General features: G+C 39.3%; 2 protein-coding genes and 1 long non-coding RNA gene across 17 annotated transcripts; 1 reads left to right on the top strand and 2 right to left on the bottom strand.

Moving 5' to 3' along the window:
- Positions 1-1,860: 1,860 nt before the first annotated feature.
- Positions 1,861-53,490, top strand: mrtfbb (myocardin related transcription factor Bb). Of its 10 annotated transcripts, none has more exons than XM_057860810.1 (13): positions 1,861-2,052; positions 12,853-12,918; positions 21,077-21,144; positions 21,221-21,290; positions 21,365-21,526; positions 23,350-23,501; positions 28,305-28,400; positions 32,587-32,822; positions 35,675-35,762; positions 37,173-37,694; positions 43,431-43,550; positions 44,555-44,615; positions 44,886-53,490. In XM_057860810.1, exons 1-13 carry the CDS (start codon positions 1,956-1,958, stop codon positions 45,164-45,166), a joined length of 2,019 nt encoding a protein of 672 aa, XP_057716793.1. In that variant the 5' UTR covers positions 1,861-1,955; the 3' UTR covers positions 45,167-53,490. The 10 variants fall into 10 exon arrangements, with proteins under 10 accessions (XP_057716793.1, XP_057716791.1, XP_057716794.1 ...); XM_057860808.1 differs by having other exon boundaries at positions 32,584-32,822; positions 44,886-53,489; XM_057860811.1 differs by having other exon boundaries at positions 28,308-28,400; positions 44,886-53,489.
- kank2 (KN motif and ankyrin repeat domains 2) lies at positions 52,597-114,512 on the bottom strand. Its single transcript, XM_057860807.1, has 12 exons — positions 114,436-114,512; positions 68,190-68,272; positions 66,591-67,970; positions 66,105-66,308; positions 65,919-66,027; positions 61,917-62,390; positions 61,753-61,840; positions 61,464-61,683; positions 61,244-61,386; positions 59,134-59,334; positions 58,967-59,065; positions 52,597-53,746 (listed from the first exon to the last, which is right to left on the bottom strand). Exons 2-12 carry the CDS (start codon positions 68,224-68,226, stop codon positions 53,690-53,692), a joined length of 3,012 nt encoding a protein of 1,003 aa, XP_057716790.1. The 5' UTR covers positions 68,227-68,272; positions 114,436-114,512; the 3' UTR covers positions 52,597-53,689.
- On the bottom strand, positions 56,170-58,930 carry LOC130931781 (uncharacterized). 6 transcript variants are annotated; one of them, XR_009067303.1, is made up of 6 exons: positions 58,066-58,930; positions 57,623-57,648; positions 57,469-57,508; positions 57,289-57,390; positions 57,136-57,214; positions 56,170-56,888 (listed from the first exon to the last, which is right to left on the bottom strand). It is a non-coding gene; the product is annotated as an uncharacterized LOC130931781 (long non-coding RNA). The 6 variants fall into 6 exon arrangements; XR_009067304.1 differs by lacking the exon at positions 57,469-57,508 and having other exon boundaries at positions 57,289-57,441; positions 58,066-58,929; XR_009067302.1 differs by lacking the exon at positions 57,623-57,648 and having other exon boundaries at positions 58,066-58,926.
- Positions 114,513-123,126: the final 8,614 nt, after the last annotated feature.

Genomic DNA, 123,126 nt, shown 5'->3' on the forward strand with positions numbered 1-123,126 from the left:
TCCACATCGTCATTAACATACCACCCCACGCTGACCTTTGAGTTTACTTCCCTGTCGCAATTTGACAGCATTTAAATGACAAGACCTGCAGAGAGAGAAGGACACGTTTGATAAATGCTTTGCGGGCACATAAGTTACTCTTTCAGAGTGTTTTCATTTTGGTTTTGTTTGTATTATTGTAACTGGACTGTTTTGGTTTGTCTTAACCCCTTCTAGCCTAGTGTATCACAATTGATACACTCAGAATTTCATCATTTGAGACTAATTTAGAATTTTGAAATTAAAAAAAAAAATGATGGATGCAAGTCAACACATACATCTGCAGGTTCCATGAGAAAAAAATCTGGATTTAGCTAGGGTTACAGATATTAGAGCGCTTATTACACATATTCATTTTGATTTTTCTTTTTCTACAAATTTGAAAAAGTGCCATTAGGACCTTATTTTTTAAGTTTTGGGATTCTCTGACAATTGCTTCATGTTGCAGGCATTAAGGGGTTGTCTTGACACGTTCATGTACAAATTATGCCTTTTTTTTTTTTTACCCCTACAGGGTGGGCACTAATTTAACTCATTGGTCCAAGCTGGACGTCCAATCCCTTTTAACTGGGAGGGGCGATGATTCGCCTTGCCTTCAATGAAAAAAAAACAACAAAAACTTAAGAGTGTTACTTGGGGCCGTAACTACGGTTGTTCCGATCATGTTTTTTTGCTCCCGATCCGATCCCGATTGTTTTAGTTTGAGTATCTGCCGATCCCGATATTTCCCGATCCGATTGCTTTTTTTTTGCTCCCGATTCAATGCCAATCATTCCCTATAATTTTTCCCGATCATATACATTTTGGCAATGCATTAAGAAAAAAAATGAATAAAACTCGGACGAATATATACATTCAACATACAGTACATAAGTACTGTATTTGTTTATTATGACAATAAATCCTCAAGATGGCATTTACATTATTAACATTCTTTCTGTGAGAGGGATCCACGGATAGAAAGACTTGTGACTTTGTATATTGTGACTAAATATTGCCATCTAGTGTATTTGTTGAACTTTCAGTAAATGATACTGAAGGCCATGCCCAAATGCATGATGGGAAGTGGAATCATGACTGTGCGTCGTGCTACCAATTGATATATCTTCTCTGCGTTTGGAAATAACATAAGGTGAAAAAGATCAATTCCTACCTTGCTTCCCCACATTGCTTCCCATGATACAGTTTTTCTAATCGAAGGGAGAGGGATTGTAAGGCTTTAGCCAATTAAAAAATGGGTCCCAAAGGCTGCCAAAATTCACTCTACTCATTTTACGCTGCCTTTTAGCTCTCTATATAGGCAAAACGGCGCCGTTACAGATGGAGCGCGACAATGCGTGAGTGGGTCGTGCAGCGCATGCATTAATTGCGTTAAATATTTTAACACTTTTTAAACATTTTTTAAAAAATTAATTACCGCTGTTATTGGGATAAATTTGATAACCCTACCTTAAGCCTAAACTAAAGACTCTGGATAAGTGTAACATATTATGTCTGTAACGTTAAATACAATTAGAAAATGATTGAATTAAAAAATATATATATAATTTAAAAAAAGGCATGGCCGATATTTTTTTGCCGATTCCGATACTTTGAAAATGACGTGATCGGACCCGATCCATCTCTAGCCGTAACCAGAGTGTATTTCTGTTTTTGTAAGTATTTATACAGATAAAAATAATACAAAAATACAGTGTATTGTAATAATACAATGTTTAACTTGACTCATCTCCTAAGCTAATGCAGCAGCCCCGAGAGGGTTAACATCTGCCAGACTGTGTTCCCTCCTACTAATCTTAACACACACTCTGTGAACACACACGTTCTCAGCTGAGCCAGAGAGGAGGGGTCGCCGGCTGTCGTAGGCTCAGATCTAAGTCTGGTCTATCCCGGACGGCCGCCGACGTAGTCGCTCCATGGGACGCCAAAAGTGGCCCCCCAGCACACCACCCTCCATGATGGCATGCCTTCACGTGGAGACCCCCTCCATCTGCGCCAGCAAATTCAAATCGGGTAGGTCCTGTTACTTATCAATTTGTGATGACAATAATGAATGTTGCTGCGTGGGGGGCAGTGTGTCAACAGACTCACCAGGAAGTGACATGGCAATGTTAAAACTATTTGTATTGACTCACGTCTAACGTCACTCTAACTTTCACTGCTGGGGATACGACAAATCCAGATAGATTGATGGAAAAGGCAATGGAATATCTATAATCATCATTATCATTTAACAGCAACAGGACTGTCTACACTACTATTGCAGGTTGTCTTAACTTTTCAGTTGATTTCAGCAGGGGAATATACAGCAATATGTTGGATGTGACTATATTTTTCGAGTAACATTTCAACAATGAGGCATACGCTGTACTGTCATTATATGTCAGCTACACTGCGTGACCTATAGTCAAGTTTAACCGACCATCTGTAAGGTAGAGGTGTCAAAACTTAAAAAAAGAAAACAACTAAACTAAACTAAACTAAAAAAAAAAAAAAAAAGATGTAACTCATTGGCTGCCATTGATGGCGATAGACGTCCAATCTATCTTGACTGGTTGGTGTGGCAGCGATGTTTTAATTAGTGGACACAATTACTCAATGCCAACCTTCCCAGTTGAACTGGATTTTGTGTCTAAAACTGTGAATGGCGAGTGAGTTAAGCGCTAAAAGCAATTTATCACAATGGATTATTTTTAAAGACGTCGATCTTTCGGGTCTGATCACGTCATTTTCAAAGTATCGGAATCAGCAAAAAAATATCGGACATGCCTTTTTTAATATATACAGTGGGGAGAACAAATATTTGATACACTTTTGCCACATTATTTATTATTATTATTTTTTAATTACATCGTTTTCTAATTGTTACAGACAAAATGTCTTACACTCATCCAGAGTCTTTAGTTTTGGCTTATAGTAGGGCTGTCAAATTTATCGCATCAATGGCGGTAATAACATTAAAATATTTAACGCAATTAACGCATGCGCTGCACTACCAGCTCACGCATTGTCGCGTTCAATCTATAACGGCACCTTATACATAGAGCTAAAAGGCAACATAAAATGAGTAGAGAGAATTTTGGCGGCCTTTGAAGCCCTTGTTTAACTGGCTGAAGCCTTACAATCCCTCTCTCAACGATTAGAAATATCGCGGAAAGCAATGTGGGGAAGAAAGATAGTAGTTGATCTTTTTCTTAACACTCTACTTTATTTCCCAACGCTGAGAAGATATATCAATTGGTACCATTACGCACAGTCATGGTTGCACTTCCCATCATGCATTTGGGCAGAAGTTAAATGGCTGCAGTATCATTCACTGAAAGCTCATAAAAATCCACTAGATGGCAATATTTAGTCACAATATACAAAGTCACATTATCCTTTAAGAATTACAAGTCTTTCTATCCGTGGATCCCTCTCACAGAAAGAATGTTAATAATGTAAATGCCATCTTGAGGTTTTATTGTCATAATAAACAAATACAGTACTTATGTACTGTATGTTGAATGTATATATTCGTCCGAGTTTTATTCATTTTTTTCTTAATGCATTGCCAAAATGTATATGATCGGGAAAAATTATCGGGAATGATTGGAATTGAATCGGGAGCAACAAAAAAAAGCAGTCGGATCGGGAAATATCGGGATCGGCAGATACTCAAAATAAAACGATTAGGATCGGATCGGGAGCAAAAAACATGATCGGAACAACCCTAATTATTTTTATATCAGTTTGTACAGTATATGTAAAACAACACTAAAATTCTACACAGATTCCTACATGAATTTCAACTTACAGAGGCACTGTTTAAGTGACTAGCTCCATCTAGTGTTAAAGCTGAGACGTGCAAGACAATGTTGGCTGAAATTAAGCTTCTTGTGAGGGTTATATTCAATGACATTTTCATCACTTGCTGCGGGTTAGTAAAAACTGAGCAGCGGGCCCCAGTTGCCCCGTGAACTGTAGTTTGAAAACCCCTGGTTTCAACTTTGCATAATGTCGCGGTGGCTTAAACTAATATTAATTCTATTTTTTTAGTCTCACCTTCGATGAACAGTTAAGCCAGTAATTTTATTTTGGTCATAATGGTGGTACTTGGAGGCATAAAATATGTTTTTTGAGGTTACGCTTGGAGAGTTAAGTATTTTTTTTAGGTGGTGAACGTCGAAACCCACTGCTCGAAACTGTGAGGCAGACGTTTAAACCTCTATTCCACCGTGCTGATGTAACGAAATCTAATTGGTCTAAAATTTTCCGCAATTCATGTGCCAAAACAAACGCGAATTGGCTGCTGCTCACGCAAGTTATGTTTGCGATAACACAAACTGACTCGATACGATCCGAGGGTCCATATCTTCACAAATATCAGAGTGCATCCAAAGCCATCTTTGGGATATTTATAACCAATAACGTCAACGTAAATCACCGTCATAAAGCAGATTCATCTTTGCTCTGGCCAAGAAGCATTCATGGCAAACTATTTGTTCGGTTTCTTGAGGAATCAAATCAAATGGGAATCAAACGGGAGCTTTGCCGTGGAACAACGTGGCCGGGAAATTAGGGATGACGTCGCAGGAGCGACCTCTGTTTATGCTCCGAGGCGGCTGACGTGACGGGGAGGTTAGCCAGGGTTCAGCGCAATAGCACTCAGGGTGCGGATTGTGTCCCCTAATTTAATAAATATTCTATATTTCATTGCTTGAAGCATTCTTTACTGGCGACAATGACTCGAAGGCCTCTTTTCCCAATCTCAAAGTCTGCTTCTGCTACAAACAGCGGGTCCCGCGCGCCTTAAGCTACCCATGACATGTCACGGTTCCCAGGCCTTGTTCTCACAGCTGCCCCGTTTATTTTTGCTTGCTTGAGTCAGAAGGGCCTGTTCAACGCTTTTCCCAGGAGAGCTGTGCAGGTCTGCCTTGTGCTGTGTGTGCTCGAGTCGGGAGTATTTACTTCCTGTGAGCCACTTTGTCGATGTCTTAGCTAAGCAAATGTGGAGACATCCAGACAGGCAGGACCAGTGTTGTTAATCTTGCTTTAAAAAAGTAATTAGCAACAGTAACAAATTACCTCTCCCCAAAAATAATTGAGTTAGTAACTAAGTTACCTCATTGTAAGAATAATAAGTTACTCCGCAAAGTAACTGAAATTACTTTTCATGCTCTACACATGCTACATTGTATAACATCTTTCATATCAACATTCTATAACATTTTTCACATCAAATATGTTTATATTAACTGACTGAAATGAATTGATTTTTGCATTCCAAAAAAAAAAACCATAGGTCACACTTTTTACATTTTTAAAAACTTGAGTTTAATGGTATTCAAACTTTAACTTTCAAATGCTGTGAGAAAAAAAAGCCTTTTTGTTTTTCCTGTTGTACTGAACCCACATTTGTGTGTATCGTCACATCCCTAATATACAGTGGGGCAAATAAGTATTTAGTCAACCACTAATTGTGCAAGTTCTCCCACTTGAAAATATTAGAGAGGCCTGTAACTATCAACATGGGTAAACCTCAGCCATGAAAGACAGAATGTGGAAAAAAAAAACAGAAAATCACATTGTTTGATTTTTAAAGAATTTCTTTGCAACTCATGGTGGAAAACGAGTATTTGGTCAATACCATAAGTTCATCTCAATACTTTGTTATGTACACTTTGTTGGCAATAACGGAGGCCGAACGTTTTCTGTAACTCTTCAAAAGCTTTTCACACACTTTTGCTGGTATTTTGGCCCATTCCTCCATGCAGATCTCCTCTAGAGTAGGGATGTTTTGGGGCTGTCGTTGGGCAACACGGACTTTCAACTCCCTCCACAGATTTTCTATGGGGTTGAGATCTGGAGACTGGCTAGACCACTCCAGGACCTTGAAATGCTTCTTACAAAGTCACTCCTTTGTTGCCCTGGCTGTGTGTTTGGGATCGTTGTCATGCTGAAAGACTTAGCCACGTCTCATATTCAATGCCCTTGATGATGGAAGGAGATTTTCCCTCAAAATCTCTCGATACACGTCCCCATTCATTCTTTCCTTTACACAGATCAGTCATCCTGGTCTATTTGCAGAAAAACAGCCCCAAAACATGATGTTTCCACCCCCATGCTTCACAGTGGGTATGGTGTTCTTCGGATGCAATTAGGTATTCTCCTCCTAACACGAGAACCTTTGTTTCTACCAAAAAGTTCTATTTTGGTTTCATCTGACCATAACACATTCTCCCAGTCCTCTTCTGGATCATCCAAATGCTCTCAAGCGAACCGCAGACGGGCCTGGACGTGTATTTTCTTCAGCAGGGGGACACGTCTGGCAGTGCAGGATTTGAGTCCCTGGCGGCGCATTGTGTTACTGATAGTAGCCTTTGTTACTGTGGTCACTAGGTCCCCGCTTGTGGTTCTGGGATTTTTGCTCGCCGTTCTTGTTATCATTTTGACACCATGGGGTGAGATCTTGCATGGAGCCCCAGATCAAGGGAGATTATCAGTGGTCATGTATGTCTTCCATTTTCTAATAATTGCTCCCACAGTTGATTTCTTTACACCAAGCGTTTTACCTATTGCAGATTCAGTCTTCCCAGCCTGGTGCAGGTCTACAATTTTGTCTCTGGTGTCCTTCGATAGCTCTTTGGTCTTGGCCATAGTGGAGTTTGGAGTGTGACTGACTGAGTTTGTGGACAGGTGTCTTTTTTACCGATAATGAGTTAAAACAGGTGCCACTAATACAGGTAACGAGTGGAACCTTGTTAGAAAAAGTTAGACCTCTTTGACAGCCAGAAATCTTGCTTGTTTGTAGGTGACCAAATACTTATTTTCCACTCTAATTTGGAAATGTATTCTTTAAAAATCAAACAATGTGATTTTCTGTTTTTTTTCCACATTCTGTCTCTCATGGTTGAGGTTTACCCATATTGACAATTACAGGCCTCGCTAATCTTTTCAAGTAGGAAAACTTGCACAATTGGTGGTTGACTAAATACCTTTTTGCCCCACTGTATATTATTTTTTTAGCATCTACAAGGACAACGCCATCCTGGTGATGATAATGCATACTCAACAGGACACCAGTACATTATTTTCAATAATTGTACCCACCTGGATGCCACAAACTGTATGTAAAAAAGATTTGGCCGAGAGTTTAAGATGACGCTCGCCATGCTAAATGCTAATGCTAACGGGAACACGAATGCATTGCCAATGCTCTGAGCCACCGAGCATCCCGTTTGCAATGGCGTCACCACCCATTTCCATCCTCCTCCCTCCAACTCTGCTACCTCCCAGGCTGCTGTGACAAAATCAGACAACAAGCAGTTAATTCAACCAAATTGTAGTTACACTGCGTACGTGCCCCTTTACGTCCTCATTAACGGTAACGGCGTTGCAAAGATGGGATGAGTATTTAATCAGATTACTCGCTACTGAAAAAAAATAACGCCGTTAGTAACACCGTTATACTCCAACGCTGTTATTAACAACACTGGGCAGGTCATCATCCACCATCGCCATTGAGTTCCTTCATAAATGAGGAATATACACATTAATGACACACTACCCGTTAGGGTCGCAGACTCTCCACAGCAGTGCTCCCCAATTTACAAATAATAATTCCCATTCTATCATTCTAGACTAAAGTAATCTTTATCGTTAGCCCATTCGTAGTTATGGTTTTATTTTGGAGGGCCAAAACTGCCATGATTAACCGGGAACTTTTCAACCTCTATAAAATATTTTCATAACATTTGTGATTAGGCATGTGCCGGTATGAGATTCTGCCCGTATGATAACCTTAAGCAAAAAATATCATGATTTCACGGTATCACGGTATTGCAATTACAACTGTAAAATGTGTTACTTTGAGTTAACTTTTTTCCATTGCACAGGATTTTTATTTTTCAAAACATATTAGCAAATTGGAACATAAGTGTAATGTTAAGTTAAAAAAAAAAATCTAAATAAAATTGAAATATATATATACGTATATATATATACGTATATATATACATATATACATATATATATATATATATATATATTCCTTTAGGTGAGCGCAAACCCACAGCCACAGCTTAACATTATTATCATCAGGACAAAAATAATTGAATTATTTTCCATAAAAAGCACGAGTGTATGACTCGTATCATGTTTACATTATACTGTACATAGGGTTATTCCAATCATGTTTTTTTGCTCCCGATCCGATCCTGATCGTTTTAGTTTGAGTATCTGCCAATCACGATATTTCCCGATCCGATTGCTTTTTTTTTTGCTCCCGATTCAATTCAAATCATTCCTGATAATTTTTCCCGATCATATACATTTTGGCAATGCATTAAGAAAAAAATGAATAAAACTCGGATGAATATATACATTCAACATACAGTACATAAATACTGTATTTGTTTATTATGACAATCAATCCTTAAGATGGCATTTACATTAACATTCTTTCTGTGAGAGGGATCCACAGATAGAAAGATTTGCAATTCTTAAAGGATAAATGTGACTTTGTATATTGTGACTAAATATTGCCATCTAGTGTATTTGTTGAGCTTTCAGTAAATGATACTGTAGCCATTTAACTGTTCTGCCCAAATGCATGATGGGAAGTGCAACCATGACTGTGCGCAGTGGTACCAATTGATATATCTTCTCTGCGTTGGGAAATAACATAGGGTGTTAAGAAAAAGATCACTTACTACCTTTCTTCCCCACATTGCTTCCCACGATATTTCTAATCGTAGGGAGAGGGATTGTAAGGCTTTAGCCAATTAACAAAAGGCTCCAAAGGCTGCCAAAATTCACTCTACTCATTCTACGCTGCCTATTAGCTCTTCATATAGGTAAAACAGCGCTATTACAGATTGAACACGACAATGCGTGAGTGGGTCGTGCAGCGCATGCGTTAATTGCGTTAAATATTTTAATGTGATAAATTTTTTATAAAATTAATTACCGCCGTTAACGGGATAAATTTGATAACCCTACCTTAAGCCTAAACTAAAGACTCTGGATGAGTGTAACATATTATGTTTGTAATGTTAAATACAATTAGAAAACGATTTAATTAAAAAATATATATATATGAAAAAAAGGCATGACCGATATTTTTTTTGCCGATTCCGATACTTTGAAAATGACGTCATCGGACCCGATCGATCGGGACATCTCTAATTCTACACACACTCTCTTTCTCAACACAGACAGTTGCTAGACAGACAAAAAACGCCATGTTTTACGACCACTCGACACACTAAACACACTGGAGTTAACTCTCGTTGCTGGAGGGAAACGTTCATGATAGTGTTTACTAACTTTTAAGTTTGTATAAATGAGAAAACATACTGGAGGTATTGCCTCCACAGCAGCCACCCTAGCCACCCTACGCAAACATGTTTTACATGTCGGTCGGCCTTCCTCCTCTAAGCCTCAGCTGTCCGCAACTTTTATGTAACCATACCATACCATTCCCATACCAGCGATTTCATTTTCTTCAATGGGGCGAAAAAGTTCAGGAGTTTGACCTCCTCCAGCCATCGTGTAGCACAGCTGACTCACTGACACTGAGCAAAAATCGTTTGGGGAGTGTTAAGCCTTGCAGCTGCAAGCAAGGGATTTCTCCCTGCATTTATGGTACATTAAAAAATAGCTAATACTTTAGGGACGGTATGGCGGAAATTCTGTGCGGTTTTGAAACCGTGACATTTTCATACCATGGTATACCTTGAAACCGGTTATCGGCACATGCCTATTTGTGATCATATGTCGACTGACAACTAGTTGAATGACATATCTGTTATGGCCTGAGGGGGTCTGTATTGCTTTCACCAGCACAAACTAACTTTGAAGAGGGTCACAGGAACCCTGCCACACACAAAAAAAACCCCACAGATGTGCTGATTGCTCGATGCCATACGTCACTTCCTCCTTTCCCCATTCATTATAAAGACCGAAGTCGATGCGAACACTTTCGCGGGAATTCATTAAAGATGGCAGAGCAACAAAACACTGGAATAGTTTTGTCAGAGGAGAGAAAAAGGGAGGCTACCAGAATAAAGGACACTCAGGAATAAATATTGGCCCAGCTTTCACTGGCTGGTGGGACACCGCCCTCACCCGAACTAAGTCGCTGACGACTTCGGTTGAGGGGAGGCGGCGGGCCGGTGGGGGAGTATGACACAGAATCAAACATTTCTTATTTTCAACATCGTCATATGGTATTGTTTAGCCACAACTGGATTCATTACCTCATCACTATTCACCCTTCACACAGCCGTTGGAAACAGAAATGTCGTTGAATCAAACTGCAGGCAACCGGTAGATCAGGATTTAAGGATACTGTGCGCTGATCCTTCTTGGAAATGAAGTCTTCTTTAGACAAAACACTAGCACTTTTGTCCACCTGCGCTGCTAAAAGCGACCTAAAGTGGAAGTTCTGTAGTGTTGCTTTAATAGGGAATACTGTAATTTCCCAAATATAAGGCGCACCCGTGTATAATGCGCACCCCAAATTTACTTGTAAAATCTAGGGGAAGTTATATAACGAAGTTTATAACGCGTACCCTAATTTTAGCACCAATAAATAGAAGAATACAAGAAAACAGAGCTCGTGTACAGATACAGAAATGTCATTTTACTGACTGGTGAAACACAGCACGAGCATAGCACATTGGTAGTTCAAAACATTACCATAAACTGACAATATTTACAGTAATAATATGATTTGACAACTTCTCCAACTTACCAGAATCTAGAAAACAAAACAGATGTGACTTTTCTTTTAAAAGGCTGCTGTATAACTTGCTCGTTTCATCATGATGAATAAATGTTTCTTCCATGGATTGATACGGTAAAATGAAAGTGAGAACGTAAGTTGGAAATCCATGAGAGCTCAATAGGAACTATTGTTATTTGGGTTTGAGTTTCCCAAGGGACAGATATAGTTGACGGACACGAAGTCTGTGTGCTTACGTTTGTTATGGTCTGAGTTACGGAGCTGCAATAAATGTTGACTCAAATGAGTTCAAGAAACTAAATTCTGTGCTTTATGAAGAGTGAAAAAAGCAGAATTTAACACAGACAAAATCATTCGGCTGATTAGGGTGAAGTGTTACCGAAACAAAATGCTTTCGTCACGTAGCGTAATGGTCGGCAACGGGTCGCCGCATACGTTTCTTCAACACAACGTGGCCGTGTCAATAAAAAGAAATCGGTTTATATATATATGTAATATATATATATATGTTCCTGTCTCCATCTATGTACCCGTTTATAATGTGCACCATGATTTTACAATTTGATTTTGGGGGAAAAAGTGTGCGTTATATTCAGGAAATTACGGTACACAGTTCTATTTTTTTTTTTTTTTCTCCATTTATTAAAATGTTTTAATTAAAAAGGGGAAAAACATTCAATATTTTTTAATTATGTGTTTTTTATCATAACAGTAAATATTTTATCTTTTAAAAAAAGTGATTCATTTAATTTTTGTTGTTGTTGCTTTTTCTCAATAAAAATGAAAAAGGGGAAAAGTAAAAATTCATTTATTTATTTTTAAATTGTTTTAACTTGAAATTTCAATTAAAAAACAGGGAGAAAATTTGACAAAATTGTTCTAGACCTTGCTAGAAGTACCGAACCCCACAAGTTTCACAGGTGCATTCACCGAACCCTTCGGAATTTCATAATAAAGCCATTTTTTAAAATGAATTCATTCGTAAAATGACGCAATCTTTTTTAATTAACTGCCTAGTTCATGCCATCTGTAGGTCTGTTATACTTCCTCATACCAAGTGCCAGTCAACCTTCCACTGAGCAAACCAATTTGTCCGATTTGATAGAGGGCTAGCATTTGAAAGAAATGGAATAAAGCCTGTAAATTTAGGGCAAACTAGTCCAAAACCTGGTTTAAAACGCTACTTTGCCGAGATTTAGTCAGCGTACAAAATAGGGCTCTGCATTTCTTAACCTTCACCGAACCCCTGAGGCATACTCACCGAACCCCAGTTAAGAACCAGTGTTCTAGACCCTTCCCTTAATAAGTGAATCTGCGATACAGAAATGCCCTATTTTAAAATAATGTTTTAAATCCATGTCAAAGGGGAGAGTCCATTCATTCGCTGCCACTAACTAAGGGTTACTAACTGCAACCGTGTGTGTTGTCATGTGACAATTATTATCTCTGATTGGATAATAAGTCAACTGATTATTTTTGCTACGTCTCATTAGTGAAACTGGAAGAGCCACTATGGGCTTATCTGGCAAAAATAAAGTTAAAAACTAAGGAAAATTCTAGTGTACCCCCAAAATAGCGTTTCTTCTTCACACATCCACACAAGTGTAAAAGTATAAAGTAGGACGTGGTAAAACAACTCTTAGGAGTTTAAAAAAAAAAACTTAATGTAAATGTAACAAAGTAAATGTAACGCGTTACTACCCACCTCTTGTTAGAACGGACATGTAATCAACTTGACTAGACATGACTCACATGGCTCTCGGTGTCCTGTCTGCCTGCAGCTTTACTCATTAACAAGCTCATAGTGTAGTTGGGATTCTATTCTATTCCCCGTGTTTACTTTGGCCAAGGTGTCCAGTTCGCCGCGATCGCTACTCAAGTCCCATGTGTGGTTTACCCCCACTTCCATTTCAGCTGAATACAGGAAGTGAATTATACTGTAGTTCCTCACCCTTTGGTGTTTATTACAAAACATGGCAGCGGGCAAAACCTGCGGGAGTTGGCAGCGTGACGTCCGAGCTGGCTGCTTTGACGCCTTTTCCACTCTAATTGTTGAACTTGCTTTTGTCTGTGCACTCTGGCAGGTCTTCAGCTCTGCCTTCAGCACAGACGAAGTCGAGAGCAACTCGCAGAGCAAGGCATCATGCCCCGTGAGTACGCACCTCACACTTTTCGCCTGTTTTTTAGACTTGGGCTCAATAACTAAGTCTGGTGAGCAGTGGCTCATTTGCGTGAGCCTGGAATGTCCCTCTCCAAACAAGCTCATCACAGTAAGGCTCTAAAATGTAGGAGCAATGTAAGGATGTGTAGCCAGGAGCCCTCCCAAAAATATATAGCGGAAAACACAGACAAGGCTGAAAAAGCAGTTTCTGCTCTTGCACCCCTCTTTAAAAGAAACTGCTGTATTTTAAGCCAAAAGAACTGTTGTGTTTGATAGAAAAATATGTCTATATGCTGCCATAGCAGATTCATGGGGCATTAATTTGTCCGTTATACCCTGGAAAACCCCGTTTACAGACGTCGCGCAACCGCTTTTGTTTCAATCTAGCCAGGAATCGTATTTATTATTCGAAATGTCTGTCATTTTTAGCTTAGAATCATTAATTGATTCCTAATATTTAGTTTTAAAGAAAAAAAGAGCTTTAAAAAATTATTCACTCGCATATTTTAAACTTTTAAACAAATTACGTCACATTGAAAAAAATTACCGTCTGTAAAAAAGTCACGATATCTACCTCATAGCTATCTCTTAATTGTATTTTTTTCGTTACTGTCGCATTTCCCCCAATATTTTAGATGATAATTAATCAATCTAAACAAAGAAAAGTTGAGAAAAAAAAAAAAATTAAAGGGTAAATATATGAAAAGGAACATCTCGACCCTTCCTTAATGTCTGCGATTTCTGCATCGCGACCTTTGTTATATGACCATGTTTCACCCATAAAATTCCCAAAAAATCCAGCTGTGGCCATTCACATCTGTGTGTTGACACTTGGTGATACATGCTACATGGAGTTTTGGATCGAAACAAGAAAAGTGCGCAATAATATCACGTTAAAATCGTGGCGTCTTTAATTCTGCTCTCGCGTGTTCTCACCTCCAGTTAACGTTTTGCTTTAAATTTTTTATTTTGTTTTAAATCCCCTCCTGTTCAAAATTTTTTTTCCCCCAGAAAATTGAGATTTTAAGCTTTCCAATGATGTATCACACTTGCATATCGGACAAATTTGAAATTTGGCCAAATTGGGGGTCTCAGAGCGGAACTTCAATTAACCAGAGTGTTTTCCGCCATATATAATTTTAAATACAGTATTGTATATTTTTTTTAATCTTCACAAATCTTTCACAAATACACAGGGTGTACGTCGTCACTATTTATGGTTCACCTTAAATGAGTGATTAAATGTTCCGCCACTTGCATTAATGTCCCATTTAAAGTGCATTTTGTCTGATGTTCCCGCTTTATTTTTATTTACTGCTAGACCTACTCACACTTATAGCTTAAGTGCTAGTAACAGATTCAGACCAGAAGTTATTGTAGCATCTACTAGGAAGTCGCCAGCTTGGTCAGGGTTTTCAATCATTTATTTGGACGAGAAGAACCCAAACACGGCTAACAACATAAAACAAAACCGAAACCATTACGCCACCGACCAACCCTTCCACACAAGCTTCCTTCTCTCTCCACTGTCAGTCACATGTTGCGTTTAGGTACAGCATGCAAAACACAACCTCAGAAAGACAACATGATTCATTCTGTTATCCTTAAATATTAAATATCTTTTTTTTTTTTTATATGTAGCATATTGAAATGTCCAGGTAGTCCCCGGGTAACGAACGAGTTCAGTTCCTACGCTGGTGATGTAACCCGAATTTCCACGCAAGTCGTAATGAACCCTCTAAGTACCCCTGAATACCCCCCCAAATTTCAAAATTCAAAAATTATATGTCATTGTACTTTTCTTGCCAAGATGTTGGAGCAAAGTCCTAGCTAAACAGCGAGCTAATCTCCGAAATGACGATTTCAGACGTCCCTGTGGTTTCCTGACTTTATTCAGTTGCTCATGACATCAACACTTGCAGAATGAAACTAAAATAAAAATGAAATTCAATCAGTTTCATCTTCAATAACAGCAATACAAATTTGCGTTTGTAACTAGCTACTGTTACAGCAAATACAATCCACACAAACGATTAGCATGTATCAGTTAGTATCCTTACATCATCAAAAACAATCACGTAACCTCGCCCAATGTATTTGACAACAATTGAAAACGCACAATAAACAGTACAAAAGGTGTTATATACAGGTGTTGTCTCTGTCGATGCTTCACAAGCAACAAAAGTTGCCGCTGTCATCTTTCCCCTGTGTCTCTCTCTCTCGCTCTCTCTCTCTCTCTCACTCGGCTGCGCGACTTCTTCGTTGGAGCAAAAGTGTTCTTCCTTGTGTGTGCGCGTGTGCTCTTCTTCGTGTGAGCAAATACGTTGATCTTTGTGTGTACATGTTCTTTTAGTTGCGTGTGTACTACCTGCTCTATGCCTCCTGCGCCAAAATAAAAGCATGCATCACAAAACATAAGTCAACATTATTAATAAACAAAACATAACAAAACAAAACAAAAAACCGACTGGGAAGCGTAGCAAGGGTATTTTCTTTTTCCTAATCCAAATATGCAATTTGGCGCCTTATCCACTAGATGGCGCCTGAGGCAACCGCCAATCTGGCCTGTGCCTTTCACAGAAAGAATGTTTATAATGTTAATGCCATCTTGTGGATTTATTGATATAATAAACAAATACAGTACTTATATACAGTACATTGAATGTATACATCCGTCTTGTCTTATCTTTCTATTCCAACAATAATTTACAGAAAAAAAGGCATATTTTAGAGATTGTTTGAATTGCGATTAATTACTATTAATGAATTTTTAAGTTGTGATAACCAGTGTTGTTAATCTTACTGAAAAAAAGTAATTAATTATAGTTACAAATTACTTCTCCCAAAAAGTAATTGCGTTACTAACTCAATTACCTGAATGTAAGAGTAATCAGTTACTTGGCAAAGTAATTGGTGATAATTACTTTTTTTTTTTTTTTCCCTCAAAAAAAAAAAAAAAAAAAAAAAACAACTTTGGCCACACTATGTGAAGTTTTTTGTGGAGGTTTTTGGTACAATTGGCCCGAGCCCAATTCTTTACCCTAATTTACCCTTTACCCTGAATCAACTGTTAAAAGTTGTTAAAATTGCTCCCATTATTGCATTAGTTCCCTTCTCTCTACTTTCGACATATGAAAGTTTTAAAACTGTTTCATCATTTAAAGATAGATTCAAGTCAAGATTTTGCCGATTTAGAAGTATTTTAGATAAAAAGTTACTTAGGTTCGCGAGGAAGGTTCTCTACAACAGAGCCGTCCTAAAAAGCCTACTGCTTTAAGATGGCGGCTGTCATTTTGCATCTAGTTATATCTATATACAGTACACGTGATATCTACCATGTCTACCATATCTACCATAACATGCGGGCGTAGTTTGTCCGGCTATCGGCTACAACATGTATTATTGGAGCTACCTAGCATCGCGTTTGCTCGGCGTCACAACTTTCTTGGCTCCTCCCCGCTCCTGCTCTGCTTTGTCGTCTCGGTGAGTCCGTCTCCCTCAGACTTTTCGACCAATATAGTAACGCATAGTAACGCATGCCTTTCCGTCCTCAGTAACGGTAACGGCGTTGCCAAGATGAGAAAAGTAATTAATTAGATTACCCACTACTGAAAAAAAATAACGCCGTTAGTAACGCCGTTATATTGTAACGCCATTATTAACAACACTGGTGATAACTCCATTAAAAATTTTAATCGTTTGACAGCCCTAGTATTTAGTTTCTCCACCCAAAAATTTGTCACTTGCTTTAAACCGTTTCAGTGCCATTGGCCTTGTTAAACGTCAATCCACTTTTACTGGGAGGGGCAAATGAGCGTCGAGTGCTGTTAATGGCAGCCAACGAGTGACCTTTTTTTTTTTTTTTTTTTTTTTAAATCATAATTTGGGCTTGAAAGGGTTAATCAAAGTTAAACCATTAATACAGTACAAAAGAAAGAGGTGACTGTTACTCTCTTAAATGGAGAAAGAACACATAATAAGATGAAACGATTACGTTTTGTTTTTTTTTTTTTTTGTCTAAAAGATTTTAACAACCATTGTAGTCTCTTAAGGGAATCGTGTCGATAAAAGTCATTTTATCTGCTGGTATGTGTAGAACAGTCAAAGTCCCCCGCACAATGGGTGAGCATCTCCCTGGCTCCACATAACTTCATGAGTCACTGGCTGGGCCTTTGCTGGAGGTCGCTCACCCCTTTGGACTCGCACAAAAACCTCCAGCGGGCCAGTCTTCACTAAAAGCGCGTAGCCGTCCCCTCGGTACAGTAGGTATGCTTTGTGATGACTCTTTTGGTTTCCTCCCGACATATGTGTCGTCAGTTAAATCAAATGGTGTTGCTCATAGCGGAGGTGACTGTGTGCGCAGTCAACTCCACCCACGGCCGAGTGAGAACATATTGTGCTCTTTTTTTTCTTTTTATAAACGATTAAAAAATTTCCAGTTGTCTTAAAGCAACACTTGGTAAGTTTTAAACCTTTATTAAATATTTTCATAACATTTGTGATAAAATGTCGAATGAAAACTAGTTGATTGACACCTCTTTTATATCTTGAGGGGGTCTGTATCGCTTTCACCTGCATTAATTAACTTTGAGGGAGGGTAGCAGAAACCCTGCTACACAAAAAAAATACAAATGTGCTGACTGCTTGACGGCATACGTCACCTCCCACTTTCCCCATTCATTATAAAGACGGAAGACGCTTTTCCGAGAATTCTGCAAAGATGGCAGAGCAACAAGAGATAAAAAGTTTTGTCTGAGGAGGAAAAAAAAAGACAGGCTACCAGGATATACAGAATAAACATTGACCTGGCTTTTACTCACTGGCGTGACACCCCCCCCCCCTCCCCAAGTTCAGGTGGGTTGGAGGGTTAGCCACACAAAGCCACACATTTGCTAACTGTCATATGCTATTGTTTAGCTACAACTGGATTCATTACCTTATAACTATTCATCCTTCACACAGCTGCTGGAAACAGAAATGTTGTTTAATCTATATGCAGGTGACCGGGAGACAGATTTTTGATTGATTGAGTATTTTACGACACTGCGGGTGAGCGCTGGTCCTCATGGGAAATGCAGTCTTCCTTAAGGCGAAACACTACCGCTTTTGTTCACCGACGTCGCTAAAATCTACCGAAACTGAAAAGTTCACCAAGTGTTACTTTTAGGGCTGTCAAAATTATCGCGTTAACGGGCGGTAATTAATTTTTAAAATTAATCACGTTAAAATATTTGACGCAATTAACGCACATGCCCCGCTTAGACAGATTTAAATGATAGTACAGTGAAATGCCCACATGTTAATTGTGTTTTATGGAGTTTTGCCGCCCTCTGCTGGTGCTTGGGTGCGACTGATTTTATAGGCTTCGGCACCCATGAGCATTGTGCAAGTAATTATTGACATCAACAATGGCGGGCTACTAGTTTATTTTTTGATTGAAATTTTTTAAAATTTTATTAAAACGAAAACATTAAGAGGGGTTTTAATATAAAATTTCTGTAACTTGTACTAACATTTATCTTTTTAGAACTACAAGTCTTTCTATCCATGGATCGTTTTAACAGAATGTTAATAATGTTAATGCCATCTTGTTGATTTATTGTTATAATAAACAAATACAGTCCCTATGTACCGTATGTTGAATGTATTTATCCATCTTGTGTCTTATCTTTCCATTCCAACAATAATTTACAGAAAATATGGCTTTTTTAATAGATGGTTTGAATTGCGATTAATTACGATTAATTAATTTTTAAGCTGTAATTAACTCGATTGAAAATTTTAATCGTTTGACAGCCCTAGTTACTTTAAGTCATTTTTTGCCATTTAGAACAAGGACTGGATCTGAATGCTCATCTTTCAGTGCAATTAACAGAGATAGACGTCCAAACCAAGATACCAAGTGTTTCGTTAAGTGTTTATATGGAGCTCATTTTACCTCATTGGCTGCCACTGAAGGTACAGACATCCAATCCAAATATACTTTTGGGGTTAAAATGAAAAACGAATTGGAAATCCTTTGCAGTCAATGTTAGCCAATGACTTAACACCTAAAAATAAATCCATTTTACATGATTCCGATCCTCTGTTTACAAAAGTGGAACAGTTTCAAGTTGCATGCTCAGATCGTTCTCAAAGAGGCCCTCGGAGGAAATAAGTTTGGACACCCCTGCACTACATTGTGCAAGGGCGTAGGTTTGCATTGGGACGGTAGGGACATAACACTACCAACTTTTCAGGATGTTCAAATTATCCCCACCAACTTTTAAGCAATCTTATTTGCATTATATAATGACTTCAGTTATATAGGTCATTTAGATTGTCTTCCTATATGTTGTAAGGATAGAATTGATCCTCTCATTATTAAATCAATTACAGTAGTTTCATTATGTTCACTTACATTGACCCCTTTTCACTTGTTGAATGTGCCAGTCCATTTTTCCCCTGAAACGCACGTTTGATTGGCTGATGACTTGAACCCCCCCCCCCACACACACACACCCATTCACAGTCCGACAGATATTCAACATGCTGCCTCCCCCGCCCCCTTCAAAGACGAGGGATATCAGAAAAAAAAAATTCCGCCAGCAGCAGCCACTGTAAGTAATGTAAAAAGATGTCAATTTTGTGGAGGTGGGGAACACTCCACTAATTTTGCTACTGCTACAGTGCTTTAAGTCAAATTTACTCAATGAGATTTCTTGAAATAATAAAAACAGCTAGCTGAAAATAAGTTTAACAGACTTATTTTAAGCAAAATGTTCGTATTAGGGCTGTCAAAATTATCACGTTAACGGGCGTTAATTCATTTTTTAAATTAATCCCGTTAAAATATTAGACGCAATTAACACAGATGCCCCACTCAGACAGATTTAAATGACAGTACAGTGAAACACTCACTTGTTGTGTTTTATGGAGTTTTGCCGCCCTCTGCTGGCGCTTGGGTGCGACTGATTTTATAGGCTTCAGCACCCATGAGCATTGTGTAAGTAATTATTGACACCAACAATGGTGTTTAATGGTGGTGGTTAAAGTTTATTTTTTGATTGAAAATTTTACAAATTTTATTAAAACGAAAACATTAAGAGGGGTTTTAATATAAAATTTCTATAACTTGTAATAAATTTTTTCTTTTAAGAACTACAAGTCTTTTTATCCATGGATCGCTTTAACAGAATGTTAATAATGTTTATGCCATCTTGTTGATTTATTGTTATAATAAACAAATACAGTCCTTGTGTACCGTATGTTGAATGTATATATTCATCTTGTGTCTTATCTTTCCATTCCAACAATAATTTACAGAAAAATATGGCATATTTTATAGATGGTTTGAATTGCGATTAATTGCGATTAATTACGATTAATTAATTTTTAAGCTGTAATTAACTCAATTAAAAATTTTAATCGTTTGACAGCCCTAGTTCGTATATTTAATCTTAAAAGGAAAACGTGTTTGTCAGAAATGTTCTTAATTCAAGAATATTGTTCAAAACATTATTTGAAATGTTTTTTCTTGATTTAGGTGAAAAAAGATGGCCAACTTTTAGATGTATGGGCTCAATATGAACAAATAGTAATATTTACTTAAAGTAAGTGAAAGAATCTGATGCATTAATCTGTTAACTAGCCTTTAACACTCCAAAAAAGATGGAGAAAAATATTTGACTTAAAAAAAATCATCAGATTAAGACGTTATAAATTTGCAGTGTGAAAGTTAGTATAGGTCAATACAGATTTATTTTGCTTTAATCATTTAGCCTATCAATTAATTTGGTTCATATTGGTGAGAAATATAGCCCTGACCCCCATTCACCAAATATGTTTGGTCTTATTAATGTCCCGTCCCCAGCAAAAAGTGTATATGCAGGTTATGCTGTAATATCGTCCCTACTAATATTAAGACCGAACCTACGCCCTTGACATTGTGTGTATGTCACACACGCACACACAACACACACAATGCACGACAGAGAACCAACATTTTCAATTTGTGATTTTTTTTTTTTACCTCCCTAAAATGTACATTATAGTTGAGAAACTACAGTACTTGTTTAATTTCACATTTGACGCGTGGGCAGGAACTTCAGAGACTGTTTGTATACAAGTAATGAAAAAGTTCGTTTGAATGATTCCATTCCTTTCAGCTCTAAAAGCCCCTGCTGCCTTCCACGAGAGGATTCGCAGTCTGGAGAGAGCGAGGGTAAAAGACATGGTTTGCCATTGATTCACTGCTCTCTAGTCCATTTGCAAGCCATCCAATCTGAGTTTTTTCCCCTCGTTTTTTTCAGACGGGGAACTTCCTGAAGCACAAGCTTTGCCGCAGACCGGCTCGCTCCGAGTTGGTCCGCATTCTGAAAGGTGAGAAAAGTTTATTCTTTCAGTTCCCTCACAATGTTAAAATTGGCTAACTAGAGCCAACTTCCTCGCAATAGAGAGCAAGGCCGATGCTTCCCTGCAGGCCGCTCAGATGAAGCTGAAGAGGGCCCGGCTGGCTGAAGAGCTCAATCAAAAAATAGCCTGCAGACCTGGACCCATGGAACTGGTGGAGAAGAACATCCTGCCTGTGGACAGCGGTGTCAACAAGGACCGCGAAGGTAGATACTCTTCTTGAGAAAAGGGCACTGCTTTAAGTTTAATAACCAGCGCAGTCAATGCATAAGAATTTAACTTGTAAATCAGGGGTGACCAAACTTTTTGCAAAGGGGGCCAGATTTGGTGTGGTAAAAATGTGGAGGGCTGACCTTGGCCTTTACGTAGAACTATACCTTTTCCAAATTTTAGCAAGCCATTCTGTGTGTCACATTTGCTTTATTATTTTTTTTAAACAAATTTAGGGCTGTCAAAATTATCGCGTTAAAGGGTGGTAATTAATTCTTTTAATTAATCATGTTAAAGTATTTGACGCAATTAACGCACATGCCCCGCTCAAACAGATTAAAATGACAGCACAGTGTCATGTCCACTTGTTATTTGTGTTTTTTGGTGTTTTGTCGCCCTCTGCTGGCGCTTGGGTGCGACTGATTTTATGGATTTCAGCACTATGAGCATTGTGTAATTATTGACATTAACAATGGCGAGTTACTAGTTTGTTTTTTCATTGAAAATTTTACAAATTTTATTAAAACGAAAACATTAAGAGGGGTTTTATGATAACATTTCTATAACTTGTGCTAACATTTATCTTTTAAGAACTACAAGTCTTTCTATCCATGGATCGCTTTAACAGAATGTTAATGTTAATGCCATCTTGTTGATTTATTGTTATAATAAACAAATACAGTACTTATGTACAGTATGTTGAATGTATATATCCGTCTTGTGTCTTATCTTTCCATTCCAACAATAATTTACAGAAAAATATGGGATATTTTATAGATGGTTTGAATTGTGATTAATTACGATTAATTAATTTTTAAGCTGTGATTAACTCGATTAAAAACTTAAATTGTTTGACAGCCCTAAATTAATTATTTCAACAATCTCGCAACTAGCCTTTGTGGCGTTCTCTTTCGACTCTCGGGCTCATGCGAAATACTGCTGCTGTAAAATTAAACAAGCTTCAAGTTGTTTCAATTTCTCGCTACATATTTTCCCTGTAATCTTGTCATACATGTCAGCGTGTCTTGTTTGTTAATATCACCTCACATTGAACTAAAAAACAACTGTCTCTTTGCAAATGACGCAGACACAGTTGTTGCATATTTTAGAGAAGAAATACAGTAGTCCAATTTCCACCTATCCTTGAAGTGTCGGCCGTCACAGTCAACTTTCTTTTTTTTTTGTCGATTGTCGCCGTTTAAGAAATGGGGAATAAAGGGCAACGCGGGGTAATGTTGCTTAGAGTGCTGCTGCCTTTTAGCGGGTAAATGAGGAGCAACATTTAGTGTGTAAGATACTTCATATGCTGGTAGCAGTACTGCTGATTAATTTATGAATTCTGTGTGTGGGCCAGACGTTATTGATTAAATGACAGAGGCTGGGGGCTGGATGAAATTTGACCACGGGCCGCGTTTGGCCCCCGGGCCGGACTTTGGACATGTTGTAAATCAAGGTACTCTATCACCATATTGTGGAAATGGCCCGATTTTAGTAAGTCTAAGCTAGACATTTACTTGAGAAAAATGTAGTAATAGGAGTAGATTTGCACTATAAATGCATTTTTCACATATTATTTCTTTGGCCAGCAATGGTAATAGTGCTTAAACTGTTATGACCCCATGCTGCTCATACCAAAATAGATGCACAGTACACATTCCTTCCTATTTCTTATCTTTATTGTTATTTATGTTTCGCCCCCTTTTTGTTTTTTTGTAAAGCCCTTATGTGCCTAGTTAGAAAAGAAAGCCTCCCCCCGAATTATGACTCGGTGCTAAATCTTGACTGTTGTTCTAGCAGTATTAAAATGTTTGTCCTCCAGGCGATAGTCCAGACCCCAGCGAGATGGCCGATGTTTACACTTTTACCGACGACAAGAGTGACGCTTTATCGCCAGATCCATGTCTCCAAACGTCTCCCGGCACCAGCTCGACTGAGGCTGCGTCTCTTTGTTCTTCCAGCTCCCCTGTACAGGTAAGACTAATACTAAAACCACTTAAGTTGCCATGAGTCAATATTATGGTTGAGCATCGTTTGCAATTGAACGATTCCGATTCCACGTCTCGGTTCTGGTTCCGAATGATTCTCGATTCCGATTCTTTTAAGAGGCAGGATCAAAAAAACAAAACAAAAAAAAACAAAAAAAAGAGGCAGGGTAAAAAAAATGCCTAGTTTATATTAATGTCTTCTCAATGATTTTTTAAATAATATGAACTTCTCACAGGGCTATTTTTAATTTGTATATAAATTAGGGCTGTCAAAATTATCGCGTTAATGGGCGGTTATTAATTTTTTTCAATTAATCACATTAAAATATTTGACGCAATTAAAGCACAAATGCCCCGTTCAAACAGATTAAAATGACAGCACAGTGAATTGTGTACCTGTTGTGTTTTTCGGAGATCTGTCGCCCTCTGCTGGCGCCTGGGTGTGACTGATTTTATAGGCTTCAGCACCCATGAACGCATTGTGTAAGTAATTATTGACATCAACAATGGCGGGCTACTAGTTTATTTTTTTGATTGAAATTTTTACAAATTGTATTAAAACGAAAACATTAAGAGGGGTTTTAATGTAAAATTTCTATAACTTGTACTAACATTTATCTTTTAAGAACTACAAGTCTTTCTATCCATGGATCGCTTTAACAGAATGTTAATAATGGTAATGCCATCTTGTTGATTTATTGTTATGATAAACAAATACAGTACTTATGTACAGTATGTTGCATGTACTGTATGTATCTGTCTTTATCTTTCCATTCCAACATTAATTTACAGAAAAATATGGCATATTTTATAGATTGTTTCAATTGCGATTAAATTGCGATTAATTACAATGAATTAATTTTTAAGCTGTAATTAACTCGATTAAAAATTATAATCGTTTGACACCCCTAATATAAATATCAGTTTTTGAACTTGAATGTGATGACGTTTCTTTCCATAAGAGTGCACTTTCACAAAGATGTTTATTTTTCAAACGCTCACAGAGAAAACATTTACACATATTCTTTTTCCATACAGTACATGTACCTTAGCTATATGTAGTTATAATCTTCTATTGATTATAATTTGATGTAGATGAGGCAAAAATAATAAGGTTTCCTTATTTGTAAAACCGATTCTGTTGTGTTTACAGACACGTGCAATGTTTATGTTGTGACAATACCAGTTAGGTCAGTGAGTGGCGCTGTAGGAGTGTGTACGTATAATGCGTAGAAGAAGAGATGAGAGTGGCTGGCTAGGATGATATGTGATGTTTGCATGTACTCACTGGTACGAGTTCATTAAAAAAGTTATCGAATGCTTCATATGGCTACTTCTGTCTGAACAAGCAAAACAACACAACACAAAAGATTCTAAAACAAAAATCCTTTTAATACAGTTGATTTTAACGGAGGTGGCAACGCGCTACGTAAAGTACTTAGCTGCTTATATAGCTACATTAGCACGATGTAATATGACTTATTCTTGTACTATTCCATCCATCCATCCATCAATGTAGCACGATGTAATATGACTTATTCTCGTACTATTCCATCCATCCATCCACCCACCCACTTGCCTGGCACAGCCAGACTATTCTAACTGTATTTTTCAAACACTGTGAGAAATAGTCTGGGACCCAGCCCATTAACGGCCTCTCGACCAAAGTACAAAATCAATCGTCCAATCAGATTCGTTTATTGGCGTGACATGTTTTTAACGAGTAACGTCACACTTGCGCGCCGAAAGTCGTGTCTACAACAATACAGATGGCGAACGGGAGAGCCGAGAATATGTTCCAATCTGTGGTGAAACCAGTTTTAAATTACCAAAAACACATCGAAACAAGTCATTGACAACAGTCAACATGGCTCGCTCTAGCCATGTTGAATAAACTTCTCCATTCTCCGCTCACGCTAATTACTTGTCGCTTTAACAACGTCACGTATGCCCGTTGCTGATTGGTCCACTCCGCTGTCTGTTTGCTGTGGCTTGTTCCGCCCTCGGAATTTGAGCTGCCGGACGGTCGCCAGACTCAATTGCTGGAACAGCGGTGAGTCTGGTATACAAGGCAACCCACCCACCGCTTAATGTGGGGTCGGGTGGCGGGGGCAGCAGAACACAGACATAATTTATTGTTTTACTTACATTTACACTTCTGACTTGTTAGAGGATTGGCGCAGCTTGTCAAATAAAGCGGCACTCAGCTACAGTGGGGCAAATAAGTATTTAGTCAACCACTAATTGTGCAAGTTCTCCCACTTGAAAATATTAGAGAGGCCTGTAATTGTCAACATGTGTAAACCTCAACCATGTGAGACAGAATGGGGAAAAAAATCAGAAAATCACATTGTTTGATTTTTAAATAATTTATTTGCAAATCATGGTGGAAAATAAGTATTTGGTCAATATCAAAAGTTCATCTCAATACTTTGTTATGTACCCTTTGTTGTCGATAACAGAGGCCAAACGTTTTCTGTAACTCTTCACAAGCTTTTCACACACTGTTGCTGGTATTTTGGCCCATTCCTCCATGCAGATCTCCTCTAGAGCAGTGATGTTCTGGGGCTGTCGTTGGGCAACACGGACTTTCAACTCCCTCCTCACCCAGTGGCACCCAGTGAAATGATAACAAGAAAGGTGAGCAAAAATCCCAGAACCACTTGGGGGGACCTAGTGAATGAGCTACAGAGAGCTGGGACCACAGTGACAAAGGCTACTATCGGTAACACAATGCGCCGCCAGGGACTCAAATCCTGCACTGCCAGACGTGTCCCCCTGCTGAAGAAAGTACACGTCCAGGCCCATCTGCGGTTCGCTAGAGAGCATTTGGATGATCCAGAAGAGGACTGGGAGAATGTGTTATGGTCAGATGAAACCAAACTAGAACTTTTTGGTAGAAACACAGGTTCTCCTGTTTGGAGGAGAAAGAATACTGATGTGCACCATACCCACTGTGAAGCATGGGCGGTGGAAACATCATGCTTTGGGGCTGTTTTTCTGCAAAGGGACCCGGACGACTGATCTGTGTAAAGGAAAGAATGAATGAGGCCATGTATCGAGAGATTTTGAGTGAAAATCTCCTTCCATCAGCAAGGGCATTGAAGATGAGATGTGGCGGGGTCTTTCAGCATGACAATGATCCCAAACACACAGCCAGGGCAACAAAGAAGTGGCTTCGTAAGAAGCATTTCAAGGTCCTGGAGTGGCCTAGCCAGTCTCCAGATCTCAACCCCATAGAAAATCTGTGGAGGGAGTTGAAAGTCCGTGTTGCCCAACAACAGCCCCAAAACATCACTGCTCTAGAGGAGATCTGCATGGAGGAATGGGCCAAGATACCAGCAACAGTGTGTGAAAAGTTTTGTGAAGAGTTACAGAAAACGTTTGGCCTCCGTTATTGCCAACAAAGGGTAATAACAAAGTATTGAGATGAACTTTTGGTATTGACCAAATACTTATTTTCCACCATGATTTGCAAATAAATTCTTTAAAAATCAAACAATGTGATTTTCTGTTTTTTTTCCACATTCTGTCTCTCATGGTTGAGGTTTACCCATGTTGACAATTACAGGCCTCTCTTATATTTTCAAGTGGGAGAACTTGCACAATTGGTGGTTGACTAAATACTTATTTGCCCCACTGTATTTTTCAAATGCTCACAGAGAAAACATTTACACATATTCTTTTGCCATACAGTACATGTACCTTAGCTATATTTAGTTATAATCTTCTACTGATTATAATTTGATGTAGATGAGGCAGAAATAATAAGGTTTTCTTATTTGTAAAACCAATTCTGTTGTGTTTACAGACACGTACAATGTTTATGTTGTTACAATACCAGTTAGGCCAGTGAGTGGCGCTGTAGGAGTGTGTACATATAATGCGTAGAAGAAGAGATGAGAGCGGCTGGCTAGGATGCTATGTGATGTTTGCATGTACTCACTGGTACGAGTTCATTAAAAAAGTTATCGAATGCTTCATATGGCTACTTCTGTCTGAACAAGCAAAAGAACACAACACAAAAGATTCTAAAACAAAAATCCTTTTAATACAGTTGATTTTAACGGAGGCGGCAATGCGCTATGTAATGTACTTAGCTGCTTACTGTATATAGCTACATTAGCACGATGTAATACGACTTATTCTCGTAGTATTCCATCCATCCATGCATCCATTCACCCATCCACCCACCCACCGCTTAATGTGGGGTCAGGTCGCGGGGGCAGCAGAAGACAGACATAACTTATTGTTTACTTACCTGGTTCTGACTGGTTAGAGGATCGGCGCAGCTTGTCAAATAAAGCGGCGCTCAGCTATGCGCTTGGCACTCTGCACTTGTATTCCATGAAGTCGGAGGTGTTTAATCATATTGGTCGTGCAGCCATCTTTGCATGATATAGTTGTGTTGCAGATGATGCACTGTGCTGACTGGTCTTTTTTTTTTTTTTGTAAAGTTGAGCCAAACTTTTGAGCGCCGCCGCATTGTGTCCATGGTTGTAATCAAGTTGCAATGCACAAACACATGCTTCATGTGGCTTCGTCTTCGTGGTTTTCGGCAGCAATTTTTTTCTGCTCGGCATTCAGGGCATCGAAACATGGAATCAAAATTTTAAAATTCGAACGGTCGTCGGAGTGTTAGAACCGGATCCCATCGATGCCCGACCCTAGTCAATATAGTCATGAGATTTATGGGCTGCAGAGTGTTTTTTTGCATTTAGTCTTGAAAGTAAACATAAAAGCTTAATAATTACTTGTTACACCCTGATGTTGTGTGTCCTTCACTAAGCAGCCTCAACCATCTGAGTCCTCACCTGACCACTCCTCCTCCTCCAGTGAGCAACTGGCAGCTTCATCTCAGTCAATCACTGCTGTGCTCACAAAGGTTAGTTTATTTTTACCCTAAAAGCAGCTTATATATAAATATCACGTAACATTGTGTTTTGGTGGTTAAAATACTGTATTTTTCAGACTACAACTCAGTTTTTTTTTCACAGTTTGGCCAAGGGTGGGATTTATTCTCTGGAGCGATTTATGTGTGAATTTATAAACCAGTGCTGTCAAATTTATCGCGTTAACGGGCGATAATTAATTCTTTAAATTAATCACGTTAAAATATTTACGCAATTAATGCATGCACGGAATGACCCGTGCTTGCTTTGCCTCAAACAGTTTACAATGACGCCATTTTAGCACATTGAGAGCGAAAAGGCAGAGAAATGCGAGTGGACACAGGCGTTCATTGGACCGCGCCTTTGGCTTAAGATCTTTTTCTTAACATGCTCTATTGAACGCAACGCAGAACATACTGTATACCATTTGAAGCCACCACTGACAGTCATGGTTTCCCAACTTCCCATCATGCGTTTGGGCAGAACAGTTAAGTCGCTACAGTATCATTTAGTGAAAGCACAACAATAATAATATTCCTATCTCTCAAAAAAATAATGTTCACAAAAAGAAAAGCGCTCAGTGCAAAGAGAACTAGCATTCCCAATCAAAATAGCTATGCAAAATACACATAAAACTTAATCAGACTTTGCCTTGGCAAGATCTCTAATTAATTTAAAACTCACCATTGACACCTTATGGTGTATTTCAATCACTACCTTACGTAGTCAAAGACACCGTGGAAGAACGGCAGGGAGCCCATGTAACATCCCGCTCGGCGACGTCAACAATGACGAGCTATTATTTTTGGATTGAAAATTTTACAAATTTTATTAAAATGAAAACATTAAGAGGGGTTTTAATATAAAATTACTTCAACTTGTACTCAAACTTATCTTTCAAGAACTACAAGTCTTTCTATCCGTGGATCCCTTTAACAGAAAGAATGTTAATAATGTTAATGCCATCTTATGATTTATTGTTATAATAAACAAATACAGTACTTATGTACTGTATGCTGAAGGTTTATGTCCGTCTTGTGTCTTATCTTTCCATTCCAACAATAATTTACAGAAAAATCTGGCATATTTTAGAGATGGTTTGAATTGCGATTAATTACGATTAATTAATTTTTATGCTGTGATTAACTCGATTAAAAATTTTAATCGTTTGACAGCCCTATTATAAATACATTATTATATAGTATCACATTTTTTACACTAAACGGCAAGAGGGCGCTCAAGGGCGGTGTTTCATTATTGGTGGTAACTTCTGAAAACACATAAAAACAACTGAGAAGGGGCTGAACAAAATGCCACAACTGGATTCATTTCCTTAAAACTATTCATCCTTTTTAAAGCCGCTGGAAACAGAAATGTTGTTTAATCCATCTGCAGTCGACCGGGAGATTGATTATTGATTAGAGATGTCCCGAACCGATCGATCGGGTCCGATCAAGTCATTTTCAAAGTATCAGAATCGGCAAAAAAATATCGGCCATGCCTTTTCTGTATATATATTTTTTAATTAAATCGTTTTCTTATTGTATTTAACGTTACAGACATAATATGTTACACTCATCCAGAGTCTTTAGTTTAGGCTTAGGGAGGGTTATTAAATTTATCCCGATACCAACGGTAATTAATTTTTTTAAAAAATGTACCGCGTTAAAATATTTAAGGCAATTAATGCATGCGTTGCACGACCCACTCACGCATTGTCGCGCTCAATCTGTAATGGAGCCGTTTAACTATATAGAGAGATAAAAGGCAGCGTAAAATGAGTAGAGTGAATTTTGGCAGCCTTTGGAGCCTTTTTTAATAGGCTAAAGCCTTACAATCCCTACAAATAGAAATATCATGGGAAGCAAATTAGGGAAGCAAGGTAGCAATTGATCTTTTTCTTAACACCTTATGTTATTTCCCAACGCAGAAAAGATATATCAATTGGTAGCACTACGCACAGTCATGGTTCCACTTCCCATCATGCATTTGGGTTGAATGGCTGCAGTATCATTTACTGAAAGCTCAACAAATACACTAGATGGCAATATTTAGTCACAATATACAAAGTCACAAGTCTTTCTATCCGTGGATCCCTCTCACTGAAAGAATGCTAATAATATAAATGCCATCTTGAGGATTTATTGTCATAATAAACAAATACAGTACTTATGTACTGTATGTTGAAAGTATATATTCGTCCGAGTTTTATTCATTTTTTTCTTAATGCATTGCCAAAATGTACATGATCGGGAAAAATGATCGGGAATGATTGGAATTGATTCGGGAGCAGAAAAAAGCAATCGGATCGGGAAATATCGGGATCGGCAGATACTCAAACTAAAACGATCGGATCAGGAGCAAAAAAACATGATCGGAACAACCCTATTATTGATTGATGATTTTACGACACCATGTGGGTGTGCACTGGTCCTCTTGGGAAGTGCAGTCTTCCTTAAGGCAAAACACTACCGCTTTTGTCCACCGGCGACGCTAAAATTGACCAAAACTGAAAAGTTACCAAATGTTGCTTTAACTCATTGTCTGCCATTGAGAACAATAGTCGTTCGATTAATTTAAAGTGGGAGGACTTAATGTGAATCCTCATGTTTCAGTGTTTCATGACTCTTTATTATTATTTATCAACAAAATAAACCTACTTCATAACTAGCTAGCTAACTAAGGCTAGTTTCATATCGCAGGTCCTAATGCACAATTCCAATTTTTTGTTATATCTGTTTTTTTGCGTACCCGTTCAGACTGCCTTTGTCCATTGAGCCTGTTCAAGTATCACACATGCGCTCTAATTCGCAGTCCGAGATGCACTGAGCAAACTGGCCCGCATGCGCAGGAGCATTGGAGCAGAGCAAAAGCTGCGTTCAAGCTAGGTGCTAACGCTAATGCACAGCTGCACTGCTACCGTAGCACCGTCTCTCTCGCTCTTTGCTGATATTAATTGCTGCATGAATTCCAATTTGGGGGACTTGACAGTTCGGACCGCAGCCACATTCTGAAAAAAAATGAGGCCTGGATGGGATTTTAACCACATACGAAAGTGACCTGGATCGAATTTAAAAATGGTCCGCTTTTATGTGACTTTTCCCGTTCATTCGAGTCGGAGAAACACGAAAAAATCGGATTTGTGCTAGATTTACTGCTGAAATGGTCCTACAGATGTTGGATGATGGAGAGGCAGTAACGGGGTTGGACTCAAGTGTCTGAAATTTCTGATGATGAGGACCCAGACTAATGTCCAGGTGGCAGAGGCAGTTGTCCACCTGGAAATCCAACTGAACAGGATCAATCTGACTCATAAGATTCCACTTATGTGTCCTCTGAAGAAGAAAGTGTCCAAATCATGGCCAACAGAATGAGTTGGCAGGGCTCTTACTAGAGAGAATTACCTCCCACCCAGGGCAGAACACAGAGCCACAATATCCTCAGAAATCGGTCAGTGCCTCCACAAGTGCTTAGCACCGCTGTCTCACCAAAAAGATGCATGGGAGCTCTTCATCACTGAGGATAAAATACAAGAAAGGATGAAGTCTATTGCTGTTCTGTTTTTTTTTTTTTTTTTGTTTTTTTGTTTTTTTTTCAAAAAAATGTTAATTGAATCATAAAGATATTTCAAGCATGAACTCATTCTTGTGTGGCCCTAAATATCATACTAATTAATATACAAGTGATTATTCTTCACCAAAATGTTATAAAAACACATTGGTTCTAATATGGGTCATTTTTGACCCACTTATTTAAGAGTGTAGGGTCCAGTAACTTGTGCATCTAAGGGTTAAGAATTCTAGTATGACTAAATATAAAAACGCACGAACATGTTCATTAGAAATATTACTAAGCAAATGTGTTGAAGTCACAGAATGCCGTCTCATAGTTTCACATCAGGATAGAAAAAAAAAAGAGTTCTGTATTCCAATATTCTGCAAAGACTTTGAAATCTCCAGGAGTCTGATCCCGAACTTCAGAACTGTGAGGCAGACATGCTAACAATCTCTAGTAAAACAGGTCCATTCTTCGCCACTCGTCTGCCATTCGCTTTCTCTGCAGGTGTTAAAACAATGAAGGTCAAATTTCTTCTTTCTTCATCCAGACATTTTCATCAACCGTCTCTCCCAGCACTCGCCCTAATGTCTGTCCTTTGTATATGTGTGTGTATTACAGCAGCAGAGCTCGCCAAAACCGACAGGCGAGAAAAGCCGCAGCAAAAAGAGCCGAGAGGCCAAGCCGAGGATCCGCAAGCTCAAATATCATCAGTACATTCCCCCGGACCACCACAAACACGAGCAAAAGTCGTCACCAGAAGCCGTGGCGGCACACATGGACGCCGCCTACATGCGCATTCTGCAGCAACAGCAGCACTTTTTACAGCTGCAGATCCTTGGCCACCAAGCGGCGCTTAAGTACGGCAATTGTCGCTTATCATCACATCATTTGCATGATAACTTGGCTTTACTCACTGAGAACCATTGACGTGCTTGACATCCAATCTATTTTGACCAGGAGGGGCAAATAAATGTTCGTTGCAGTCAAAATGGATTGGACGTCTAGCGCTGTCAGTAGCAGGCAGTGGTTTCATAATTTGTGTCCATTAAAAAAAAAAAAAAAAAAAAAAAAGAACATGAACAAAAAATTTCTCATATTTGTTTTTTCCATGATTATGTGGCTCCATGTTGCTAAGCAGAGTTTGTGCGGCACTTGTAATTGTGCCCCCAAGCTAATTAAGATAAAAAACATAAATAATATGTCAACCAAAAACAACACTGTCAGCAAATTGGTCACTTTTTTTTTGAGGGGGGACACATTTCTGTAGTTGCGTGTCGCTAGGCAGAGTTTGTGGGGCACTTTTAATTGTGCCCCCAAGCTCATTACGGTAAGATGAAAAACATCACATTTCAACCGAAAAACAACGTGGTCAGCAGATTTGATCGCTTTTTTTGGGGTGGGGGGGACACATTTTTATAGTTGCGTGGTCCGATGTCGTATTTGTGGGGCAACATCATTTGTGCCCATAAAAAAAAAAATTAAATCAAATGAATATAATCAACAGAATTTCTGATTTTTGTTTTTTCCATGATTATGTGGCTCCATGTTGCTAGGCAGACTTTGTGGGGCACCTTTAATTGTGCCCCTAAGCTCATTAAGATAAAAAAAAACAAATAACATTTCAACCGAACAACAACACTGTCAGCAATTTGGTCGCTTGTTTTTGAGGGGGGACACATTTCTGTAGTTGCGTGTCGCTAGGCAGAGTTTGTGGGGCACTTTTAATTGTGCCCCCAAGCTAATTAAGATAAAAAAAACATCAAATTTCAACTGAAAAACAACGTGGTCAGCAGATTTGATCGCTTTTTTTGGGGTGAGGGGACACATTTTTATAGTTGCGTGGTGCCATGTCGTATTTGTGGGGCAACATCATTTGTGCCCATAAAAAAAAAAATTCACATCAAATGAATATGAACAACAGAATTTCTAATTTTTGTTTTTTCCATGATTATGTGGCTCCATGTTGCTGAGCAGACTTTGTGGGGCACCTTTAATTGTGCCCCCAAGCTCATTAAGATTAAAAAAACAAATAACATTTCAACCGAACAACAACACTGTCAGTAATTTGGTCGCTTGTTTTTGAGGGGGGACACATTTCTGTAGTTGCGTGTCGCTAGGCAGAGTTTGTGGGGCACTTTTAATTGTGCCCCCAAGCTAATTAAGATTAAAAAAAACCATCAAATTTCAACCGAAAAACAACACTGTCAGCAAATTGGTCACTTTTTTTTTGAGGGGCGACACATTTCCATAGTTGGGTGTCGCTAGGCAGAGTTTGTGGGGCACTTTTAATTGTGCCCCCAAGCTAATTACGGTAAGATAAAAAAAAATCACATTTCAACTGAAAAACAACGTGGTCAGCAGATTTGATCACTTTTTTTTGGGGTGGGAGGACACATTTTTATAGTTGTGTGGCGCTATAGCGTATTTGTGGGCCAATACCATTTGTGCTCATAAAAAAAAAAAAAAAAAAAAAAAAAAAATTCACATCAAATGAATATGAACAACAGAATTTCTAATTTTTGTTTTTTCCATGATTATGTGGCTCCATGTTGCTAGGCAGACTTTGTGGGGCACCTTTAATTGTGCCCCCAAGTTCATTAAGATAAAAAAACAACATTTCAACCGAACAACAACACTGTCAGTAATTTGGTCGCTTGTTTTTGAGGGGTAACACATTTCTGTAGTTGCGTGTCGCTAGGCAGAGTTTGTGGGGCACTTTTAATTGTGCCCCCAAGCTAATTAAGATTAATAAAATCAAATTTCAACTGAAAAACAACGTGGTCAGCAGATTTGATCGATTTTTGGGGGGGGGGGGGGGGGGCACATTTCTATAGTTGCGTGGTGATATGTCGAATTTGTGGGGCAACATCATTTGTGCCCATAAATAAATAAATAAATAAATAAAAACATCAAACGAATATGAATAACAGAATTTCTCATATATTTTTTTGATGATTATGTGCCTGCATGTTGCTAGGCAGAGTTTGTGGGGCACTTTTAATTGTGCCCCCGAGCTAATTAAGATAAAAAACTTAAATAACATTTTAACCGAACAAGAACACAGTCAGCAGAATTGATCGCTTTTTTTTTTGGGACACATTTCTACAGATGCATGTTGCTAGGTAGAATTTGTGGGGCAACATCATTTGTGCCCAATAAAAAAAAGAATTCACATCAAATGAATATGAACAACAGAATTTCTAATAGTTCTTCTTCACATTATTATTATTCGGCTGCATTATGGTAGGTAGCCAGAGTTTGTGGGGCAATATTATTTGTGCCCCCAAGCTAATTAAAATAAAAAATTAAATCTCATTTCAACCGAACAACAACACAGTCAGCAGAAGTGATCAGTTTTTTTTGTTTTGTTTTTTTGGGACACATTTCTACAGTTGCGTGTTGCTAGGTAGAAATTTTAGGGCAACATCATTTGTGCCCCATAAACTTTTAAGACAGAAAAAACACATTCAACCATAAACAGATCAAATCAACTGCAAGATTTAAGATAAAACCATACAACTGACATTAAAAAAAAATAATCTCAATTTGTTCTCAGTCTCGACAAAGTATGGAATTAACCTTTTGTATCACAAGCTGCTATGTGTCCCAAACAATGCTTTGCTTCCACCGCCCTTGTCTTCCTCAATGGTGGTGAAAAATGAAGGCCAGCTCTCTGACTCCCTTTTTCTTTCTGCTCTCATTTCCACAGTTTAAAAGGCGAATTTCAAAGCAACTGCAAGGTCCCGAAAGAAAACTGCAAACCAGATCAGTTGCCGGTCAACCTAGATGAAATGAAGGTGATGTTTTATTTTTGATGAAACTGATGAAATCCTTTACACTTGTGTTACGTGTGAAGTAATGCAAAACCGCTCACAAAACAAATCACATACAAACTTAATATAAAACTGTAGGGCTGCAGCTATCCATTATTTCAGTAACTGATTAATCCGTTGATTGCTTGATTAACTGAGTAATCGGATAACAAAGATTAAATGCTTTGCAGAATAATTTTATGAGATGTAAAACATAGGTTTATGCTTGCAATAACATTAATTTTGACCTGCGCATCCATTGGCACCAGGATTGCACTTTCAAAAGGGCACAAAATGCAAATACAAAATACCTGAGTTTTTCTTCAAACTCTATAGAATTGCACTTTCATTTCACAAGAGCAGTACATGTATTTAATTTTTTTTTTAAAAGCTGAGTGCAAATGGTAAAACAGTTGAAGAAAAATAAATGAAGTCCTAAGTACATGTATTTTAATGATTTTTAATTTTTCCACATTTTGATTTTTTTGTAAAACTGTAACAGAAAAGACACACATTTCGACAATAAAACATTTAACACAAAACATTTGGTGTTGAAATGTCTAATTAGTCAAATTAATATATAAATTTAGTAGATCAAATTAACCTAACTTACATAGCAAAAGTCCGCTGGCTTAAATGGTATAACAGGCTAACTTTCTTTATTTTAAACAATTCACTTAATTGTTCAAACCCATATTTCCACCAAAAACGGCTAAATATACTTCTAAATTAAATCAAGAATGCACAAACATATTAGCTCCAACAAAGTCTTACTTCACACTTATGTTGTCCTTAACAGGGAGCAGCTGCTCTTCAGCCAAACAAGAGTTAAGTCATAATGACAGATGCCACCAGAGGGCAGGGTATCCTCCCAAATCAATAAAACTAAATATTATACAACACTTTCAAAACAAACCTTTGCAACGCCACTTTAATTTAACGATTAATCGAAGCAGCAAAATTTATTATATTTACTTTTTTCTAATCGAATTATTCAATTTAATTGATTAATTGTTGCAGCACTATAAAACTAACAAAATCATTTCTGTCAGCCCAGAAAAACCATTCCCAAAAAATATGACGACAAAATTCAAATTTCCTGGATTAATTACAAACACTAAATCAGATTATATTAAATAAAATTATTCGTTAAACCTAGCTTGATAAAATAAACTGGGCAAAATAATTTCTGCCCCAAAATATGCCAACAAAATTCCGCGTCTGATGGATTATTTACTAAATCACCAAATTTAAAAATGTCTTTACTGACTGAGCAGGAATACGTAGCAATCAGATCCTGTTACCGAAAGCGCCATTATTCCGCACAGTGCCATCTAGTGGAGCACTGCTCCACTTGCCTGTATAATTGTCAGCGACACCACTGTGTGCTTCTAGGTGGCTGAGCTGAAGGTGGCGCTCAAACTGCGCTCACTTCCTGTCTCCGGAACCAAAATGGATCTGATTGAGCGGCTCAAATCCTATCACGAGAGTGTCCTTAACGTCGAAACTAAAGCTCCTGAAAAGACCACCTCGGTGCCCCCCAAAGTGTCCGGCGCGGCTTTGGAGAACCGCGGTGACAAAACTGATCCTGTGGTGCCCGGGTCTCATGAGAAGGACCGTCGTCTGCGTGAGAAGGAGCTTCAGATCGAGGAACTGAAGAGGAGGCTGGAGCGTGAGCAAAGGTTGGTGGAGGAGCTCAAGTTGCAGCTGGAGGTGGAGAAGAGGAATCACCAGCTAGGAGAATCCTCGTCGCCTGGCCTTGCTCCTCGCTCTCCCCTCCAGGAGGAACGCGAGGTCAAACGTGAGAAGGACGCGGAGCACGGCCTCTTACCGCCTCCCAGCTCAACTGCGCAACTTCCTCAACACGGCGTCAAATTGCAGTCGGCAAAAATAGACGACTCGACACCTCAGAGCAAGGTGATAAGAATTTTTAAAAAGTTGAAAATGAACGACGACAATCTAGCTCCCACCACTGGCCATCTCGGAACTTACAGGCAACAATAAGTTCACAATTAATGAATATAATTAATCAGCTTTTATACCAAAAATCAGAAACAGGGCTCAGAATATCTAAGGGCATACATGCCTAGAATATAGCTTCCATATATCGTTCTGATTGGTCCAAGAATATCAACAGAATACCCATTTTCATTAATGTCCTCCGCAAGAGGAACAACAAGAAGAAAATAAGTGAGTTTTTGAGAACTTCCTCTGGAAGATATAAAAAGCTCGCACACTCAAAAACACACGAGAAGAATCTACAGAGGTGCCCAAATTTTGGCCTGTGGGCCAAAAACGGCAACAAATTATGAAAATATCATTGAGTATGGCCTGCACAAGAAGCTTGAGTCCCACCCAATGTTGTTTTTGGGATCCCTTTTAATTTTTGTCCTAAGTCTTAGTCTTTTGGACGATAATACTTATGAGTCTTAGGCTAGGTTCATACTGCAGGTCTTAATGCACAAATCCGATTTTTTCCATTTTCCCGAAGTCAGGCATTAACTTGACAGGACAGGTCGCATAAAAGTGGACCATTTCAAATTTGATCCAGGTCACTTTCGTATGTGGTTAAAATCCAATCTGGGCCACATTTTTCCAGAATGTGGCTGCGGTCTGAACTGTCAAGTCTCCCGATTCGGAAGTCATGCAGCAATTACCGTATTGGCCCGAATATAAGACTGTGTTTTTTGCATTGAAATAAGATTGAAAAAAAAAGGGGGTCGTCTTTTATTCGCGGTCTAGACATTATACCAATTCACGACGCGAGATGGCGCCAGATATCATTGAAACGATGATCTGTCACGACAGATCTCAGCTACTCTCAAGTTTAACCAGTTTGCATTGTTTTATTGCAATGTTTTTCCTTATTCAGATTTGTTTCAAGCCTACAGTTGTTTAGACTTCACTTTGATGGTTAATGCAGTTATTGCTAAAGATGTTGCGGATCGATCGGGTCCGATCACGTCATTTTCAAAGTATCGGAATCGGCAAAAAAATATGTCATGTCTTTTTTTAATATATATATTTTTTTTTTAATTACATCGTTTTCTAATTGTATTTAACGTTACAGACAAAATGTCTTGCACTCATCCAGAGTCTTTAGTTTTGGCTTAAAGTAGGGCTTTCAAATTTATCGCGTTAATGGCGGTAATTAATTTTTTAAAAAATTAATCACGTTAAAATATTTAACGCAATTAACGCATGCGCTGCACGACCCACTCATGCATTGTCGCGTTAAAACAGTGCTTCTCAATTATTTTCTGTTACGCCCCCCCAAGGAAGACGTAAATGTTTCGCGCCCCCCCCCAACTCTCTGCCGCCACTGTAAATAGTATCATTCGTCTATATTACTATTATAAGTACGCCACAGCCTAACATTGTGTCCTTTTTTTCTATTAAAGAAAAAAAGTAACATAGATCAACTTATAATAAAGTATAACTTTTTTAACATTGTGTTGCTTGTAACAGAAAAGACTTAACGCGCATCAATTTGCCTGAAGTTAAAAAAAAAAAAAAAAAAAAAAAAAAAAGTCACATCGAAACTGTAAAAATACACTCAAGGTACATTTTTGACCATTTGATACTGAAAAATAAAATGTAATAAAATCAGTAAAAATTAACAAATTCAAATTGATTAGAAACATTTACTCTTCAGGACAACATGCCAAAAACTTTGACCGAAAAAAAAACAAAACTGAATAGAAGGGGGGGGGGGGGGGTCTTTGGACAGAAGGAAAGTTTTTATTTTCGCTGATTCACCACAGTGCTCACTGGTTTACTGATATAACACTGACAAAGCGGGACGATTGTGAAAATTGGCAGTATTCGGCACATTTTCGCTGAAAAATAGTCAAGCGGCTTATCAATGAGATTGAGGTCTAATGTCTTTAAGTGGCGTCTTAACTGATTTGGCTTCTCCGCTATAATCATTTTTAGACTCAGTAAACAGTGGTCTTTCCTCATTTTCCACTATATTAAAAGTCAAAGGCAAACGGCCCGAAAAAAGCGCATTCTCGGCGGCCGAGGGAGAACCGTAGGTGAGGGCGGTGGTCGTGACGATCCCAAGCCGAAAACGGCACTTCTCGGCCGGACACGTGAGAACCGAAGAAGACAGTGGGTCGCTGCGTGAGTCCAGCTCTGCATGAGTCTCTTCCGTGTGCTCTTGCTTACTTCAAAAATACTGCACGCACTTTGAAAATGAGAGCGCCACTGCCACCCACGGAGTGGATGTGCAAGTACACTTTATTCTAGTACGGCAAAAAAAAAAAAAAAAAAAGCATGTTCCCCGAGGTCACTCGCGCCCCCCCTGGCATCGCTCTGCGCCCCCCTGGGGGGGCGCGCCCCACCATTTGAGAAGTACTGCGTTAAAACTATAATGGCGCTATTTAACCTATATTTAGAGCTAAAAGGCAGCGTAGAATGAGTAGAGTGAATTTTGGCAGTCTCTGAAGCCTTTTATTAGTTGGCTAAAGCCTAAAAATCCCTCTTTCAACAATTAGAAATATCGTGGGAAGCAATGTGGCGAGGCCAAATAGTAGTTGATCTTTTTCTTAACACCCTATGTTATTTCCCAACGCAGAGAAGATATATCAATTGGTGTCACTACGCACAGTCATGGTGGCACTTCCCATCATGCATTTGGGCAGAACAGTTAAATGGCTACAGTATCATTTACTGAAAGCTCAACAAATACACTAGATGGCAATATTTAGTCACAATATACAAAGTCACATTTATCCTTTAAGAATTACAAGTCTTTCTATCCGTGGATCCCTCTCACAGAAAGAATGTTAATAATGTAAATGCCATCTTGAGGATTTATTGTCATAATAAACAAATACAGTACTTATGTACTGTATGTTGAATGTATATATTCCTCAGAGTTTTATTCATTTTTTTCTTAATGCATTGCCAAAATGTATATGATCGGGAAAAATTATCGGGAATGATTGGAATTGAATCGGGAGCAAAAGAAAAGGGATCGGATTGGGAAATATCGGGATCGGCAGATACTCAAACTAAAACGATCGGGATTGGATCGGGAGCAAAAAAACATGATCGGAACAACCCTAGTTATTGCAATTTTGTTGTTTTATCACAATAGATTGGTTTATTTACATTTCAAAATCCAGAAGCTATTTATTTACGAATGTGATTGCACTTCAGTTTACATATTTAAATGTTCAGATACTAAGATTTGAATGAGGCAATATAACATACTTTTTCTCTCAAATATATTGTTATAATCATTTGTTTCGGATGTACTGTAATTATTTTCGGTATAAAAATTATTTTGGTGTTCAAAAAGTCTTTTTTTCAAACGTAAGTCTTGAAAAAGAAGGGGTCGTCTTATAATCAGGGCCATCTTATATTCGGGCCAATATGGTACGTCAGCAAAGAGCGAGAGAGACAGGGCGCTTCATTAGCTATGGAGGTGTGCATTAGCATTAGCTTCTACCTTGAACACGGCTTTTAGGGAAGAGGCAAGCTTGACAACAGTCATAACAAAAATAAAATTTAGTGTGTGATAATCACTCAGCACAGACCTTTAAAGGCTAAAGCAACATTGTATATTCTCTCCGGCCAAGAAAACAAATCTTACCGTGTGTGTATGCTGGAGTGACTGGAGACGACACTGGTGAGTTGGGGAGGCGATGGGGGAAGGCAGCACGTCACATGTGACACAACCAGACAATGCTACAATGCAGGCTAACTACACATAAAATGTCACACAATGTGAACATGTGACGGAAACTATTGCGCATTTTTATCTCATCAGATGAAAAACTGGCATTTTGTCATTATGTTTTAGTCTCCCAAAACACGTTTTTAGCTCGTTATCGTCATGAGAAAAAATGCTCGTAGACTAAATATTTTCGTTTAGTGCTGTCAAATGATTAAAAAATCTAATCTAGTTAATCATATGTCAACTGTGTGATTAATCATGATTAATCACATTTCCCTCGGGATGAATAAAGTTGCTCTTCAGGAAAAAAAAATCGAGGAAAATACTATAATTGACTTAAAATTTGTTTTCAGATGAAATGTATGATGTATGAATGAATTAATACTTAACCAAATAGAGTTTTAAAATTTTATTTAACAAGTCAGCTCGTATAAAATAAAATGAATTGTCAGTATTATACAGAAAAAGAGCTTAACAGATTAAAGTGCCTCAGACTAACAATGTGGCTCAAGTACCGTTTGGCATATTGCCCAAAATTAACTGCCAACTTAAAGAGCAGACAAGCACAATACAGTAACAATAGCTAGTGTTTCAAAAAATGTGTAAACAACTTGTCTGTTAAATTAAACATTTCACACAAATAAATGCGGCATTTGCAGTTTTACACTAAATGGCCTGAAAGCTGTGTGAGATTTAAAATAATAATAATAATTTGTCAATTTTCACAAACTTAACTGAAAAACATTACACTAAAATGTGTGTAAAGGTGTTTAGAAACACTGCTTAAGTTAGCCAGTCATACCCTTTTTTTTGTCCAGTGGTCTCCTGTCAGTGCAACAAACGTAACTCTGGCTAGTTGCTCCACCATCGTTGCCTTTTCATTTTCAAAAAGTTCATGAATTTTTGTGGCAATAGTTGCCCGTGAAGGTGTTCTGTATGTTGGGTCGCCCGATGCTATCTGGATGAGATTTTCAAGGCCCTTGTCTTCGACTCAGTTAATGGGTCTCTACAGTCTCTGGCTACCCATCTAGCGATAGCAGTAGTCAACCTACTTGTTGTCCTTTTGTTGACAAGTCCGAGTCCGCACTCTGCCAGTGTAGTTTGATGACTGCGGCTTGTTTTTGCGGTGTTAGCGTCATTGCTAACACTAGCGAAGATATGCTAGTGATATGGTACTTTAGGCTGGTTGTGCTTCGATGGAAGGACAGTTCATCACAGCAGTATGTAAACACAACTTTTCTTTTATCCATATTTCCATTAGGCAGCTTTTTAAAACGGAATTTGCCATGAAGCAGTCCTAGGTCATCATCCTCACTCATCGTGGCTGGCTGCATTTTGTCCTGCATTGCCGCGTGGAGAATGTAAACATCACCGTGTGGTACTACGGGAGGCAGTTGTGGCCAAACTTAGTGTGAGCGGTATATTGTGTTTTTCTTTTATTTTTAATGCGTTAATATTTCCAGATTAATCATGGTCGTTAACGCGTTATTGTTGACGAAAACAACACTGGTCCCACATAAATTCTATTGCATTTCTCAGCTTCAACACTAGATGAAGCCGGTGCCTCTTTGTTAGCTCGGGAGTCAAAAGTTGACAACATGTTGAAATCAATATGCGAAACTGTGGAATTTCAATATTTTACTTTACATTAAAAAAAATTGTAAAAGATAATCAATGTTATGAATTGAGCTTTATTGGTTGAGCTTTCTTGCCTTTTTTTAATGGTCGCTGGACATTTTCTTTTTGTTCTTCAAAGTTTCACTGCCATTGACAGTTACAGACATCAAATTCCTTTAAACTGAGAAGGCATGCACTGCCGTTGACCGCATTAGACGTTCGTTCTGACTGGCTTGCATGTATGCTTTATTTCTGTCATTACCAGCAGCTTTTAATTATTCTATAACTCTTCCACTCGTACTTCAAATTGTATGCGTTTGTCTTATTATATTCCTGATTGTCTCCACTAGACCAACCATCGTGGTTGTTCTCCAGACTTCTTGCCGACGCTGCGCAATTGTAAGAACCTCCGAGAGCCTCCTCCCTATGAAGACGCGGTGAAACACACGCGCATGCAGCCCGCCATTCAGGTCATGATCATTTTCTTTACACAATTTCTGTTGAACTTGTTAATACTGAAATGAAGTTAACTTGAGGTGGCATCATACAACAGAGTAGTCACGTGATGCGTTGAATGCACTGGAAGGAAAATAAACATTAAATCATGAAGGTTCATTATGTATTTTTAGCCAACTTAGTCATTTTGATACTAGGCTAATATAGCTAATACATATAGATACAGTATGTTTTACCTTCATTATAAGGCTTATCTAAGGCTTTTAATTTTTTGCGGCTCCAGACATATTTCTTTTTTTTTTCTTTGGTCCAATATGGCTCTTTCAACATTTTGGGTTGCCGACCCCTCATTTAACCTCTTCAGACCAGATTTTTTTTCCCGCTGGGCAATAAAAAAAATCTGTGCTGATTTTTGCTCTACTGTAACACCAGAAGACAGTGCAATTTTTTTGGTTATTTTTAATGGTAATGTTTTTATTGAGGAATGAGCACTTTATGTTATCCTTTTTGAAATTGCATTTGGGCAGCCATTTTCAAAGAGCCAAAAATAGCAAAGAGGGCGTGCCAAACGTCAACATTTGATTTTGATTTCGAAGTTTCATCCAATCATCTCCCAGAAGTGGCAATAGCTACTAAATTCTGTGTATTTATTGGTTTAGAAACGTGAATGCGTCACGTCCTTTAGCAGCATGCTTAGGTCTGAAGGGGTTAATTATGGACATTTTGCCTCATTTCAATTTCTTCAGTTGAAGTTTTTCTCATATATTTCATAGAATATTTTATTTGGAAAACCTTGAAGTTGTTACATTTATCATTATTAAAGCATACAGTGGGGCATCACAATGCAATTAGCCATAATATGTTAAGTCGGTATTGCTTTGATATCGGTATCGGAATTTTGGAGTTGGACAATATCGGGATTTCAGTTAAAAAGTCATTATCAGACAACTTGAATTAATGTGAAGTGTCATCAGTCAGCATTCGCACCATGAAAATGTCATGTAAACGTTTCCTCCAGGGCTTGTATGCAGCGAGCCAGCAGATGGACGACCTGTTTGACATCCTCATCGAAAGCGGCGGTAAGGATGAAAGCTTTATTGACATTGAATGTTATTGTTTGAGCTTTCTTTCCACATTCCAAAAGCATCATCGCACTGCAACAGAAAAACACTGCCGTCAACAATTTTTACATCACTTGTCACCTGGTTTAAGATAGTAAATGTCTTCTGAAGCTGTTTTATTTCATTATTTTTCCAACAAAAGATATTAATTGGGGGTGGTGGCAGTAGCAAAATGTATCCAAAAATGGAATAATAAGATATCATCATGTTTTTACACTTTATGTGCAGAGATGTCCCCTTTCCTAAAAGTCAACCCTCCCGTCGACAACAAACGAGTGGCAGTAACGCCCAGCGTCACCCTACTGCCTGTCAACACCGCTCTGTCGCGTCCGCCCCCCCGTGTCCAGGTGGCGCACGTGCGGAACGAGGAGATTCCTTCCCCCCTGGCAGCCATGGAAATGGAGCTGGGCGACTCCGACGTCCACGGGATGGACTGGTTGGATCTGAGCGTGTCAGCTGGAGAGGGTGTCTTCTCCACTGACTTCCTGGATGCTTACCAACTGCTCTAGGGAATAACCACACTTCCCGTATAAAAAGGATTGCAATGGTGGTATTTCAAAATATCAACCTGCATTTCTACAGAGACTGGAAGAGTGACAAACATGCATCCAAGTGGACTTTCTTGAAAATTATGTCAATTTTGCCTTTTAAGCTCTTCGTCAGAGGAAAAAAAGTACTGAAACGTAGAACATTGTCTTGTGCATTCATAAGTTGTATAAATAACATCTTTAGGGTCAGGGAGCACCTGGAAACCTTTCAAAACATTAGTGTTTCTGAGCGACCAAAAATACAAGAAAAAATAAACGAAGGCAGAAGCCCAATCCCGCCACAAGATAAAACAAATAAAATGAAAACATTTTTCAACAAAACAAGAAGCCCATTTCTGCAAATGGAAAATTTCTTTTATCTGCCACTGCTGCTGTTTTCAGCAGTGGATTAATTGACCTTGACCTAAATGACCTTGACAACCGCACGGAAGACCTGGCCATACCCGTAGCAATGACAGTCTACCATACCTGTCAGACTGTAACCGACAGACTGCCATACAAGTCAGAATGCCATACCCGTCAGACTCTCATACCCGATAGACTGCCATATCCGTCTGAATGCTATAGTTGTTAGACTGTCATACTTGTCAGACTGCCATACCTGACAGGCTGCCATATCCGTCAGACGGCGGAAAGTCAACGTCAGAGAAATTTTTGGGTGGTCCCATAGGACCCCATGCACAGGCACAAGCCCACAAGACACATCTTATTAGGGTAATAAGGGTTAGGGTGTATATATGAAAAAAAAAAAAAACCTTAGTGACTGTTACCATACCCGTCAGAATGCCCTACCCGTCAGAATGATCTACCTGTCAAATTACCATACCTGTCAGAATGCGCTGCCTGTCAGAAAACGCTGCCTGTCAGAATGCACTACCTATCAAATTACCATACCCATCAGAATGCACTACCTATCAAATTACCATACCCGTCAGAACACGCTACCCATCAAAATGTGCTACCTGTCCGAATGCGCTACCTGTCAATTACCATACCAGTCAGAATGCACCACCTGTCAAATTGATATACCAGTCAGAATACGCTACCCGTCAGAATGTTCTACCTGTCAAAATGTGCAACCTATGAAATTACCATGCCGTCAGAATGTGCTACCCGTCAGAATGAGCTACCTGTCAAATTACCATACCCGTCAGATTGCGCTATCTATCAAAATGTGCTACCTATCAGATTGTGCTACCTATCAAATTACTATACCCGTCACAATACGCTACCCGTCAGAATATGCTACCTGTCCGAATGCGCTACCTGTCAATTACCATACCAGTCAGAATGCTACTACACCTGTCACCATGTGAATGTGCTACCTGTCACCACGTGTCATACATGTCATAATGCACTACCTGTCATACCCGTCAAAATCCTCCACCTGTCAAATTATCATACATGTAAAAACTGGTGAGAATGTGCTACCTGTCAGAATGCGCTACCGGTCAGAATGTGCTACCTGTCAAATTACCACACCCGTTACAATGCGCACCTGTCAGAATGCGCTACCTGTCAAATTACCACACCCGTTACAATGCGCAATCCGTCAGAATGCGCTACCCGTCAAATTACCACAACCGTCAGGATGCAATACCTGTCAGAATGACCTACCTGTCAAATTACCACACCCGTCAGAATGCGCCACCTGTCAAATTACCATACTCGCTAGAATGCGCTGCTCGTCAAATTGCTATACCCATCACAATGCGCTACCTTTCAAATTGCGATACCGTCACAATGGGTCACTTGTCACAATGCCCTACTTGTCAAATTTCCATACCGTCACAATGCCCTACTTGTCAAATTTCCATACCCGTCAAAATGTGCTACCTGTCATATTAGCATACCTGTCAGAATCCGCTACCTTTCAATTTAACATACCGTCAGAATGAGCCACTTGTCAAATTACCATAGCGTCAGAATGCGCTACCCATCAGAATGCACCACCTGTCACCTGTCAGAATGTGCTACCAGTCAAATTAACATACCTGTTAGAATGCGCTACCTGTCACAATGCGCTACCTGGCAAATAACCATACCTGTCAGAATGCGCACCCGGCGTGAATGCGCAAGTGGGGAGAAACTCTAAAAATGTTGTCACCCAAATTATGATTAGGCATACAGATATTTATGTTTAGTGTAGAGAAAAGGTGTAGAATATATTGTATTATTAACATAATAGATCTTAAAGTTGATACAATGGGAGTATGACATACTCTCATTGTGATCAGTCAACATACCTGGTTTATTAAGACAAATCAGTGAACAGGAAGTTTATGAGGGAACAGATGAAAATAAAAGAAACACAAGAAAAGAAAGAAAAGAAACACAAACAACCGCAAGAAATACATTGAACGCCTACACTAACAATGAATATGTTGGCGCTATCGTCAGCTAGATGTATTTCCAGTTGACACCATGTAGGGGGCCTGTTAACCAGCGCAGCCCATCCCTTCTCCCGCAGCCCAGCCTAGGGGCCATCGTCACCCCCCAGGGATCCAGGGTGGTCCCCCGTGCCCCCATCAACTGGCCTTCAGGGATGGGAAGAGGGGACGCACCACCAACCCCCACGCACACGCCCACCCCCGTCCCACCATCCGGCCCACCAAGCCCAGGACAGGGGAGGGCCTCCTGCCGGAGCAGGCGACACCTTGCCTGGTTTACTCACCGCTGTTCCAGCGATTGAGTCTGGCGACCGTCCGGCGGCTCAAATTCCCAGGGTGGAGCAAGCCACAGCAAACAGACAGCGGGGCGGCTCAAATTCCCAGGGTGGAGCAAGCCACAGCAAACAGACAGCGGAGTGGACCAATCAACGACTGGCGGACGTGACATAGGTAAAGCGACAAGAAACTAGCGCGAGCGGAGAATGGAGAAGGTTATTTAACATGGCTAGCAGGAGACAGACTGTTATCAATGACTCGTGTCGATGTGTTTTTGGTAATTTAAAATTGATTTTACCGCCGATTGGAACATATTCTCGGCTCTCCCGTTCGCCATCTGTGTTGTTGTGGAGAGGACTTCCGACGCGCAAGAGTGACGTTGCTCGTTAAGAACACGTCACGCAAATACTCAAATCTGATTGGACGGATGATTTCGTTTGCCTCGAGAGGAAAAGGAGCTGGGTCCCAGACTATTCTCACAGTGTCTGGAAAAATACAGGTAGAACAGTCTGGCCGTGCCAGGCAAGGCAACACCCAGCCGACACACCGGCGCCCAGCCAGCGACCCGGGTCGGAGAGCAGGGCAGATGCCCAGGCAGATAAGAGAGGGGAAGGCAGAAACAGGAGAACGCCGAGGAGCCGCCGCGGGATCGGAGCCCTGACCTCCCCCCAGTCCCACGGCCGGCAGCCCAGGCAGAGGGGAGCCCACGCCATAGAGAATGTTAAATGTATGTGGCGGAAAACAGTCAGTTGACTTAAAGTTCCGCTGTGAGACCGCCAATTTGGCCGAATTTCAAAATAGTCCTACATACATGTGTGATACATCATTGGAAAGCTTAAAATCTTGATTTTCTGGGGAAAGAATTTTTTTGAGCAGGAGGGCATTTAAAAAAAAATTAAACAGCAAAACCCTAACTGGAGGTGAGTGCATGAGAGAGCAGAATTAAAGACGCCACAATTTTAATGAGATATTCATCGCGTACTTGCCTCTTTTTGATCCAAAAACTCCATGTAGCGTGTATCACCGAGTGTCAAAACACAGCTGTGAATGGCCACAGTCGGATTTTGGGGGCATTTATGGCTGATGGTAATATAACAAGGGTCGCAATGCAGAAATCGCAGACATCAAGGAGTGGTCGAGATTTTCTTTTTCATATATTTACCCTTTTAAATGTTTTTTTTTTTCCATTTTTTCTTTGCTTGGATCGATAATTATCATCTAGAATATTGGGGAAAATGCGACGTAACAAAAAAAATACAATTAAGCGAAAGTTATATTGTAGATATCCGTGACTTACTTACAGACACCATTTTTTTATTGTGACGTAATTTGTTTGAATGTTAAAAATATGAGTGAATAATTTTTCAAAGTCGTTTTTTTTTTTTTTTTTTTAACTAAATATTAGACATCAATTAATGATTTGAAGCTAAAAATGTCAGCGTTTTCGAACAATAAATACAATTACTTACATTCTTTTTATGGCTGTGTTTAAACAAAAGCGGTTACGCGACGTCTGTAAACGGGGGTTTCCTGGGTAAAACGGACAAATGAAAAATAGTTCGGGGGCTTACTGCGCCATGAATCTGCTATGGCAGCATATAGACATACTGTTCTATCAAACACAACAGTTCTTTTGGCTTAAAATACAGTTTATTTTAAAGAGGGGTGCAAGAGCAGAAACTGCTTTTTCAGCTTTGTCTGTGTTTTCAGCCATGCGTAAAATAATATATATTTATTTCATTCTGTTTTGTGTTTTTTAATTGCAAGCAAAATAAATGAAGATATTGCTACCAAAGCATTAGTAATTGCAATAATTTTCTGGGAGAAATTGAGCATTATCTGACAGAATTGCAGGGGTGCCAATACTTTTGGCCAGCACTGTATCTCTAAAAAACGATCATGTATAGTATGGTGTTTTTCCACTTTGACGATCTAACGACCTTGACCTTCCATTCGAACGACCTTGACGATGACCCGAATGACCTTGAAAACTGTCCGAACGACCTTGAAAATTACCGTTTAATAATTATTGTTTTTATTAATTATATATGATTACTATTTTTTTAAACATTTTTTTTGAATGGTGCACATATAGATTTATACATTTTATTTTAACGATAATCTCAGGGGCAGCCCGAATGTAGGAGGGCCATCCCATACATGAGAATACATAATGAAGTGGAAATAAGAGACACATTAGACCTTGTGCCAGTGCATAGGACCACCTCAAAAAAATTATTCGACCTCGACAACCAAAATTCTAGCTAAAACATTAATAGGTAGGACAACCCCAAATATTCAGGGAACGACGCCATTAAACCTACTGAACCCTGGCCAGCTGCGTGCTCATTTTGGGCTTAAATGTGGGCTAATTTTTCATATAACACAGGTAGTTTTCATTCAGTGAGACGAGAAAGGAAAACAACAAATAACCAAGCTGAGAAAATTAATTGGAATTATTCGATGTGTTCTGATGTGAGGATTCGCATTGAAAAATTCAAGGGAGCGCTATTGAGCCATTTATTAGTTTTTCGCAAAGTCGCAAAATGATTGAAATTTACGCCGAGTCGCATGTATCCGCAAATTTTGGTGAGTTTGGAGCATGTTAAGGCCTCCAAATGATCCATTTTCATTTGCCTTGAAAAAGGAATAATAATTATAATAATTTGCATTACAATCTTGGCGCTAGGGCCCTAAAAATAATAATAAGAATTAGGGTTGTTCCGATCATGTTTTTTTTGCTCCCGATCCGATCGTTTTAGTTTGAGTATCTGCCGATACCGATATTTCCCGATCTGATTGCTTTTTTTTTGCTCCCGATTCAATTCCAATCAGTCCCCTGAGAGATCTGCAGGGTTGAAGGCAACATAAATAGTCTGAAATATCAACAAATCTTGGCTGCCTCTTACATTCCTAACCATAAAAAGGGACAAATTCTGCAGCAGGATGGTGCTCCATCGCATGCTTCAATTTCTGCCTCAAAGTTCCTCAAGGCAAAGAAGATAAAGATCCTCCAGGACTGGCCAGCCCAGTCACCAGGCATGAACATCATTGAGCATGTCTGGGGTAGTATGAAAGAGGAAGCATGGAAGACGAAACCCAAGAATGTTGATGAACACTGGGAGGCATGCAAGACTGTTTTATTTGATGTTCCTGATGACTTCATCAATAAATTGTATGAATCCTCGCTGAACCGCATAGATGCATTCCTTTAAGCCCATGGAAGTCATACAAAATATTAAATGTGGATCTCACAGCACCACTACTTAATTTGCTTATGTTATGTAACATATGTTTGAATTTGAAGTACATTTTTTGTTCAATTAGCTTTCATATGAGCCATTTCTGAAACCAATTGAATAATTAAAAGTCAGTTTATTAGCAATTGTTTCTACAAAATGGATAAGCGACGAGACCAAGCCCGGATCTAGGTTTACCCACCAGATGGGGCACCCCCAATGCAGGCTTTTTATTACCCTCTGCATTTCTCCGGGCTTGGGACTGGCGAAAGTAAGACACTGGCTTGTGTCCTGTTGAGGCTCCATTAATTTTGGGGGGGGTTATTTGTTTTTTTATTTTTTTTTATTCATCTATCTACTTATTCTCGCAGTCGGCATGATGTCACGATGACGTCATCTCGCATAGCAATGTGTCACCATTTTGAGATGGGGGCACGCACAGGTAAACATCCGTAGACAAACGTCTGAAATTCATATATTTCAGCTGTGTTTTGCATCTTTTTTTTCATAAAATCGTCTTAAACATGACTTATTATTATCACGAGCCACTGCCGACAGACGCGAGGAGGCGATACAACTTAAAATTAGCGTGTATTGGCCTGCAAATCTGCCCATACAGAGTCACAGCTGATAGCTGGATAAACAATCTAAAGGAATGGCCTGCAGTGGAGTTCGGAAACATGTACAACTACCTCATAAAGTCACTCAGTAAGTTGACCTTTATCAATTACGTGGAATATGTACTGTGCGGAACTAAAAAAACTGGTAGTATATATGGAGTGATTATTTCTGCCGTAACCGGTAATTCGCGAATTCGTGAACACATCACGGCAAAATAATCAATTCCCACCAGGCCAATAATATACCGATTGACCGATCAGAGCAGTTCACGGCAAACGAAAAATACCGCTTTGTGAGTTTTCGGTTACGGTAATAATAACCACTGCCTAGTCCATTGAATCCTAGCAGCTAATTGGGGGGAAAAAAAAAAATCGATTAAAGTTTACTCACCAGTAATAAAATGTCAGCTGCAAACGTAAATGTGCCTGGATTTAGGTTCCCACTGGCAAAAATGGTCCATGGAACCGTCTTCTTTTGCTGTTCCTCGATTGTTTGTACTACAATGCACGACAGAGCAACTGCTTGCGACTCTTGTTTTTCCCCCATTTCAATATGGCGACGCTTTGTTGTGGCTGGTGACGTCATTAATGCTCGGATGTCCGACTGCGAGAATGTGTCTGAAGGAGAGAGAGGAAGCGCGCGGATAACAAACGAGGTTGGAAAAACAGCTTGTTTTGGTGATTGCTTGTTCGGCGTGGTTGCGGCCAACAGTAACCGTTAATCCTGCAATAAAAAAGTGGGTGAGACCAACTCTCCGTGCGTTCTCTATATCCAGTGCGACGCTACAGTAGATATTCCCGACATTTTAATTGGGTGGGCACGACTCACGTCTGGGTGCCCCCCACCCCCCCCATACATCCGGCCCCAGACAAGACTTTTGTCAGGGACTGTAGAATGGACATTTGTTGCCGCCAATGGTAGCTAACAAGACATACCAAAACCTGTAGAACATTATGTCGAACATTAATGAAACAAATACTGAATAAATTCATAAAACCATGTTTATGGCGACTTGACAAGCCTTCAGCCTGGAAAAGAAAATTGTAACATGTATTGTAGTGAATAAAGCAACAACACTAACAGTGCGGTCCTTATTTAATAATAGTTCTTTGAAAAATATGCACAAATGATAGAAGAGACACAGTCAAAAAAATTGGACATAACCCTTCATAAGAGATGAGCTTAATTAAGAGCTGTGCGGTTACATAGAGTAGGCGTGATCTTCAAAACCCTACGTGTATAAAAAGATAGATGCTTAAATTAACACTTTTATAAAAGTGAACTGCTCCAAAGTGATCTGGAAATTTCAGTGGGGTTAAAAAGTATTAGAAACGTTGACATCAAAAGCCAATGCACTTTGTTTTTCGGTGTGATAGCTACCAGTTGAAAGGGACATATATTATTTTGAAATATTTTACAGTTTATCTGTTTCAGTCACTTACTTTTCCGTCATGCATCGACTACAGCAGACTGTTCCACTCACTTTCATCATATGGCATTTTCAATTTTTTCCTGCGGCAATAAACTTTCATGTATGAAAACACAAACACTGTAGTACCTTCATAAACATATTCATCTGTTGGCTGGTGCATGATAAAAGAAAACAAGTCATTTGCCAAGGTCCTGAGGTAAAATCAGATACGGAAAAGGAAAACTTATCAAAAATAGACCACATTTGGTGTATAAAAGACTTGCGATGGTGACAAAGTGGATGCAACCCATCAAGGACACTTAACCTACTGGAAGGTGGCTCTTGTAATTCCACATGGCTGGCAATTGTTACATCATGTTTTTTGTTTTTAAAACACTCATGTTGTTTAGTGGAGTTCAGTCGCTGGTAATACACAACAACTAACCAAAACACAGCTGTGAGGGATGAGCGGCTAATAATGGCAGCGTCGGTGGGTCATGTGACCTCTTCTCGTCACTCGCGGGCTTCCATACAGAGCTGTGGGCTTTCATTTTGTGTCATTGGCAGAAGGAGAGGAGCCCAGCAGAGGAGATTTGGGAGAAACCTGAAGAGATGAAAGACAGATTTCTTAAAAATAATAATAAATTATGCGTAGTAAACAAAAATTATTTTTAGTTAGAGGTAGATGAAGCATTTGGCTGTAGACTCTGGATATTTCCATCATCAGAAGTGACAGATACGCCATCGAAATAGATAGCATGGAGCCTAACCCTAACCCCGATAACCTCAAGCCTTACCTAAACTCTAACCTAACACCACTAACCTCAACCCTAACCTAACCCATTTTTTTTTAGATCATCCGCTCTGACAAAGAGGAGATAAAGTAATCTTCTGACTTCCTCATTTTCCTTCGGGAGCAAACCCTTTTGGTAATACTGTAGGTAAGCCAGTGGGCACATGTAACTCCTTTCTTTAAAACACTCAGGTGACTTGAAGTTCCGCTCTGGGACCCTCAATTTGGCCAACTTTTAAAATTGTCCGAAATGCATATGTGATACATAATTGGAAAGCTTAAAATCTCAATTTTCTGGGGGAACAAAAATTTTGAACAGGAAGCCATTTAAAAGAAATTTTTAGTTTTTTTTTTAGTTTTAAACAGCAAAACCCTAATTGGAGGTGAGAACACACGAGAGCAGAATTAAAGACGCCACTATTTTAACGAGATATTATCGCGTACTTATCTTGTTTCGATCCAAAAACTCAATGTAGCATGTATCACTGAGTGTCAAGACACAGCTGTGAATGGCCACAGCCAGATTGTTTTTTTTTATGGGTGAAACACGGTTATATAACAAGGGTCACGATGCAGAAATCGCAGACAACAAGGAGTGGTTGAGATTTTGTTTTTCATATAGTTACCCTTTTAAATGTTATTTTTCAAATTTTTTTGTTTGGATCGATTATTTATCATCTAACATCGGGGAAAATGCGACAGTAACAAAAAAAATACAATTAAGCGATAGTTATGAGGTAAATAGCCGTGACTTTTTTACAGACGCCAAATTTTTCATTGTGAGTTAATTCGTTTAAAATAAGTGAGTGAATAAGTTGTTGTTTTTTTGTTTTTTTTAAACTAAAATTTAGACATAAATTAATGTTTCTACGCTAAAAATGACAGATATTTTGAATAATAAATATAATTACTTCTTTTTATGGCTAGGTTGAAACAAAAGCGGGTGTGCGACGTCTGTAAACAAGGGTTTTCAGGGTAAAACGGACAAATTAAAAATAGTTTGGAGGTTTAGTGCACCATGAATCTGCTATGGCAGCATTCAGACATATGAAGCTATCAAACACAACTGTTGTTTTGGCTTAAAATGCAGCAGTCTCTTTTAAAGAGGAGTGCAAGAGCAGAAATTGCTTTTTCAGTCTTGTCTGTGTTTTCCGCCTTATATATCCTATAAAAATGAATCTTGTGCCTGTGCTTTTGGTTGTCCAGGACAACTATTTCTAAATACAACCTAATCTAAACCCTAAATCAGGGGTCTGCAAGTTCCAGCTTGCTATCCAGCTTGTTTTCCATGTGTCTCTCCTTTAACACACCTGAATCAAATGATCAGCTCATCAGCAAGCTCTGCAGGAGCCTGGTAACCAGTGCCATATATTTAGAGAGTTGCGACACTCTCATGTCGCCGCGGGTGGTCACGTGCCTCATGTAGGCGTGTATAGTTACAAACACAAGCAGCGCTGTAGTAGTATTCCATGAACCAGAAAGCGGTGATTGCTCCATTTATGGTAAAAATAGATAAAATCACGTATTTTGAGTACTTGTTTGATTATGTCATTGCACTATAGTGTTTATAAATGCTAGTTTTACATTTGGAGTGGTAAGGCAACAGCTGAAAACAATGTAAACTGTTACACAGAAGGGAAAGTTCCCATGTCTTGGAGGGAGTTTCATGTTTGTGTTAGCAATAGCATTGGAAATCAACTTATACATTGAAATGCAAGATGGATCCCCCCCCCCCCCCAACTACAATACTGTTTTTCCAGAGAATGCCCAGATTTTCTTGATACACTTACCTGTGGTAATATATTATAACACAACGTATTACCCTTTGATAAAGAAAATATTTAATATTACAGTAATATTTTTTTATTAAATAGGTAAAATTGGTGTCATGATTCAGTGCTCACACGTAACATTTTAGAGATCGTGATGGTTGGTTGTGCAGCTTTTGGATGCACCAATCGGTCCGAAAAGGGCTACCGAATGTATGGTTTCCCTAAGGACAAAGACCGGCAGAAACGATGGCTGGCAATGGTAAGCCGTAAAAATCTGAAATTGAAGGGGGCCAGCAACAACTATAAACTCTGTCATGTAAGTCACGGTATTATGACTTTTAAAAAAAAATGTAAATTTTAAGTAGAATGGAAACTGATCTTGCGAACCAAACATCAGGAACACTTTGAGGAGGACCAGTTTACGCCAACCAAAGTAGGGCACACATTAAAATTGAGGCCAGATGCTGTCCCAACCATTTTCATTCATCGTTCGAAGCCAAAGAGGAGGAAACTTGGGGTTAAACTTGGGTATGATACAGACCAGCTGTCAACAACATTGCCCATGCCAAGTAATTCAAGGATAAACTACACTCCTAATAATATAATTACATTTTTCATATTAATACATTCAGCTTCAAATACAAGAGGTCAGGAATTGTCCTGGGATTTACACACAAAATTTCGATCTACTTCATTGTTAGTTACTTCATAATTTAGCTTTATTTATGCATTTAATTTTCACCTATAACTAAACATTTCTGGTGGATACAACAGCAAAGCAGAACCAGCTCCATGATATCACCAAACTGTTGACACATGGCAATGCCATAGCAGTTTCTGATTGTGGCAGATGATTTGATTCATGTAACAGTAATGTCCGTTATTTTATTTATTTTTTCCCTTTAGGAGTGTAGTGTACCTTTACTTTGGAGATGACAATAGGTGCAAATGTAAAAACACTGACTGCATATAAAATTAAGAATGCCTTGTTATTGTTACAGACATTCAGGGAGAAATTGAGGTGGGAAGGTTGGGCGAAAGTGAGCACAATGACAATGACGTATCCAGGCCAGGTGATCCAGGGGTGGATGAGCCGGGTGCCGACCAATCAGGAACCAGCGGTGGCGCCACAACACTAGGCCCAGATGCACCAGGGACCACGCTGTCAGGCAAAATGGCAACTGTGGAAGAATTAATGAAGGAACTTACAAGGGAGAAAATAATGAGAAGGAGAGCAGAGAGAGAGCTCTAAAAAAACAAAAAAAAATTAATTTTCAAATGAAGAATATGGATGACGCTTCAGAACCCTTAGCAGACTTCCTCGACATCAGAACCTGTAGCTACAGTGCTTCTGATGTTGTGAGTATTGAGCAGCTGACAGAAGTATCACCACCTGAATTCACAAAGACAGAGTCATGTGTCCTTTACCATCTGGCAGGATGCATAGTGAAGAGGGTCATCAGCTTCTCACTCTGCAACCAATGCCAGTGTGCATTGGTTGAAGCACCTATCAATCCCAACACAGAGAGTCAGAGTGCCGTCCTGCTGCAGATGAAAGAGTTTAAAACGGGTGCATTATACCGGCCATCGGATGAGGTCTTCACTCTCTTAAAGGATGTCGAGCATCTGTTCCGTTTGGCAACGAATGATTCCCTCATGGAATCCTCCAATGTTGTGGAGCAGCTGGAAAGAAAGGCTATGAGTTTGCACTGCAACCTTCCCTCATGCCATGAGCTGAAAAAAAAAATTGTGACAACTTACATTAGGCTGCGATTGAGAATTCAATCCATGTGCATCAAAGCTGAAAGGGAGGAAATATCAACGATTTCAATATTAAGAAAACAGGTTGCCATGCATTAACTTTACAAAATCGCGCTAACAAGCACATAAAAGCCGGTTGTCTTCCAACACGCACAGATAAGTGTATGTCACAAAGGGCCTCTGAAAGAGATTTTAAAGAGATAATTACTTAATCAATATATCACAGGCGATACATTCCCAGTTAGTATAGCCAGCTTTAAAAATAAGAATCACTCGTCAACTAAGACAAAATATATAATTACGCCATGCACATACAAATAAAGCTCAACATTTACATCATAAAGCACCTCTAATAAAATACAGACGGTTGAAAATTCAAAAGAAGCCGGTTTTTAATCAACTTTCCTCCGAATATACGTTCCGAGTTAGCGTAGCCAGCTTTAACAGTAAGAGAGAATCCCTCGTCAACCAAGACAAAATAAATATATAATTACGCCATGCACATACAAATAAAGCTCAACATATACATCATAAAGCACCTCTGGTAAAATACAGACAGTTGAAAATTCAAATGAGGTCGGTTTTTAATCAACTTACCTCCGAATATACTTGACGGCCTGCCGTTCAAATGAATGGTGTCCGCCATGTCAAATGCGATGTTTGTAACTATCCAAGGCTCCATAACCCGGAAGTACCCGGAAGTAAAATCGTATAATGGATCTCTATGGGAGTGTCGTGACTCTCTAAATATATGGCACTGCTGGTAACGATCCTGATTATTTGATTCAGGTGTGATGAAGGAGGGAGACATGGAAAATAAGCTGGATTGCGGCTCGAGAGGGCCGGACTTGCAGACTCCTGCCCTAAACCCTAACAAGGATCCAAACGTTAACCCGAAATCAAAAGTTTCTTTTGTTAACTTTTAATAAAAACAAACACTTTTTACATAAGAAAAATGTTTTTAAAAATTTAATCAAAAACAATGACCGCTAATGTAAATTTTTATTTTTGTAGTGCGAGAGTCAATGGGAACCATTAGGTATTGATTTTATGGGTCATAATTTATTCTCAGAGGGACACAATGGGGAATGTACTTTTGGGTCGGAGTTAAAAATAATTAAAAAATCATGTCAAATTACTGCAATGCCAACTTTTTGGGTGGAATTTTGCCTACAACTCAACGTGAATCTAAAAAATTCAATAGGCTTTAGGCAGTTGTTGACATAATTTGGCCACTGGAGGGCAGTACAATCCATAGTGACAAAGCGCATGTAGATTTGGCATCGAAACAGAAAACGGGCCAATTTTTATTACTGATTTTTCTTTCCACAGATGATAAAATATATATGCGTGTGAGTCTTATTTGCTCATTGATATTCAAAAGGTTTATGATTACAGTGACATTAATGCTAGTTTTACATTAAAAAACATTTAAAAACAGAAAATTAGTTTAGTTGACAATTCAATATTTTCCATGGATATATGTTTGGGAGCTTACAGGAGAAGGAGGCTTGGCAAAGTTGAGGTGAGCATACAGAAGCACGGCGATGTCATTTTGGCTGGCTTCCAGGGCAATGGAGAGCGCCGTGCTGCCATCCTGAAACATATGATGACTACGTTTAACGGGACGCATTGTGAAATATACATTTTAAAACACAAACTCACATTATCAGTGATGGTAGCGTCACAGCCGGGAACAGACAGTAGCTGTCGCACGATGTCGACGTGGCCATGCTCGCAGGCGCACATGAGCGCCGTGGAGCCGTCTTCGTCGCGGATGTTGACTTGGGCCCCGCAGGACAGGAGTGCCCGCACCATGTCGCCCCGGCCGTGGCTGACCGCCAGCATCAATGCCGTCTGCCCGGCCTGTCGGACACGCACTCTTTCTTAGTTGATGGTGTCATTGTCATTTTTAACTTACTGTCAAAATATCATTTAATATACCAATGTCTTTGCTAAAAATAGTTTTCCTTTATGTTGACGCAATTCAGAACTGTTCATGTTGTTAAAGTTTTTTTTTCCCAGTTCAAAAATGACTTAGCTAATCACACTATAAAGCTAACAATATGCAGCTACGTCATGCAGTGCTCCAGAATAAATTTCACCGGTAAATTAAATAAAAAAATAAAATACTATAGTAACATATGGTATTTATGGTATTTATACACGTAACTTTGGTTGTGATAGGCATATGACTATATACTTCCGCGAAGCACTTTCGGGAGATATGCTACGTTCATGTGTATTGGGACTAGGGCTACAGCTATCGATTATTTTAGAAGTTGATTAATCGATGAATTAGTTAGTTCGAATAATCGAGTAATCGGATAAGGAAAATTAAAAAATTTAAATACCTGAGCTCAGCCTCAAACGGTATAAAAAAATAAATAAATAAATGAGGAAAGAACAATTAGCTAATTTACATAGCAAAAGTCCGCTAGCTTAAATGCTATAAAAGGCTTACATTTAAAAAAACATTTTTTTTTTTTTTAACAATGCTCTTATCAAATGGTTGAAACACATATTCCCACAAAAAAATGGGAAAAAAAATATACCTATAAACTAAATTACTAAAGCATTAAAAAAAAACATTAGCTCAAACTAGGGCTGTCAAACAATTAAAATCTTTAATCAAGTTAAAAGATGGCAATAACATTATTAACACTCTTTCTGTGAAAGGGATCCACGGATAGAAAGACTTGTAAATCTTAAAAGATAAATGTTAGTAAAAGTTATAGCAATTTTATATTAAAAGTTTTGAAACCCCTCTTAATATTTTCATTTTAATAAAATTTGTAAAATTTTATTAAAACGAAATTAAAAAGTTAAAAATATTTTTAAAAAGTTTTAAAAAAAAAAAAATTCAAAAGTTAAAAAAAATTATAAAATTAAAAGTAGCTCGCTATTGTTGACATCGCCGAGCGGTGACGTCACATGGGCTCCCTGCTGTTCTTCCACAGAGTCTTTAACTACGTAAGGTAGTGATTGAAATACACCACAAGGTATCAATGGCGAGTTTTAAATTATTTAGAAATCAAAACAATGAGTCTGTTTTGTCTCTCGCCTGATGCCGTAGTTCCCTGTTTCCATTGTACTTCACGGTCATTTGAGCGCTGGCTTCACAACGTACAAGACCTCTGATAGTTTGTATATTGTGACTAAATATTGCCATCCAGTGAATTTGTTGAGCTAAACGATTTAAGCGCTTTTCTTTTTGTGAACATTATTTTTTTGAGGGATAGGAATATTATTTTTGTTGTGCTGTCACTAAATAATACTTATGTGTGTTGTGAAGGAGTTGCCGAAGCTCATGCCAATAAACGGTGTGGTCCAATGAACGCCTGTGTCCACTCGCCTTTCTCTGCCTCTTAGCTCTCAATGTGCAAAAAACGGCGTCATTGTAATCTGTCTGAGGCAATGTCATTCCGCGTATGCGTTAAATGCGTCAAATATTTTAACGTGATTAATTTGAAAAATTAATTACTGCCCGTTAACGCGATAAATTTGACAGCACTAGCTCAAACAAAAATTTGGCCTCTGTTGGTCTTAACAGGGAGCAACTGGATTCAGCCATGTGAAATGAGATGTCATATTTACTGTGTTGCCACTGGTGGACACTGTATCCACCCTAATCAATAAAACTAAATGCAAACACTTTCAAACAAGAATGGGTAGTTGCAGCCCTGAGTCTAGTGACGACCGTGAGCTACACTCCAGCCCACAAGTTACTCAAAATGATCTTGCAGTAATATCAAGCAGGCAATAGAGGGCGAACCTGGCTAGCCTTGGCATTAACGTCCCCTGTGCGCAACAGCTGCAGGACAGCTTGAAGATCGCTGTCAGAGTGGAAAGCTGCCAGAGCTGTGAGCATGATGGCCGTGTAGCCTGCTTTGTTCTGTTTGTCGGCGTTACAAAGACCTGTTGTGGTGACATCGATGAGTCAATACTAAAATTATACCAGAAGATGGAAAAAAAAAAAGTCCATGCAAACTCACCGGTGTCAAGAAGCAGTTTCACGACAGGGAAATTAGAGTGTGAGACGGTGTAATGCAGCGCCGTGTTGCCGTTGCCGTCCGCCATGTTGATGATAAACTCCAGCAATTGAGGAGAGATGGCAGCGAAGGCCTCCATGTAGGCCCGGACCGCCGCCACGTCTGCCGCTTTGTGGCAGGACACGCGCAGCCACTCCTGTAGCACGCTGGTGTATGCCTCTCTCTAAGTGAAGAGATAAAGAGAAAACTGTTAAGGGGAATATTTGGGGAAAATTGTCTTGGCTAGGCGTACCGCTGCTTGCTGGCTGAAAGCGTTGGGCTCTCCGAGGGCCTTCTGAAGTTCATGAAGCGCTGACATCAGGCTGTCACTTAGTTCCAATCTTGAATGATGACAAAGTAGGCTGCTAATGATTTGGTATTGCATTTTTCTGGTCTAGAAATCACCAGTAGGCTTACCTGATTTGTTTTGTGGGGACACTCACAGACGCAGGCTCCGATTCTGATTGGCTGGAAGACGTCGCTGTGTCCGCCTGCTGCCTGGCAACCTCTGGAGTTGGAGTGGCTACTGAGGAGGTAACGGGCGGCTTAAAATCAGTGCTGGTGGCTGTTGTCGGACTGACGGTTTCCTGGGAGGCAGGAGTGTTCGCCGTATGTGAGAGAGCCAGGCCGGCGCCGGGTGCTGGTGTCTGGGGGGCACATTCTAGAGCGGCAGCTTCGGTCGCTGGTGGTAGTTGAGCTTTATCTGTGGCAGGGCACTCGGTCGCCGGTCTGCTAATTGTCTGCTGAGGTATTTCGTCACCCTCTAGAGGCCCGAAGGATGGCTGGTGCTCGGCCGTGGCCTCTGGCAGTTTTTCCCTAGCTTCGTGATACTCGCTGGAGTCGCTCTCCTCATCCGAGCTGCTGCTGTCGTCGGATGAGGTTGATTCGTAGCTGTGGTAAGACAACAAAGTTCTCTCAATTGCAAACGTGGAAAAAGAACCTGATTTATAATTTTCAATGCCGCACCAGGTGGAGGCCACACCCCCCTCTGTACATTTACTAACCACCCAACTGACTGCGTGGCCTTTAATAATGAATTGATGGGTAGCCTAAAGAATTTAATCTGTTGCTCAGTGTATTTCCATTAAATTACAAATCATGACATGACGAATTAAAGCTTTTGAGTTTTACTACATCAGTAATTTTGGTGTGCCACCCCAAAATATTTGTTGTCTGGCCATCCCTGTGAAAAATTCCTGGAGGCACCACTGTTGATTTTGAAGAATATTAACAATAAGACATAAATGATACTGTGCTGTTAATTGCTGTGGTGATGGTTGCAGTAGCTACGCTTACATAGACATTTCTTTAATCCGATAAGCCTTTGGATTAAAATTATGATCAGATGCACTGCTTTCATCAACACTCAGGCATCACACTGTCGGTCGGAACAAATTATTTACATGCGGAGATTGACCAAATATAACTGAAATGGAAGTAGAATAAAAAGCCGTAGGGACTTTAGTGTCAACAAAATATCTCTCTGTCCATTTCTACTTAAAACGTTAACTTTATTTTGTGTATTTTTCCTGTTTTTCTACCATCAAGTCTTTCAAGACTGTAATTGTAAAATATTTTAATACTTCCAGCAATGTGTTAATCTCTGATACGGTCCAATTCAGTCTTGCTTGCTCGGCTTCTACTATCTTCCGGGGACAACAAACGCATATACAGTGGTATGAAAAAGTATCTGAACCTTTTGGAATTTTTCACATTTCCGCATAAAATCACCATCAAGTGTTCTGATCTTTGTCAAAATCATACAGACGAAACGGCGTCTGCTTCAACTAAAACCACCCAAAACATTTATAGGTTTTCATATTTTAATGAAGATAGCCTGCAAACAATGAAAGAAGGGGGTAAATACGTGAACCCTCTGCCTAACGAGACTTATAGAACAATTGAAACCAATTTTTACCAAACAATTTAAGTCAGGTGTGTGTCCAATAACTGATGAGTCGTTTAAAGTTGCCCTGCCCACTATAAAACACACACCTGGTATGAATTGTCTGATGTGCATCATGGCTCGGTCAAAAGAGCTGTCTGAAGACCTGCGACCAAGGATTGTTGATTTGTATAAAGCTGGGAAAGGATACAAAACCATCTCTAAAAGTCTGGATGTTCGTCAATCGACAGTCAGAGAAGTTGTCTACAAATGGAGAGGATTTGGCACTGTTGTTTCTCTCCCAAGGAGTGGCTGTCCACCAAAGATGACGCCAAGAGTTCAGCGGAGAATACTCAGAGATGTGAAAATGAACCCGAGAGTGTCTGCTAAAGACCTACAGAAATCACTGGCACAGTCCAATATCTCTGTGCACACATCAACTATATGTAAAACTATGGCCAATAATGGTGTTCATGGGAAGACTCCACGGAGGAAGCCACTGCTGTCTAAACAGAACATTGTCCCTCGTTTAATGTTCGCAAAAAGGCACTTTAACACTCCACATGAGTTTTGGCAAAATATTTTGTGGAATGATGAAACCAAAGTTGAATTGTTTGGGAGTAACACACAACATCATGTGTGGAGGAAAAATAGGACAGCTTAGCAACATCAACACCTCATCCCCACAGTGAAGCATGGTGGAGGGAGCATCATGATTTGGGGCTGTTTTGCTGCCTCAGGGCCTGGACAACTTGCAATGATTAATGGAAGATTGAATTCAAATGTTTATCAGGATGCTTTGCAGGAAAACCCTAGGACGCCTGTCAGATAGTTGAAGCTAAAAAGAGGATGGCTACTGCAACAAGACAATGATCCAAAACACAGAAGTAAATCAACTTCAGAATGGTTTCAGAAGAACAAAATACACGTTCGGGAGTCGCCAAGTCAAAGTCCGGACATGAACCCCATTTAGATGCTGTGGCATGACCTAAAGACGATTAATGCCAGACATCCCAGGAATGTGCCATGTGCCAGACTGATTTGCAGCTACAGGAAGCGTCTGGTTGAAGTTATTCAAAAGGGGGCCACAAAATATTAAATGTGATGGTTCACTTACTTATTTCCCCCCCTTCTGTCATTGTTTGCATACTATCCTCATTAAAATATGAAAACCTGATAAGATAATTATTAAATGGTTATTAAATATTTGCTTTACCAATGAAGGCTCATAATAAAGTATTGATTGCTATAATAGGATGTTTCTATGATTGATTGCGGTAAGAGACATTTTTATGATCGGTAACTATAGACATGTTTAGCTCTTGATAGAACTGCCTTGTCATTCTGACCGGTTTAAACCGGCCTAGGTTCCACAGGTCAACTTCAAGGACAAGCCACAGACATTGAGAAACTAAACTGTCTGGGACATTTGAGAAATCATATTGTTGCATTTTCTTGCTTGCCAAATGCTATTGCTTCATGAAATGTATTTGATGAGATAATATTAAGATGGTTATTATATAATTGCTCTAATCAATAGCTGCTTGCAACGAAGAAATTCTTTTTGCTGCTCGCAATGAAGAAATGCTCTTGCTTATTTCTGCTCGCAATGAAGAAATGTTTTTGCTTATGGTTGCTAACAAAGAAGGAATGTTTTTCTTGAAGAAGCCTGGAAGACTCTTGCCTTCTCAAGGGCAGAGGCAACAACAGAGACAGCTTGTTTTGCCGGAATGTGCTGACACACATGTATTAATGCCACCTACATGCATACACATTGCCAAACAAATTCATAGGAGTGTTGCCCGCTTGGCTCCCCATCCTTTTAGGGTTGACACTTGCTCTTGTTGCTAGGGCCATCCCAAATAAAAAGAGAGGCGAAGGAAGGTTTTTTTTAAAATGATTGCAGAAACTGTATTTTGTAGTCTAGTACTGCATTGTTTATTTTCCCCTTTTTCTCCTTGCAAGCTTTTCGACTAAATTGAGTGCCATTCTCTCCTTATTTTGGGCAATATTATAAATGTCTGCCTAAGGATTCGTATTTGAACTTGACAAAACCTATAAATGTTTGGGTGGTTTTAGTTAAAACAGACAGTTTTTTCATCTGTGTGATTTTTACATAGATCAGATCACATTTGATGGTGATTTTAAGCAGAAATGTGAGAAATTCCAAAAGGTTCAGGTACTTTTTCACACAACTGTACTGACGTCAGAGACATGCACGGTAAAGACGGCTTGTTCCAACTTATTGGCATAAGTGTTTTTATGCGTGCCGATCGGATTATCAGAAATCAACATAAACCATCCCTCTCATTCGGAATAGAATTTTGATTAGAATGAGCTTGATTGGGTTAGAGTATTCGATTGGGGTGTGTAAGTGAAGTATTTTTATTCCAATCAGGCGGCCACTTAATAGTGGCTTTTAACATTTTCTCCAATATAACACATCAGAAAAAGGGAATTCTTTGTTTTCATTACAGTTCAACAAAATTCTTTTTGCTGGGATGCACATGATAAAGATGTTGTCTGTCTCGTACCCTCCATTGACGCCAATGAACTGAAGGTTTTTCTTGGTAGAAGGAGAGCCAGGTTCCCCCTCTGCTTTTCGTTTCATGATGGACCTCAGAGATGATTCAGGAGATGAGGCTGTTCAAAAACATTAAATGAGTCGGTTTAAACATGGAAGAATAGAGACAGGAAGAGCGCCGTGAACAACACGTTACCCGAGTGTCGGCCTTCCTGAAGCGTCTCTACGCTGGTTTCCAGGTGAGTTTCGTCTTCTTTTGAGTAAACAGACGTAATCTGATTGCCTCCCGTGCTGACGGTGACGGCGGGGTTAGATACGGGCACCGATGTGGACAACTCACTCTTGAGGATGTCACGCACTTGCTTGGAGCTGACGGCGATGGGCAACCCCAGTGTAGATTCTGGGGAAGGAAAAAATTCAAGGTTGTATGGACAAATGCATTAGGACTCTTGGACATTATAGCTAATGAAAATGGAATTAAAAAAAACACTACACACTAGGCCTAGTCGAAAAACATATTTTATGATTTAGCTTTTTGCCATTTTGAAGGATTTAAAAATCATTCATTTAATATTTTGTTGGAAAATCTAGTCTCTTGTATCAAAAGGCAATTTAGGTGCAACCTGAAATTTTACCCCAAAAGCCCAAATTCCCTTTTTCGGTGTACTGTATAGAACTGTACCTGTAGAGCCATCAGTTTGTTCTCTGTGGTGGCCCTCTAACAATGTTGATGGGGAGCTGCAGCTGACTGCTCGGAGTAGAGTGCCCACCTCCACCACAGTGGGCTGTTCCAGCGTGTACACTTGGATCCCAACAGTTCTCTGTTCCCTGTGTGGAGACTGCTGTGTGAAGCTGACCACGGTCTGGAGGTTGCCGTCCTGGATATCTTGCCAGCTCATGGTAGTGGCCATCACTGGGTGCTCGGCCCGAGGGCCCTCGTCCTTCTGGGTAGATGTTGCTTGCAGCTGTGCGGCGTGCAGCTCCTCCATCATTCTTTTCAGCTGACCCTCAAGATGAACTACTTGGTTCTTCAAAGCCTCGGCCTCCGGCAGCAGCCCCAGATCCACTTCCTGAACGCCCACCCCCACCTGGCGACTGCTCTTCTCTCCCTCCGGTCCAACTCCGATTGTACGCAGCTCCCGCTTGGCATCTGGTCTGGCTCCGGCCACGATAACGGTGTCCTCAATCTCACATCCCGAGTCTTGTTTGGAGCCCTCCGGCGTGGTGGGAGGCATCGACCCCGGAGGCTCTTTTTGACCTTTTGTTCCTGCGCTCACCTCTTCTTCTGGGATGTCGATGTACAGCTCTCCTCTGCTCCTGCCTCGGTTGAAGCCCATCGAGTGGCCTAGAAACTTCTGGCTCTTCAGTTGAACGCTGAGCTGTCGTTTCTCTTCCTGCAGCACGGAGATCTTCACCTGCAGCACGGGTATGGTCTTTACCTGCTCCTCGAGATCTCGGATTTTCCTGAGGGCAGCCGCCATCTGTTCCCGGACATTCTGCAAGTGTGCCGGGGTCGGTGTTACCGGGGTGGACAGGCCTGAACTCATGGGAGTGAAGGCTCCTCCTCCGCCATTGCCTCCTCCACCGTGGGCCCGGTTGAAACTGTGCGCACTGCTGATGGAGGTGTTAGAACCTACCACACTGCTGTGCATGCTGCCCAGGTTGGAGAACCTCCTTCCTTCTTTCTCTTCTTCCAACTTCCTGCGTGCATCCAACAAGGTCTTCTCCACGCGGGCAGTGCTGAAGTTGGGCCTGTGTGAAGTATGATAGCCCGGAGCGCAGTAGGAGAAGGAGGAGTGACGACTGTCCATGCTGGCATTAGAGCACAGGGATTCCGTGGACGTCCACCAGGAGCCGGTGTAACCGTAGCTGCCGCGGGGAAGCGAGCCATAGCGCGGCCGACGTTGAATGGGCACCTTCTTGATAGTGTTTCCCTTCTCGATGTCGTTGACATACTTGAGGAAGTCCAGGTCCAGACGGTAGCCATAGGGGGTCTCCACTGAGTAGGGCGCCTCCTGCTCCTTGCCGTGTAGGGAGGGGGGAGCTGGTGAGCTGAGCTTCCCTGCAGCGGAAGGAAATCAACTTTAAACAAACGGAAATCTGTGTCTAATCTTGGGCTCAGACTTTAGAAAATGGGATCAACTCTGGGCCACTCTTATTTATGTACACAAGCTGGATAATGAAGCTCCCGTCCGTTTTATGACGTCAATCAAATTAAGTTTTATTTCACGTTACAACACTGTAAACAATGGAGCATAATTAATGGGAAGATCAACTGTACCTGGGAAGCCAGGGTCCATATGCAGCACTTGAGCCATTTCAGGCAAGGAGGCTGCTTTCAGATAGTCACCCGCTTACTCTCACCTGGAGGACAAAGAAATAATTACATTCATCTTCTACAGAAAATGCAGGTTTGCTGCTAAAATTGGATGAAATAAAACACACTGGTTTATTTCATTTATAACTCAATAATGGTGGATCATCAGATACTAATTACCGTAATTTTCGCACTATAAGGCGCACCTGACAATAAGCCGCAACCTACCAAATTTGACAAGAAAACGGCATTTGCACATAGATAAGCCGCACTGGACTGTAAGCCACAGCTCTCATTATATTATGGGATATTTACGCCAAAAGATATAAAACTGTAACACTTAATTTGATAGCGGTATCATAAGACTTTCATAAGACCAAATAAACCACTGTGAAGCTTTGCAGCCAAGTGGTTCATTGCTTCAAGAAGCTTCATTTGGCCATCACTGCTCCCTTGGGGGAGATGGTCAACCTCTGCTGCCACCTGCTGTCAACACTCGTGTTGTCCAACAGGCCTCCTAGCATGCATTGCAAACCTATAGATGTAAATAACAATCAAAATCCATGTTCTGTGCTAATTATGTCGTAAGTTACTGTTCCAGTTGTTTCATTAATTGCTAGTTATGGTATTTGGTAACACTTTATTTGACAGTGGAGCCATATTAGACAATCAGAATTATGACATGACACTGCCATGAGCAATAATGAATGTCATTTTGTGTCATCCGGTAAATTATCTCACTTTTAAATAGAAGTAGAGGATTTGAGCTGGACATAAATGAAGTTAGTGACATAATTTGCTGATGGACACTTAAGTACATCTGCCATAAGCATTCATTAATGCCTATGATAGTGTCATATCATATTTATGACAGTCTTGTGGCAGTCTTATGTTGCTGCTGTCAAATAAAGTGCTACCTATTGACCCAAATAAATCAGCAAATAGACCGCACTGGACTATAAGCCGCTGAATTCAAAATGAGGGAAAAAAGTAGCGGCTCATAGTCCGAAAATTACGGTAATCAGATACTAATCTATACTTACAGTATACGGTATATAAATGAAACTTTGTGAGTGTGTGTGTGCCCGTGTGTTCGTGTTTTATGGACACCAAAACGGCTGGTTGGATTTTGACGACGTTTTTCCACTTTGACCAAGTTTTTCCACAATAGTACTTTATGTGTCTCTTAGTGTTCTCAGATGGTTTTGATCTCTGTGGGCCTCCATTTAGCACGGAAAATTAATTCGAAACACCCAAAATTAGCAAAGAAAATCCCTGATTGTGGAGGCGACGGCGCAGTCTTTTGGGCAAAAAACGCGTTTCTTGCGATTACAGAGTCACAGTTGGCTTTCAAACTTTATGGTTTCATGTACACATTAAAATATGTTGTGATGGTATACAGTGGGGCAAATAAGTATTTAGTCAACCACTAATTGTGCAAGTTCTCCCACTTGAAAATATTAGAGAGGCCTCTAATTGTCAACATGGGTAAACCCCAACCATGAGAGACAGAATGCGGGAAAGAAACCCAGAAAATCACATTGTTTGATTTTTAAATAATTTATTTGCAAATCATGGTGGAAAATAAGTATTTGGTCAATAGCAAAAGTTCATCTCAATACTTTGTTATGTACCCTTTGTTGGCAATAAAGGAGGCCAAACGTTTTCTGTAACTCTTCACATGCTTTTCACACACTGTTGCTGGTATTTTGGCCCATTCCTGCATGCAGATCTCCTCTAGAGAAGTGATGTTTTGGGGCTGTCGTTGGGCAACACGAACGTTCAACTCCCTCCGCAGATTTTCTATGGGCTTGAGACCTGTAGACTGGCTAGACTACTCCAGGAACTTGAAATGATTCTTACGAAGCCACTCCTTTGTTGTCCTGGCTGTGTGTTTGGGATCATTGTCATGCTGAAAGACCCAGCCACGTCTCATCTTCAATGCCCTTGCTGATGGATGGAAGATTTTCACTCAAAATCTCTCGATACATGGCCCCATTTATTCTTTCCTTTACACAGATCAGTCGTCCTGGTCCCTTTGCAGAAAAACAGCCCCAAAGCATGATGTTACCACCCCCATGCTTCACAGTGGGTATGGTGCAATTCAGTATTCTTTTTCCTCCAAACAAGAGAACCTGTGTTTCTACCAAAAAGTTCTATTTTGGTTTCATCTAACCATAACACATTCTCCCAGTCCTCTTCTGGATCATCCAAATGCTCTCTAGCGAACCGCAGACGGGCCTGGACGTATACTTTCTTCAGCAGGGGGACACGTCTGGCAGTGCAGGATTTGAGTCCCTGGCAGCGCATTGTGTTACTGATAGTAGCCTTTAATACTGTGGTCCCAGCTCTCTGTAGGTCATTCACTAGGTCCCCCTGTGTGGTTCAGGGATTTTTGCTCCCCATTCTTCATTCTTCACTCTCTCATCATTTTGACGCCACGGGGTGAGGAGGGAGTTGAAAGTCCGGGTTGCCCAACGACAGCCCCAAAACATCACTGATCTAGAGGAGATCTGCATGGAGGAATGGGCCAAAATACCAGCAACAGTGTGTGAAAAGCTTTTGAAGAGTTACAGAAAACGTTTGGCCTCCGTTATTGCCAACAAAGGGTACATAACAAAGTATTGAGATTAACTTTTGGTATTGACCAAATACTTATTTTCCACCATGATTTGCAAATAAATTATTTTTAAAAAATCAAACAATGTGATTTTCTGTTTTTTTCCCCACATTCTGTCTCTCATGGTTGAGGTTTAGCCATGTTGACAATTACACGCCTCTATAATATTTTCAAGTGGGAGAACTTGCACAATTAGTGGTTGACTAAATACTTATTTGCCCCACTGTACTTGTGCCTTTGGGTACTCCACAACAATATGCTGGATTAAAAAAAAAAAAAAAATCCAAGAATATTCCTAAGGGACTAATTTCAGCTGGATATTTATACAGTAGCCACTGTTATCTATTATGTGTTACACCCGTAATGGTTCATGGGTATTTGTGGCAACTATTACTGGGAGTGGTGGTTGCCGTTGTTATGTTCTGGTGTTTTCTGTTCAATAAAGGCGCCGTCTCATGGGTTTGTGCGGTCTAAGGGACACAAGAGCAGCAAGTGTGAAACATTAAAAATTGTCTCTCTCATTCTTCTCTACGTCACTTACCAAAATACTGTACATAGGGATGGAAAAGCAATTGTCCATTAACCCCTTCATGGTGTACTTTTACTGTTACTACATTACAGCTGCATCTCTAAGGAAAGTATGTTTTAGCTGCCATTTGGTTGTATTGTGTTCACGTCACACAATCCTGAAGAATACAGGGCTATACAGCTAGTTTTACAGCTAGCTAATTTTGACCATTTACAATCTGAATTATTTTGTTTTTCCATGAAACTATATTGACTGCCCTCGACTCACTTGATGAGTTTAATATAAAATAATTGATTGATTCTACTAGCTCACCAGCCAGGAAATCCCCCATTTTGAGTTTACCACCACTAGCGACAATGCTAACGTTCCTGTTTAACGTAAACTCTGCACACACTTCAGAAGCGTGTGTTAGCGCTAAGTCAATTATTCCTGTAAAGGAACTAATGCTCCCTACTGCTGCTTTAACGAGACAAAAGTATATTAGCGCTTCCTAATAAAAAGCTAGAGTGAATTGTGTAGCTGTGCACGTACACACAAGTCTTCACGTTCACTTTTTCAGCACATTGTTATAGTTCAAGTCCTGTCTGCCTGCCTCCCACTCGGTTAATTTTATCCGTCCATTTTTCTGTGCAACGACGGGTCACAGTCGCCTGCGTATGTTTGTTTCTCTTCTTAGTCTTTGCAGAAGAGGAGTTACGGGGGGAAAAGTTTCCTGGCAGACAATTCCAGGACAGAGGTTTGCGACTTGCAGCCTTATTAGGAATCGTCTGCGCACGCGATCTGTGCCTAGCAAAATCAGGGTTTACGCTCACATGCACGCACGCGCTTTTTCCTTTCGTTTTTTTCCCCTCCTTGTTTCTTTTCCGCTGCTTTCTTCACTGTTCACCCAAATGTCAGCTGATGATCAGGAGTTCTCAGCTGGCCTCCTTGTTCTCTGTGTTAATTGTGTAGGGCCGTGATGCATTTTGCTCAAACACATGACAGTGTCTTCCTCCCACCAGTGTTGTTTATGTCAGGCCTTTTAATTTTTGTCTTAGTCTTTTGGACGAATATACTTGTGGGTCTTAGTCATATTTTAGTCATTTCGACGAAATCTCATACAAATTTCGTCTAGTTTTAGTTGACAGTTACTCAAAATGGTTTCGTCTGTAAAATTCAAAAGTTTTGGTCCAAAAATAAAGGTTCTGATTGATCAGAGACAGACGAGAACATATTGTAGCATCTACAAAGACAACCCCAAATTTGTGATGATAGTAATTAGAGATGTATGCCGATCGATCGGGTCCGATCACGTCATTTTCAAAGTATCGGAATCGGCAAAAAAATATCGGCCATGCCTTTTTTAAATATATATTTATTTTTTAATAAATCGTTTTCTAATTGTATTTAACATTACAGACATAATATGTTACACTCTGGAGCCTTTTTTTTAATTGGCTAAAGCCTTCCAATCCCTCACCCTACGATTAGAAATATCATGGGAAGCATTGTGGGGAAGCAAGGTAGCAATTGATCTTTTTCCTAACACCTTTTGTTATTTCCCAACGCAGAGAAGATATTAATTGGTAGCACTCCACACAGTCATGGTTCAACTTCCCACCATGCATTTGGGCATGGCTACAATATCATTTACTGAAAGCTCAACAAATACACTAGATGGCAATATTTAGTCACAATATACAAAGTCACAAGTCTTTCTATCCGTGGATCCCTCTCACAGAAAGAATGTTAATAATGTAAATGCCATCCTGAGGATTTATTGTCATAATAAACAAATACAGTACTTATGTACTGTATGTTGAATGTATATATTCGTCCGAGTTTTATTCATTTTTTTCTTAATGCATTGCCAAAATGTATATGATCGGGAAAAATTATTGGAAATGATTGGAACTGAATCTGGAGCAAAAAAAAGCAATCGGATCGGGAAATATTGGGATCGGCAGATACTCCAACTAAAACGATCGGGATCGGATCGGGAGCAAAAAAACATGATCGGAACAACCCTAATAGTAATCACTCAGCAGGAAAAGCAGTACATTTTCAATTAAACCCAGCTACAAGCCTTGAACTTTATATAAAAAAAAAGTTGTCTGAGTGTCTAAAGTTTATGCTAATGCTAACGGGATTTCTACGCTAACGGTACATCAAGTCTGTGACAATCCCTCAGCGGAGACCTTTAAAGGGAACCTCGGACTTAAAGACTTGTATGCTCTAATGAGCCACAATTGTTCCCTTTATTAAACTATGTTATTATTATTTTATTAATATTTAGTACATGTTTTGACTTACGTAGAGCTCCATGTTTTATTGACGCTCGGGGTGATGACGTAGATCAGGGGTGCCCAATCCCGGTCCTCGAGAGCCCCTATCCAGCTTGTTTTCCATGTCTCCCTCCTCTAACACACCTGAATCAACTACCGTAATTTCTGGACTATAAGGCGCACCAGCCACCAAATTTGACATGAAAATGGTATTTGGTCATAGATAAGCCGCACTGGACTATAAGCCGCAGCTGTCCTCACTGTATTATGGGATATTTACACCAAAAGCTATTAACTGGTAACACTTCATTTGACAATTGTGTCATAAGACTGTCATGAAACCAAATGAACCACCATTAAGCTTTGAACCAATTTGGTCCAAAGCCTTATTGTTTTAAAAATCTTCATTTGGCCATCACTGCTCCCTTGGGGGAGACAGTCAACCCCTGCTGCCACCTGCTGTCAACACTGTTGTCATCCAACGTTCCTCCTAGCATGCATTGCGGCGCTACAGATGTAAAAACAATCTAAATTCATGTTCTGTCCTAATTATTTCTTTATTTACGGTTCCAGTTGTTTCATTAATTGCTAGTTATGGCATTTGGTAACATTTTCTTGGATGGTGGTGTCATAATACTGTCATAATTATTACATGACACTGTCATAGGTATTATTGAATGCTTATAATAGATGTCGGTTAGTGTCATGCAGCAAGTTATCTCACTTTTGAATGGATGTAAAAGATTTGAACTGGACATAAATGGAGTTAGTGACATAATATGCAACATGACACATTTTGACATCTGTCATAATAATTCAGTAATGTCCATGATAGTGTCGTGTCATGTCATAGTTATGACGTTCTTATGACAGTCTTATGATGCCGCTGTCAAACAAAGTGTTACCTATTAACCCAAATAAATCATCAAACAAGCCCCACTGGACTATAAGCCGCAGGATTCAAAATGAGGGAAAAAAAGTAGCGGCTTATAGTTCGAAAATTAGGGTAATCAGGATCGTTATCAGGCTGCTGCAGAGCTTGCTGATGAGCTGATCATTTGATTCAGGTGTGTTAAAGGAGGGAGACACGGAAAACAAGCTGGATAGGGGCTCTCGAGGACCGGGATTGGGCACCCCTGACGTAGATTGTCACCGTCACTCGACGAATGTGACTGGGTTACTGCAATTCCTTCTTCGCGGCGAGACGTCAAACTTATGCGCTCATCAGCTAAAAGCGGCGAGTACTTACTATTTGTGTTTTTATTGAATCTTTCGTTACCTTTTCATTGCCTCAAAATACTTGTTGCATGTGTTTCCCTCTCATACTTTTAAGCATAGGCATGTGGTGTTAAACAAGTTCTGAAATAAATTTTTAAAAACCTGACGAGGCTGGCCAATTTATTGGCGATGTTACCACAATAATAACAGTTACTTTAAGTTATAAAGACTGGCGAACGGAGGAGGACCGCCGAGGTCATAGAAGTTCTACGGTCGTATTGCCGAGCCAGTTGAGAGACGCGCAGAGAAGGCTCATATTTTTCTATCATTTCCATCTTCATTTCAATGGTAAACCTCACCTTTTTCCTTTTTTCACCACCTGTACTAACATTCTTGGAACCCATGTTGATTTCTCTCACAAGAAAATCTCCCGTGTATCAGTCTTGCGGGAAAACAAAGAAACTGCGGCGCTGTCATAAATCGTCGTATTTCGAGCATGCCGTCGGATGTAGAAACAAATGCCAGGTCAAATTTTATGTCGGCTGTCGAAAATATCTTGTGTCAAAGCGATCGTATGTCAAGGTACCACTGTATTTTCTTAAGGCATCTTTAGTATGTTCCGTCTGTATGCATCTAAACAAAAGCTGAAAGTGCACGGTAGTACTTTGGGTGTCAAATTCGCCTCTTGTAGACGTTTCGCCGGTGTAGCATATTTTGGCAGACCACAGTTTTTTTTTTTTTTTACTATGTCACGTCTCATCCCGTCTTTCCTGTTCCTTTTGCTTTTGCTGCTCATTTTGTGAAATATCAACAGTGCTGTCATGCTCATTAATATTCCTCTCGTGTTCAAAGGGTTGAACAGATGACATGTTTATGTCGCTTGAGCCATACTCTGTGAGCCCAGCAGCGTAACCATGTGACATCACCGCCCTGCGACGTCAACAACAATGGCGACCTACTAGTTAAACTACCGTATTGGCCCAAATATAAGACGGCCCTGATTATAGACGACCCCCTCTTTTTCAAAACTCAAGTTTGAAAAAAGACTTTTTGAACAACAAATTAATTTTGAAACAAAATAACTACAGTACAACTGAAACAAATGATTATAACAATATATTTGAGAGAAAAAGCATGTTATTTTGCCTCATTCGAATCTTAATATCTGAACATTTAAATATGTAAACCAAAGTGCAATCACATTCGTAAATGAATGGCTTCTGGTTTTTGAAATGTAAATAAACCAATCTATTGTGATAAAACAACAAAATTGCAATAACTGCTTTAACCATCAAAGTGAAGTCTCACTGTAACTGTAGTCTTGAAACAAATCTGAATTAGGAAAAACATTGCAATAAAATAATGCAAACTGGTTAAACTTGAGAGTAGCTGAGATCTATCATGTTGGGGTGTAACGGTACACAAAAATCTCGGTTCGGTACTTACCTCGGTTTTGAGGTCACGGTTCGGTTCGTTTTCGGTATAGTAAAAAAACAAAATGCAAAATACAAATGTGCTAGTTGTTTATTACACACTTTTGTGCTTTCAACAATAGGAACATTAGCCTATACAAAGCTAGAATTCAAAAAGTAGCGGGTATTTAAAGATAATCCAACAACGATTTGCCTTTCAGACCCCGCGTATTGGTCAGCTTTCTTTCTGAAAGAAATAAGTCCTGTGCTAAAAAGAAAAGCAATCCCAATGACAAAGATTTTAACATGTATTTTACAAATGAAATGCCTCAATGAAACATTTTTTTTTTTAATTAACTGTTTTCAAAAGCTTTATTGGTGGATTTTCTAATGTTAAAGCGCCACACAGAAATTAATAAATTTAATTGTGTAAGCAGTATGTGTGTATTATTCTTATTATTTAATTACAGGTGTTTTAGCTCATTTCAATTTATTTTATTTAAATGGGCTATTATTTATTATATTATATGTTTATATTTTACAAATGTTATGTAGTATTCATTTATATTGTATATTTTATGTTGTATAACTTTAGTTCCTATGTGAATATTAGTTCCTAATTGTTTTGTTGTGGTAGGATGGTTATGTATTGAACACAGGGCCGTGGTGGTTATTACTATAGTAGAGAAGACCGCAGTAAATCAACAAAGACAAGTCAACTGTGCCCCGATCTACCACTCAAGAGATCTGATGGACTCAAAAAGTAGGTTACGATTGCATATTACTTTGAAAATCGACCAGATCCTAGCTAGTAGTATTGACGCAGGAGGGACGCGTCTCACGTCAAATAATAAACTGCCGTTCTTTTCACGTGCGTCGCGTTGAGCCGCTTCTAGGACGCATCTAACACGCTGCCGCACTGCGACTGGTGTGCATTGGCTGATTGACTCTATCGCCCGCGTTTCACTGCGTGCTCACGGCGGCCACGTTGTCGGGCTGTTGACGTTTCTGGACTGTCCTACCGTGTTGATCCTCATTATAGTAGAGAAGATGGAGTAAATATAATCTACACAAAGAAACTGTAACCCGATCGAGTCAAAGCCTCAAAAAGTAAGGGTTATATTACGTTAGAAGCTCGTTCGGTATGCGTCCGTTCCAAACCGACTACCACGTACCGAAACGGTTCAATACTATTACATGTACCGTTACACCCTTAATCATGATAGAACATCGCTTCAATGATATCTGGTGCCATTTAGCGTAGTGAATGGGTACAACATCTAGACTGCGAATATAAGACGACCCCACTTTTTCAGTTTTATTTCAATAAAAAAACACCGTCTTATATTCGGGCCAATACGGTAATTTTGCAAATTGTATAAAAACTAAAACATCAAGAGCGGTTTCAATATCAAATTATTTTAACTCATAATAACATTTATCTTTTGAGAACTACAAGTCTTTCTATCCGTGGATCCCTTAAAAGGCTAAAGAAACATTGCATATTCTCTCTTGCCAAGATAAGAAAACAATTCTTACCATGTGTTTCCAAACAAGCAAGATAGCTTCAAACACATCCTAAACTCCAGTGAGGAGAGTGAGGGAGAGGCACAGCACATCTCACATGACCCAAACACCGCTACGATGAGAGCTGACGTACTCCACGTACAATATGAAAATGTCACGCTGATTCAAGCGTTGTGAACATATGACAGAAACTATGTCACATTTCTCATCAGATGCAAACTTGCATTCGTCTCATTATGTTGTTGTCTCCAAGGCCACGTTTTAAGCGCGTCATCGTCATGAGAAAATTGCTCGGCGACAAAGTATTTTCATTATCGTCATTGTTGACGAAAACAACACTGCTGCTTCCCACAAGTTCGTCCCGCATCTTAGTTTGAAGGCTTGGAGAAAAATTAACTGCCTCGGACATTGGGGATGTAATATTTAACTTGATTCCGATACATGAGTGCCAGCGTTGGGACTAGGCCTGTTTAGGGAAAAGTAATGAAATGACCGTTTCTGCTGCGATACAGTAATGCAAAGCACTACTGTGTGGAACATTTTGATAATCATTAAAATCACATCTCAGAAGGCACTTTTCTAGTTCGGGACGTTGTCTCATTTGTGACTTCACTGCACTGTCACTGACTGGTTGGTTAAAAGTAGGACACTCGGAAATGCTGACTTAATGGACTTGGTATGTTTGAAGTCCCAGAGTCAGTTTAATGTCTCGCTGCGATTTCTCTTATCTGTGCCCTTCATCACCCACTCATACCAACACTACTAGATTCACAAGAGAAGCCATTTTGACTTTCCGGCACAGTGTAACACTTGCCACATTTGAAGCAGTTAAAATGCGAGACAGTTCCTGTATTAAATTTGATAGGTTTGATAAGTCAGCCAACCGTATTGGAACACACTCAGAGTGGAATTTGTCTTCCCTGCTTTGATTTGGATGACTTTTCACTTTTCACAACCAGGATTTATGCAGACGGGAAAATGGGTGATGGGAAATACATGAAGACTAAATAGCGATGAGGGATAATCACAATCAAGAATGAAAGCAAAGCGGTTTTGGCTGTGTTTATCTCCAGTGTGGAATTAAACTGTCACACGAATGCTTCATGTTACATACTAGGGGGTGTCCAAACTTCGGCTCACTAACAATTCTTTACTGGCTCGCAGCAACTCATGAAACGATCATTGAATATGGCTCACACAAGAAGCTTAAATTTCACCGACCGTATTTTTTGGACTATAAGTCGCACATGAGTATAAGTCGCACCAGCCAAAAAATGCGCAATGAAAAGGAATAAAACATATGTAAGTCGCACCTGAGTGTATGTCGCATTTTTGGGGGGAAATTTATTTGATAGAATCCAGCACCAAGGACAGACATGTCATCTTGAAAGGCAATTTAAAATAAAAATACAATAGAAAACAACATGCTGAATAAGTGTACAGTATGCTAACATTACATGACGCTAGAAGTTAGATTGGGCCTAAAAAATCCAGCCCGACGCGACCGGCCCGCGGGTATTAAAGCCCGACCCGGCCAGCCGATCAATGAACTTGATTTGCAGACCCGAGCCCGAAAACCCTCGAAATTTTATGTTTTATTTGTTGGCACGAGCCCGAAAAAAAAAACAAAATTCTTTGTTTTATTTTTGAGGACGCAGGAGAAGGAGGAAATGCGGGGATGCGATGCGTGGTTGTTTTTTGTGTGATCACATTTGTGACGACGCCTGTGATGATAACAATTTAAAGCCTGTCTTTTGTAACAAATTCTTCCAGTTAACCAAGACTCAGATGGATATTCAAATTCCAAAATCAAACTCCATTTATGTCTTTTATATTTGTGTGTCTGTTCTACCAGGCGGATAGTGGATTTGACATTTATTTTAATCTCTTTGAGTTGGCAGAAAAAAACATTTTCTCAATGTTTAAATAGTCTACATATTTTTATGATCATTATAAATGCATTTACACAACGAAATAACGCTGTAAAAGTTTGTTAAACATATCCATTCCATACCCCACTCCTACCACTGTTGTTTGCTCTCTAATTCCCGTCTTTAGTTTTTCACGGCGTTCACGTGCGCAGGCATGCACAGCGCCTTCTCCGTTTTATCCAAATTATTTGTTTATTTAACATCCATAAATCGTTTTAGTATAAATATATGAATATATATTTATTTAAAAAAACGTTAGTGAGAGAGAGGTCCGGCCCGACCCGACCGTAAATAATCACACATAAGTCGCTCCAGTGTATAAGACGCATCCTCTGCCAAACTATGAAAAAAACTGTAACTTATAGTCCGAAAAATACGGTACATTCTCTTGCACTTCTCAGCTTTAACACTAGATGGAGCTAATCACTTAACCAGTGCTTCTTCATTAGCTTGGGGGTCAAAACCTGACAACATATTGAAATCAATGTAAGAAACTGTAGCATTTCAGGATTTGTTTTCTTACATACTGTAAATACATTTATACGAAAAAAAAATTCAAATGCGATTATTTATTTTTTTTATACACAAACTAAAAAAAGATAACTTGCGCTATCTCGGTTATGAATTTCTTCATAGACTCCAACATCAGTTGACAAGACAGCTCCCAGACATTGCGCCACGCCTTCCCGTAGGGGGCTGACCCAGGCAGAACCTTGAGTTGGCTTTCACCGCGATTAATTAAAACACACGCTGTGTTCTAACGCCGGATTTAGGTGGAGACAGGACGAAGGTTTTACTGCGGAGTGTCTCAAGAGTGATTTGGTCGAGGATTCAAGGTAAATATTATATTAAATAGCACCATGCATGCACTTTGTACCGTGAAAAAAAATCAATGGATAAAATTAGTGTAACTTTGGCTTGACATATTTACATAAAATGAATGATAACTGCCTGTTTTTTGCTTTTAACCAAGAATGGACAATTTTACGTTCATATCTGCTTTTAACCAAGAATGGACAATTTTACGTTCATATCTATAGAAATTCTGCGATTTAAGCATTTATTTACAGGAATTTTCAACTTAAAAAGCTCTTTGTTTTGTGACAGCCGCCATGTTGGATTTTGTATCGCTACACAATAGCTGAATTCAACCTAAATAAGTCGTGATTGTATATAGAAAAATGCAAATTTTGCTTTTGTTGAGTAAAATTAAGATGATTCTGCATGCTTTCCTCAAGTATGAAGTTTCTGATGTGAAAAATGGGTGACTTATTAGCAGTTGTAATTTTGCACCCCAAAAAAAAAAAGTTGCAATTTTGGGCAAAAAACTTATATGATGTGTTAAAAATTGCCATTGATACTGAAGATATAGGTGATTATCTCTGCATTTGGTGATTTTTGTGCATCTAGCGTAAAATGTGAGAATTTTATATCCATTTTAAGTTTTGTTATACTTGTATAAAAAATAATCGGGATTTTAATAGGGAACGATTTTTAATTTTTTTTATGTCGCTGCTCATGGAGAGATATATTCCTAAGGGAGGTGCCTGTTTAGGTTTTAGGTCACTAGTGGATTTGTTTTTGAAAATATTTGAATTTTAAGTCTTTGGAAATAGGCCCCCTACGGATCGGCCCCAAGCCCCATCAACTGATAGTGAAGTATATGTTTTAGGGCTGTCAAAATTATCGCGTTAACGGGCGTTAATTATTTTTTTAAATTAATCACGTTAAAATATTTGACGCAATTAACGCAGATTACCCGCTCAGACAGATTTAAATGACGGTACAGTTAAACACCACTTGTTAATTGTGTTTTATGGAATTTTGCCGCCCTTTGCTGGCGCTTGGGTGCGACTGATTTTATAGGCTTCAGCCACCCATCAGCATTGTGTAAGTAATTATTGACATCAACAATGGCGGGCTACTAGTTTATTTTTTGATTGAAAATTTTACAAATTTCATTAAAACGAAAACATTAAGAGGGGTTTTGATATAAAATTTCTATAAACTGTACTAAAATTTTTCTTTCAAGAACTACAAGTCTTTCTATCCATGGATCGCTTTAACAGAATGTTAATAATGTTAATGCCATCTTGTTGATTTATTGTTATAATAAACAAATACAGTCCTTATGTACCGTATGTTGAATGTATATATCCATCTTGTCTTTTCTTTCCATTCCAAAAATAATTTACAGAAAAATATGGCATATTTTATAGATGGTTTGAATTGCGATTAATTGCGATTAATTACGATTAATAAATTTTTAAGCTGTAATTAACTTTTTTAATCGTTTGACAGCCCTAATATGTTTTCTTGACCTTTTTCGCTGTCGCAAAGTTTGTTGCAGTGATGTCAGTATAAAAATACAATGTAAAGTAGGAGTGGGAACCTCTTGGTACCTCACGATACGATACGTTTTGCGATACAAGGCTCATGATAACATTGATCTGACGATATAGCGATACAACGATTTTCAGGTCAGGAAATCATTCTAGGATATTCTACAAAAAACTATAAACAGAAAAACAAGCTTCTGCTGTGAATTGGAATGAGTTATCACTAGTAGACGTCCAATTCATTTGAACTGGGAGGGTGGCTGCCATCCCTCCCACTTCAAACGGATTGAACGTCTATGGCCGTCAGTGGCAGCCAATGCCAGGCAATAAGTAGTTTTGGGCCATTTAAGGTCATTTACATGTTGATTTTCAGTTACTTCCTGTTGATGTTGGGGTATTTTATGGGTCACTTGCTGTTATTTTGCGTTACAGAACAGGAAGTGACCTAGGAATCACCCAAATGAATAGGCAGTGACTCAAACTCAACAGGAAATGACCTGTAAATGCCCTAAAATGAAAAGCAAGTGACCTGTAAATGCCCGGAAAATTGGACCAAATGACTGTGAATGCTCTGGTTTTGAATGAACAAACGTACCCAGTCTAAATGGATTGGGCGTCGAGCACCATCAATGGCAGCCTTCTTTTAAAAAAAATTATTTTTTTTTTTAATTGACACCTTTTTAAAACGATATCTCGATTCTTGACAGGAGCATATCGATAACCTTTTGGAATACAAAGTATCACGATTTATCAGCATTTCGATATTTTGTCGCACCCAGAATGTAAAGTGATACCACGACATACGAACACATCGACATAAGACGTAAAATTTGACTCGTCATCTGTCTCGACATATGACGAAATGCTCAAGATACGACGATTTACGACATCGTCGCAATTTTGTTGTTTTCCCGCAAGACGGCAGTACGTCAGATTTTCTTGTGAGAGGAATCATCATGGGTCCGAAGAAGATTTGTGCAGGTCATAGAAGTGGTGAAAAAAGGGAGAAGCTGACGCTCACCATTGAAATGAAGGAGGAAATAACAGAAAAATATGAGCGAGGTGTGCATGCGAGTGAACTGGCTCGACAATACAGTTGGAATACGTCTACGATCTCATCAGGCCATCAGGTATCACTGTATATCGAAATTTCCTTTTGTCTTTGGATTATTTTGTAGCGTAACTCATTTACTATTAATGCTTAAAAATAATTAAATTTCCAAAAACTGATCTTTTTTTCCCTCTGATCCCCTGTTCAACAAATTAAAGTGTAAGAAAAAAAAAAGTTTAGACACTCCTTTTATATACAGAAGAGCTGTCTGTGCGTGTCTATGTATATGTGTGTTTGTGTGTGTTTGTGCATGACTGCATGCATGCGTGTGTGTGGAGGGGCGGATTTGACAGTGGACAGTTGATGAGATATAATTAGAGTGTGCCGCTACGCAGCCAAACATCCTCAACCCGGGCTGAGCGGCGGCCGAGGCTGGATTCAAGTTTGAGACACAAAAACTTTCATCTCTTTTTCCCACATCAGCGCCTTAAAAAGAAAAAGAGAGAGTGAGGAAAAAAAACGCCCACGGCAACACATCTCCCTCCGCATCTGTCTCGCTGGCAGTAATACACTCCCCCGTGTGCACATTCTGCACTGAGAGTTCCATTGAGATGACATGCTAACAGAGACAGCCTGTTCTCACTGAATTTAGTCAGCCTTTAGACAAAAAATGTAGTCATTTAGGGTTAAATCAAAGCCTTTGTTCTCATGTTTGCTATTCTAAATTAGAATTATAATGAACCACTTTGAAAATATACAAAAAGCCTTTTGTTTCACAAGTGGGTGCAGTTAAATCTTTATAAGACAGAAAATGAAAGGAATGGAGCATTATCAACTAAAAGAATTCATACGAGGTGTAGTAAACAGTCCAATCTGTAGATTTCAGCAAAGGCACAATTTACAGGTTTGCTCATTTTAGGGCATTTACAGGTCATTTCCTGTTGAGTTTGAGTCACTGCCAAATCATTTGGGAGATTCGCGGGTCACTTCCTGTTTGTTACCTCAAAATAAACAGGAAGTGACCCATGAAATACCCCAAATACAAAACAAAGTAACTGAAAATCAACAGGTAATGACCTGAAATGGCCCAAAATTCCATCAATGCCCGGCATTGCTTGCCACTGACGGCCATAGACGTTCAATCCGTGTGAAGCGGGAGGGTGGCAGCGAATTCATTCGCTGCCAAATACTTATTCGCCCCACTGTATGTATTAAAGAATATAATTTAAAAATCATTATAAAGAAAGTAAAAAGCAGTTTACGGCATGCCAAACAGAAATAGAGGAAACATGTAGACTTGTATATAATACTAAACAACGTTGTGATGGGAGTCAGTAAACTTTAGCATGCAGTGTACAGTGTATGATTTTTGGAGTGTTTTAGCACTCTTTTAGAGCACATTGAGTATGTGTATGAAGTATGAGGTGCTGGAAAATAGTCTTGAGTGTTTAGACTGGTGTTGAAGATTTCCTAGAATCTCCTTTCATTGAAAAGTGTGTCGAGAAAGGACCTACAGTGGGGCAAATAAGTATTTAGTCAACCACTAATTGTGCAATTTCTCCCACTTGAAAATATTAGAGAGGCTTGTAATTGTCAACATGGCTAAACCTCAACCATGAGAGACAGAATGTGGGAAAAAAAAAAAAAACAGAAAATCACATTGTTTGATTTTTAAACAATTTATTTGCAAATCATGGTGGAAAATAAGTATTCGGTCGATACCAAAGTTGTACCCTTTGTTGGCAATAACGGAAGCCATACATTTTCTGTAACTCTTCACAAGCTTTTCACACACTGTTGCTGGTATTTTGGCCCATTCCTCCATGCAGATCTCCTCTAGAGCAGTGATGTTTGGGGCTGTCGTTGGGCAACACAGACTTTCAACTCCCTCCGCAGATTTTCTATGGGGTTGAGACCTGGAGACTGGCTAGGCCACTCCAGGACCTTGAAATGCTTCTTACGAAGCCACTCCTTTGTTGGCCTGGCTGTGTGTTTGGGATCATTGCCATGCTGAAAGACCCAGCCACGTCTCATCTTCAATGCCCTTGCTGATGGATGGAGATTTTCACTCAAAATCTCTTGATACATGGCCCAATTCATTCTTTTTTTTTTTTACACAGATCAGTCGTCCTGGTCCCTTTGCAGAAAAATAGCCCCAAAGCATGATGTTTCCACCCCCATGCTTCACAGTGGGCATGGTGCAATTCAGTTTCCTTTTGCCTCCAAACAAGAGAACATGTGTTTCTACCAAAAAGTTCTATTTTGGTTTCATCTAACCATAACACATCCTCCCAGTCCTCTTCTGGATCATCCAAATGCTCTCTAGTGAACCGCAGACAGACCTGGACGTGTACTGGCTTCAACAGAGGGACACGTCTGGCAGTGCAGGATTTGAGTCCCTGGCGGACCATTGTGTTACTGATAGTAGCCTTTGTTACTGTGGTCCCAGCTCTCTGTAGGTCATTCACTAGGTCCCCCCGTGTGGTTCTGCGATTTTTGCTCTCCGTTCTTGTTATCATTTTGACACCACGGGGTGAGGAGGGAGTTGAAAGTCTGTGTTGCCCAACGACAGCCCCAAAACATCACTGCTCTAGAGGAGATCTGCATGGAGGAATGGGCCAAAATACCAGCAACAGTGTGTGAAAAGCTTGTGAAGAGTTACAGAAAACGTTTGGCCTCCGTTATTGCCAACAGAGGGTACATAACAAAGTATTGAGATGAACTTTTGGTACAGACCAAATACTTATTTTCCACCTTGATATGCAAATAAATTATTTAAAAATCAAACAATGTGATTTTCTGTTTTTTTTCCCCCCATATTCTGTCTCTCATGGTTGAGGTTTAGCCATGTTGACAATTACAGTCCTCTCTAATATTTTCAAGTGGGAGAACTTGCACAATTAGTGGTTGACTAAATACTTATTTGCCCCACTGTACATGATAATCGACTAATTTCTTAATTCAGCCTTGATATTTCTTGACAGCTGAGCCGAATCAATTCAAAGAATTCAATTGATTCCATGTTGCTTTCGGCAGAGAGGCTTTGTTCACCATCAACTTGTCTCCAGCCATTCATATGGTACGTATTAACTAACACGCTTTCACTCAAATTCACACCTAGGAAAAAAACAAATTACACACAAATTGGTTTACAGTGCTCCCGTAGGAATGTAACCTGTAATCTGAGTACCCTGAGCATCATATTTAACTGTTGGTACTCCACATAATCCATCAAGGGAATGTAGTCCTCTGCCTAAACTGTGCTACAATTCTCCATAATGACCGCTTCCGAGCAGCCTCATGCAGGACAAAAGTGCAGCTCCACCCCTTCACTGCGATCCCTTCCAGTGCATTGGCATGCCATGTTTAATGGAGGTAAACTCCTCTACTGCGTGCCTTTAAGATTAAAAGCCTCGTGTGTTTAAGATGCAGGTCAGCGTGAGCTAAATGCGCATCTGCTGAATGTCCTGCAAGACTTTCATGAGAAAAGCCACATTACACATTTGACCTACCACAGTGCATTGACAGCAGCACTCCTGCATGCTGATATCTAAATAATGTTATTTACAGTAAGTGTACTATGATTCCCAAGACCACCCTGAAGACTCATTTGAAATTCTCTGGTTAGTGACTCCTCCAAGTGTATCAAACTAACCGCTTCAACTCGCACTGAGTCACCTCACTGCTGTTGTCATTACAAAGGATTAAATCTCAGTATTGCAAAGTCAGAAATACCACCTTCCATTAGAGTTTTTTTCCACCAAGTCTCCCAGCTTGAGAATGGTTTTTGAATTAATAGGAGATGGCTATATTTTCCGTTTCATACCAGCAACAACGGGGGCCTGCTCGTCGCTGGTCTCCTCCAACTGCCTTCCTTCTATTGCTTTTTAAAAGCCAGCACCATAAGCGGATTTTAAGGGGGGGGGGGCAGGTCCCCCTTGGTGACCAAAACGTGTCACTGCATGAAATTGACCTTCCTATATAACTAATATACAGTGCTGCTCAAAAGTTTGTGAACCCCCTCAACATTTTGGAATTTTCTATTATTTCAACCTGATTTCCTAATCAATCAATTCAGTAGTTTTTTTTTGTTTTTTTAACAGTTGTGTTGTCGAGACTAAATTAAAAAGAGTTTTCATCAACTGATGTAGGTGCAAAATTGAACTGTTTGGTCACAACCAAAACCGCCATGTCTGGCGAAAAGTCAACACTGCATACCACCAAAAGAACCTTCTCCCAACAGTGAAGCATGGAGGTGGGAATGTCAAGATCTGGGCTTGCTTTTCATCCTCAGGACCTGGACAACTCCACATAGTCCAGGGAATCATGAATTCTGAGGAATATTGTCAAATCCTAGAACATAACCTGACGCCATCTGTTTTGAAGTTAAAGCTTGGCAGAAGGTGGATCATGCAACATGATAATGATCCAAAGCATTCCAGCAATACAACCAAGGAATGGCTGAAAAAGAAGAAGATTCGTGTTCTGGACTGGCCCAGTCAAAGTCCTGACCTAAATCCCATTGAAATGCTGTGGCGGGACCTGAAGCGAGCAGTTCATGCCAGACGCCCATCAAACCTCTCTCAACTGACTGCGTTCTGCAAGGAAGAATGGGCAAAAATCCCCCAAAGTAGATGTGAGAGGCTGATTAGTCACTACAGAAACCGTTTGGTTGAGGTAATCTCTGCAAAAGGAGGCGCAATATCCTATTAACTGAAGGGGTTCACATACTTTTGCACACATGATATCTGAGTTTTTCTTAAATCAACCACTTTTGTTAAATAAAGAATGACAATATAACTATTTCTTTTGTTTCAGTCCATTATTTGGAATGTCAGTATTGTGGATTTGGGTATAACTTAACATTTAATAAGGTTATTTTAGTTTTTTTTACAAAAAATCTGACCATCGCTGTGGGGTTCACAAACTTTCGAGCAGCACTGTATATAAGTTGTAAACAGGGGTGAAAAAGGTTAGAATTTCTTGCCGGAACTCCCCGACGTGAAGGTCGCCAAAAAGCCAGAAATTTCATTTATTTATTGTGGGGGGGGGAGGGGGGGGTCAAAACTACTGAAATGCAAAGAAAACTTTTGGTCAGTTATTGCTATAACACATACTGTCAGGAAAACGCGAGCAGGCAGGTTGTGTGGACCCAAATGCAGGGAAACAAAAGCAGCCAGGCAGGTGGCGGTGATCTCAAAAAACGTTTTAATAATAACTAACAAAAACACAAAGTACAATCGAAAGTACTGGGGATCAAAAAGGCAAGGTTCAAACAAAACTTACTTAATCAAAGGGACTAATACACGAGGGCTTGGACAGGACATCAACATTGACAATGACGCAACAAGGAGTGAAAAGAAAATGGGAGCTTATAGACACACACGCAGACAAGGGGTAACGAGACAACGAGGAACAGCTGGGCAACACATGAGGATGCAGTTTGGAGGATACACTAGGAGCAGGCACAACAGGTGAAATCAATGGGCAATCACAGGGACAAGTCACACTAGGAGAAAACCAACACAAAACCTAACACATACAAAAACTGATTTTCATTCAAAATTGTAATTTTTCAATGATTTGCAAAATAAAACAATAACAGCTATAACCCCAACCTCCATCTCCTAATTTTTATTTTCCCTCATTTCCTAACATACTAAATAAATGCCAAATCTCAATTTTAACTACTTAAGAACATAGGATGTATATTAAAATTGAAGATAATGTAAACATTTACTTTTTGTTGTGCTTTTTAACCATAAAGACATAAGTAACATACATTCAGAAAAATAGGTACAAATGACTTATATTATGCAAAGTAAAATGTAATATATTTTGAAGATCGCGCATTGACTTTTTTAAATCATAAGGAAATGAATAAGTAGCCAAACATAAATGAATAAATATAAGTCCAAAGTGCACATTGACAGCTAAGATGTTCTGAACCTCCCATCAGACCAAATACAACTAAATATGATAAATAAGCCTCCTTAACTCTCTTCTTGCTCTTAAAGATTTGATCAATTTTCTGTTGCATTGCCCTTTTTTTTTTTTTTTTGCCGTTTCAGAAAACATGCACATTTGAACCAATCAGAGCTAACTACCTCTGGTGATCACATGTCAGTATGTCAGCCAATTGAACGGATAAATGAGTCCAGGTGTGCGTGCACATTGACGTGACTCGTCATCGTCAGACTCATATACCAGCAGAAGCTGAGGAAACCTCCATGCCGTCCGTGGAATAAAATAAATAATAAATATCGGTGGAAACGGATTACACTACACAAGCACTTAATTATGCTTGTTGTTAACACTTGTGTACTGTATGTAAATCTGATGTTGGTAGATTGTTTTCTTCTTTGAGATGAAATGCATGTGTGGCAGCTTGTTTTTTGTTGTTGTTTTTTTTACATAGCGTTTTGACAGTTGCCATCATATTTTCGGAATCAATGCACCGTATACCGGAACTGCGTTCCGGCCCTGAATCTTATACCGGAACTGCATTCCTGACCGTTCTGGCCCACTTTCACCCCTAGTTGTAAAGCAATAAAACTGCAACAAAAATGAATGAAATGAATAAAAAAATATATTTTTTAATGGGCCAAAATTATTTTTCAAACAGATCATGTGACTAGCACCTTAGACGGTCATTTGCGTTGCATATAATTAAAAAAAAAATTAGGGGAGGGCAATTTTATTTTTCAAATGATTTTTTTCTTTGATTGAATAGGTTTTTTTTTTATTGAAGCAACTTTTTTGGGATTGAATGATTTAGACACACATGTCCTACACATAATACGGCCCAAACACAAAAAGGATTGCTTCAATCGAAGAAAACTTTTTCAATGAAAAATTAAGTGTTCAAATGTAAAAAAATTTTATCTCAAATATTTTGCGCATTAAAAAACATTTTCTATGATTGAAATTTTTCTTTTTTTTTGATTGAAGTGATTTTTCTTTTGGAATATATATATATTTTTAAGCAACTTATGTTTTGATTGAATAATAAAGACAAAAACGTCCTAGCCAAAATGTGGCCTGAACACAAATCAACATTACTTCAATCAAAAAAAAAAAAAAAAAAAAAAAAAAAAAAAAATCAATCAAAGGAAAAGAGCTTTCACATGCATTTTTTTGAGTTTCAAATTTATTTTTGCATTCAAACACTTTTTTTTTTATTGAAGCGACTTTTTTTTTTACTGAAAATATATATTTTGATTGAAGCAACTTTTTATTTTAATTGGTGCAAGCTTTTTTTAATCGAATAATAAAGACACAAATCTACCTTCATGTAGCTCTGCCCAGGGGATACAATTTTTGACTGAGGTAACTACATTGGCACGACACCGGCGGGCGTGCCATATACAATGGATGATGATCTTGGCGAAAAGTATTGCCTAAGCAGCCTGATTTAGAATTCCCCTCAAAAATGATGGGAAACAAAAAAACTCATTGTCAACTTATTATTATAAATATTCTTGTAAGTTAATTTTATTGCTGACACTGCGTTTCGGGGTCATCAACATGTTGTGCCCCCCCTGCCCTAAAAGTCAAACTCCGCCTATGGCCAGCACCTGTAAAAAAGCAACAAGGGGGGAAGCTTAGGCTGTCGCCCGCAACCGTCATCGGTTGACAAAATGAAAAACTGAAGAAAGATAAGGAAGAAAGATAAGTAGGTGGTGTATGTCATCAAAAGCACTGTTTGCAACGCTATTAAAGTTGTTGACTCAGAGATAAAAACAGACTTATGTCAGGGTGGATGAGGTTGGCCACCACAACACTCTAAACACTGCTTGCAATGCCAGCAATAACATTCCAGTCGTTGTGAGAGACATCGGGGATGCGAACAATAAAGCTGACATGCGGATCGCAGGTTGACCTGCTTGCGGTGCAACCAGTCGGTTGAAATCTACCGAGCATCTCCTCAAAGTGGGAGGCCCAGCCTCCCTGCGGTGTGATTGCAAAATGTTTTCTTTGAACAGCTGCACAAGTCACCTTCAGACTCCAAGCTAAGACCGTGAGCCGCAAACCACATTTCCACCAAGAGGTGCAGTTCAGTTTACCACCATACCGTCCAGGACGATAAATCTGCCCTCTGTTTTTGTTGCGGGGTGTGACAGCTGCATTGTGCGACACTATGGCTAAGTTCATACTACAGGTCTTAATGCACAAATCCGATTTTTTCGTGTTTTTCCGACTCGAGTCAGGCATTAACTTGACAGTCTGAACGAGACAAGTCGATTTGAAGGGGACCATTTCAAATCCGATCTGAGTCACTTTTGTATGTGGTTCAAATCCGATCTGGGCCACATTTTTTCAGAACGTGCCTGGCGGTCTGAACTGTCAAGACTCCCAAATCGGAATTCATGCAGCAATTACGTCAGCAAAGAGCAAGAGGCACGGAGGACGGCAGCCATGTATGCATTAACGCCTTGCTTGAACTCTGCTTATAAGTACGAAGCGGGCTTGACTAGTCATAAAAAAATAAAATGAAGAAAAGAATTAGCCTTACAATTTTCAATTTTCATTCTGTGCGCCGAACGAGCAATATTTCATTATTGCACACATGGCTGAGTCGGGGCAAACTGACGCAACCACGTCATTTCACGCACACACGTCAAGGCTCGTGTGTGCGTGTATGCGTTCTATCAGTCCATATAAACTTTGAATATAAGACTAAACGGGGATTATTAATGTCTGTTATTTGTGTCTTCTTTTTGGAAATCAAAATATGATCACTCTGGAATGACATACAGCTAGCATGTGTAATTTGTTTTGATGCTTCTGCGCATGCGGGTCTCTTTGCTGAGCGCATCTCGGACTGCGAATTAGTGCGCATGCATGATACTTGAGCGGTCCATTGGACAAAGGCAGTCTGAACGGGCACACAAAAAAATTGAATTTGTGCATTAAGACCTGTAGTATGAACCTAGCCTTGAATTTATTAGCTGCCATTGTCTTGTAATAGGCATCAACTGGACATCCATTACTGTCAATAGCTGTGAAACAAGAGCATTCAATGCCAATCTTCACAGTTGGAATGAATTTGATGTCAATAAGTGTCAATTCGATCCAGTTAAGGGATCTAAGCAACAAAACAATCCAGAGATACAGTATGTATTTTGCAAAAAAAGTATATATACTACAGAAGCGCTTTGCCGCTACACCAAAAAATGTCCGGTTACTATATTTTTACTAGGGCTGTCAAAATTATCGCGTTAAAGGGTGGTAATTAATTTTTTTAATTAATTACGTTAAAATATTTGACGCATTTAACCCACATGCCCTGCTCAAACAGATTAAAGTGACAGCAAAGTGTCATTTCCACTTGTTACTTGGGTGGCTTGGGTGCGACTGATTTTATGGGTTTTAGCACCATAATTATTATTGACATCAACAATGGCGAGCTACTAGTTTATTTTTTGATTGGAAAGTTTACAAACTTTATTAAAACGAAAACATTAAAAGGGGTTTTAATTAGGGCTGTCAAACGATTAAAAATTTTAATCGAGTTAATTACAGCTTAAAAATTAATTAATCGTAATTAATCGCAATTAATCGCAATTCAAACCATCTATTAAATATGCCATATTTTTCTGTAAATTATTGTTGGAATGGAAAGATAAGACACAAGATGGATATATACATTCAACATACAGTACATAAGGACTGTATTTGTTTATTACAACAATAAATCAACAAGACGGCATTAACATTATTAACATTCTGTTAAAGCGATCCATGGATAGAAAGACTTGTAGTTCTTAAAAGAAAAATGTTAGTACAAGTTATAGAAATTTTTAGGGCTGTCAAAATTATCGCGTTAACGGAGGTTAATTAATTTTTTAATTAATCACGTTAAAATATTTGACGCAATTAACGCATGCAATGAATGACCCGCTCGCATATTGCCTCAAACAGATTAAATGAGGCCGTTTATGGACATTAAGAGTGAAGACAATGCCACCGGCCGCTTGGGGGCAGCGCCGTTCCATACTCATGTTATTTCTTCTAAACGTGGGAGAATTAGTAGTTGTGAGACGTTTATGCTGTATTCACAATGTAATCCAAATTGCTATTTGTGCTCCACACATATTTCGGAAAGTTTTCTTTCTTTTAGTGGCAATTATGTGTCTCTTGTTGTATTTTGGGTAAGATATGTACAGATACATATATGTTATACAGTAAAGGCGAGTGGACACAGGCGTTCTTTGGACCGCGCCGTTTATTGGCATGAGCTTCGGCAACTCCTTCACAACAAACATAAGCATCGTTTAGTGAAAGCACACCAAAAATAATATTGCTATCTCTCAAAAAAAAAAATAATGTTCACAAAAAGAAAAGCACTTCAGTCTATAGTAATGAGGCCCTATTCTGACACACAGTTAAACAACAATGCAAAATGAACTGGCATTCCATATCAAAATAGCTATGCAAAATACACGTAAAACTTTTCACTCTATTTTTATTATTGTTATTTTTATTCTTCTTATTATTATATTAATTCTACTTTTGATTTAAATTTTTAAAAATTTTATTAAAATGAAAACATGAAGAGGGATTTTAATAAAAAATTACTAACAATAATAACTTGTAACTATAACATTTATCGTTTAAGAACTAAAAGTCTTTCTATACGTGGATCTCTTTAACAGAAAGAATGTTAATAATGCCATTTGTGGATTTATTGTTACAATAAACAAATACAGTACTGATGTACAGTATGTTGTATGTATATATCCGTCGTGTGTCTTATCTTTCCATTCCAACAATAATTTACATAAAAATATGGCATATTTTAGAGATGGTTTGAATTGCGATTAATTGCGATTAATTACGATTAAATAATTTTTAAACTGTAATTAACTCGATTAAAAATTTTAATCGTTTGACAGCCCTAGAAATTTTATATTAAAACCCCTCTTAATGTTTTCGTTTTAATAAAAGTTGTAAAATTTTCAATCAAAAAATAAACTAGTAGCCCGCCATTGTTGATGTCAATAATTACTTACACAATGCTCATGGGTGCTGAAGCCTATAAAATCAGTCGCACCCAAGCGCCAGCAGAGGGCGGCAAAACTCCATAAAACATAACAAGTGAGCATTTCACTGTACTGTCATTTAAATCTGTCTGAGCGGGGCATCTGCGTTAATTGCGTCAAATATTTTAACGTGATTAATTTAAAAAATTAATTAACGCCCGTTAACGCGATAATTCTGACAGCCCTAGTTTTAATATAAAATTTCTATGACTTGTACTAACATTTATCTTTTAAGAACTACAAGTCTTTCTATCCATGGATCGCTTTAACAGAATGTGTTCAAATGTCCCATTTGAAGTGGGAGGGATGCCACCCTCCCAGTTGAAATGGATTGGGCGTCTACTAGTGATAAACTCATTCCAATTCACAGCAAAAGCTTGTTTTTCTGTTTATTAGTTGTTTGTAGAATATCCTACAATGATTTCCTGACCAATGTATCGATAATCATTGTATCGCCATATCGTCAGATCATCATTATCGTAAGCTTTGTATCGTAAATCGTATTGTATCGTGAGGTAACAAGAGGTTCCCATTCCTAGGAATAACTGTAACCATTTATGCATTTTTTTGTGATACAGTCGTTGTGTTTTGAGTTCACCAAGCAGTAACATCTGAGAGTGGAAGCACATAAAATGGTGTATCAAATAAACCTGAAGCAACGTACAGTTAGTTGTTATCAGGGCTTTACATTCCTTTGCTGTGTAGGGAGTGCATGTATGTCTTGGATGACTGGTGTAACTGCGTCTGCTGATTGTCAAAATTCCACCCAGGCCTGCTAGCAGTGACATTTTTCTTGTCTTTTCAAGCAAGATTTCAGTGACCTTTTCAAAAGATCATAACAAGCCTTGTTGTTATTGCCGCTGAGCTCATTGTGTCACGTCAGAGGCACTGAGAGGGCGGAGTGGCCTGAGTAGCTGCAAACCTTTTAGCGGGGCTGCAAATCACAAAGAGCCATTCATGCAGGGCCCCCGGTTCCACAGCTGGTTCTAATATAAAAAGAGAGGAGGGGCATCTCTCAGGAAGACAGACAGCATGTGCATGAGTGTTTGGCAAGAGAGTTCACCTCAAAACAAACAAATAGCTGCCGAAGTGTTGTTTGGGACCCGCACGCTGACACAAGTGGTTTTGATGTCTTGATTTCCAGGAATCAAACGACTTAGAATTTTGATTGGTCATAACTCAAAGCCAAGAAACACAGCTCAAAGACAGCAAAAGATGTGGCGCTTTTAGGGTACAACCCGCCGTTTGTGCAGACGGCAAATACTTTAAACTCACAGATCCCCAGACATGCATGAAGTCCAAAGCCTTCCCACTCCCGCGGATCCACAAACACAGCTGCGGCTTTTAAGCCGATGTAGTCAGGTAAAGACATTGATGACGCAAGAGCTAGGATTGAGCTCCTCCGAATTTGTCGGTAACAACATTTGCGGTGACATTTCCCAGCTAATTGGTGCTAATGCGTTGAGGTCCGATGGAGGAAGGCTTTACAGGAAGGGGAGATTCCTCCAAGGACCACAGTAACAACCCAGTTACTTCCTCCCAACCCAGGAAAACTGAGCGTAAACAAAAAGGGGGGCAAAATAAGGGATGATATGAAAGAAAAATGAGAAGTTCGGAAATGGAAACTTTAGCCCACCAACGTGAATCAACTGCAAATCCAGGATGTAGTCAACTCCCGGATGAGTGGACTCACAGGAGGGAGATCACGCACAAGATCACAAGAACAACTAACAGAAAGTCAATATATAATTTAAAATGTCTTCACTCAGAGGATAACCATGATTTGCGCATTCCACGTCTAAAAATACACGGACAAAAGGACGCGCTCATGAGGAAGAGCCAGCACTTTATCTTTCCCCACTCAAGCTCATTTATGGTCAAAAGTTTCTTTCCTCAGGGGCCACAAACGATCTTAATCGAGACGCAAGGGGCAGTTATACAACAGCAGAGACGTGTCTCTTTGCCGAGACGTCCGTGTCTGCCTCTCCATGTGGAAAACAGATGGCTTATTTAAATTCACAATCTAATACTTCAGCAAAATGTATACTGTAACAGGGGTGGGAACCTTGATTTGCGATACAAGGCTCACAATAACAATTACCTCACAGTATGGCAATTAGAGGTGGGAATCTTTGGCACCTAACGATTTGATTATGATTCAGAGGCTCTGATTCGATTATAAATCGATTATTGATGCACCACAAATTAATTTTTTGCACACTAGTTCCAAAATTGTACAAAAATCCTCTCAGGCTAACAAACTACTATTTCAGTATCAAGTTAACCGTTAAAAACTAAAATACTCAAGTCCCCATTCTGTATCGGCAACTTTAAACTACATTCAATTAATTTAATGTTGTGAATCAACCGTTAAAGTTGTTAAAATTGCTCCCGTTATTCCATAATTTTCCTTCTGTCTACTTTCGATGTGAAAGTTTTAAAACTGTTTCATCATTTAAAGATAGATTCAAGTCAAGATTTTGCCTATTTATTTATTTATAGATAAAAAGTAATTAGGTTCGCTACAAGATGGCGCCTGTTTACTAGTGTGGAAAAGTCTGTCATTTCGCATCTAGTTCTTGGTATATGATCTAACACGGCCGTCGTCTGTCATTTCACATCTAGTTCTAGAAATATGTGATATCTACCATAGCCGTATGTTGCCGTATGTTTGTAGCAACTAGCAACTGGGCGCTGTTTGTAGCGGCTGACGGCCGCAGTCAGGTATTATTGTTTTTTTTTTGTTTTTTTTTTATCTAGCGGCATGAGTTGAACATGATATTTACTCTCGGTCCGTTCCTCATTGCGTCCTGAAGACCACGCTGACTGTGTTTTATTTCCGTTTTACCTGGTATAATTCAATAATCGGAATTTGGCTGTTTGTGAATCGTTCTCGAATCTTCCACGGCGGAATCGCAAATAATCTAAGAATCGGAAATTTCGCACGCCGCTAATGGCAATACAACGCGTATCCATACATGGGTCAGGATATCAATCTATAGTATTCTACATTTATTAAAGAGGAAAAACTTAGCTACAGTGTATTTCTAAATGGAAAAATAAACTGTTTCATTTTTACAGACAATCTTGTCTCAGACAATCAGTCAAAAACTTCCTTCGTCTTCCTCAGAATTTGAGAATATTTTAGTACAACATTTCTGTAAATAAAATCAACACTATATACATACATACATACATTAGAGGTCGAAAGATATATCGGTTGGCCGATATATGGACTTTTTTCCAACATAAGCTTAGATTAACAAAGAAAGTAAGCCGATAATAAAAGATTTTGATCTGGCATCTATGTGGGCAACTGTGGCTGCCACTGACTGACAGTAGGACCACGGAAGGACCCTGCAGCAGCTTGAAGGCAGGCTGCTATATCGGAAACTTCAGGCTTGCCTGTTTTGCAAATATTGTAAGATTTTTTTAATCTTGCATGAGAGAAAATACAAATGTTGCTTTCGCCTTTAAAGGTGTTTAATGAGTGATCCTTACACTCTAAATGTAACTTTTAGCGTTAGAGTAGCATTCACTTTAGCATTAGCTTTAGCATGGCGAGCATCCTCTTAAACTCTCACTCGTTTACATCTCGTCCTGATGTACTCATGGGCTTAATTATTTGAAAATAATGTACTGTTCTTCTTGAGTGTGATTAATCATAAAAAGAAACACTGCGTTCATTGGTTTGGTAGAGCTAGACCGAATTGATACTTTAAGCGTCAGGTCATCATTGTAAATTTGAAGCGAGGTCATCATTGTAAATTTGAAGTGGTTGAAACATAGTTTTTTTTAAATTGCCTTTCATAATCTACATGCTTTAGAAATTTTTAAAAAGTATATCGGCCTCAAATATCGGCTTTGGATATCGGCAATCGGCTGAACTTTTTTTTTTTTAGATACAGTGGGGCAAATAAGTATTTAGTCAACCACTAATTGTGCAAGTTCTCCCACTTGAAAATATTAGAGAGGCCTGTAATTGTCAACATGGGTAAACCTCAACCATGAGAGACAAAATGTGGAAAAAAAATAACAGAAAATCACATTGTTTGATTTTTAAAGAATTTATTTGCAAATCATGGTACAAAATAAATATTTGGTCAATACCAAAAGTTCATCTCAATACTTTGTTATGTACCCTTTGTTGGCAATAACGGAGGCCAAACATTTTCTGTAACTCTTCACAAGCTTTTCACACACTTTTGCTGGTATTTTGGCCCATTCCTCCATGCATATCTCCTCTAGATCAGTGATGTTTTGGGGCTGTCGTTGGACAACACGGACTTTCAACTCCCTCCACAGATTTTCTATGGGGTTCAGATCTGGAGACTGGCTAGGTCACTCCAGGACCTTGAAATGCTTCTTACGAAGCCACTCCTTTGTTGCCCTGGCTGTGTGTTTGGGATCATTGTCATGCTGAAAGACCCAGCCACGTCTTATCTTCAATGCTCTTGCTGATGGAAGGAGATTTTCACTCAAAATCTCTCGATACATGGCCCCATTTATTCTTTCCTTTACACAGATCAGTCGTCCTGGTGCCTTTGCAGAAAAACAGCCCCAAAGCATGATGTTTCCACCCCCATTATTCACAGTGGGTATGGTGTTCTTCGGATGCAATTTAGTATTCTTTCTCCTCCAAACACAAGAACTTGAGTTTCTACCAAAAAGTTCTATTTTGGTTTCATCTGACCATAAAACATTCTCCCAGTCCTCTTCTGGATCATCTAAATGCTCTCTAGCAAACCGCAGACGGGCCTGGACGTGTACCAGCTTCAGCAGGGGGACACGTCTGACAATGCAGGATTTGAGTCCCTGGCGACGCATTGTGTTACTGCCTTTCTTACTGTGGTCCCAGCTCTCTGTAGGTCATTCACTAGGTGCCCCCGTGTGGTTCTGGGATTTTTGCTCACCGTTCTTGTTATCATTTTGACGCCACGGGGTGAGATCTTGCATGAAGCCCCAGATCGAGGGAGATTATCAGTGGTCTTGTATGTCTTCCATTTTCTAATAATTGCTCCCACAGTTGATTTCTTTACACCAAGCGTTTTACCTATTGCAGATTCAGTCTTCCCAGCCAGGTGCAGGTCTACAATTTTGTCTCTGGTGTCCTTCGACAGCTCTTTGGTCTTGGGCATGGTGGAATTTGGAGTGTGACTGAGTTTGTGGACAGGTGTCTTTTATACCGATAATGACTTAAAACAGTTGCCATTAATACAGGTAACGAGTGGAGCCTCGTTAGACCTCGTTAGAAGAAGTTAGACCTCTTTGACAACCAGAAATCTTGCTTGTTTGTAGGTGACCAAATACTTATTTTCCAATCTTAATTTGGAAATAAATTCTTTAAAAATCAAACAATGCGATTTTCTGTTTTTTATTTTCCACATTCTGTCTCTCATGGTTGAGGTTTACCCATGTTGACAATTACAGGCCTCTCTTTTCAAGTAGGAGAACTTGCACAATTGGTGATTGACTAAATACTTATTTGCCCCACTGTATCTGTATTGGCATCAGCATTTGAAAATCCCATATCGGTTCACCTCTAATATACATTGCCTGCCATTGACACCGATAGATGTCTAATTCATTTAAGCTGGGGACTTTGAGTGCCATTGGCTAGAATTTTGAAAGAGAGGGGCCGATGTCCCACTCAAAATGAATTGGACGTCTAGCAGTGTCAATGGCAGGAAGTGAGTTATTCTTGTGCAAACTTTGGTCTAGTGGAAAATTTTGATCGCAACCTGTTCAATCCTTTATTAAACAGTGACATCTTTTTAATACAATAAATCGATTCTTGGCGCTGACATATCGATAACCTACAAAGTATCACAACATATCACTCTATCGATATATAGCCCAATTATTGTACAACTGTCTAACTATCAGACAGTTGACTTCAGGAGACTTTAGTGTTCTGGATTCTAATGACCTTTTCACTCAAGGGGCAACAATGTGAAGTTGTGGTTGGACAATAGGACATCCCCACTGTACTCATGTCCCTCAAAATCCTCAAATTAAAAAGCACGGCAGGACAGAGGAGCTAGCGACATGCTGAGCCGTCTGGCGCTGGACTTAAAGGGAGGAGTAGAGCAGTTCGCATTTTTCCTAAGGAAGAGTAAACGCCCAGCAGCCCAGCTATTGGGTCATTCCGACAGGAAACTGAGCGAGGGAAAGGTGCCAGAAATAAAGAACCCAAAAAAGAAAAAGCAGGAGGTGGGGTCTTTGAAGAAAATGCCTAATGGAGAAGGAGGCGGATTGAGAGTGATGGTGAACAGAGGGGCCGACCGCAAAGGTCGTTAGGGGAGGAAGACAAAGTCCAGACGGAAGGAAGATGCTTGTTCAAAGCAGAGAGTTGGTTAAGAGCGCTTGTCCAGTCTAGATCGGACGCCGTGGCTCGGGAAGTCATTTTCGTCCAGAGATCTTGTCAGTTCCTTTCCTCATTTAATAAGCCTGTCACTATACCGCATCCAATAGAAAAAATAGTGATAAAACGCAAACTTTGATGGTGACAGACGAACCAGAGTAGCGCTAAAAATGATCTTGTTTTACATTGACCACACAGTAACATTGCCATATTACCATTAACAACCTTAAAAGACAGGAAACAGGTCAATAACCTTCCTCTTGTTCTAACGGTTTTGATGTTATTGCATAAATCAACTCATAGGATGCCAATGACGGCAATAGACTTCCAATCCATTTCAGTGTTTCCCCTAGAATTTTTTTAAGCTGTGGTGGTGGGCTGCATCTGAGAGTCGGACAGCCTCACCATGTCGTGCCACGGCAGTTTTTTTTTTTTTTCATTATTTTTCTCCCCAAGATATATTTGAAATATTTCATTAGCTAGGGTAATGTCGTAGCTCTCAGCTACGGTAAATGTATGTAAAATGCGTAGAAGACGACTTTTTTTTCTCGTAGCAATAGTACGACTTACATCTCGTAGTGACTCAGGGGTTGGGAAAATGTTGAAAGAGCCATATTTCACCAAAAAAAAAAACAACAAAAAAACTGATACAGTATGTCTGGAGCCGCAAAAAATTAAAACCCTTGTATAAGCCTTATAATGATAGCAACACTGGCTGTATGTATCGATACTAGCTATATTAGCCAACTATCGAAATGACTAAGTTGGCTAGAAATACATAATTAGCCTTCATGATTAAATGTTTATTTTCCCTGCAGTGGATCCTATAGAGAATGACACAGCACGTGACTACTCTGTTGTAAGATGGCACAACACATTTAACTTAATTACAATATTAATGATTTGAAAGAATGTTTGTGTGATGTTTGTCCTCTTATAAATCTTATTAAAACAAAAAATATATTTTAATATATATACTAAAATATACTTCCATTCTCTGTGTCAAACAGCTGAACAGGACAGGCATTTTCAAAAAAAAAAAAAAAAAAACAACCTCCGGAGCAGCGCTAAAGAGCCGCACGCGGCCCTAGAGCCACGGGTTGCAGACAACTGTCGTAGTCCTGTTTTTCCTTTTATTTGGCCCTTATAATTACTACATTACCACAACAATAACAGTCCTTCTGTTAACGGACCCATTTCAAGGAGTAGGGGGGAATTCTAATAGCCGTGTAAAGAGTTTTACTAGATTCGGTGAGAAGGTGAAAAGTTTTTTTGTTGTTGTTGTTCGTGAACTAAATTTCCACATAAACGCACATCGAGGTACCATTAACTTAGCAAAGAGAGGTATGAGAGTCATTTTTCGAGTGTCCCAGAGCTCGCAAAACTTGAAAAAAAAGTGCATTCATCAAAGTTTCGTCAGCCGTAATTCCGTATATCCGTCAGCCGAAACAGTCAGATAGCACAGATAAAGTACACCTCCCACTCGTTGTCGAAGTTGGCGCAGAACACCGGCGCTCTGAAAATAGAGCAAGAGCAATATTTTGGGCCCCGCCTCTCCGCGCAAATTCAGTCAAACTTTGCTTTCCGTCCAAGACGGCCGTCCACCTGCTCACTTTCGCCGAAAAGTCCGAACTATTGCAATGCCCCGAATATGGGGAAGAAGGAGAGAAGTCTGTATTAGCTTACCCACTTTATCGTGGTAACAATAATAAAGAAAAACAATAACAAAATAACAGCGGGCTGCCACGACATGCGACCACTATCTCTCGCTATCTCGCTCGTTCTCCCATTCTTCCTACTCGTTCCCCTTGCGTCACAGCTCCCCAGTCCGATCGTCTCTTATAGCAGAAATGTGAAGTAATTTCATAACATGCCAAATAGGGTAACAATTAAAGTAATTAAACATTGTCCAACAAATAAAGCATGAAAAAAATAATTTATATGCTGTATATTTGACAAAATAATCTCGTTTCCGAAGTTCGAGCCTGAAAGGGGACGAACCCGGAAGTGATACGTCACACCGGGAACAGCGATGGCAGCTCCATACATACAGCCGCCATACAAAGCCCTTCAAACAATGATTCAATCAGCGATATAAGCGATAGATCGAGTGCAAGGGAGGAGATCCAAGTTTTTGAAGAGTTGGAGGAAGAAGAGGAGCTTGGAACTTTATGTTGGACCTAACATGTATTAGCCAGACGCTAATCAGGATGCAAACAATGTGCCTAGACTACCTGACATGGAATGGATACAAGACCCATCGAGATTACAAGATTGGTAAGATATAGGCTGTTATTATTATTATATTAGTTTTTGTCTATCTGATGACATTGTTAAAAAAAATAATAATCAGACTTCATTTTGGCAGATCCAGCAGCTCTCGTGCATATAAAATAATAATATAAAAACGTTGGGGGGAAAGAAGGAGATAAGTCGTTGATGGCTTTCTCCACTTTATTGTGACAACAATAAGAAAACAAAAATAGCGGACTGCCACCACATTTGACCGCGAAGTTTTGCTTCTCGCTGATCTCCTCCTCGCATAGTGTCTTGTTATGAGCTTTTTGTTTACAAATGTATCGAACACACGACGTGCTGACAACTTTGTCTCTTTATTAACACATGGAGCTAACAGTACGAACACAGCTCGCGGCTCTAGGTAGGAAGTGGTGTCTAATGGCGTGAGGAAATGTAGTTTTTTCACAAAACCGAACAGATTACAAAGCACTACTTCGGTGTTGTCCCGAGACTACATTTCCCATGATTCACTGCGTGATCTGCGCGCTCGCTGATTCGCTGCCAGACATTAAAACCAACATGCTTGTTGTTGTCACCTGTCAGACGTGTCACCTGAAAGAAACGCCGAGCCGTACAAATGCAATGCAATGCTTGAAGCATGAAGGTGGAAATACATAATACAAATACAAATAAATGTGCACAAACCCACCGGCGGTGTGTGTCTCTTACGGCAACGTGACCGTGAATTACCATGACGCCGACCCGCTTATAGACCCTACCCACCGACGTCACAAAACCACGTGCTCGCTGTATGGTTCCGCCCACTTGTCCGTCATTTTGTCTCTGTATTAGCATTGGTTTCAATTGATCGAGGAATTTAAAATGCATTTCATGGAAGACCCGGTGCTTTCTGATGCCGTAAACTCACTGGATGTGTTGCATAAAAGGCGTTATGTGGAAAAGCTTCAGTTTATCCATTCGCCAGATCCATATTTGATGCCTAAATCGATGTTTTTCGACCCGCTGTCTCCGCCGTATTTGCCTGACATCTGCTAGCTACCCTGAACTGTACAACTATCTTGTCCACACAAAATCAGCCTATTCTCACGAAAGTTTGAAAAACTTTAAGAGCTTGGAGGCTTATAAATACTTCGTTGCTGGTTGGGTGAAACAGGTCCTCGTCCACGAAAATTCGGCAGGAATCTATCTTGTGCTTGGAAAGTGAGTTACGAAATTTTCAATTCAAAATCTTTTGTTATTGCTAACATCCACTGTCAAGTCTAATGTATTTCATGTCGTTTGTCAATGGAGTTAAGGCTTTTAATGTTTATATGGTTTAGCGATAGCACTCTCACTACATACATACGTGTATGTTGTCGGCGATTAGCCTAGCAATGATCTTAATTGTGGTTATTTGTCAGCCCAAAACCCTCTAAGTATATCTTAAATGCATCTTACCGGATATAAAATGACTACTACATAGTCTGTGGTGATTTTTTGGTGCCCAGTTTTCACGTCGAATTGCAGCCGTCCATTTCGCTCTCCTCTTTGGATCCCTCGGAATACGGTAAAACTTCAAGTCTCTCCTTCCATCTTCTCTGTTAGTGCAACCAACAGCCACACACGCCTTCACCATTTTGATTATTAATGTTAAGGAGCAGAAAAACACGCCGTAAATAGGAGGAATGTACGTAGCCGTAACAGGTTAACACTATGTTTTGACGGACAATTGGGCGGTACCATTCAGGAGAGCGGAGTTGTGACGTCACGTGGGTAGGGTCTACATGCACATCCACACCCCTTTCCCGATTGACAGTGGATTAACCCTTTCGGACAAGATCGTAGATGACGCACAATTTAAACATGCTTAACCTAGCGAACGCAACAACAACTATGATCGGGGATTGCCACGAGTTAACTTTCGGCTAACGTCACTAGCTTATACTGTTCATTCCACAACAGTTGGCAGCTGTGCTTTGACAAAGTCATCAGTCATCTATCCAAAAATCACACTTACTTTTTGGCAAATCCTTGATCATAAGCAGACCGGTTAAGGAAGCAGGCATCTTCGAAGTGTTTACAGCAGAGAACTCTACTCAATGATGGCATGAAATGCATTCGCTTCGTGCAAACGAAAGATGTCCATTTACGTGCCCTGCTATCCTTTGGCCACTCATACAACTTTTCGTTTGAGTGAGAACAAAACATCGCCACACATCGCCGTGGCATCTTACCGAGAAGCAATGCAACAAACAATACTGTTCTATGGCGGACTTCCCTCGCACTTCCCGGTGTGAAGTAATTTCCGAAGATTTCCGAAGATTGCCGAAGAAAAGCATTTTCGTTGTCAAGGGTGTTGCTATGGGTTAAACAAAGAATCTGGAAGGGTTGCGTTAAAAAAAACAATGAAAATATGCTTTTAATTGTTTAGCCATTGATATTATTCAAAAACATGGTTGGCCAACCTGAGTTCACATTTCCGCTTTAAGATGGCCCCGCATAGTTACTAACATTACAATACACAATAAATAGGTTTCCGCTGAACTCTTCACACTCGGCTGCCGCTAGTTTGAAACGGCCTAAAAAAAATTTTAAATAAATAAAATGCATCTCATTTGCAAGGCGTGGTGGCTTTTCTCTTGGTGTGGCGGTGCACCATGATCTGTTGAATGTAGGGGAATCCCTGCATTTGGACTGCGAGCTACTGGCAGCCCATCTTCAGGTATGAAGTGCAACTGCTCTCTATGAAAAAAGGAAGAAAACCTGCTGAACCTTTCCCGGCATGTTTGCGAGTTTCAGGTTTCCAGGTCGATTATTATATTAAGGCAGCTCAAGCGGGATTATTGGTCTTCCCTCCTCATCCAGATTAGACCATATGCACACTTAAACCTGATTTACTAGACATTAACAACTCCTTCTGCAACTGTAAACAATTACCGCCCATGTTTTTGAAATGGGCCAGTGTATTTGTTTAAACTCCCTTCACAAGTATACACATCTTTTTATACGTGCTCCTCGACAGGACAGGACGGTCAGATTAGAAACAGCTCTCAAATCAAAACAGCAAGTGTGCTGGCCAAAAGTGGAGAGGCGAGGCAAATGCCTGAGCACGGCGTCTACGAGCGGCGGGGTTTCTGTTGCTAGTTTGGGAGCGGTGCTTGGAAAGCATCACGCTCACTGTCATCTGGCAGCTCGTGCTGGGTGTGTTATTGGAAGCTATGTTAAGGAATATAGTATACCTTCTATTCAGAGAGTGCCCGAGGTCTTCAAGACTTTCAAGTCGTGCAGCTTTGGAAGTGTTCACTTTCATGATTTTACTCAATCCTGATCAACCCTATAGATGAAATGTCTCACTCATCAGCTAAGGTCCATTAAAATGTGTATTTCCTTCTCCTTGCACTCCCTGAAGACTCTTTGATTGCATGTAAAATTCCAGGAAAAAAAGCTTCCTTTCATCACGAAACTTTCCACAGTTGAACGCTACAGTGTATTGTTGTACAAGAACAGATGCTTCATTCTCCAGCAGTGCAATCAGTAGACAGTGGACAACGTCATGCAGGTTCCGGGGTGTAATTTCATTAGTCTTGCCGGCGTGTGGCCCGGTGTTCAAATTGGGCTTTATATTGGTCTTGCATTCCTTCGCAGCCCCCAGCGAGGGGTTCCGAATGCTGTAACGAGATGCACTGCATTCCAGGGACAAGATTCCACGAGGTCCCCAAGAGCCAAAAACAATGCGGAGACAAGTCCCATTTGTTAGTAATTCAACGAAGGGTTGTGTTACCACTGTTACTATATGGTTCCGTTGAGTGGTTTTAGGGTATTTGGTTGGGTCCACTCAGCTCACTGAGTGTGACAAAAACAGCCGAGCCGCAGACCACTCGGCAGGACGAAGCCCATCCGAAGGGCTACACAGCTGTTACAACGTGGAGTGGACCGCCGGCATTGAACACCAGCGCCAACAGTGGCGTTTTGTACAGTGTACTGATACATGCAGCGAACCAGCCAGTCCCGTGACTATACATCCGCATCCTGCCACGGTCCGCACAACTCTCATCAGAACAACATGTGACATGAGCTCACTGAAGAAACCAGACAACAACTGATTAACTCTTTCTATGCCAGCGACAATGATAGACATCCAATAATGCGGCTTTACTTATGGGTGCACGATATCCATTTTTGGAAACAAATACCGATAACTTCCTGCTCTTCAAGGCCGATACCGATATGATAACCGATAATAAATATACCGTATTGACCCGAATATAAGACGGTGTTTTTTTGCATTGAAATAAGACTGAAAAAGTGGGGGTTGTCTTCGTCTTATATTCGCGGTTTAGACATTATACCCATTCACGACGCTAGATGGCGCCAGATATCATTGAAGCGATGTTCTGTCATGATCGATCTCAGCTACTCCCAAGTTTAACTCCATGATCGATCTCAGGTACTCCCAAGTTTAACCAGTTTGCATTATTTTATTGCAATGTTTTCCTTATTCAGATTTGTTTTAAGACTACAGTTACAGTTAGACTTCACTTTGACAGTTAATGCAGTTATTGCAATTTTGTTGTTTTATCACAATAGATTGGTTTATTTACATTTCAAAAACCAGAAGCCATTCATTTACGAATGGGTAACACTTTATAATAGGGCTGTCAAAATTAACGCGTTAACGCGCGGTAATGAATTTTTTAAATTAATCACGATAAAATATTTGACGCAATTAACGCACATGTCCCTCTCAGACAGTATTCTGCCTTTTGGTAAGTTTTACAGCAAGGCGTTTTGTGCTGTCTAACAGCGAACTCTTGTGGTCGCTTTGCGACATGGTTTATTTTTTTCTTGCCAATTCAATATGGCTGCACGACGTCTCTGTTGTGCTTATATGATCCTTGGAAAAGATTTGTCCGTAAGTATGGTTGTTGTAAAGAATGTACATATTATGTTAATAAGCGAAATGTTATATTTTTTGTATGAGACGCTTTTTGTTTATGTTTAGTCAACCTGTATAGCGTGCTAAGCTAACGTTGTTGCTAATGCAATGCTTGTTTACTTTTTTTTTTTGTAGTTTTACGTAAACGGTCTAAAGAGGACAATGGTTTGAGGCCATTTTATTAATAAATCAGATGAAAAAGGAAGAAGTCTGATTATTAAGGCGTCGTTCACTAGCTGTCTAGCTTTGGAAAAAGTAGACGCTTCAGAGTGAGGACAGCATAGACAGATTTAGATGACAGTAGAGTGAAATGTCCACTACAGTCCTTATGTACCGTATGTTGAATGTATATATCCATCTTGTGTCTTATCTTTCCATTCCGATCATTATTTTACAGAATATATATATATAATTTACAGAAAAATATGGCATATTTTATAGATGGTTTGAATTGCGATTAATTGCGATTAATTACGATTAATTAATTTTTAAGCTGTAATTAACTCGATTAAAAATTTTAATCGTTTGACAGCCCTACTTTATAATAACTATCCGTTTTACTAGTTCATAGATCATTAGTAAACTGTTGATAAATGATTTATTGTTGATTTGTGAAGTATTTGTTAACAGTTTGTTAAGCATTTACAGGGTGTTCCAATATGGTTGAACCCATTCTAAATGCCCATGCTAGTTGATGGATCCTAATAAAACTATATACACTTTATGTTGAAGGTCATAAGTTTTATTGGTTGAATATACAAAGAAAAGTACAAATATTTGTTGGTTCTATGGCAGATTTTCATAAATGCAGAACATGAGCGCTGCCTGCAAAATGCCTTATCAAAATGCCTTTTCTTTTGAAGTGAACTGCATTTCTTAACCTGAAAAGATAGAAATGCCAAACGTAACACACAAAAACTTGAAAAGTTTCTACACAAATTGTGTTTCAGGTTAAGAACACCCTTTAAATGCTTAACAAACTGTTAACAAATACTTCACAAATCGACAATAAATAATTTATCAACAGTTTACTAATGATCTATTAACTAGTAAAACGGATAGTTATATGAAGTGTTACCTACGAATGTGATTGCACTTTAGTTTACATATTTAAATGTTCAGATATTAAGATTTGAATGAGGCAAAATAAGATGTTTTTTCTCTCAAATATATTATGATAATCATTTGTTTCAGATGTACTGTAATTATTTTCTGTATAAAAATTAATTTGGTGTTCAAAAAGTCTTTTTTCAAACTTGAGTCTTGAAAAAGGGGGTCGTCTTATAATCAGGGCCAATACTGTATATCATTTTTAAATGTATGAGTTTTTGAACACCTTGTAGGTCAAAAATAATAGTGGTGGATTCAGCATAGATTTGCCTTTGACCCAACCATAATTTTCATGATGACATAAACATTGACCCAACCATAATTTTCATGATGACATAAACATTATTATAATGTACAAAACAAAGACAAGAACAGTTTTCACTTCAAATAAAGTTCCCATATTTAGTTTTTCAAATAAATATAATTTGAGTCAATCACAGTCAGTCAATGTCATTGACGATGTGTTCCCCTGTACAATGAGCACTGAACTAAAACAAATATAAACTCAACAGGTATTGTGCTTTGTCAACTGATAAAACTTTTGGTGCAACAGGAGACGAGACTTTTGTGGTCTTAACTCATGAAACAACTATCTTAACAAGGCAATTATAGGACAGCAAGCCTATCAATAACCAAAAGGCCTCTTAACACTGTAAAATGCAAGCATTTGCTAATTCTCCATAGTAAGGTTTATCACCCAGTGATGGGAAAGTACGGCTTCTATAATAGTAACAAAACTTTGCATACTGGCAAAACAGGAGTGGAAACAATGGCACACATCCCAATCCACCGACACCGTGCCGAAAACATGATACAATATATTATCGGGCCTATTAATAATGTTATTTATTGTAATTGTAATGTATTGTAATTTATTGGGATGACATCATAATTCCTATTATTGGACCGATAATTATCGAACCGATAATTATCGTGCACCTCTACTTTATACCGTGGCACCTCTACATACGAAGTTCATTTGTTCCAGGACCTTTTTTGTAAGTCGAAATGGTTGTATGTCGAGCACGTTTTTTCCATAAAAATACATTATAATTCCATTAATTCGTTCCACAGCCCAAAAATCTACACTAAATCCTTAATAAATACTAGGGGTGTGCCATCTTAGGCACCCCACGATTTGATTCGATTACGATTCAGGGTGCTACGATCCACTTATTAAACGATGATCGCAGTATTGACGATGATCGCGGTTATCGCGATTATCACGATGATCGATGCATTGTACATTACTACTTAATACAGTAGCCAAACAAATTTATGTCCGTTAGATATTTAAAATATCCTAATGAGTCAACAGGAATGGTGGAAACATGCCCATACAACAAAAAGCTGCCCTTAAACTGCTTTTTTATTTATTTATTCTTTTACAAGAAAGTGCAAAAACATCAACCATTTTAAAGGGACTACTTATTTCTCTCAACAATACAATAACATTTACACAGGTGGAATGGACGGTAAGCCACTACAGCAAAGCTAACAGGACTGTTGGTAAGCTGAGTATTAGCCAAAACTGAGTTAAAGGTTGTAGTAAGTAATACTGAAGTCATAGTAGTGGTTGACTTCACAACTGTTTGAACTACTTGTCTACAAATGGCGGACAACAGACATGCACACATTTTCCTCAAAAATATGACTGACAATCTAATGCAGTTAATCAGTTTTTTTCTTTGTCCGATACATTTTGTTTTTTAGTAGTCCGACACTCCAGAGTGATTTATAGTAGGGTGACCAAACATCCTCTTTTGCCCGGACAAGTCCTACTTTCACGTAGTGTCCTCGTGGTCCGGGCGGGTTTTATGAATTCATAAAAATGTCCGGTTTTTATGAATTTTTTTTAGTTTTATTCACGGGACTAATTTGAAGAGAATCCCTCCGACCGCTGGGTGGCAGCAGTTGACATGGCTCCTACGAGAATGGAGGGAAGTAGTAGTTCTTCTTGTTTTTGTTGGCAGTTTACCCCTATCATGAGGCATTACCGCCATCTACTGGGTTGACAATTTGGCCACAATGCCTGAAGTTTTTTTTTTTTTTTTTTTTAATGATAAATACGTATATAATGGCAATTGTTGACTTCTGTCGGAGCTTTGACTGTAAAATCCCGTTTGGTGTCGCATCGGTGTGCTGCCGGTGATTGTAAACTTTTACAGCAAAGTTTGATTTTTGCCTCAGCTAGCTATCAGTAAGCTAAACCGCGCTAGGCATTATGGGAAACGTAGTTTTGAACGGCTACGTTTGGAAACATGCTGATTATAGTTTGTCAGTTTATTTCGGTTTTTGTTTGTGTGCAATCTAGAACATTGAATGAGAACATATATTATATTATACATATATATTATACATTATACATATATTAGGGCTGTCAAACGATTAAAAATTTTAATCGAGTTAATTACAGCTTAAAAATTATTTAATCGTAATTAATCGCAATTAATCGCAATTCAAACCATCCATAAAATATGCCATATTTATCTGTAAATTATTGTTGGAATGGAAAGATAAGACACAAGATGGATATATATATATTCAACATACGGTACATAAGGACTGTATTTGTTTATCATAACAATAAATCAACAAGATGGCATTAACATTATTAACACTCTGTTAAAGCGATCCATTGATAGAAAGACTAAATGTTAGTACAAGTTATAGAAATTTTATATTAAAACCCCTATTAATGTTTTCGTTTTAATAAAATTTGTAAATTTTTCAATCAAAAAATAAAGTAGTAGCCCGCCATTGTTACTTACACAATGCTCATGAGTGCTGAAGCCTATCAAATCAGTCGCACCCAAGCGCCAGCAGAGGGCAGCAAAACTCCACAAAACACAATTAACAAGTGGGCATTTCACTATACTGTCATTTAAATCTATCTGAGCGGGGCATGTGCGTTAATTGCGTCAAATATTTTAACGTGGTTAATTTAAAAAATTAATGACTGCCCGTTAACGCGTTAATTTTGACAGCCCTAATTACAACCCCTCTTAATGTTTTCGTTTTAATAAAGTTTGTAAAATTTTCAATCAAAAAATAAACTACTAGCTCGCCATTGTTGATGTCAATAATAATTATGGTGCTGAAACCCATAAAATCAGTCGCACCCAAGCGCAGCAGAGAGCGCCAAAACACCAAAAAACACAAGTAACAAGTGGAAATGACACTTTGCTGTCATTTTAATCCGTTTGAGCGGGGCATGTGCGTTAAATGCGTCAAATATTTTAACGTGATTAATTCAAAAAATTAATTAACGCCCGTTAACGGGATAAATTTGACAGGCCTAAAAATAAAAATTAAAAAAAAAACGCTCATTGTCAACTTATTATATTTAGTTAATTTTACTGCTGACACTGCATTTCGGGGTCATCAACATGTTGTGCTCCCCCTGCCCCAAAAGTCAAACTCCGCCTATGATCCAGGGGCGTCACTAGGTTTTAAGAACAGGGAGGCTTAGCAGCAGCTGTTTTAGAGTAGCACCGGATGTAAGTGAACGTAGCGTACAAGCACAAAACTTCACAAACAGCTAAAAAAGACTAATAATTTACATATAGCTATAATATATTTAGGGCTGTCAAACGATTAAAATTTTTAATCGAGTTAATTACAGCTTAAAAATTAATTAATCGTAATTAATCGCAATTAATCGCAATTCAAACCATCTATATAATATGCCATATTTTTCTGTAAATTATATATATATTCTGTAAAATAATTTGTTGGAATGGAAAGATAAGACACAAGATGGATATATACATTCAACATACGGTACATAAGGACTGTAGAGGGCATTTCACTCTACTGTCATTTAAATCTGTCTATGCTGTCCACACTCCGAAGCGTCTACTTTTTCCAAAGCTAGACAGCTAGTGAACGACGCCTTAATAATCAGATTTCTTCCTTTTTCATCTGATTTATTAATAAAATGGCCTCAAACCACTGTCCTCTTTAGACCGTTTACGTAAAACTACAAAAAAAAGTACACAAGCATTGCATTAGCAACAACGTTAGCTTAGCACGCTATACAGGTTCACTAAACAAACAAAAAGCATCTCATACAAAAAATATAACATTTCGCTTACTAACATAATATGTACATTCTTTACAACAACCATACTTACGGACAAATCTTGTCCAAGGATCATATAAGCACAACATTACAACGTAGGCGTCAGCCTGAGACGTCGTGCAGCCATATTGAACTGGCAAGAAAGCAATAAACCATGTCGCAAAGCGACAACAAGAGTTCGCTGTTAGACAGCACAAAAAACCTTGCTGTAGAACTTACCAAAAGGCGGAATACTGTCTGAGCGGGACATGTGCGTTAATTGTGTCAAATATTTTAACGTGATTAATTTAAAAAATTAATTACCGCGCGTTAACGCGATAATTTTGACAGCCCTAATATATATATATATATGTATATATATATATATTTAAAGTCATTATTTTTTTTCAAACTGCATTTTTCCATCCAGAGTGAGGGGGCACACGTTAAATATATTAAAGTGACATAGGCATCTTTGAGTGAACTTCGAGTAAAATTCAAGTATCTTGAGACCGGGCTGAGGCTGGGCTGAGTGTCCTCTTTTTTAGAAATCAAAATATGGTCACCCTAATTTATAGGCCAGAAAATATGGTAACTGTATTACTCTATCTTAGTGAATCTAACATGCTCTGATGTATTTGTGAAAGGAAACTGGGTGTAGAATGATCCCAGATGCACTTTCCAGGCTCATCACCCTTCATCCATCTTCCGAGGACCATCGCCTCACCTCTCCTCCCTCGGGCAACTGCCGGACAGCTACTGCCCAACCAGAAGAGTACTTTTTGGGGGCAAGCGTGAAAAAAAAAACAAAAAAACGGACCAACATCTGGAAGCAATGAGAAGCAGCAGAAAGAGCGGACCCACCCTCTCCCCTGAGCAGCTGCATGGACATTCCCATTTAAAAAAAAAAAAAAAAAAAAAAAAAGTAATATACTTGTGAATATATGTGTGTGTGTGTGTGTGGGGGGGAGGGGGTCACATATTATGCTGTAATGCTGACACTCCTCCAATGCAAAAAGTTGTAATTATTACAAACACAGACACACGCACACAGGAGGACAACAGCCCTTGAGAACAATACACAATATGAATGATGGACTGGACATAAAGATTATACATAGACAAGACCGATGAACACAATCAGGATTTATTAGGATGCTACCATAGAAACCCATATGCTAAAGATGGCCATTTTAACTTTAGTATGAAATGATTATTTTGAAGGCACATTAATGTAAACGTCGCTAGCTTGAGGAAAGCACGAGACTCATTCATCACATGGCAAGGACATAAAAAGAAATATTTCCTTTTTTCATATCAGTCAAATAAAGTGTTTATATGACGGCGATACGGAAGCTATGCCTTTACTTTTAGAAAAATAAGAAAATAGGTAGGACCGACGGTTGGTTGAAAAAAAAAAAAAAAAAAAAAGTCAAAGTATGCTAGCAGCTTGCGAGCGGCACTTTCCAACTGAACAATATAAAAAGCAAGAAAGAAAAAAACATTTTCCACATCCTTCGTTTGAAGACAGCAAATTGTATGGGACTTGAAGGCTGATCTTACCTGCTCCCCGGCTTTGTAAATCCTTCCAGCCGCCTCGGCCCGGGAGCGCTCAGTGACAGACAGACAAAAACACCGCAGCCAAGATGCTCGGCGCGCCCCCTCCCGCTTCTCTTAAAGGGCCAGCAGCAGCCATTCGGATTGGAAGGGAGAAAGGACCTCCTGCAAGGCAATTTGGATTATATGACATTTTCACAAACACATAGAGGCAAGGGCGTAGGTTTGGTGTCAATATTGGTAGGGATGATATAACAGGCTGAGCCATCACGCAGAGGCGTCGCGTCCCATTAGGCAAACCAGGCAATTGCCTAGGGGCCCCAGCCAGCAGGGGCCTCCAGAGAGCCAACAGATTTAGCACACGTAGCTTTACTGCACTGTCGCAGCGACAAGTGTAGGGAGTGTTTCAATACCATGGAATCATTTGGCAGATTATCTAACAATTCTGTTATCAATCCAAATCGACACTAACCATGTCACGTAGATTATACAGTGCCTTGCAAAAGTATTCGGCCCCTTGAACCTTGCAACCTTTTGCCACATTTCAGGCTTCAAACATAAAGATATAAAATTTTAATTTTTTGTCAAGAATCAACAAGTGGGACACAATCGTGAAGTGGAACAAAATTTATTGGATAATTTAAACTTTTTTAACAAATAAAAAACTGAAAAGTGGGGCGTGCAATATTATTCGGCCCCCTTGCGTTAATACTTTGTAGCGCCACCTTTTGCTCCAATTACAGCTGCAAGTCGCTTGGGGTATGTTTCTATCAGTTTTGCACATCGAGAGACTGACATTCTTGCCCATTCTTCCTTGCAAAACAGCTCGAGCTCAGTGAGGTTGGATGGAGAGTGTTTGTGAACAGCAGTCTTCAGCTCTTTCCACAGATTCTCGATTGGATTCAGGTCTGGACTTTGACTTGGCCATTCTAACACCTGGATACGTTTATTTTTTAACCATTCCATTGTAGAGTTGGCTTTATGTTTTGGATCATTGTCCTGTTGGAAGATAAATCTCCGTCCCAGTCTCAGGTCTTGTGCAGATACCAACAGGTTTTCTTCCAGAATGTTCCTGTATTTGGCTGCATCCATCTTCCCATCAATTTTAACCATCTTCCCCGTCCCTGCTGAAGAAAAGCAGGCCCAAACCATGATGCTGCCACCACCATGTTTGACAGTGGGGATGGTGTGTTCAGGGTGATGAGCTGTGTTGCTTTTACGCCAAACATATCGTTTTGCATTGTGGCCAAAAAGTTCAATTTTGGTTTCATCTGACAAGAGCACCTTCTTCCACATGTTTGGTGTGTCTCCCAGGTGGCTTGTGGCAAACTTTAAACGAGACTTTTTATGGATACCTTTGAGAAATGGCTTTCTTCTTGCCACTCTTCCATAAAGGCCAGATTTGTGCAGTGTAAGACTGATTGTTGTCCTATGGACAGACTCTCCCACCTCAGCTGTAGATCTCTGCAGTTCATCCAGAGTGATCATGGGCCTCTTGGCTGCATCTCTGATCAGTTTTCTCCTTGTTTGAGAAGAAAGTTTGGAAGGACGGCCGGGTCTTGGTAGATTTGCAGTGGTCTGATGCTCCTTCCATTTCGATATGATGGCTTGCACAGTGCTCCTTGAGATGTTTAAAGCTTGGGAAATCTTTTTGTATCCAAATCCGGCTTTAAACTTCTCCACAACAGTATCTCTGACCTGCCTGGTGTGTTCCTTGGTTTTCATAATGCTCTCTGCACTTTAAACAGAACCCTGAGACTATCACAGAGCAGATGCATTTATACGGAGACTTGATTACACACAGGTGGATTCTATTTATCATCATCGGTCATTTAGGACAACATTGGATCATTCAGAGATCCTCACTGAACTTCTGGAGTGAGTTTGCTGCACTGAAAGTAAAGGGGCCGAATAATATTGCACGCCCCACTTTTCAGTTTTTTATTTGTTAAAAAAGTTTAAATTATCCAATAAATGTTGTTCCACTTCACGATTGTGTCCCACTTGTTGTTGATTCTTGACAAAAAAAATTAAATTTCATATCTTTATGTTTGAAGCCTGAAATGTGGCGAAAGGTTGCAAGATTCAAGGGGGCCGAATACTTTTGCAAGGCACTGTACATGTTGAGGAAAGTCCAATCAGCTATTAGTACCACATGATTGTTTAAAGAGTGACTCACCAAGTACTCTCTGGAAAGTCCTTGCCGAGTTGTTTCTACATTGATTTTCAAGATAATGACCCTAAACATATGGCCAAATCTACACAGAAATGGTTCACCAGACACAAAATCAAGCTCCTCCCATGGCCATCTCAGTCCCCAGACCTTGTTTTGTTGGCAAAAGGGGGTTGTACAAAGTATTAACACTAGGGGTGCTAATAATTGTGACACACATTATTTGATGTAAAATAATTATTTATGTGGGATTTTTTTCCCCCCACTGAATAAATGCACTTGTATAGAAGGTTGAATTTTTCTCTTTTTTCCGTTAAGGTCCCATATTATTTGAATAAAAAAAAAAAAAAAAGACGCTAAAAAAACACATCTTAACCAGGGGTGCCAATAATTATGGAGGGCACTGTATGTGTGTCACATGACTCAGGGTGAGAGTGGGCGGCGATCTGGCCTTTTTTTAATTGGCAAAATGAAGATAAGTTATCCTTCTGGAAGCAAAAAAAGAAAAAAAACAGAAGAGGTGAAAAGGAAGCAAGACAGGGGTGAGTGTACTATATAACTGTACTTTTATGTCCTAATGTAGTAGAAGCACTGCAGACTAGTAGTAACTCAGTAATCTAAACTCAAAACTCACCTGTTCAAACTCGCATATCTATATAATCCCTGATTTTTTTGTGTTTTACTGTTCTGCTAATTATTTTCATAGATTAGTATTTCATTGTTTTGAACGTTCTATACTGATCGTATTTTTCGGACTATAAGTCGCACCTGAGTATAAGTCGCACCAGCCATAAAATGCCCGACGAAGAGGAAAAAAACATATATAAATCGCACTGGAGTATAAATCGCATTTTGCTGGGAAATTTACTTGATTAAATCCAACACATAGAACAGAATGTCATCTTGAAAGGCAATTTAAAATAAAAATACAATAGAGAACAACATGGTGAATAAGTGTACAGTACGATAATGTTACATGGTGCATAAACAACGAAATGCGAACATGGCTGGTATGTTAACATAGCTATTAAGAGTTAGATAACTATAGCAAAAAACATGCTAATAAGTTTACCAAGCCATCAAGTGTCACTCCAAAACATGTGAAATGATATATTAATGTGTTAATAATTTTACACATAAGTCGCTCCAGAGTATAAATCGAACCCCCAGCCAAACTATGAAAAAAAACGACTTTTAGTCTGAAAAATACTCTAATTATTTTTACTGTTTTTAGTCTTTGTCTAATTGGTTTTTAAAGGATTGTACGGCGACCTTGAGTGCCAGAAAGGCGCCTTCAAATAAAAGTTATTATTATTATTATTATTTAGGGGTCACATCCTGTTGATTTTGAGTTACTGGGCCATTTCTCATCATTTCCTGCTGATTTTCGGTCACTTCCTTCAACGTTAACAGTAGAAAAACATACAGAAGGATATTTCTCCCAAAGCAGCTTCCTCCTTGAGAAATTCACACAGATTAATGTCATGCTAACTTTGATGCAGGTCGGACTTTCAGTAGCAAAATTAGTGGTGTGATCCCCACCTCCACAACATTGCTTAAAAGTTGTGAGGACAATTTGAGCATCCTGAAAAGTGTTATGTCCAGTGTTGTTAATAACGGCGTTACAATATAACGGCGTTACTAACGGTGTTATTTTTTTCAGTAGTGGGTAATCTAATTAATTACTTTTCTCATCTTGGCAACGCCGTTACCGTTACTGAGGACGTCAAGGCATGCGTTACTATGCGTTATTATATTGGTCAAAAAGTCTGAGGGAGACGGACTCACCGAGACGACAGAGCAGAGCAAGAGCGGGGAGGAGGCAAGAAAGTTGTGACGCCGAGCAAACGCGATGCTAGGTAGCTCCAATAATACATGTTGTAGCCGATAGCCTACATACAAACTATGCCCGCATGTTATGGTAGACATGGTAGATATCACATGTACTGTATATAGATATAACTAGATGCAAAATGACAGACATGGCACTAAATGCGTTAGTAGACAGCCGCCATCTTAAAGCAGTAGACTTTTTAGGACGGCTCTGTTGTAGAGAACCTTCCTAGCGAACCTAAGTAACTTTTTATCTAAAATACTTCTAAATCGGCAAAATCTTGACTTGAATCTATCTTTAAATGATGAAACAGTTTCAAAACTTTCATATGTCGAAAGTAGAGAGAAGGGAACTAATGCAATAATGGGAGCAATTTTAACAACTTTTAACAATTGATTCAGGGTAAAGGGTAAATTAGGGTAAAGAATTGGGCTCGGGCCAATTGTACCAAAAACCTTAACAAAAAACTTCACATAGTGTGGCCAATGTTTTTTTGTTTTTGTTTTTTTTGTTTTTTGAGGGGGAAAAAAAAAAAAAAGTAATTATCACCAATTACTTTGCCAAGTATCTAATTACTCTTACATTCAGGTAATTGAGTTACGAATGCAATTACTTTTTGGGAGAAGTAATTTGTAACTATAATTAATTACTTTTTTTCAGTAAGATTAACAACACTGTTATGTCCTCAACGTCCCTATGCAAACCTACGCTCTTGCATAGCGGACTCATTAAAACAGCGAGCAAATTATTATGACTATGGCCCGCACAAGATGCTTAAATTTAGTTTATGTGGTTTCACTTCTCAGTTTTAATGCTAGATGCAGCTGGTTGCTTAAACAGGGTTTCTCCATTTGCTCAGGGGTCAAAACCTGACATGTTGGAACTTGGAATCAAAGTAGGAAATTGTGTATTTAAAAAAAATTCTACACAAAGTTATACTTAAAAAAAAAAAAAATCCGATGTGATACGAGCCATTTTGTGATTTTTTTGGTTCTGCAAAGTTTCAGGGGTATATAGTATAAAATTCATATTTTTGCAATGTGCTACTACCATTGAGAGTTACACTGTAGATATCAAGCTGGCAGTGATCATATTATACTGCCATTGATGGCAATAGACATCCAAATCAATGGGGATGGGAGGCTGGCAGCAATTGAACGATCACTGCTAAACCTACCAGTCAAAACAGATTGGACATTGATTGCCGTCAATGGGAGCCAACGAGTTAATATTTAAAAATAAATACATCTTAAACACCCAATCTATTTTTTACCCGGTTCCCATCCTCTGTTTAACAAATGAAAGTGGAAGGATTGCAAGTTGGCTCTTGCATCCTTCGATTTTTCTGAAAGTGGTCCTTGGAGGAAAACATTTGGACACCCCTGGTATATTGTTATCCCATCACATATAAAACCAATTGTGAGTTTCACATTCTCAACGGATACATTGGATCCCAAATGCTTTTGTCCTTTAAATCATTGTTTTATAGCGAAAACACTGGTGGTCTAGCATTGTCAGATTTTTTTTTTCTTCTAAAACTACATGGTCTTATTTGTTCCTTAAGTGCATACCTGCACCAAACCTTGCGTACAATTTTCATTTAGGCTAGCTAAAAAATAATTACATGGAAGATATGAAACTAACACTATGCACACATACACAATTTATAAACATGCCCAATGTATATATAACATATACTGTATATACTTATATCAGTGGCGATTGCTCGAGGATTGCAAGGGCCTGAAAGTGTCAAAATTAAAATAAGTTTTCAAATGTACAGTCCCTGACAAAAGTCTTGTCGCTTATCCATATTGTAGAAACAATTGCTAATAACATGACTTTAATTATTCAATTGGTTTCAGAAATGGCTCATATGAAAGCTAAGCCCCTCCCAAATGATGTTGAATGTACAAAAATAATATTTGTTTAACTGAAAAAAGATTTATCATTTAATGAAGACATAAAGGTCAAATTTTGGCAAGACAAAAGTTTTGTCGCTTAAACTAAGTAGTGTGAAAATTGAACAAAAAATGTACTTCAAATACAAAAATATGTTACATACAGTGCCTTGCAAAAGTATTCGGCCCCCTTGAACCTTGCAACCTTTCACATTTCAGGCTTCAAACATAAAGATATAAAATTTTAATTTTTTGTCAAGAATCAACAACAAGTGGGACACAATCGTGAAGTGGAACAAAATTTATTGGATAATTTAAACTTTTTTTAACAAATAAAAAACTGAAAAGTGGGGCGTGCAATATTATTCGGCCCCCTTGCGTTAATACTTTGTAGCGCCACCTTTTGCTCCAATTACAGTTGCAAGTCGCTTGGGGTATGTTTCTATCAGTTTTGCACATCGAGAGACTGACATTCTTGCCCATTCTTCCTTGCAAAACAGCTCGAGCTCAGTGAGGTTGGATGGAGAGTGTTTGTGAACAGCAGTCTTCAGCTCTTTCCACAGATTCTCGATTGGATTCAGGTCTGGACTTTGACTTGGCCATTCTAACACCTGGATACGTTTATTTTTGAACCATTCCATTGTAGATTTGGATTTATGTTTTGGATCATTGTCCTGTTGGAAGATAAATCTCCGTCCCAGTCTCAGGTCTTGTGCAGATACCAACAGGTTTTTTTTCCAGAATGTTCCTGTATTTGGCTGCATCCATCTTCCCGTCAATTTTAACCATCTTCCCTGTCCCTGCTGAAGAAAAGTAGGCCCAAACCATGATGCTGCCACCACCATGTTTGACAGTGGGGATGGTGTGTTCAGGGTGATGAGCTGTGTTGCTTTTACGCCAAACATATCGTTTTGCATTGTGGCCAAAAATTTCAATTTTGGTTTCATCTGACCAGAGCACCTTCTTCTACATGTTTGGTGTGTCTCCCAGGTGGCTTGTGGCAAACTTTAAACGAGACTTTTTATGGATATCTTTGAGAAATGGCTTTCTTCTTGCCACTCTTCCATAAAGGCCAGATTTGTGCAGTGTACGACTGATTGTTGTCCTATGGACAGACTCTCCCACCTCAGCTGTAGATCTCTGCAGTTCATCAAGAGTGATCATGGGCCTCTTGGCCGCATCTCTGATCAGTTTTCTCCTTGTTTGAGAAGAAACTTTGGAAGGACGGCCGGGTCTTGGTAGATTTGCAGTGGTCTGATGCTCCTTCCATTTCAATATGATGGCTTGCACAGTGCTCCTTGAGATGTTTAAAGCTTGGGAAATCTTTTTGTATCCAAATCCGGCTTTAAACTTCTCTACAACAGTATCTCGGACCTGCCTGGTGTGTTCCTTGGTTTTCATAATGCTCTCTGCACTTTAAACAGAACCCTGAGACTATCACAGAGCAGGTGCATTTATACGGAGACTTGATTACACACAGGTGGATTCTATTTATCATCATCGGTCATTTAGGACAACATTGGATCATTCAGAGATCCTCACTTAACTTCTGGAGTGAGTTTGCTGCACTGAAAGTAAAGGGGCCGAATAATATTGCACGCCCCACTTTTCAGTTTTTTATTTGTTAAAAAAGTTTAAATTATCCAATAAATGTTGTTCCACTTCACGATTGTGTCCCACTTGTCGTTGATTCTTGACAAAAAAATTAAATTTCATATCTTTATGTTTGAAGCCGGAAATGTGGCGAAAGGTTGCAAGATTCAAGGGGGCCGAATACTTTTGCAAGGCACTGTAAGCGAATTAAGTAGTGGTGCTATGAGATCCAAATTTAATATTTTGTTTGACTTCCATGGGTTTGAAGGAGTCCATGCGGTTCGGCAACGATTCATAAAATTTATTGATGAAGTCATCAGGAACATCAAAGAAAGCAGTCTTGCATGCCTCCCAGCGTTCTTGGGTTTCGTCTTCCATGCTTCCTCTTTCATCCTGTTCATGTCTGGTGACTGGGCTGGCCAGTCCTGGAGTATCTTGATCTTCTTTGCCTTAAGGAACTTTGAGGTAGAGATTGAAGTATGCGATGGGGCACCATCCTGCTGCAGGAATTTGTCCCTTTTTATGGTTAGGAATGTAAGAGGCAGCTAAGATAAGGTTTGTTGATATTTCAGACTATTTATGTTGCCTTCCACCCAGCAGATCTCTTGCACACACCCATACTGGAGGTAACCCCAGACCATGATTTTGCCACCACCAAACTTCACAGTTTTCTGAGTGAATCTCTGATCCATGCGGGCTCCATTAGGTTTCCTGCAATATTTGCGGCGACTGTGGTGCAATTAAATGGAATATTTATCTGAAAAATCCACCTTTTGCCACAAAGACTTTTGTCAGGGACTGTATTCTGTTGTGTGTACACAACGCCCTCAACATTTGTTCAGAATCAGCTTCTTACAACTGGTTATGATGCGGCTCTTTTCATTCATTCGGGCATCTTCACATTTCTTTAAACAGCGTGGACATGAGCAGTCTGCAGAGTTGAAAGTGGGTTGTTCCAAAGCAGCGAAACAAGACGAGTCATTGGATAAATTCATGGGCTTGTCCTGCTCATCCAACACTGGACGTCTCTAAGGGTCTATGGGCAGGCCTCTGCCAGCCCGGACTATGCACTTTGTTGGCTGAATCCCTTTTGATTGACAGCGAAATGAGCAAATCAACAACATCGTGGTGGTAACGTCTATGGTAGCATTTTCCAATTTTCACTCTGTTGTTCTGAGTAGATTTGGAGACCTTCT

Source organism: Corythoichthys intestinalis, chromosome 16 (genome assembly GCF_030265065.1).
Source record: "Corythoichthys intestinalis isolate RoL2023-P3 chromosome 16, ASM3026506v1, whole genome shotgun sequence".
Classification (NCBI taxonomy): domain Eukaryota; kingdom Metazoa; phylum Chordata; class Actinopteri; order Syngnathiformes; family Syngnathidae; genus Corythoichthys; species Corythoichthys intestinalis.

Excerpts from the sequence above, each read along its gene's own strand:
- mrtfbb (XM_057860808.1), top strand. The coding sequence starts at position 1,956 with ATGGGACGCCAAAAGTGGCCCCCCAGCACACCACCCTCCATGATGGCA. Across the intron at positions 21,291-21,364 it reads GTTGGTCCGCATTCTGAAAG|AGAGCAAGGCCGATGCTTCC; the intron begins GTGAGAAAAGTT and ends TCCTCGCAATAG. Across the intron at positions 37,695-43,430 it reads ACTCGACACCTCAGAGCAAG|ACCAACCATCGTGGTTGTTC; the intron begins GTGATAAGAATT and ends TGTCTCCACTAG.
- kank2 (XM_057860807.1), bottom strand. The coding sequence starts at position 68,226 with ATGGCTCAAGTGCTGCATATGGACCCTGGCTTCCCAG. Across the intron at positions 67,971-68,189 it reads TATGGACCCTGGCTTCCCAG|GGAAGCTCAGCTCACCAGCT; the intron begins GTACAGTTGATC and ends CTTCCGCTGCAG. Across the intron at positions 53,747-58,966 it reads TTGCCAAGCCTCCTTCTCCT|GTTTCTCCCAAATCTCCTCT; the intron begins GTAAGCTCCCAA and ends TCATCTCTTCAG.